This window comes from Bos indicus, chromosome 19, assembly GCF_029378745.1.
Source record: "Bos indicus isolate NIAB-ARS_2022 breed Sahiwal x Tharparkar chromosome 19, NIAB-ARS_B.indTharparkar_mat_pri_1.0, whole genome shotgun sequence".
Classification (NCBI taxonomy): Eukaryota; Metazoa; Chordata; class Mammalia; order Artiodactyla; family Bovidae; genus Bos; species Bos indicus.
Genome location: NC_091778.1, coordinates 11,643,307 through 11,761,162, shown reverse-complemented (window position 1 = coordinate 11,761,162; position 117,856 = coordinate 11,643,307). Strand labels below are relative to the sequence as shown.

Genomic DNA, 117,856 nt, shown 5'->3' with positions numbered 1-117,856 from the left:
CAGCAGCAGCAATAGCAACGATAATCCTGTATTCGAGACAGCAAAAGAGACACAGATGTATAGAACAGTCTTTTGGACTCTGTGGGAGAGGGTGAGGGTGGGATGATGTGGGTGAATGGCATTGAAACATGTAACTTATCATATGTGAAATGAATCGCCAGTCCAGGTTCGATGCATGATACAGGGTGTTCGGGGCTGGTGCACTGGGATGACCCAGACAGATGGTAAGGGGAGGGAAATGGGAGGGAGGTTCAGGATGGGGAACACGTGTACAACTGTGGTGGATTCATGTCAATGTATGGCAAAACCAATACAATATTGTAAAGTAAAAAAAAATTAATTTTTTAAAAAATAAATAAATAACAGCATTTCTTATATGTTCCTCATATCGATGAGTAATTTACAGAGCAAGAAAAATGAGCATTTTTTTCTTCTAATCTAAGTAGTTTAAATATCACTCTTCCAATATCATTTTCTTTAAAGGCTGTTCAAGAGTATTATCTCAGTCTAGGTGATGGTGTGTGTGTGCTAAGTTGCTTCGGCCGTGTCCTACCCTTTGTGACTCTGTGGACTGTGGCCCGCCAGGCTCCTCTGACCATGGGATTTTCCAGGCATGAATCCTGGAGTGGTTTGACACGCCCTCCTCCAGGGGATCTTCCCGACCCAGGGATCAAACTCACATCTCTGATGTCATCTGCATTGGAAGGCAGTTCTTTACTACTAAGGCCACTTGGGAAGCCCCTAGGTGGTGGCGATGAGATCACAAATTATGAAGAGGGGGAGTTTAATTGTCAAGATTGTTACCTGTGTCAGGAGATGACAAACCATTTTCATCTGGAAGGTCAGCCCCACTGTGTCAGCTGTAGTGACCAGGAGTGCATCGAACAGCATTTTAAATCCCCACTCAGGGTCAACAGAAAGGAGAGCCACGATCAAGTAGTGATTTTTCCCAAGCTGGGCAGAAAGAGGTGGTCCCGCTTCTGCCAGAAGCTACTACTCACTGGAGAGCTCGCAGGCCCTACCGTAGAACTCACAGAGGGAAGAATGGTATAAAAGTGAATATATATGTATAAGCTAAGAAAAGAAGCTCTTGGAGAGTAAAATGTAAAAAAGAGGAGCAATGAAGGGGTAGAAAAACCAACAAAAACCAGAGGGAAGAGGAGGATGGGACGAATCGGAAGATTAGGATTGATGTATGCTAGCTCTGCAGGGAAAGAATCCACCTGCAATGCAGGAGACCCCGGTTTGATTCCTGGGTCGGTTTGATTCCTGGGTCGGGAAGATCCGCTGGAGAAGTGATAGGCTACCCACTCGAGTATTCTTGGGCTTCCCTTGTGGCTCAGCTGGTAAAGTATCTGCCTGCAATGCGGGAGACCTGGGTTCGATCCCTGGGTTGGGAATCGAATGGGCTTCCCACTCCAGTATTCTGGCCTGGAGAATTCCATGGACTGTACAGCCCATGGGGTCACAAAGAGTCGGACATGACTGAGCGACTTTCACTTTCATATACGCTACGGAGCTTCCCAAGTGGCACTAGTGGTAAAGAATCCGCCTGCCATTGCAGGAGACATAAGAAACAGCAGATTAGATCCCTGGGTCAGGAAGATCCCCTGGAAGAGGGCATAGCAACCCACTGCAGTATTCCTGCCTGGAGAATCTCATGCAGAGGAGCCTGGGGGGCTACAGTCCACAGAGTTGGACACGACTGAAGTGACTTGGCACGCATACACACAAACTATCTATTTTACACATAGATAGTTAGTGGAAGCCTATGATAAAGCACAGGAAGCTCAACTCTTTGCTTTGTGAAGACCTAGAGGGGTGGGATGGGAGGGAGGTCCGAGAGGAAGGGGCCATATGTGTACATACAGCAGCGTCACTTCATTGTACAGTAAAGACTAATACAACATTGTAAAACAATTATACTCCAATTAAAAAAAGAGAGAGAGAGAAAGGGTATAGTCATGATTTTGATGTGTAAAACAAGGAGAAAATCATAGGGATGTTCAAAGCTTTTTTATCAGTGGTGTAGTGGGCAGAAGAGTATATACACTCTTAGGAACTATTATTTTAAAGGTGTAATTTTATTTTAAATTATAAAAGTATTCCATGTTCACTGTAAGTTTTCAGAAAAAACACAAAATTTTTTTCACCTAAAACTCCAGTCGTGTTGCAGGCATCAGTTTGGAAGAGGGGTGAGACGGTGACAAAGCAGAGTGGCGACAACAGCCTAAATCTCTTAAACATCTCCAGGCAAAGCTTGTCAGTCAAAGGCCACTGGCGGGACTCCCTGGATGGCTCAGTGGTTGAGAATCCGCCTGCCCACTCAAGGTACACAGGTTCAGTCTCGGGTCTTGAAAGATCCCGCATGCCTCGGAGCCACCAAGCCCGTGTTTCACAACCATTGATTGCACCCTCTAGAGCCCACCAGCTGCAACTACTGAACCCCATGTGTCTGCAACAAGAGAAGCCACCGCAATGAGAAGCCGGCGTGCTGCAACTAGAGAAGAGCCTGCACGCAGCAACTAAGACCCAATGCAAAAAAAAAAAAAGCCACTAGAAATACAACTGTTGTCAGATAACAGTTAGGTTTATAATCCTGCAGAAAGGGGGAATGCACACTCCAGGACCCGGGAGGATCAAGGTTAAGAATGAGTTAGGAGGGTCTCATTAGCATCTGGACTTGGGCTGGTTGACTGACGGGGAGGCAAAGGCTTGTTCCAGATTGAGGTCTGTCCTGAGGAAGGGGCAATTCAATGATTGGGGATTTTAATTTTTACCTAGGAAGGCATAGTCACTCATGCAACTAGAAAAGGGAGGTGTTTGGACATTTCTGTGGTGCTTGGATGCCTTTATTTCTAGCTGTGTTTAGATATGATTATGGCATGGTATAGTTAATGCCTTGTTCCACCATCAGAATGACTGTCTGATAATTGTAAACTCTTGTAGAATTGTTCGTTTTCAATGGGGGAACACTACGGCCAGCTATCAGCGTCCAGCTATCAGTTGTTAAAGCTTTTTTTTTTTTTTTTTTTCACTTTCTCCATCAATTGTTAATTTTGGATTCAGACTTGTGCTTGAGTTTCCTCATGGGGCTGTAGAAACCAAAGTGACAAAATGTGACCAGAAACTATATGACAGACACACCCCTGTCTCTGTACAGTAATTGCCATGCAGCACTTTGAGAGTTCAGTTCAGTTCAGTCGCTCAGTGCGTCCGACTCTTTGCGACCCCATGGACTGCAGCACACCAGGCCTCCCTGTCCATCACCAACTCCCGAAGTTTACTCAAACTCATGTCCATCGAGTTGGTGATGCCATCCAACCACCTCATCCTCTGTCATCCCCTTCTCCTCCTGCCTTCAATCTTTCCCAGCATCAGGGTCTTTTCAAATGAGTCAGTTCTTCGCATCAGGTGGCTAAAGTAATGGAGTTTCAGCTTCAGCATCAGTCCTTCCAATGAATATTCAGGACTGATCTCCTTTCGGATGGGCTGGTTGGATCTCCTTGCAGTCCAAGGGACTCTCAAGAGTCTTCTCCAACACCACAGTTCAAAAGCATCAATTCTTTGGTGCTCAGCTTTCTTTAAAGTCCAACTCTCACATCCATACATGACTACTGGAAAAACCATAGCTTTGACTAGATGGACCTTTGTTGGCAAAGTGATGTCTCTGCTTTTTAATATGCTGTCTATGTTGGTCATAGCTTTTCTGCCAAGGAGCAAGCGTCTTTTAATTTCATGGCTGCAGTCACCATCTGCAGTGATTCTGGAGCCCAAAAAATAAAGCCAGCCACTGTTTCTACTGTTTTCCCATCTATTTGCCATGAAGTGGTGGGACCGGATGCCATGATCTTAGAGCTGCTGCTTCAAAAAGGGAATTGGCCTCGAGTCAGTGTCTTCACCAGAGCGAGGGTAAAGAGTGGGAGGGAGCTGCTGCCCTCCGGTGGCTTCCCCAGAAATTACATCAGTGACTATAACACTTCCCCCACCGCCCCCCACCCCACCCCGAGACCACCGCAGTTCATGCAGGGGTTTCCTGAGGACTTTCAGGACCGACCTCAGGCAGGGCAGAACAGGAGGAAGGAAGATCTGCCTGGGAGCAAGAGGCAGTAAAATTTCAGATACTATTATTAATGTGATCACATCAGTACTCTAAGCTTGGTGAAACCTCGAGAAACATGGATTATATGAACTGTAGGTTTTCAATGAGTAAATATTGCTTTTATAATCAAAGAAGGTAGATGTGTACAATAGAATAATAAGAATTTGAACATCTGTATCGGACTGAAAAACAACCATGCCACCTAGAAATGCAGAATAAAAGACAAAGGGATTAGAAAACTTTTTAATATCAAGGGTTATATAAACAAAGATTAAAATTTTACTTAAGTTGGAGAGGATTTGAGAAACTTTAACCCTGGTGCATTGCTGGTGGGAATGTAAAATGGTGCAGTTACTGTGGAAAATAGTAAGGCAGGTCCTCAAAAACTTAAACATAGAATTACCATATGATCCAGAAATTTCACTTGTAGGTACAAACCCAGAAGAATTGAAAGCAGGGACTCGAACAGATACTTGTATACCCACATTCACAGCAGTGTTATTCACAATAGCCAAAAAGTAGAAACAAGCCAAATGACTATCAACAAATAAATGGATAAACAAAGCGTATATACAAGCAATGGAATATTATTCAACCTTAAGAAGGAATGAAATTCTGAGACAAGCTACAACATGGGTGAATTTTGAGGGCATTATGTTAAGTGGAAAACAGACACAAAGGAAAAATATTATCAGTTCAGTTCAGTTCAGTCGCTCAGTCGTGTCCGACTCTCTGCAACCCTGTGAATCGCAGCACGCCAGGCCTCCCTGTCCATCACCAACTCCTGGAGTTCAATCAGACTCAAGTCCATCGAGTCGGTGATGCCATCCAGCCATCTCATCCTCTGTCGTCCCCTTCTCCTCCTGCCCCCAATCCTCCCAGCATCAGAGTCTTTTCCAATGAGTCAACTCTTAGCATGAGGTGGCCAAAGTACTGGAGTTTCAGCTTTAGCATCACTCCTTCCAAAGAACACCCAGGACTGATCTCCTTTAGAATAGACTGGTTGCATCTCCTTGCAGTATGGTTCCATTTATAAGAGATACCTAGAATAGACAAATTCATAGAGACAAAAGATGTTACAAGCTACTGGAGGAGAGGAGAATGGGGAGTTATTGTATAATGGGTATAGAGTTTCTATTTAGGGTGATGAAAAGTTCTGAAAATAGATACTGGTGATGGTTATACAACACTGTGAATGTACTTATTGCGAATGATTTTTTTTTTTTTAGGCCACAGTGTGCAGCATGTGGGATCTTAGTTCCCCAACCAAGGATTAAACCCATGCCCCCTGCACTAAGAATACAGTCTTAACCACTGGACCATCAGGGAAGTCCCTTATCGCCACTGAATTGAACACTTAAAAACAGATGAAATGGTAACCTTTATGTCAAGCATAATTTACCACAATAAAAAACTTACCTAAGTAAAATGAACTCATCATTTTATCTTTAAAGAAATATGAAACATTCCTTTTGTCTGCATTTTAAGTCATCTTTTTTGGACTTTCTTGAATTATTTTCATTACACAAAAATACATTTTAAGGGCATTGCTATTATATACTTTAAGGTTATAATTTCATGGCCTTAGGCATAAATTCTTTGGATTTTTCCTATGGCCAGATGAAATCAAATTGAAGGCTGGAGTTTTCCCACCCATCTTTTAGAGAAATAGCATCTTAAGGCTTTCCTTTTATTTCTTTATTTACCAGGTAGCTCTTGGTTTAGAGGATAAACTTAAAGTTACTGTAAATCAGCTATTCTCAACTAAATTAATAGTTTGGCTTGATTCGTGATTACTATATTCAACTTTGATTATAATTAGAGAAAGTAAAATGATTCTAAAAAGAACTCTAAATAAAAACATATTAAAAATCGGTTCCCAAAATAGCCCCAGAGTCGAAAGTACTATTTTACTGCTATTGAAGTTAGAAGTTTTTCAAACACAAGGAAAGCAGCGTATAGGGCAACCTGTGAAGCTTCAGAGTTCAGATCGGAAGATCTGAGTCCCAAGTTACTCGGAACATGGTGAATGAGCAGTAAGCATGCGCTGAATGAGAGGATGATAAGTGCAGGTCACTTCCTCTCTCTGAACCTCAGTTTTCTCATCTGCATAAGAAAGTGTGTGTGTGCTCAGTTGTGTCTGACTCTTTGCAACCCCATGGACTGCAGCCCACAGAATCCTCTGTCCATGGAATTTTCCAGGCAAAAATACTGGAGTGGGTTGCCATGTCCTACTCCAGGGGATCTTCCTGACCCAGGCATACGAACCCTTGTCTCTTGAGTTTCTCGAGTCTCTTGCATTGGCAGGTAGATTCTTTACCACTGCATCACCCGGGAAGCCTCAAAGAAGAAAGGAGTTGGATGAAATTGAGTGGGTCTCAGCCCTGGTCATTAGAATCACCTGGGGAGTTTTTAAAACTACAGATGCTACCAGCTTGCAAAGGAATGCCTTCTGGTACCTGCTACTATGGGGATGAACCTTGAAGACATGATGCTAAATGAACGAAGCCAGATACAAAAGGACAAATCTTGCAGGATTCCACCTGTGTGAGATACCTATCATAGTCCAATTCATAAAGACTGCAAGTAGGATGGTGATTACCAGGAACTGGGAGGAAGAGGGAACCGGGAGTTATTTTTTAACGGGTACAGAATTTCTGTTTGGGAAGCTGAAAAAGTTCTGGGGGGGTGGATGGTGGTGGTAGTTGCATAACAATGTGAGTATCATAATGATGCTGAACTGTACTCTTAAAAATTTTTTAAATGGTGAATTTCATATTTTGTACAATTTAACACACACACAGACACATAGACGCTCTCATATTGATGCTGTGCCCCACGTCAGACCAGTTGAGTTAGATGGGTGGGACTATGGGTATTTTTTTAAAACTCCTTAGGCAATTTTTTTTTTTCTTTTGGCTTGTGAGCTCTTAGTTCCCAGACCAGGGACTGAATCAGGGTCTCAGGCAATGGAAACGCACTGTCCTAACCACTGGACCCCCAGGGAATTCCTTCTCAGCTAATTCTGAAGCACAGAGTTGAGAACCCTGGACCCAGATAATGTCTAAGATTCTGTTTTGCTTCAGTCATCCATGATTCTAAATAAGATGGTCCAACAAGAGAAAATGAAAACTGTCAATGTTTTGGCCCAATTTCATAACTGCAAATAACAACTTCCTTGGATGAATTCAGTTCAGTTCAGTTGTTCAATCATGTCCGACTCTTTGCAACCGCATGAACCACAGCACACCAGGCCTCCCTGTCCATCACCAACTCCAGGAGTTTACCCAAACTCATGTCCATTGAGCTGGTGATGCCATCCAACCATCTCATCCTCTGTCGTCCCCTTCTCCTTCTGCCTTTAATCTTTCCCAACATGAGGGTCTTTTCAAATGAGTCAGCTCTTCGCATCAAGTGGACAAAATATTGGAGTTTCAGCTTCAACAGCAGTCCTTCCAATGAACACCCAGGACTGATGTCCTTTAGGATGGACTGGTTGGATCTCCTTGCAGTCCAAGGGACTCTCAAGAGTCTTCTCCAACACCACAGTTCAAAAGCATCAGTTCTTTAGCTCTCAGCTTTCTTCACAGTCCAACTCTCACATCCATAAATGACCACAGGAAAAACCATAGCCTTGACTAGATGGACCTTTGTTGGCAAAGTAATGTCTCTGCTTTTGAATATGCTCTCTAGGTTGGTCATAACTTTCCTTCCAAGGAGTCTTTTAATTTCATGGCTGCAATCACGATCTGCAGTGATTTTGGAGCCCAGAAAAATAAAGTCAGTCACTGTTTCCACTGTTTCCTCATCTATTTCCCATGAAGTGATGGGACCAGATGCCATGATCTTAATTTTCTGAATGTTGAGCTTTAAGCCAACTTTTTCACTCTCCACTTTCACTTTCATCAAGAGTCTCTTTAGTTCTTCTTCACTTTCTGCCATAAGGGTGGTATCATCTGCATATCTGAGGTTATTAATATTTCTCCTGGCAATCTTGATTCCAGGTTGTGCTTCCTCCAGCCCAGCATTTCACATGATGTACTCTGCATACAAGTTAAATAAGCAGGGTGACAATATACAGCCTTGATGTACTCCTTTCCCAGTTTGGAACCAGTCTGTTGTTCCATGTCCAGTTCTAACTGTTGCTTCCTTACCTGTATACAGGTTTCTCAAGAGGCAGGTCAGGTGGTCTGATATTCCTATCTCTTGAAGAATTTTCCACAGTTTGTTGTGATCCATACAGTCAAAGGCTTTGGCATAGTCAATAAAGCAGAAATAGATGTTTTTCTGGAACTCTCTTGCTTTTTCCATGATCCAGAAGATGCTGGCAATTTAATCTCTGGTTCCTCTGCCTTTTCTAACACCAGCTTGAGCCTCTGGAAGTTCACGGTTCACATATTGCTGAAGCCTGGCTTGGAGAATTTTGAGCATTACTTTACTAGTGTGTGAGATGAGTGCAATTGTGCGGTAGTTTGATCATTCTTTGGCATTGTCTTTCTTTGGGATTGGAATAAAAACTAATGTTTTCCAGTCCTGTGGCCACTGCTGAGTTTTCCAAATTTGCTGGCATATTGAGTGCAGCACTTTCACAGCATCATCTTTCAGGATTTGAAATAGCTCAACTGGAATTCCATCACCTCTACTAGCTTTCTTCATAGTGATACTTCCTAAGGCCCACTTGACTTCACATTCCAGGATGTCTGGCTCTAGGTAAGTGATCACACCATCATGATTATCTGGGTCGTGAAGATCTTTTTAGTACAGTTCTTCTGTGTATTCTTGCCACCTCTTCTTAATATCTTCTGCTTCTGTTAGGTCCATACCATTTCTGTCCTTTACTGAGCCCATCTTTGCATGAAATGTTCCCTTGGTATCTCTAATTTTCTTGAAGAGATCTCTAGTCTTTCCTATTCTATTGTTTTCCTCTATTTCTTTGCATTGATCACTGAGGAAGCCTTTATCTCTCCTTGCTATTCTTTGGAACTCTGTATTCAATTGGGTATATCTTTCCTTTTCGTTTCTCTTGAATCCAAATCACTAATGGACTTACAGTTTTTTTTCCCCTAAATATTTTTTTTTTCTGTTTAGTAATTTTACTTCTTTTCTTAAAATGAATTAACCTTTTCACAAAACTTCATTGGACAGCTGTGCAAGTCTCCACTCAAGATTTGGTCAGATAACAGTAGATTCTAATATAAATTATTCTTACAAAGAATGCGTATGTCTACATTCAGCACACTATCTCTTCGCCAAAGCCAGTCTTTTCTGAAGCCTGGCATTTTCATGCCACATGCCTTATGTTTCAGTTGTCACAGATATCCAAAGAAGTTTTAAACTCAAAGTCTTTTTAAAAACAGTATTTATTGAATAATTGTGCTTTTTTTTCCTAGAAAAATTTATTTTAAAGTAATAGATTTGTAACCATTAAAAGTAATGGAAAATTTTCCATAATGAATATTTGAAGTGACCCAATGAAAGAAAACAGCATGGGTTCTTTTTCTAGGAATCTAAATGTTTTATAAAAGAAATTTTGTTTTGAAGTATTTCATTGTCTTGATACAGTAACCACAGGATGTTGAGCCAGCCTAAATAATTAGGCCTAAACAAAAATTGAAATGGAAACTATTTGTAAATGTTTCCCATCTAAAATGAGAGAACGGACGCATGTGAAATACAAAATAACACTCTTTTGTTCTGGAGTTTTTATATATGTTACGTAAAAATCATCTAATGAGTTTTGAATGAAAATTGTTCTCAGCAAAACAAGTGTGAGTCAAAATTCTTTTTGGCAATCATTATTTTTTTTTGCTTTTCTTTCATTTAGCACTTCTGACTTGAAATGTCCTCTTTAAAACATACGTGACGTTATAAGTGATCAATGAGCTGTGTAACTTAAATGTGCCATTTACCAACCCTAGATCTGAAATTACTGCACTGATTTCACACTAACAGAGTTGTTGTTATCTGTTCTTTTAAACCACATCAGACACTGCCTTCTAAGTTGTTGAAACAAAGCATTTATTCTTCAGTTCAGTTCAGAGTAGTCAAAAGTCTTGATAATGATACGGTTTCAAGGATTAAACAGCATTCTCTGGGGCTTCCCTGGTGGTCCAGTGGTTAAAAAAAAAAATCCATCTTCCAATGCAGGGGAGGTGGGTTTGATGCCTGGTCAGGAAACCAAGCGCCCACATTCCATGTGGCAACTAAGCCCGAGCACTACACCAAAGACCCGGTACAGCCAAAGCTTTTTAAAGTTATCAGCACCTTGTGAAGTCTAGTACCCGCCCATGAGCACTGATTTTCAAAGCACCAGAACTTCGGTCATCACCACCCCAAAATGTCCAGTAGCAACACTTCATTACCAATACCATTCTGGGCATCTACTAAGGTGACGGCCAAATATTCTGGGCCCAAAGGTACTTCAGGTTATCACCTGCTGACTTTGTTTAACATGGAAAGAAGCACAAAATGGCAGGAGGCTGTGTTGTTGCCCAATCCAGAACAACAAAGGAAAACAAATATTAACCCTCGATAGTTGGCTTCTAGCCCAGGTCGCTTGAGCAATAAGCCAGAATAACTCCACGGCGACTGGTTATCCCACCTCCTCACTCAGCACATTTTTTCCCCTGCTAAAGGCCAATCTTGTTTAAAATATAATCTTTACCTACTTTAAACCTCCAAGATCCTTTAAGAGCTTCCTAGTTGACCTTGTAAGGTGAATGCTTGGATCACAATGAATTTGCAGTTTTTCCAAGTTTTGGCATCTGCTCTAGCCCATTATATGCCTTTTGTAAGATTCAGATCGGGTCAATCTAGGGAAAAGTAGGTCTAGAGGAAGTAGCCTCACCAAAACCTACCCATCTTGGGTCTACAATGTAATAGTACTTGAGCTATAGAATCGACAGTAAGACAAAAAAAAAAAGCCTCAAAGCTATTACATTTTAATGTTAAACGTAATAATAAGACTCATCTCAGGGCTTCCCTAGCCGTTCAGTGGTTAACAATCCACCTTGCGATGCAGATTGCAATGCAGAGGACACCGGTTCGCTCCCTGGCCCAGGAAGATTCCACATGCCGCAGGGCCACTAAGCCTGAGCCCCACAACTACTGAAGCCTGTGCTCTAGAGCCCACGAGCCACAACTGCTGAGCCCACCAGTATGTCCGACTCTTTGCGATCCCATGGACTGTAGCCTGACAGGCTCCTCTGTCCATGGAATTCTCCAGGCAAGAATACTGGAGTGGGTTGCCATTCCCTCCAGGGGATCTTCCTGACCCAGGGATTGAACACGTGTCTCCTGCACTGAAGGCAGAGTCTTTACTGTCTGAGCCACCAGGGAAGCCCAAATATAATGTAAGTGCTAGGTAAATAGTTGAAGATGAGTGGAAAATTTAAAATGTAAGGACATGATAAATTTGAAGGTAAAAGGATAAAAGGAGCTATATTAAAAAAAAAAAAAAAAAAGACTGATCTTAGTGTATTATGACCCTTATTCCATCCTGTGCCTGTGTGCTCAGGTGCTTCAATCATGTCGGACTCTTTGCCACCCTGTGGACCATAGCCTGCCAGGCGCCTCTGTCCGTGGGGTTTCCCAGGCAAGATTATTAGAATGGGTTGCCATGCCCTCCTCCAGGGGATCTTCCCAACCCAAGGATCGAACCCATGCCTCCTGAGTATCCCGTATTGCAGGCAGATTCTTTACTCACTGAGCCACCTGGGAAGCCCTATTCCATCCTGAGACACATGCAAATGCTTTTTGTTGGAAATGCAACCTACCAGCAACATTTCCTGTTTTTGGGTTCCTCAAATAAATGAAACTTCCCATGTCAAATGAGTTATATATCTAAAATAAATTTGCATGTCTGATCCATGTGACCCCTTCAGATTTACAAAGCATTAACAGTACTAACTACGTAGTGGACATGGTTTGGGGTACATTCTCAAACATATTATCATCTGTCTCCTTTTATGAATAAGCAAACAAAAGCTTAGTGAGGTCAAATTCTTTGCCAAATTTTCAACATAATTCAAAATCTAATGCTACACCGTTACTTCCTCTACTGAAATTTAAATGCAAGCTATTTTTGTACAAAGAGGAATAGAGAAATAAAATGCAAGTTTTTCTTGTTTTTCACAAATTTCCATTCAGGAAATACTTATTGAGAAATATTTGTTGAGCACTTACCATATACTGGGCACTATTAGGCAACTAGGAATGTAGTAGTGAACAAAACAAAATGTTGCAGAGGTTACATCTAAATGGGAGGAGATGGAAAATAAACAAAGGTCAGTTGATAATATGTAAGTAGCGGTTAAGTGCTAACAGCTCCGCATTGCTCAATCCAGTCATAAATTTCCTGCCCTCATTTCCAAAACGTGCAAACAGCACGTTTTGTACCTTTAACACAACTGGTCACTTTAACTGATCACAACTGATCCTCCTTAAAGCATTTTCTTCCCTATGCACAAAAGCAGCTGCCACAATAGCTATTCCTCCTCAGTCTTCATTACTGGTTCCTTCTCATGTCCCTGAGCTCTGAACATGGGAGTGTCCCACGACTCAGCCCTCATAAATCTTCTCTGTTTATACTCAGATTTCATTCAGTTTCACAGCTTTAATTACCATCCGTGCATTGATGACTTGTTTATCTCTCTCCTAGGTCTCTATCCTGAACACCTTTGGTGGCAAACCTTAGATAACTCAAGCACCTCAGACTTAATAAAAATGGACTGCAATCTTATTCCAAACTTTCAGTTGCTCAGGTATAAACATTAGAGTCATCCTTGACTTGTCTCTTTTTCCCTCCCCATGTCTAATTCATGAGCAAACCCTGTCTGCTCTACATTCAAAATACACCCCATGTCTGTCCATGTCTCCATTTCCCCTGGACTACCTTTCCCTCAATCACCAGCACCTAATCTGGATTACTGCAGTCTCCTAACAGGATTACCTCCTTCTTCCTTTGCCCTCTCCATTCAACAACCAAATTAATTATTTTTTAATAACAATATCTTAAACTATTTATTTTTATTTATTTATTTGTCTTAGTTGCAGCCTGGCACGTGGGATCTTCGATCTTTGCTGAGCATGGACACTCTTAGCTGTGCGGCACGTGGGATGTAGTTTGCCGACCAGGGATAGGACCCAGGCCCCCTGCCTTGGTAGTGCAGAATTGTAGCCACTGGCCCACCAGGGAAGTCTCCAGATTAATTCTTTGGACCTATGTCGGCCCACGTCATTCCTTTTCTTAAAACCCTCCAACAGATTCCCATCACACATGATGGAGAACCACAAAGCTGCTTTTCTGACCACCTCCTTGCTCACCACACTCCCAGCACTGGCCTCATTGCTCTGCAAGCAAATGCCTCCTCAGGGCCTTTGAACTTGTTGTTTCCTCTTCCTGAGATGAAGAGGTTTTCTTTCTTTCTTTTTTTCTTTCTGGCTGCACTATGCAACTTGCAGGATCTTAGTTCCCTGACCAGGGATTGAACCTCAGTCCTAAACAATGAACTGTCAGGGAATTCCCTAGTTGAAGAGCCTCAAACATGACTGAATGCTCAGCTGAGTCTGTTATGTCACAGCCAGGACCCTGGGATATGACCCCTGGGACATGACCCCTGGGACCCTGACTAGTGGGATGAGAGGATCTGGTGGACCCCCCTGACTATTCTGACCACCTTGACCGACCTCTCTGAACACTCAGAGATGACAGAGGGGCTCCCCTCTCCACTTAGAGCGAGCACTCCTGGGGGCAAAAAGATACCATAGAAGCCTCAGCCTCACAAGAAAACAGGGATCTTGTTCAGCAGCTGCCTCACCTCCTCTCCTGGCTGCAAAGTCCACAACTATGTTGAGTTCAGCATAATTCTGCTGGATCTGAGAAGACAGAAAATGAACTCTCCCTGCAACAGAGCTGCAAGAAAAAGCCAGCATGTTCCAGTAGGAGCCAGAGTATTCCTGGGACAGGGTACACTAAAGAAAAAAATTTCTTGAAATCCTATATGGCTACTCTCCCAGCATATGGGATTTATACCCCTGACAAGGGGGCTTTCCCGGTGGCTCAGACAGTAAAAAATCTGCTTGCAATACAGTAGACCCAGGTTTGATCCCTAGGATGGGAAGACCCCCTGGAGAAGGGAATGAATGGCAACCCACTCCAATATTCTTGCCGGGAGAATTCCATAGACAGAGGAGCCTGGTGAACTACAGTCCATGGGGTTGCAAAGAGTTGGACACGACTGAGCGACTAACACACACACAAGGGCCCTAGGAGTAGGGGAGAACTCTCTGCTGGGGTGGCTCTTCAAGGCATGTCTACTCTCAGTGAAGTCAAAGTGTCTGCGTTGCCCTGCCAGATGGTAGAAGAAGGAATACAGAAGCTGAGGGAGGCAGGCACGTTGGAATAGATATTTTAAGTGAGCCTGAAAGACCCACCAAGGGATTATGTTCTACACATAGGCCCAGAGTACACTGCATTTGCCAAAGCTGTCAGGATTATGCTAGAGAGAGGGACACCAGCATCATTGAGATATTCAGGGGCGTCAAAGGCTGCCAGGAGGCAAGACTGTCACATGCTTGGCTTACTTACAGAAACAAGGTTGGGGGCAGCACTTAACCACCAGGATTGAGGGGGTCAAAAATTACTATAATGACCAGCAAAGTGGAATGGCAGACCAGGGGCCTTAGCCCAAAGAGAGTTGTGGAAATCTTGGTGAATAGGATAGGAAAATGCTCCTCCAGCCCACTCAGGGATGCCCCCTGCTCCCCCCAAAATTATCACATCTCACGGGGCAAAATACATGGATAGCTAAAGTGGATATTACTCAATACATATAATCAAAAGAAAGCAAGACTGGAGAAGCAGGAGGCTAAGATCAGTCACCCTAACAAAACGTCATGAATGGAGAACCAACAAGAGCTTCATATGGGACTTTGCTGGTGGTCCAGTGGTTAAGAACCCACTTGCCAATGCAGAGGAAGGACATGGGTTTGATCCCTGGTCCAGGAAGGTACCACATGCCATGGGGCAACTAAGCCCATGCACCTCCACAAGAGAAGCCACCCCAGTGAGAAGCCCAAGCGCCATAACTAGAGACGAGCCTGCTTGCCCAAACTAAAGAAAGCCCACGAGCAGCAAAGAAGACCCAGCGTAGTCAAAATTTAAAAAAAAAAAAAAAAAAAAGGCTCTGATTAGTAGTAGGAAGAGAAGAGCTGTTTGTTGCTACAAAATAGGGGCAAGGAAGAATATGTATGGAGCTCAGGTGACCCACTTGGGTGCTTTATGGTACTCCTTTGCCCGACTAAGAATGTATATGGACAAGTAGAGCACCCTCAGCCTGAGAAAGGTATGATTACCAGTGAGTCAGACCCCTCAGAAATGAGGGTTATGTTCCACCACCAGAGAAGACACGGAGACAAATGGAGATGATGGCTGGGGGCAAGGAAAATTAGAATGGATGGTGAAGAGGGGAGAGCCTGAGAACCAGCTGTGGCCCCAAGACCAACTGCAGGGCTGAGGACTATAGTTTATCCCACTAACATCCCCTTCTAAGTTTCCCTACAAGAAGAAAGGTGTGCCAGAACCCTGGAGGGGCCGTTGCCCAGATGTGAAAGAAGGGGATCTGCATGGTCCATGGGGGTGGGCTCTGGCAGTCAGGAAGATGAACCACTTGTATCGCTCATCAAGAAAGAACTTCCATCTATCCAGCTTCTGGGTGAATGACTGACTTGACCGCCTCCAGCTGCAGCCTCGGTTTTTGAGCTGTGGCCACACTCTTACTGAACAGCCCCTTGGACAATAATTGAACACGGTTGTTTGACTAGGGCCTGACCTCTTGGTACCCAACCTGAATCCCCTCTAATTGGCAATCTTTGCTCTGGAGCCTCTTGCTGAGTGGGTCAAAACTTTGTCAGACCTGCATTATGTTCTGAGTCACTCCTTGTTCCATCCTGTTTTCTCCTTACTTTTCTTTGACAAGCTTCAGGTTCAAATCATGGTCCAAAGGGCTTTGCTTATCTTATCCTGCTTCCTCCCCATTTTTTAATTTCACAGGCATTTTTCCCGAATCAACTCTTTGCACTGTTAGCTTCTTAGAAGACTGACACAGATGGTTGTGAGAGATGACTTCCTCCCTGTGTGATTTTGGGCAAATAACTTAAACTCTCTAAGCTTCAGTTTTCTCACTATGAAATGGGGCTATTATTATCTCTCTCATTGGATTGTTGTGGGGGGGGGCTTAAATATATAAAATATTTAAGAGTTTTATGAGAATTAAATGAGAGAATGCATACAAAATGTTTAGCAGACAACCTTGCACCTTTGGTAAATGCTTCCTCTTAGGCTAATGAAAAGCTAAGGCAGACTATGAATGGGAACTCTTTAGTTTTCCTCCATCCTGGGGGAATATATTCATTTGCTTCTTGCTTGGAGAATCCCAGGGACGGGGGAGCCTGGTGGGCTGCCGTCTATGGGGTCGCACAGAGTCGGACACGACTGAAGCGACTTAGCAGCAGCAGCAGCAGCAGAGAGGACTGTTACTGTTATTTCCCATACCATTAACATCTTCACCTATGCTAAGCCAAAAAGGTTTTTAAAAAAGCAGAGCCCAGGGCTTCCCTAGTGACCCAGTGGTTAGGAGTCCACCTGCCAGTGCAGCGGACACGAGTTCAATCCCTAGTCTAGGAAGACCCCACATGCCGCAAAGCAACTAAACCCGTGTGCCACAGCTACTGAGCCTGTGCTCTAGACCATAAGCTGCAACTTCTGAAGCCTGCACGCCCTAGAGCTGGGCTCAGCAACAACAGAAACCCCCGCAATGAGAGAGTAGCCCGCTCACAGCAGCTAGAAACCCTGTTCACAGAAAAGAAGACCCAGTGCAGCTAAAAAGAAATAAATAAAACAAAAATAAAGCTCAGTTCAGTTCAGTTCAGTTCGGTCGCTCAGTCGTGTCCGACTCTTTGCGACCCCATGAATCACAGAGAGTAGTACTCTCTCATTGCGCACCAATGAGAGAGTAGCCTGCTCGCAGCAGCTAGAAAGCCTGCTCATAGAAAAGAAGACCCAGTGCAGCTAAAAAGAAATAAATAAAACAAAAATAAAGCTCAGTTCAGTTCAGTTCAGTCGCTCAGTCCTGTCCAACTCTTTAAGACCCCATGAATCACAGCATGCCAGGCCTCCCTGTCCATCACCAACTTCTGGAGTTCACTCAAACACATGTCCATCATAGAGTCGGTGATACCATCCAGCCATCTCATCCTCTGTCGTCCCCTTCTCTTGCCCCCAGTCCCTCCCAGCATCAGTCTTTTCCAATGAGTCAACTCTTTGCATGAGGTGGCCAAGGTATTGGAGTTTCAGCTTCAGCATCATTCCTTCCAATGAACACCCAGGACTGATCTCCTTTAAGATGGACTGGTTGGATCTCCTTGCAGTCCAAGGCACTCTCAAGAGTCTTCTCCAACACCACAGTTGAAAAGCATCAATTCTTCGGCACTCAGCCTTCTTCACAGTCCAACTCTCACATCCATACATGACCACTGGAAAAACCATAGCCTTGACTAGACAGACCTTTGTTGGCAAAGTAATATCTTTGCTTTTTAATATGCTGTCTAGGTTGGTCAGAACTTTCCTTCCAAGGAGTAAGCGCCTTTTAATTTCATGGCTGCAATCACGATCTGCAGTGATTTTGGAGCCCAAAAAAATAAAGTCTGACACTGTTTCCACTGTTTCCCCATCTATTTCCCTTGAAGTGATGGGACCAGATGCCATGATCTTAGTTTTCTGAATGTTGAGCTTTAAGCCAACTTTTTCACTCTGTAATGGAGATATATATATACATATCCCACGAACAAGTAATGGTAATGGTTTCTAGAAATGAGATTTTGTATTGATACGATCATGACCATCAAAAGTGAGACGGAAACTGAATTGTGATTATGTAACCAAATGCAAATCTACCTGTTAGAACATGAGGAACACGATACATTTTCCATATCTAAAAACTCTATTACAGGGGTGGGTAATTTATCCTCCTGCAATGAGTTCAGATGTAGCATTCACAGGTCCATTACTGTGATATATTTCAGTTTTCAATAACATGTGGTTTCCTTTTTAAATCAAAACTTTACATTTGACCTCATTCTCATGTATAAACATGTGTACATCTATTTGGGCTAAAGTTTTCACAAAAGTAGGAAGAAGAATACCATTAGAAAGGTTCAGTTCAGTTCAATTCAGTCACTCAGTCGTGTCCGACTCTTTGCAACCCCATGAATCGCAGCATGCCAGGCCTCCCTGTCCATCACCAACTCCCAGAGTTCACTCAGACTCACGTCCATCGAGTCAGTGATGCCATCCAGCCATCTCATCCTCTGTCATCCCCTTCTCCTCCTGCCCTCAATCCCTCCCAGCATCAGAGTCTTTTCCAGTGAGTCAACTCTTCGCATGAGTTGGCCAAAGTACTGGAGTTTCAGCTTTAGCATCATTCCCTCCAAAGAAATCCCAGGGCTGATCTCCTTCAGAATGGACTGGTTGGATCTCCTTGCAGTTCAAGGCACTCTCAAGAGTCTTCTCCAACACCACAGTTTAAAAGCATCAATTCTTTGGCACTCAGCTTTCTTCATAGTCCAACTCTCACATCCATACATGACCACGGGAAAAACCATAGCCTTGACTAGATGGACCTTTGTTGGCAAAGTAATGTCTCTGCTTTTGAATATGCTATCTAGGTTGGTCATAACTTTCCTTCCAAGGAGTAAGCCTCTTTTAATTTCATGGCTGCAGTCACCATCTGCAGTGATTTTGGAGCCCAGAAAAATAAAGTCTGACACTGTTTCCACTGTTTCCTCATCTATTTCCCATGAAGTGATGGGACCAGATGCCATGATCTTAGTTTTCTGAATGTTGAGCTTTAAGCCAACTTTTTCACTCTCCTCTTTCACTTTCATCAAGAGGCTTTTGAGTTCCTCTTCACTTTCTGCCATAAGGGTGGTGTCATCTGCATATCTGAGGTTATTGATATTTCTCCCGGCAATCTTGATTCCAGCTTGTGCTTCTTCCAGTCCAGCGCTTCTCATGATGTACTCTGCATATAAGTTAAATAAGCAGGGTGACAATATACAGCCTTGATGTACTCCTTTTCCTATTTGGAACCAGTCTGTTGTTCCATGTCCAGTTCTAACTGTTGCTTCCTGACCTGCATATAGGTTTCTCAAGAGGCAGGTCAGGTGGTCTGGTATTCCCATCTCTTCAAGAATTTTCCACAGTTTATTGTGATCCACACAGTCAAAGGCTTTGGCATAGTCAATAAAGCAGAAATAGATGTTTTTCTGGAACTCTCTTGCTTTTTCCATGATCCAGTGGATGTTGGCAATTTGATCTCTGGTTCCTCTGCCTTTTCTAAAACCAGCTTGAACATCTGGAAGTTCACGGTTCACGTATTGCTAAAGCCTGGCTTGGAGAATTTTGAGCATTACTTTGCTAGCGTGCGAGATGAGTACAACTGTGTGGTAGTTTGAGCATTCTTTGGCATTGCCTTTCTTTGGGATTGGAATGAAAACTGATGTTTTCCAGTCCTGTGGCCACTGCTGAGTTTTCCAAATTTGATGGCATATTGAGTGCAGCACTTTCACAGCATCATCTTTTAGGATTTGAAATAGCTCAACTGGAATTCCATCACCTCCACTAGCTTTGTTCATAGTGATGCTTTCTAAGGCCCACTTGACTTCACATTCCAGGATGTCTGGCTCTAGGTTAGTGATCACACCATCGTGATTATCTGGGTCATGAAGATCTTTTTTGTACAGTTCTTCTGTGTATTCTTGCCACCTCTTCTTAATATCTTCTGCTTCTGTTAGGTCCATACCATTTCTGTCCTTTATCGAGCCCATCTTTGCATGAAATGTTCCCTTGGTATCTCTGATTTTCTTGAAGAGATCCCTAGTCTTTCCCATTCTGTTGTTTTCCTCTATTTCTTTGCATTGATCGCTGAGGAAGGCTTTCTTATCTCTTCTTGCTATTCTTTGGAACTCTGCATTCAGATGCTTATATCTTTCCTTTTCTCCTTTGCTTTTCACTTCTCTTCTTTTCATAGCTATTTGTAAGGCCTCCCCAGACAGCCATTTTGCTTTTTTTCATTTCTTTTCCATGGGGATGGTCTTGATCCCTGTCTCCTGTACAATGTCATGAACCTCATTCCATAGTTCATCAGGCACTCTCTCTCTCAGATCTAGGCCCTTAAATCTATTTCTCACTTCTACTGTATAATCATAAGGGATTTGATTTAGGTCATACCTGAATGGTCTAGTGGTTTTCCCTACTTTCTTCAATTTAAGTCTGAATTTGGTAATAAGGTGTTCATGATCTGAGCCACAGTCAGCTCCTGGTCTTGTTTTTGTTGACTGTATAAAGCTTCTCCATCTTTGGCTGCAAAGAAATTAATCCATCTGATTTCGGTGTTGACCATATAGTGATGTCCATGTGTAGAGTCTTCTCTTGTGTTGGTGGAAGAGGGTGTTTGCTATGACCAGTGCATTTTCTTGGCAAAACTCTATTAGTCTTTGCCCTGCTTTATTCTGTATTCCAAGGCCAAATTTGCCTGTTACTTCAGGTGTTTCTTGACTTCCTACTTTTGCATTCCAGTCCCCTATAATGAAAAGGACATATTTTTTGGGTGTCAGTTCTAAAAGGTCTTGTAGGTCTTCATAGAACCGTTCAACTTCAGCTTCTTCAGTGTTACTGGTTGGGGCATAGACTTGGATTACTGTGATATTGGATGGTTTGCCTTGGAAACAAACAGAGATCATTCTGTCGTTTATGAGATTGCATCCAAGTACTGCATTTCGGACTCTTTTGTTGACCATGATGGCCACTCCATTTCTTCTGAGGGATTCCTGCCCACAGTAGTAGATATAATGGTCATCTGAGTTAAATTCACTCCATTCCAGTCCATTTTAGTTCGCTGATTCCTAGAATGTCGACATTCACTCTTGCCATCTCTTGTTTGACCACTTCCAATTTGCCTTGATTCATGGACCTGACATTCCAGGTTCCTATGCAATATTGCTCTTTACAGCATCGGACCTTGCTTCTATCACCAGTCCCATCCACAGCTGGGTATTCTTTTTGCTGTGGCTCCATCCCTTCATTCTTTCTGGAGTTATTTCTCCACTGATCTCCAGTAGCATATTGGGCACCTACTGACCTGGGGAGTTTCTCTTTCAGCATCCTATCATTTCGCCTTTTCATACTGTTCATGGGGTTCTCAAGGCAAGAAGACTGAAGTGGTTTGCCATTCCCTTCTCCAGTGGACTACATTCTGTCAGATCTCTCCACCATGACCCGCCCGTCTTGGGTTAGAAAATTCTAACTCAGAAAAAAAAATTGACCAGCCCAGTGCCTATAACTGTCTATGATTGAGGTCTCTTCTGACTTTGTCACAGCTGAACTAAATTTATGGCACAGGGCATTTATTAAAGTGCTTATTACTTCCTCTGATGAGTCTTTCAGCTAGTGGAATTTTAAAAGACATGTAACCTGAAGGATTTGCTTAATTATATTCTGTGTTTGATTTTAATGGAGAAACCAGTCATTACACTGCAGTAAGCCATGAGATAGAAATAACCATCCTTTAGAGGAAAGCTGGCACCCTTTTATGTTTAACTTGGTAATTTTCTGACAGCCATGCCACTTTCTGCCTCTGTTGCTTTTTCAATTAATTTTGAAGAAATTTCTTTACTATTGGTGGAGAGCGTGAGGATGAAAACTTCTCACCTCAGGGGAACATCTAGATACTTTATTTAGCCTTTCCACCAAGAACTCACCCCCACCCCCCAACTCAGATGAATGAATTCACAAATTGGAATGCACATGTTTTTTTTGAAAAAAATTTTTAAAAAAACCTCTCCAATTTAGTCAGTTGGAATGAAAATGATCGCTCTCCCTGTTTCTTAATACCTGCTCAGACGCTCGGCTGTGTCCAACTCTTTGTGACCCCATGGACTATTTCCCACCAGGCTCCTCTGTCCGTGGGATTTCTTAATATATCACCCTAAACTTCTGTTACAACCAGTGTTCTAACAATCTCCTTGATGATCAGTTGAATATAAAATCAGAAAGACACACCTGATCCAAAAGAACAGTTAAACACATTGCCCTCCACATCTTCTACTTTAAAAAGACATGAAAGCTTAACATTATATACAGAGCTGACAGATTCCATACCTAGTTATCAGTTGCTATTTCGCAAAAGTAAAGCCACTGGCATGGCATATAACATTTCTTCTTGTTCCACTGCAACTGCCTGCAACTGTTGAGAAGCTTTTCCTATCCCTATATTTGCTTCCAGCACTGCACACGTTTTCTTCTCAGGCTTAAAAATAAATGTCAAGTTCCTGATCTTTTGTTAAAGATTCATTGCCAAAGATGGTTTCACAGCAGGAGCCTTCCTAGGGAAAGAGTTGGCTCACATTCCTGCTAAGAATGTAACCTGGAATGATGGAAAAATAATTATAATCAATGTCACAGAGCATATGGGTTTCTACCCAGACGGCTGCCAAATAGGACCTGCACTAATCTTTTCCATCCACTATCAGTCGGTTGACTCTAGCACATACATTCCTCATATTTGGGTAAATGAAAGCCCAAAGCTCACACATATTTCTCCTATATCTGAGAGGTTTCGGAAAGAAACCAGTAAATGCCTTGCATTTCTTAAGCTTAGTTTCCATAAAACTACAGTTATTGTGTTTGGTGTCTCTAAACATAGAACTGCTTTATTTCTACTTCATCCTCCATCTTGGGTGATCCATGAGGTCAGTCCACAGTCAGTGAAAGAACTGGGGAGAAATATATACAGTCACATTTTAAAAGCATTGTACTTGGGAGTGGGATGAATTGGGAGATCGGGATTGACACATACACATTATTGATACTATGTATATGGGCTTCGCTGGGGGGCTCAGATGGTAAAGAATCTGCCTGCAATGCGGGAGACAGGGGTTAGATCCCTGGATTGGGACGATCCCCTGGAGAAGGGAGTGGCTACCCATTCCAGTGGGTCCTGGAAAATTCCATGGACAGAGGAACCTGATAAGGTACATACAGTCCATGGGGTCGCAAAGAGTTGGACACAACTGAGCGACCAACACTTTCACTTTCATCTACAGTAGATAACTAATGAGAACCTACTATTCCCTTGTAGCTCAGTCGGGAAAGAATCTGCCTGCAATGCTGGAGACCAGGATTCGATTCCTGGGTAGGGAAGATCCCCTGGAGAAGGAAATGGCAACCCACTCAGGTATTCGTGCCTGGAGAATCCCATGGACAGAGGAGCCAGGCAGGCTACAGTCCATGGGGTCACAAGAGTTGGACACAACTGAGCGACTAAACCACCACCACCACTACGTAACTCAGGGAACCCTCCTCAGTGGTCTGTGGTGACCTAAATGGGGTGGGGAATCCGAAAAAAGAGGAGATGTAGGTATTGCTGATTCACTTTGCTGTATAGTAGACACTAACACTGTAAAGCAACTATTGTCCAATAAAAATTAATTAAAAAAATAAAGCATTGTACATGATGATGTGTGTTTCAGCTGGATACACCCCAACAGTATGTGTCGTTTCTAAAAGGGAGCTAATGCTGAGCTGATTAAATAGAAGCAGAAGCACCTGGTGCGTATCATTATGGAATAAGGTCCTGGGTGATTTAATTAAGATCTTTACTGTTATTTTTCCACTGAGCTTATATTTCACTCTACCATCCACCCTGCTTTGCTTCTCTCAGGATATGTGCCAGGTGGTATGCAGTTCTTTTAGGAGAGAATTTTTTTTTCGTCTATGGAAACTCAGAACACAAAGAAATCAGAGGCAGATTTTAATTTTCCTTACAAGCTTCTGTGTTTCAAACATTGGAAGTCTTAGAACAATTTGACTCTTTCCTACACAGCGGAGAGAGAAAATCCAGCCTCTTAAACTAGCACTTTTTTATTTTCTAAGCATAAATAAATAAACATAATAAGTATATTGTATGCTTTCTTGTTACACAAGCAGAGTAGACAAAAGGGGGACATTCCAGTTAAATATTGGTAGCTTTTGTTTCCAATATTTAGGACATTTTAAGCAAAGAGAAAAATGAATTGAAAATGAGGTTGCTGCTTGCTATTACGGTGCTCCATTCACAGATCGAGCACTTAATTACAATAAATCCGGCAGCCGCTTCTCTGTCCTAAGGCCCCTCCGCTCCTATTGAGACATTCAATACAACTGTCTCACACTCTAAAATGATTTCTAGAGAGGAGTTTATATTAATATTGTGAGTCCCCCCAGTCACACAACTCAGCTCTAGGTCTGACTGCTACAGTTATAAAGAAATGACTTTTTCCCCCCACGCAGCGCTGTCATCTTTCAGGAAGACTTACATCTCACTTCTTATTTTTCCCTTTTCCCCCAGCATACATTTGTAAAACCTTACCAGAACTCCAAGCTGGCCCATATCCTTGAAATCGGCTGGGTCCAAGTATTAGTCAGCCATAAAAAAGAATGAAATCCTGCCATTTGCAGAAACATGGATGGGTCTAGAGAAGTAAAGGTGAAGTGAGTCAGACAGAGACAAATACCATAGGATATCACTTATACACGGAATCTAAAATATGGTACAAATGAACACGTCTATGAAACGGAAACACACTCCCAGACACAGAGAACACACGGTTGCCAAGGGAGGGACAGGGAGGGAAGGACTGCGAGTCTGGGATTAGCAGATGCAAACTATTGTGTATGGGATGGGAAAACAAGGTCCGGCTATACGGTTCAAGGAACTAAACTTAACACCCCATGATAGACCATAATGAAAAAGAACATATATATATACGTATATACATCTGAGCCACTTTTCTGCAGAGGTTAACATTGTAAATCAATTATGCTTCAATAAAATTTTTTAAAAGTCAGCTGGTTGCAATTCTGTATTTGTAGAGTCAAATGAGTCAGGAATGGACATTCTCACACAACAACTGTTCGGAGCAGGATGGAAACTAGAACTCAGAGACTTAAAGCGTTTTGCCTCAGGAAAAGGTCTAGCTCTATTTTCTCTGTAATTGGTTTGAAAGAACCTAGAAATCAAATTTGCCAACTACTAGTCTCATATATTTTATGATGATACCATGTATAGCATCGAAATGCTTCATAATTTGATTTATGGTTAGCCAGATAAGATTATAAGAGTTTGATTTTACTGAGTAGGCTGTGCTCTGCTTATTAATAATAAAAACATCTCACCCACTCGTCCACTCTAAAGGCAGGCTTCAGCGCCCTAGTGAATTGTGTTCCCAAGTTCATTACTTAGTTGGTTGTTTAGAAATCCAAATGGTTTTTTTTTTTCCTCAGGCCTAATAGTGTAAGTGGTAATTAAATTCCAAGCATAAACTTCAAATCTGATTGACCTCTAAGTCATAGGAGCAAGACCAGCCTGGGTTCCAGCTGCTAGGAGACAAAGTCTGTGCTGATTATTCTCCACACATCACCTGCTCTGTGCTCTAGAAGACTGGGCTACAAATGGATTCATTTCCCTGGTTCCCTGGCTTGACTTTGGCCAAGGAGGGGCGTGACTCAGAGATAAAAGAGTAGGAGAGAGAGGATGGGATATTTCTTCATGGGTTCCTATCCTGCTTTGCTGCCATCAATCTGGCAGTGGCTGTGTCCCTCCAAGACGACATGTCTAGCTGGCAGCCCCCCCAAAGATTTAGTTCTCACTGGGCTCTGGGAACATCATTTATTCATTCCCCTCCCCTGTCTGCCCCCCTACCCCGTCCCCTCCCCTTGTCTTGGGGGTATAAACCTCTCCCTGCTCTTCCTAGTCTTTGGTATCTCGCATCCTAGTTCTCTCTCTTTTTAGAAAAATATTTATCTATTTGGCTGCACCGGGGCTTAGTTGCAGCACGAGGAATCTTTAGTTGCAACATGTGGGATCTAGTTCCCCGATCAGGGATGGAACCTGGGCCCCCTGCATTGGGGGCATGGAGTCTCAGCCACTGGAGTACCACGGAAGTCCCCATCCTGGTTGTCTTAACCCCAAGCGTGCCTCAGGTAAAAATCTCTTCCTTAACATTTCTTCATTTGTACCATCTGAGTGGAATTCCATCCATTTAGACCTCAACTGTACAAAGGAAGACGAGAAAGAAGAGTTTCTTCTTCCTTTCTTGGGTTCAGAATTTCAGGCAGGATCATTCATGTATCTAACAGATATTAATTCATGTTCTTCCTGCATGCATGTGTGCTAAGTTACTTCAGTTATGTCTGACTCCTTGTGACCCTATGGACCCCAGCCCTCCAGGCTCCTTAACTCATGTTCCTCCTACATGCTACCAATTATGAATAAAACAGATATAGTCCCTGGCATCAAGGAATGTACATTCCTAGTTGGGAAAACTTGGTAAATACACAAATGAATAAACAAAAGAGCTATATGTTCTGGGAAATATTAGGTAGGAAGTAAACAGGGTACATTGATACAGGACCATGGCAATTTTGGATAGGGTGGTCAGGGGAGGCCTTGCTGAGAAGATGACTTTTTTTTTTTAGGAAACTAATTTAAAAAAATTTTTTTCTGAAAACATTAGGAACTATGAAAAACAAGCTGAATATCTGGCCATATCAAAAGCAAAATACAAGTAAAAAAGACGTTGAGAAATCATGTTTAATCATAGAGAAAAATGTTTTAAAATATCATATTTAACACTTTCCTCCATAAACCACAACACTGAAGTGGACTTTAAGTAATTTTTTAAAATAAAAATTAAAAGAGAAAAGGCACTCCATTCCCACCCTGGAATCCCATCATATATAAAGTAATACACTCAAACGTCAGTGGACATAAACAACTGGTAAACCTGAAAATAAATCTTTCAATGAATGAACTCAGATTCCAACAGAACACAGTACTGCCTTATGTTTGCGGAAGAGCTTTTATCACACTTGCTGCTGCTGCTAAGTCGCTTCAGTTGTGTCCGACTCTGTGCGACCCCATAGACGGCAGCCCGTCAGGCTTCGCCATCCCTGGGATTCTCCAGGCTAAAACACTGGAGTGGGTTGCCAACTTAGGCCTTACCAAATGCAGATACAAAGGGGGATTAAAAACAAACTACTAAATCAAAATCTTTCTGTAGAGTAGCAGCTTTCACAAAATAAAATGAACTTAGTTCCATAGAATTGTACGCATATAGAAGGCAATGGCACCCCACTCCAGTACTTTTGCCTGGAAAATCCCATGGATGGAGGAGCCTGGTGGGCTGCCGTCTATGGGGTCGCACAGAGTCGGACACGACTGAAGCGACTTAGCAGCAGCAGCAGCAGCCAATTTTATTCCCAGGGTCCCAGAGTCTTGTACTATGAAAATAAAAGTATCTTTGTCTTGGAAAAAGTCTGATGAAGAAACCAAAATCCTATTATTCATGTTCCCCCAATGATACTTAGAATGCTCTTATCATCCTTTCAAGATGTGTGTGTGTGTGTGTCCGACTCTTTGCAACCCCACAGACTGTAGCCCACCAGGCCCTTCTCCAGGCAAGAACATTGGAGTGGGTTGAAATGTCCTTCTCCAAAAGGAACTATAGAAAGAAAGAAAGTGAAGTCACTCAGTCATGTCCAACTCTTTGCAACCCCATGGACTGCAGCCAGGCTCCTCCATCCATGGAATTTTCCAGGCAAGAGTACTGGAGTGGGTTGCCATTTTCTTCTCCTCCTTTCAAGATAACTTCAACTTATTAAGAGTTAACATTCTAAAGATATATAAGGAAGTGCCAGCCTCATCTGCATTAGCAAAGTCCTTTCTCTATTCACAAAGCATGGGTGTGTCTGCTCATTCACCTCTGACCCTTTGCAACCCCATGGACTGTAGCCCACCTGGCTCCCCAATATTCTCCAGGCAAGAATATTGGAGTGGGTACCCATTTCCTTCTCCTGAGAAGGTGACATTTAACTGAGATCTCATAGTTGAGAAGGAAACAGCATTGTGTAAAGAGCTGGCAAAGGCAGGGGGGGATGTGTTTCAGGCAAAAGGCACTGAGGGGGTAAAGGCTGATAGTTGAGAACTTGGTGGAAAAACCAGGATGATGGCAGCTGTTTGACCTTGGAGGAAATTAAAGACATATTTACAAGGCACACGGGGTGCTGAAGGAAGGAAAGTGTGACTAGGGGTGGGGGGGAGCAGGTGGAGAGTGGTACAGAATGAAGTCAGACAGTTGCTCAGGGAATTCAAGGCAGGGCCCTGAAGGCCAGGATGAAGAATGTGGATTTTATTCCAAGTGTATGGGAGGCAGTAAGAGTTGTTTTGGACTATAAGGAAAGCTGAGCACCGAAGAATTGATGCTTTTGAACTGTGATGTTGGAGAAGACTCTTGAGAGTCCCTTGGACTGCAAGGAGATCCAACCAGTCCATCCTAAAGGAAATCAGTTCTGAATATTCATTGGGAGGACTGATGCTGAAGCTGAAACTCCAATACTTTGGCCACCTGATGGGAAGAACTGACTCATTGGAAAAGACCCTGATGCTGGGAAAGATTGAAGGTGGGAGGAGAAGGAGACAACAGAGGATGAGATGGTTGGATGGCATCACGGACTCAATGGACATGAGTTTGAGTAAGCTCTGGGAGTTGGTGATGGACAGGGAAGCCTGGCGTGCTGTAGTCCATGGGGTTGCAGAGTCAGACACGACTGAGCAACTGAACTGAACTGAACTAAGTCTTTTTTTTTAATTAATTAATTTTTGGCTGTGCAAGGTCTTCGTTGCTGTGCACAGGCTTTCTCTAGTTGCGGGAGCGGGGCTTCTCTCTATAGTTTTGGCACGCTGGCTTCTCACTGTGGTGGCTTCTCTTGTTGCGGAGCACCTGCTCAAGGTGTGCAGGCTCAGTAGCTGTGGCTCATGGGATTAGCTGCTCCACAGTATGTGGAATCTTCCTGGACCAGGAGGGACTGAACCCATGTCCCCTGTGTTGGCAGGCCGATTCTTAACCATAGGACCACCAGAGAAGTCCCAGGAAGCATTTTTAAAGAGCAAAGTGATATGGTCTGATTTCTCTTTTCCAATACATTCTCTAGTTGCTCTAGGGAGGAGGGCTCCAGGGGAAAACAGGTAGAATCAAGCACAAGAGTCAGGAGTCAGAATGCTATTCAAATGACCTATGCGGAAGATATAACTGCGTTTTGTTCTAAAGAGATGGGAGTAGAGATGCAGAGAAGCAGACCTGTTTGAGCTTTTGTAGAGGCAGAGCTCACAGAATTTGGGAAGGACTAGGTATGGAGAGAGGCTTCCCAGGAGGCACTAGTGGTAAAGAACCCACCTCCCAAAGCAGGAGATGGAAAAGACGTGTGTTTGAGCCCTGGGTCCAGACGATTCCCTGGAGGAGGGCATGGCAACCCACTCCAGTATTCTTGCCTGGAGAATCCCATGGACTGAGGAGCCTGGCGGGCTACAGTCCACAGGGTCACAAAGAGCCGGACACAACTGAAGCGACTTAGCATGCACACGGGCAGGTATGGAGGAAGGCAAGGGAGAATCCAGGACGGCTCCCAGTTTCCTGGCTGGGGCCACTAGCTGGGTGTTGGAGCTGTTTATGGAGAGAGAGAGAGAGAAGTAGGATGGAAAGACTGATAAGATGAAGATGAGTCAGATGGCAGGCAGATGGCTATCAGAGCCTGGGGCCCAGAAGGCAGATTTGAGCTGGAGGATCTTTCCAGTCTCTTAGTGGTCAAGCAGATTTCTCAAGCCAACCTGGCTTAGGCCTAAAGGAATCTCCACCAGCCCTAGATATACTCACTAAAGCTGGGATTTAGATGTGAAGCCCCAGTTAGTCAAAAAGCATTCCTATACCTTGCCTTGTCATGAGTGCACATCGTTCCTTTGAAGATTTCAAATAAAGATTTGAGAATTCTTAGGTCCTTGACCAAATTCCATCAGAATCTTTGCCTCCAGAGTTCCAATTTCAACATCATTTAATGGTAAATTTAAAGGACAGCCCCTGGAATCCAGTTTGGCTAATGTATAATAACGTCCTTGTGGGGAGGCACGTACCCATAGTAAGAGATAAGATTCCGAGGCTTATTCACTTCAGTTGTCATGGCAACAGCAAGGAGGGCTCTGGAGGCAGGAAGAAGGAACAGGGAGGAGACAGGAGAAACCAGAGGCTGTGGTGGCTGTTAGTCCTTGGGAGATAATTGAAGGCAGGTATTTGTAAGTTGCATGGAGAGCACACCCTGTAAATCCAGGGCAGTTAGAAGTACACAGGTTGTGAGTAGACAGTTTGTTCATTTTAAGGACCAGAGATACATATGAAAGCTGTATAGACTCGGGGGCTAGAAGTACATCATGTACCTGTTTTAACCCTGTGCCCACTGTACTGCTTGGGGTTCCACATATTTGAATGAGCAAATGAGATCCCCAAAGAAAAAAATCTGTATTCTCCGTGTTTTGTATGGGTTCTAAAGTTGCTAGGTGAACAGATTCTTTGGGGAAAGATTCTATTTTTACATCAAAATCATCTTCATAGTATGGTTAGCGATTCTAAGGTGACACATCTGAAAGGAAGATTCACCTCCAGACCAAAAGACCAAGTCGGTAAATCTCCCTCTCTGGGTTGATTTTGGTGATCATTCACTACACACGGATGGGATACCACCTAACTACGTACCTCCCAATGAAGGTCCATAGTAGAACAGGCTTTGATTAGATTTTTGAGGTTACAAACTGAGAATCCTCATTCTGTTGAAAGCTACGGCAATGAGGAAAGGTGGTGGTGTGATAAAGAATACAGACAGATGGACAATCAACCCTAAAAGAGAAGGAAACCTGAGGAATGAAAATTTGTTCAAGGCACGGTAGTCTATCTCGTACAGACATGCTGACACTCAAAAGGAAAAATCTCCAGTGATGTGGACGCTTTGATAACTATGTAAAATATCCCTCAAGACCTTTCATTTAACTTTGCTCTATTTTTTTTTTTTGGCTGCACTATTTCTTTGTTCATTGCAGCACGTGGGCTTTCTCCAGCTGTGGTGGAAGGATTCCTTTTCTTGTGGAACATAAGCTCTAGGACACTCAGGCTCAGTGGTTGGGGTCCATGGGTTTAATTGATCCCATGGTATGTGGGATCTTAATTCCTCGACCAGGGATCGAACCTGAGTCTCCTGCATTACCAGGTGGATTCTTAACCACTGGACCACCAAGGAAGTCCCTGCTAAGTCACCCCAGTCGTGTCCAACTCTGTGTGACCCCATAGACGGCAGCCCACCAGGCTCCCCCGTCCCTGGGACTCTCCAGGCAAGAACACTGGAGTGGGTTGCCATTTCCTTCTCCAAGGAAGTCCCTACTTTTGCTCTAATTCTGTCCTCACCAGCTAATGTTTTATTTACTAATTCTGTTTTCTTTAGATGCTGAAGACAGTACCCTAGATGAGAAACGGGCATATCTGATCACTGGAAAAGTATATCCTCCTCTCTAAATTGCAATGAGAATAGCATTCAAACAAGGTCTCCAGCCTGCATGATTGGGGCCCTGCTGATTTCTCTGACCTCATGCTCCATCTTCACTCTACGTTCCGGTCATGTGGACTTCTTTCCACTTCTGAAACACCTCAAACTTTCTCCTGCCTTCCAGTTTTACCTGTTAGCAGAGCTCTCCTCTGAGATCTCCCCGTGGCTGGTCATTTCTTACCAATCAGGTCTCAGCTCACGAGTGCCCGCTTCTAAAAGGCCTTTCCTGATCTTCGTGTCTGTGGTTGCAACCTTTCTCCTTTGATGTCCATTCCCTCCCCGGATGACCAGTCACTAGCTACACTTAGCCTGTTTGATTTATTACTATGTGTCTTATTTGTTGACTTGTTTATTATCTGATTCTTAAACCAGAATGAAAGTGCAACACAGCTCCAGCCTCAGCAATAAGCAGTCAACACTCAATAAATATCTGTGAAATGAGCTGAATGTGGGGGAAAAATGAAGTATGAATTGCTCTAGACTTGAGCATGCATGCATGCCCAGTCATGTCCGTCTCTTTGCGACCCCATGGACTGTAACCCGCCAGGCTCCTTTTCCATGGGATTTTCCAGGCAAGGATATTGGAGTGGGTTGCCATTTCCTACCCTAGGGGATCTTTCTAACCCAGGGATTGAACCCACATCTTCTGCACTGGCAGGCAGATTCTTTACCACTGTGCTACCTGGGAAGTCCTAGACTAGAGAGATACAAATAGAGCAATCTGAGGTATATGGACTTCCCCTTGGCCCACACTGTTACTTCTATAAAGCACCAATAAGGTATAGTCATATGTCTTATTTTTGTTTGTTTTTGTATATTTCTTTTTCCCCACTCCCCTCTAGACTGTGAACAACTTGGGACAAGGACCATCTGGTTCATTTTGACACTTCCAGTATCCAAATAAATGCTCACAGGACCCCTTATGGCCCTGCTGATGGAAACAGGCAATTCAGACAAAATTCAGAGACTTTCTGTTGAGTGATCTTGGCTTCACTGGCTGGACAAGTGCCTGCCAGAATAAGCAGTGTTTGCAAGATAAGAAAACAGGTATGCAAACAGGTAGTGGCAGCACCAAAACATAGCCTGGGGTGAGCTCTGCAGCCCTGTCTCCTCTGTAGTCTCCATCACACCCTCCAAGTAACCCCCCAAAAGATTCCAGGCAATTCCCCAACCAGATTGCTGTCCTGAGCTCTTCCTGCTTAGAAAACCTAGAGCCATCTGGGTACATGGAAGTCAGACAGAAGCAGCTCCCACTTGGCCCGAGTCCAAAAAGAGACTTATGAGAACAGGCCAGCTGAGAGTCAGGGTGAACCACGGAGGCACCGTGAGGGCCAGCGTCCAACCAAGAATGACTGGAAAGGACTGTTTAGTGTTCTAAACGTTGCCAAGCTGAGTAACATGACACTGAACTTGTTTTCTTAGCTCAGCTCTATATAGTTTGCATCCTGGAATTCACTCATACTATATATAGTAGAGTTTTATTCATGCACTCGAACTGATTATGTGTTCTGGACTGAAATGTTCCAGCAACGCCAAAAATGAAGACAAAATGGAAATCTTCCCTGGACTTACCGGCAGTTCTTTGTGCCCACTGCCGACTTCGCTAATGCACGGGGGCAGCAGAAAGCTAATTGAGATCTGTCATGGAATAACAGGGCAGAGCCTCGCCTGGAAAGAATGCCTCCTTTCAGTCTTTTCCTTGTGGAGTACTTATTGATTTATTTATAAACTGGCTACGGTCACTGTTCAGAATTAATACACATTAAAGAAGGTTTAAAGGCCAAACAATGACCCAACTTTTATAAGAAAAGAATCACACAAAGAAGAGTTCGTTGTCTAACTCAAGACAGACAGTTCTATGAAACTGCCGATTGTAAATTGTTTCAGTCTTTGGGATATAAACAATTTTTATTTAACTTTTGGTCTTCTTTGATTCAGAGAAGGCAATGGCACCCCACTCCAGTACTCTTGCCTGGAAAATCCCATGGACAGAGGAGCCTGGTAGGCTGCAGACCATGGGGTTGCTAACAGTCGGACTCGACTGAGCGACTTCACTTTCACTTTTCACTTTCATGCATTGGGGAAGAAAATGGCAACCCACTCCAGTGTTCTTGCCTGGAGAATCCCAGGGATGGGGGAGCCTGGTGGGCCGCCGTCTATGGGGTCGCACAAAGTCGGACAAAACTGAAGTGACTTAGCAGCTTCCTTGATTAACACAGCAACTTTTCCGACCTGCTTTGAAAAATAAAATGTTCTCTGCCTCACGTATTTCAGGCCGAGAAACTCATTTTAATTCTAGAGTTGCAAATCTCTTTTTTAAAAAGCTACTTTTGGTTATCTCGCCACAACTGGAGGTTTCCCTCCGTAGCTCAGTAGGTAAAGAATCTGCCTGCAATATAGGAGACCCGGGTTCGATTCCTGGGTCCAGAAGATTCCCTTGGAGAAGGAAATGGCAACCCACTCTAGTATTCTTGCCTGAAAAATCCCATGGACGGAGGAGCCTGGTGGGATACAGTCCATGGGGTCGCAAGAGTCGGACACGACTGAACGACTACACACCAGCACCACCACTGGAGCTGTCTGGTGGGAGCGAGCACTGAGGGTCCCTAAGGGATGGCGGGGGTCTTCCTGATGGGGTGCTGTGGGGAACGTTTTGAGCCCAGCATTTGACATCCTTCCTCACAGACTTCCCTGGTGGTCCAGTGACTGGGCACCTGCCTGTCAATGCAGGGGACACGGCTTCAATCTTGAGTCCGGAAAGATTCCACAAGCTGCGGGGCCATCACAATGAGAAAGAAGCCTGCGCACCGCAACTAGAGAGCGGCCCCTGCTCGCCTCAACTAGAGAAAGCCCGAACAGCACTGAAGACCCAGCACAGATCACATCAGTCGCTCAGTCGTGTCCGACTCTTTGCAACCCCATGAATCGCAGCACGCCAGGCCTCCCTGTCCATCACCAACTCCCAGAGTTCACTCAGACTCACGTCCATCGAGTCAGTGATGCCATCCAGCCATCTCACTCTCTGTCATCCCCTTCTCCTCCTGCCCCCAATCCCTCCCAGCATCAGAGTCTTTTCCAATGAGTCAACTCTTCTCATGAGGTGGCCAAAGTACCGGACTTTCAGCTTTAGCATCATTCCCTCCAAAGAAATCCCAGGGCTGATCTCCTTCAGAATGGACTGGTTGGATCTCCTTGCAGTCCAAGGGACTCTCAAGAGTCTTCTCCAACACCACAGTTCAAAAGCATCAATTCTTTGGTGCTCAGCCTTCTTCACAGTCCAACTCTCACATCCATACATGACCACAGGAAAAACCATAGCCTTGACTAGATGAACCTTTGTTGGCAAAGTAATGTCTCTGCTTTTGAAAATGCTAAGTTGGTCATAACTTTCCTTCCAAGGAGTAAGCGTCTTTTAATTTCATGGCTGCAGTCACCATCTGCAGTGATTTTGGAGCCTAGAAAAATAAAGTCTGACACTGTTTCCACTCTTTCCCCATCTATTTCCCATGAAGTGATGGGACCAGATGCCATGATCTTCGTTTTCTGAATGTTGAGTTTTAAGCCAACTTTTTCACTCTCCACTTTCACTTTCATCAAGAGGCTTTTGAGTTCCTCTTCACTTTCTGCCATAAGGGTGCTGTCATCTGCATATCTGAGGTTATTGATATTTCTCCTGGCAATCTTGATTCCAGCTTGTGTTTCTTCCAGCCCAGCGTTTCTCATGATGTACTCTGCATGTAAGTTAAATAAACAGGGTGACAATATACAGCCTTGACGGACTCCTTTTCCTATTTGGAACCAGTCTGTTGTTCCATGTCCAGTTCTAACTGTTGCTTCCTGACCTGCATATAGGTTTCTCAAGAGGCAGGTCATGGTATTCCCATCTCTTGAAGAATTTTCCACAGTTTATTGTGATCCACACAGTCAAAGGCTTTGACATAGTCAATAAAGCAGAAATAGATGTTTTTCTGGAACTCTCTTGCTTTTTCCATGATCCAGCGGATGTTGGCAATTTGATCTCTGGTTCCTCTGCCTTTTCTAAAACCAGCTTGAACATCAGGAAGTTCACGGTTCACATATTGCTGAAGCCTGGCTTGGAGAATTTTGAGCATTACTTTACTAGCATGTGAGATGAGTGCAATTGTGCGGTAGTTTGAGCATTCTTTGGCATTGCCTTTCTTTGGGATTGGAATGAAAACTGACTTCTTCCAGTCCTGTGGCCACTGCACAGCCAAAAGTAAATAAAGAAAAATTAAAACAACAACAACAACAACCCTTCCTGGCAATATACCTTGGTTTAAGCTTGGGGAATTCTCTCTTTATGAACTTCCCTTGAAGCTCACTTGTTCCTGCTTCCACAGTGAGTACGTGACCGAGACGCAGCCAAGACGGCACGCTATCTCCTACCTTACCGTGATTGGTTGGGATATAAGCACATGATTCAAAACAGGCCAGTCAAAACCCACAAGACTCAATTCTGGGACTTTCATTGGAGCTATTAGAGGAAAAGTGTAATTGGTGGTTGTGATGTTGATAGCCTGTAGTGGCCAGGGACCATTTCCTTGGCAACTACAGAACAGAACTAATTCTGTTAAGAAGCTGAGGACTGGATCCCAGTGTTTTCTAGTTTAATGCTTGAGTCAAGCTGTGCCTTAAGATCTATGCCTGGACTTTCTAGCTTACCGCAGTCAATAAACTTCTTTTTTGCTGAGATCAATTTGAGTTGGGTTTTCTGTCACCTACATCATATATAGGTGCCAAGAATTTAGTACCTGAGCAGAAGGCTGAGGATTCATAGGGCTAGTAGAAGCAGTTGGCATGAGGATCTACCCAGATAGCTTAAAGATAACTTTATAGATCCCAATCTACTGATCCCAATCTACCTGTCTTCCAAATAATTTTTAATATAATTTTGCATTTCATGTATTTAGTTTCGAAAGTCAAGCTAAATAGGGACTTCCCTGGTGGTCCAATGGCTAAGACTCCGTGCTGCCAACAGCGGGCTCAGGTTTGATCTTTGGTTGAGAAACTAGCTCCCTCGTGCTGCAACTAAGAGTAGACGTGCTGCATTAAAGATCCCACATGCTGCAATTAAAAAATATCCCAGCATGCCACAACCAACACCCGGAGTTGCCAAATAAATAAAAATACCGTTTTTAAAAAGTCACACTAAATAAAAAGGTATATACAAAATAGTCTATGCCTTCCCTTTTCCCCCTTAAGTTCTTTTACTTCGTGGCTAAAAATTTTTATTATTTTTTTATTCTTCCATTGTTTCTCGTGCAAATATCATCAAATATGGATATATTTTTTATTTCCCCCTTTTTGTTACACGGAAGATAGCATGTTGGCTCTTTTACATGCATTTCATTTCTTCAACATAGGTTCATTCAGAGTGCTTTTCTTTGATATTCTATAGTGCCTTTGATTATTCCTGGGTGCTTTCCACATAATATTTGAAATAGCTCAGAGCCCTCTTTAGCATATTCTACCACTTCTCTGCTCTGTTACCCTGGAGACATCTTAGTTTAACACTGGAGAATCCTTTATCTCACCAGAATTAGAGAATTCAAATCAAGGAGCCAAAATAAGGGTCTGACTCTAAAGTTAAGAAAAAATCTAGAAAGTCCAGTCTGAATACTAAAAAACAGACCATTGCACATGGTAGAGGGAGGATAGCTATGAAAATTAAAATGCTAGAAGTCTAAAGTTCTATACCAAAAAGAGGGATTAGCACTGACAAGGATATAGGCAAATATCCCAGAAAGAAGAGTGTATATTGCCACCAAATGACTTATAATTTTGAATAGAAGTCAAATTTAGTCCTCTTGGTTGGGCAAAAAATCTCTGATCAAAGTAATACACTGAGGACTTCCCTGGTAGTCCCCAGTGGCTAAGCATCCACCTGCCAATGCAGGGGACATGGGTTCAATTCCTGGTCCGGGAAGTTCCTACATGCCAGGGAGCAACTAAGCCCAAGCACCACAACTACTGAGCCCATGTGCTGCAACTATTGAAGCCCTCGTGCTCTAGGCCCCACATTCCACAGCTAGAGAAGCTACCACAATAAGAAGCCCACACACTGCAATGAATACCCAGAGCATCCATAAATAAATAAATGTAGTACACTGACCTACAGGGTCTTACATTCACAGATATCTTAATAACTCAGCAGACAGTGGCTTAAACAGGACTGACAATCTCAGAACTCAGCCCTGAAAATCAGGATAATTTACTTGGAACAACGTGAATGAACATTTTCAGATTAAGTCACTATGGTGGAAGATCTAAAATTAACCTTTTCCCGGCATTCTCTGGCAGTCTAGTGATCTGGACTCAGGGCTCTCACTGCCGGGCGCCCAAGTTCCATACCTGGTTGGGGAACCAAGATCCCATAAGCCATGCAGTGCAGCCGAAAAATAAGTAAACAAAATCAACTTTTTAATAAAAATTATACTTAGCCTTCAACATGAGAGAAAAATGTCTAAAAGAATATGAATTTTAATGAAACATTGGGTTGAAAATGAAAGACTGTCTAAAGATACACTTATAGGGACTTCCCTGGTGGTACAGTGGCTAAGACTGGACGCAGTGCAGGGTGCCTGGGTTTAATGCCTGGTCAGGGAACTAAACCCACATGCTGCAACTAAGAGACTGCTGCTGCTGCTGCTGCTAAGTCGCTTCAGTCCTGTCCGACTCTGTGCGACCCCTGAGATGGCAGCCCACAAGGCTCCCCCGTCCCTGGGATTCTCTGGGCAAGAACACTGGAATGGGTAACTAAGAGACTAGGCACAGCCTAATAAATAAATAAATAATTTAAAGATATATTATAATTTAACAGCAGAGAGACTTGATTGGGCCTTGGCTAGGATAAACACAGGGTCTGGCACACAACTGACTGCTAAATAGCTATGGGTGAAAAAAGAAATCAATTTCTTTGCACGTGTGTTTATTATTGTTTTATCTTAATACCTAGAGGCAAAACAGCATCTGCAGATATTAACTTAGTTGATTTGGGTACTCATGTTTTTAGTAGAGGAAAATTGTTTTAAGAAAAGAGACCAGCCATTGAATCTTTATTTTTCGTATCATTTTTTCTTTTCTTATATTACAAAATTGTGTGTTGACACACCCAGTGAGGGCTGTTTTCTGTGCACTGGTTAGCTTTTAAGTGGGTTACATAAACACATTTCCATTTTTATGGTTTCATGCAGGCCTTAATTAGAAGTAAATGAGCTAGGCAGTCTGTTCTTTTATCCTTAAAAAAAAATTAGCATTTATTGCTTACTTTCCCTTTGATCTTCTAAAATTTCAATTGGGGAGTTAAAAGAGTCATGAGAAAAAAAAAAAAACTTTAGAAAAATTTTTTAGGTAAATGTATTTGCCACTGTGCTTTACCAAACCACAAACCCCAAGGAATAAATGAAAATTCAAAGCAGACATTCCCAAAGAAAATAAAGAAAAAAAAGAACTTACAGCAATATACTATAGTTTCTGTAAAACATAGGCTGGATAATTAAGGGTTAAAGCTTCATCTTTTCAGTCCTCAAAATGAAATATTTGTTTGCTGGTCAGGCGACATTGTGAATGCATTTCCAGATGCTGAGATCTCAGGAAACAATTATTGAACATACTTTATGCTCAAATACGTACTATTATTAATTAAGGTAAATGTTTTATGCTATCGTCAAATGTCACTAATTTTGTTTTGGGTGCAATAAAGCTACCAAAGAAAATATATTTGGGAGCTAATGCTATTATTCTAAGAAAGAACATTTTCTAAGAGCTAATTCAGCATTAAGCTTATTCCAGTCATGAATCCTTAGGCTCAAAATGTGGTTTAGCTCATAGATTTACACTTTAAAATAAACAAGCTTTCAATTAAAAATCAATAGGTTACGCCTAAGTATCAATTAAGTTTTGCCCTGGGGCACCTACCATTTTCTACATAATAGAAAACAGTTTATTTTCCAAGTTTTATTTCTTCACTAACACACCATGTGTGAAAAATACATTCTTGGCACAATATTTGATACAATGGAGTTTGATTACTTACATATGTTTCTGACATTTACAATACCTGCATTGTCCTCAGGAGGTAGTACAGAGCATATGAGGCTATAGCCTACAAGGAACAGAAAAGCAAGTTAGTTCACAATTTGAATAGACAGAAATGTGTAACCAAAGGACAATGGAAACACTCCTTCTTTGTGGCTTTTTTAGAATGTAGTAAACAACTCTCTTTCAAGGACGGATCACCAACCAAAAATTGCTACAAAACAAAATCTTGAGGAAACTTTTGCAGAAGAGAAACTAGTCTATTAGATGAGTAAGTCAAAGAGAAAAATAAGAGAGACAATGAAATCCACAAGAAGATTTGGCCATCAAGTAATCTGAATTTTTATACATTTACCTCGTTCTTTGGGCCTTTGGTTCTATCACGATGCACACCTAAAGATCAATGGAATTAAAAATGAGCAACTACAAAAACTACAACCTTCCTTTGGTTTTCTTCTCTCTTAACAGCTGACAACCCCATTACAGTTTCCACTTCTCTTTCTTTGCTCATCGAGGACTTTTGATTCACTTTTACTCTTTACAAATTTAATCGACAATGACGCTGTTATAAATATCAAATTACTCTTGATGAAATTGTCTGCTTTATAATGACTAAATGTCACCATTAAATTCAAAATCCACTTCGCTTACAAAAATGCATTTAGAAAATGAGTCATTTTTCTTTCAGGGGTTCTCAGAGCTGAGAACATCACAATTTTAAAAATAGTATCAGAGCACAGATCTTTTACATCTCATATCATTTTACTGGGCATTAAAGTCTAATATATCTGTGCTTCTGTTGCATCAGTGTGTCAGGGCTATTGTTTGTGTTACACCTGAGGTTTTACAAAGTAATCAATGAAGGATTAAATTCAATTTAGGTCAGGCTTTTAGCCGCTGGCTATTATGAAACATTTTCTATCACATACAGTTCGAGAACCTCATGATTTTGCTGTTTACTTTGTTAAATTTGCAGCTCCTTCAATTATCTCAGGTTTTTTTTTTTTAATCCTTAAAACAAGAGTAACTTGCTTACATTAAAAAATATATAATATGGGGTAGTGGAAGGAGGCTCAAGAGGGAGGGGATATATGTATACTTACAATGGCACCCCACTCCAGTACTCTTGCCTGGAAAATCCCATGGATGGAGGAGCCTGGAGGCTCCAGTCCATGGGGTTGCTGAGGGTCGGACACGACTGAGCGACTTCACTTTCACTTCTCACTTTCATGCATTGGAGAAGGAAATGGCAACCCACTCCAGTGTTCTTGCCTGGAGAATCCCAGGGACGGGGGAGCCTGGTGGGCTGCCATCTATGGGGTCGCACAGAGTCGGACAGGACTGAAGCGACTTAGCAGCAGCAGCAGCAACAGCTGATTCACATTGTTGTACAGCAGAAACTAACACAACATTGTAAAGCGTCTATACTCCAATTAAAACATATACATGCTTCCCTCACCTTCTGAGATGGCCCACCCTCTGTCTATATGTGTGTTCTCCCTGAATAAACCTTCTTTCAAAAATATACATATTTAATTACCTATATTTAAAAATAAAATATATACATTAAGCCACCATTGAAGAAAGAAGGAAGAATTCCAAACTAAACTCAAGATGTGGAAATTTCTTTGCCTGGGATTAATTTACTTACAACAGAGAACTCTTTGTCCATGTCTGGTGGAAAAAAAGAGAAGTTCTCATGATCAATATTCCATGAGAGTCTACCCAACAAGTCTGAATTGGATTGCTGTTTTTGAATGTTGTTTGCATAGTTTAGGAAGAAAAGGAAATGTCTAGAGAGAAGGGCAGGGGGAGGAAATAAATTCCTGTGATGTTAAGTCCGTATGTATGCACTCTAATGATTTAAACATTACTCAACACACATGCTAGTCAGATCAAGTTGCTAGCTGAATATAGGTCCCAGGAGATTAATAAATGTACCTATCACCTTTGGAGAACTCTAGTTACCGGTCAGCCATTTCCTCTTCCTGTCCTTGCCTCTCAATAAGTAACTTCTGTTTCACATTATCCAGAGTGACCAAGTCCACCTTAAGTAAAACATCATGGTTCTTAATGAGAAGAATTTCAAATGCAATCTTGCCTCCATAGTTAGCTTTCAGTGGACAGCCAGGGCTGAAGATTTAACTAAATTTAACTCTTAAAAGAGTTAAATTTTCTTTATAGCCAGTTCTTGCCCTGAGACTAAAGCATATTTGGTTAAGGATACTAAATTGAGACAGGCTCCTTCGTTTAAAAAAAAAAAAAGATTAAGAACAAGTTCTGCAATGTTTTTGTAATAATTCAAACTGAGAGCAAATAAATGTTCCACTTTTTAGGCACATACCAAAATATGAGTGTATGTTTCATCCTATTTGTTTTTTTAAGTGATTGCCAAGAAAAGACTTTTTATTTTGGCCATGAAGCCTGTGGGGTCTTAGTTCCCTGAGCAGGATTAAACCCAGGCCCCAGCTGTGAAAGCGCTGAATCCTAACCACTGGATTGCCAGGGAATGCCCAAGAAAATACCATTTTTTCCACACAATCCTGTTTGGATTGGGTCTTTGGGGCCCAAATAGATGGATTAAGTATTTGGCTAAAGAGGGACAATGCTACATTCAAAAAGAAAGGACTTCGAGGGATTGATGAAACTGTTACTCAGACTTGAAGGGACTGTCCCTAATTTGAAATACTTTAGGATATGAGGTGTTGTTGCTGTTGTTGCTTTCCTAACAGCCATTTTGGTGGTATTTACCTTTTATACTTTTCTTCTGCAAAACCTTGTACACAACATTCAATTATTATTTTTATTCTCACTCTTGAACAGGTACGTGTTCCCTTCCCCATCCCCTTTGCCTTCCCTCTACTTCCTCTAATACCTGGCTTCCCAGGTCTTCCTCGTCTGTTCATTTCACGCTCTCTTCGCTCTTTCTTCCCCTTCCTCCTGAACTCTGTTTATTTATTAAGCTATGCTGCCTGCCATGTACCAGGCACATTTCTCACAATATCTGAGGCCTTTTCATTTGCTCACCATGGGCAGCCCATGTACTTACAGCCCAGACCTGTTATCCCTGAATCCCTCTTCTTCTGTTCATCCTTTCTCAAAAGATACAGCAAGGAGCTCTAATGCTGAGAACAGATTCAACCAGAATGAAAATGAAAGCCAAAGAAAATGTCCCCACTTCCCCTTCTCATGGCTATGAGGAAATATATAATGTGGGTCTACATCTGCGTTATCTCAGTTTATATAGTTTGTGAGAGAAAGAGATTTGATTCCTGGCTCTGCCACTTACTGTCTGGGTAATCTTGGACAAGTTACTTAACTAGATGCCTGAAATCCTTTCTGAAACAAGGCAATGGTATAAATAAATGATCTTGCTTAGACTTAATTTCCTAATCATAGCTTAGAGATTAAAAGCACAGGGCTGACTTAAATATACTTGGGTGGCAGTCTGGGACTTTCCACTGACTTGATTGAAAGTCTTTGTTTCCTCATTTGTGAAATGGGGTCACTGAAAATATCAACCTCATAAGGCTGTGGTGAACTTTGGATAAGATAATGCGTATGTTGTTATTCTGTTGCTAAGTCCTGCCTGACTCTTTGGGATCCCATGGACCACAGCATGCCAGGTGCTCCTGTCCTCTACTGTCTCCCGGAGTTTGCTCAAATTCATGTCCATTGAGTAGCTGATACTATCGAATCATCTCATCCTCTGCTGCCCTCTTCTCCTTTTGCCTTCAATCTTTCCCAGCATCAGGGTCTTTTCCAATGAGTCGTTCTTCACATCAGGTGGCCAAAGTATCGGAGCCTCAACTTCAGCAACAGTCCTTCCAATGAATATTCAGGGTTGATTTCCTTTAGGATTGACAGGTTTGATCTCCTTGCAGTCTAGGGAACTCTCAGGAGTCTTCTCCAGCACCACAATTCAAAAGCATAAACTCAGTGCTCAGCCTTCTTTATGGACCGACTCTGACATCCATACATGACCCCTAGAAAAACCATAGCTTTGACTACATGGACCTTTGTAGGCAAAATGATGTCTCTGGTCTTTAACACTGTCTAGGTTTGTCATAGCTTTCCTTCCAAAGAACAAGCATCTTTTAACTTCATGGCTGCAGTCACCATTTGCAGTGATTTTGGAGCTCAAGTAAATACAGTCTGTCACTGCTTCCTCTTTTTCCCCTTCTATTTGCCATAAAATGATGGGACTGGATGCCATGATTTTAATTTTTTGAATGTTGAGTTTTAACCCAGCTTTTTCACTCTCTGACGCTCATCAAGAGGCTCTTTAGTTTGTCTTCACTTTCTGCCGTTAGAGTGGTATTATCTGCATTTTTGAAGTTGCCAATATTTCTCCCCACAATCTTGATTCCAGCTTGTGATTCACCAGCCTGGCATTTCGCATGATGTACTCTGCATATAAGTGAAATAAGTAGAATGACAATATACAGCCTTATCATACTCTTTTCCAGTCTGTTGTTCCATGTAAGGTTCTAACTGTTGCTTCTTGACCCCCATACAGGTTTCTCAGGGGACAGATAAGGTGGTCTGGTATTCCCATCTGTTTAAGAATTTTCCACAGTTTGTTGTGATTCATGCAGTAAAAAGGCTTTAGTCAGTGAAGCAGAATTAGATGTTTTTCTGGAATTCCTTTGCTGTCTCCATTAGCCAATGAATGTTGGCAATTTGATCCCTGGTTCCTCTGCCTTTTCTAAACCCAGCTTGGACTTTGGAAGTTCCAAGTTCAGGTACTGCTAGCTTGAAAGATTTTGAACATAATCTTGCTAGCATGTAAAATGAGTGCAATTCTGGTAGTTTGAACATTCTTTGGCATTGCCCTTCTTTGAGATTTGGAATGAAAACTGACCTTTTTCAGCTCTGTGGCCACTGCTGAGTTTTCCAAATTTGCTGGCATATTGGAGCTATTGGTAATTGCCCTCTGCTCTTCCCCAGTATTATATTGGATACCTTCCAATCTGGGGGGCTCATCTTCTGGTGTCATATCTTTTTGCCTTTTCATACTGTTCATGGGGTTCTCCAAAGAAGAATACTAAAGTGGGTTGCCATTTGCTTCTCCAGCAGACCATGTTTTGTCAGAACTCTTCAGGTACTGCTAAAGCCTAGCTTGAAAGATCATGACCCGTCCGTCTTGAGTGACCCTGAATGGCATCGCTCATGGCTTCATTGAGTTATGCAAGCCCCTTCATCATGACGAGGTTGTTTTCTATGAAGGGGAAGATAATGCATAGAAAGATTTTAACATAGTGCCTGGCACTCCATGAATGTTCATTATTATTATCACTGATGCTACTATTTTTAGTAAGGTAGTATCATGACAATTAAAATCTTGGAAGTTAAATGTGAGATATCACTTTTTAAAATTATTTATTTGGCTGCACTGGTTCTTTGTTTCTGAGTGCAGGCTTTCTCCGTTTGTGGCAAGCGGGGGCTACTCTTCATTGAGGTGCACAAGCTTCGTGTTGCAGTGGGCTCTCCTGATGTGGAGCACAGACTCTAGACACTCAGGCTTCAGTGTTTGCAGCACACAGTCTCAGTAGTCGTGGCCCTCGGGGCTCAGTAGTTAGGGCGGATGAGCTTCATGGCTCCGTAACATGTGAAATCTTCCCTGACCAGGGATCAAACTTATGTCTCCTGCAGTGGCAGGCGGATTCTTGTCCACAATAATACCAGGAATGGCCGAGATACCACTTTACGGAAATAATCAACTGTGAAACAATAAGAAGAAACATAAATATATTGATCTCTGCTCCTGATTCCTGAGATAGAGCTCCTAAGATCTTTTTAATTTCCTTAGTGATAGGAGAATCTGACACCAATCTTCCAAATCCTTTAAAGTTTCCTGGTTGATAGGGATGTTTTTGTTCTAATGAGGTGATTCTTGGTGGGCTCCTGGATGGAGGTTGGCTCCCCAGAAAGAACATGCTGTGAATAGAAGCTTGAAAATTCCAGTTCCCTCCTCCTGCCTTTCTACAGAGAAGGGGAGAGGCTGGAAATGGAACTAATGATCAATCGGCCTATGTAAAGAAGCCTTTATAAACATCCCAATCATACTGGGATCTGAGAGCTTCCGGGTTGGTAAGCACATCTACATGCCAAGAGTTTGCTTTACTCAATTCGCCAGGAACAGAAGCTCCTACGCTTGGGACACCTCCAGACTGCATCCCGTGTATCTCTGCAGCTGGTGTTCTTTATAATAAACCAGTATACATAAGAGTTTTCCTGGGTTCTGTGACCATTCTTGCTTTTTGGCTTTTTGCTTCTTGCATTTGGCTGCACTGAGGGTTCCTTGTGGCGCACGGGTTCTTCGTTGCTGTGAGTGGACTTTCTCTAGCTGCAGCGAGTGGGAGCTAGTCTTCAGTTGCAGTGTCTGGGCTTCTCATTGCGGTGGCCTCTCTCGTTGTGGGGCACAGGTTCTAGAGAGGGCTCGGTAGTTGTGGTGCATAGGTTTAGTTGCTGCAAGGCATGTGGGATTTTACTTCCCCAACTAGGGATCGAACCAGTGCCCCCTGTATTGGCAGGCAGATTCTTCACCACTGGACCAGCAGAGAAGTTCTATTCTTGAAAATTATTGAACCCAAGGAGAGGAGCAGAGGAACACTGATTTATAGCCAGTGGGTCAGAAGTACAGGTGATTATCTGACACTTGAGATTAGCATCTGCAGTGGAAACAGTCTCAATCAAACAGTGCGATTGAGCCCTTAACCTGTGGATCAAACGGGTTAAGGAAACTCCAGGTAGATGGTGTCAGAACTGAATTGGATTGAAGCATACTCAACAGGTGTTGGAAGTTGCTTGATATGTAGAAAACCCACACATTTGGTGTCAGATGTATTGTATGGTAATAGTGGGAGAATCAAGGAGAAACACAACAGTGTTTTTCCAACTCACCTGCAAGCACATTTAAGTAATACTGTCTCTACTTTTACTTAGTAACGCCCTGTTTTAAAATAAGTTTATTGTCTTTTCTGATTATCGAAGTGAAAACATATGTGGTTGTGTGTTCTATGTTTTTTTAAACTTTTAAAAAATATATATATATGCTGTATACCTGAAACACTTAATATTATGTTTCAATTATATCTCAATTTAAAACTTTTTAACGTGCATTTATGTATGTATTTATTTAAAAAAATAAGGTCATACTGTACATACTATTCATGACTTGCTCTTTTTCATATAACAGTACATAATGGACATGTGTGTATGTAAACAAATATGGAACATCATAATTTTTTTCTCTTAGAAAAATTCTACCTTGTGAACTGTCTTGATTAAAGAGTATGTCCTTAAGAATATATGAATATATATATATATATATCTATCTATCTATCTATCTATCTATCTATCTATCTTAGGGTACTATCAGCCTCCAGAAAAAGCCAAGGCAACTTACTTGCAACAGTTGCATATGAGAACATCTATACCAACAACGAGTCTTGGTAAATTTTATATCTTTGTAAATCTGATCACCCTGGATCAACCAAAGAGCTGTCAAATGCCTCAAGTTGGGGCCAACCAAAGTCTCTTCAGGACTTTTAATCTTGTCTGGAGTGACCCAGAGATGGAAGAAACCTTAGGGGGAGATAGTTGAGCAGCTCTTTCTACCAAGACATTCTGGAATTGCCAGTCTCCTTCCTGTCTTCTTCAGCCTTCTTGATCTCTTCTGTTACATCCTCACAGCTTTCCATAAAATTTCCTTTTCCCTAGGTAGTTAAAATTAGTTTATGTAGCTTGTAACCAAATTGAAATATCAAGCAGGTTGTTGAATATATAAATCTGGGGCTCAGTCAAGGGGAAGTCTGGGCAGGAGATATAAATTTGGGAGATACCAACAATACTATCAATTCCAGAAGGAGATGAAGTTAAATCTCCAACTCGTAACCTACTCCTAAGTACAGCACTAATTTATTTAGAATGAATCTGACTTTTAACTTACCTTGCAGAAAACAGAGCAAATTAACCATACAGATTCACTTACGTATTATAGATTTGTTTGTAATGAAAAAAAATGTATAGATAGATATATACAAACACATGCATACATCTATATACACACACACATATGCACACGGAATTAACATTATAAAATTAGTGGGTTATTTTGTAATGAAACCACAGTAAGCAAACAAAATTTTTGAACTGGCACCCAGGTGCACCTTGGACATTTCTTTAAAATTCAAATTAATTTCTTATATTTCCATCATTTTGCCTAAGCAAAGAAGATATTAATTTGTCATTTCATTTAGCTCTTCTCATTTCCAGCCTAAGAACAAAGCCCAAACTCTAAATGTTGGTCCAGAAATGTGCCCTGAGATTACTAAACAGTGTTGCATAAAATACTAATGTTATTTATTTCTGTAGCAATTTTGCCATGCAACTACCTGGAATTTAATGCCAACTTCCTCGATATTTATGTACCCACGCCAATTTCCTTGGTATTTTTATACCCAAGTGAACAGAGTTCAGTATTGTATATGGTACCTTCTGAATCAAAAGGCCTTTCTTCAGAAAAGATTAAAAAACCATGAAAAGAGTGTTTCAGTGCCGAGTCTCATAAACCTGCAAAAACATGAAGGAAGTTGGGGGAAAAGGCAACTGGGATGTGAGACAGTGTCTCTACTTATGCCATGCCTAAATTTGTTCTGTGTGTGTGTGTGTTAAAATTTTTTACTGAAGTATAGTTGATTTACAATGTTGTTTTAGTTTCCAGTGTACAGCAAAGTGATGCAGTTATACCTAAATTTGGATCAACAAGTTCCCTTAGGAAGTGGGGTGGGTGGGTAAATTAAGAGTATGGGATTAACAGATATACAATATCATATTAAAAACAGAGGGACTTCCCTAGTGTGGTTAAGACTTCATCTTCCAATGCAGGGTGTGAGAGTTTGATCCCTGGTCAGAAAGCTAAGATCCCACATGCCTCATGGTCAAAAAGCAAAACATAGAACAGAAGTAATATTTTAAAAATTCAACAAAGAATTTAAAAATGCTGCACATCAAAAAAATCTTTCAAAAAATGAGTGCATAAAAAACAAATCTAAAATAGATAAACAACAAGAATTTATTGTACAGCACAAGGAACTATATGGAATGTCTTGTGATATCCTATATTGCAGAAAAATTGGAAAAGAAAGGAATATAGATATATACATATATATGTATAACCAAATCACTTTGCTTTACCCATGAAATTAACATGTCAACTCTACCTCAATTAAAAAAAAGCCATTTTGATATTTGGCAAAACTAATACAATTATGTAAAGTTCAAAAATAAAATAAAATTAAAAAAAAAAAAGCCAATTTCCTTAGATGGTGTAAGAACAGTGTCCAGCACTTAGCAGTAGTGCTTGAGTCAAATATTTGTTGACATTTTTAATAAATGATGCTGTTTAAATGAAAGTTAGTTTGCATATAAGTGAAAAATTGGATGTATAATGTAAAAAATTCCACTTTTTGTTATTGATTAGAAAATATTAGAACTAGAAGGATTATTAGAAGTGACTTAAGTTGCTTCTTATACCTCAATCATAAGCAAAAACTTTCCATAAGTCATTAAAATCAGACACAGTACTTATGTTTTCAAAAAATGAAAGGCAGTTTTATTGTTCTATGTATCCTTAACTTTGGTTCTTCTACCTGATTAGAGTTTCAGTTACAGTTGCTACATAATAAATTACCCCTCAAATTTAGTGACGTAAAACAATTATTTGCTTTTGCTTGTGACTCTGTGAGTCAGGAAGCTGACGAGAGCTCTAGGGGGCACTTTTATCTCAGGCTCTCTCACCTGGATGCAGTTAGCTTTTGGCTGGGGCTGAAGTCATCTGGAGACCCGATTGGATCCAACATGAAAGATGGCTCATTCACATGTCTGGCAGTTGCTGCAGGCAGTCGTCTGGGAGCTCAGTTAGGTCCTGAACCATTTGCACATGATCTCTCCAGCAAGATGGTCTCAGGGTTTTCAGACTCCTTCATTGGTAGCTGACTTCCGGCAGAGCCATGTTCCAAGAGAACCAGAAGGAAGCTGCAGCACCTTTTATGACCCAGCCTCAAAAGTTGCATACCATCACTTCCTCTGATTTTTATGGGGCAAAACAGTCACAAATTCACCTAGATTCAAAAGGCAGAGACATAGACGCTACCACTTAATGGGAAAACTATTAAAGAATTTTGAGGCTATGTCTTTAAAATCACCACAGCCACGTTAGAAAAAGGGTAAGCTATGACCTTACCCTTTATGAGACTTACTAAGGTAAGCTATGACCTTACCCTTTATGAGACTTTTCATTTGATTTGGGGCATAACTATCTCTAGGTTACAGTTTTTACACTTTTTATTATAGAGAATTTTAAACATATAAAAGCACGCAAGGACTTCCCTGGTGGTCCAGTGGTTGAGGTCCATGGTCTGGGAAGCTTCCACCCACCACAGGGCAACTAAGCCTGTGCACTGAGCCTGCGCACCTAGAGCCTGTGCTCCACAACAGGAGAAGCTACTGCAACGAGAAGCCTGTGCATCCCGATTAGAGAGCAGCTCCCACTCACCACAACTAGGCAAAGCCCAAGTGCAGCAACAAAGACCCAGTGCAGCTAATGAACAAACAAACAAAATCAAACCTGAAAGTTAAACTTTCAGTCACCAACTCGTGTCTGACTCTTCACGACCCCGTGCACTGCAGCAGGCCAGGACTCCCTGTCCCTCACCATCTCCCAGAGTTTGCCCAAACTCACGTCCATTGAATCGGTGATGCCATCCAACCATCTCATCCTCTGTCGCCCTCTTCTCCTTCTGCTTTCAGTCTTTCCAAACATCGAGGTCTTTTCCAATGAGTCAGATCTTTGCATCAGGTGGTCAAAGTACTGGAGCTTCAGTATCAGTCCTTCCAAAGAGTATTCAGGATTGATTTCCTCTAAGATTGACTGGTTTGATCTTCTTGCAGTCCAAGGGACTCTCAAGAGTCTTCAACACCACAGCTCAAAAGCATCAATTCTTCAGCACTCAGTCTTCTTTATGGTCCAGCTCTCACATCTGTACATGACTACTGGACAGACCATAGCCTTGACTACATGGACCTTTGTCGGTGAAGTGATGTCTTTGCTTTTTAGCACACTATCAGGGTTTGTCATAACTTTCCAGCCAAGAAGCAATTGTCTTCTAATTTCAGGGTTTTATTTTTTTTTTTACTAAAGACATCTTTTACTTGTTTGTCTACCAGGAAGCAATAAAAATCCATCTGTCTACACTACAGATAGTGGACCCCCCACCCCTAGTGCTGGATCCTGGGGTCTCAGGATACTAAAATCAAAGCACTGGTATTTAAGGCATCAATTCTTTTTCTTTTCTTTTTTTTTTTTACACAATGTATCTTTTATTTTTGTGATTCTGGAATGTACATTAAAGTGTCTCATTGTATTTTTATTTTTTATTTTATTTTTTTGGTACATATTTTATTTTATTTTATTTATTTTGGGGGGGGGTTCTTTTTTAATTTTTTTTTTACTTTACAATATTGTATTGGTTTTGCCATACATCAACATGTATCTGCCACAGGTGTACACATGTTCCCCATCCTGAACCCCCCTCCCACCTCCCTCCCCATACCATCCCTCTGGGTCATCCCAGTGCACCAGCCCCAAGCTTCCTGTATCCTGCATCGAACCTGGACTGGCGATTCGTTTCTTATATGATATTATACATATTTTAATGCCATTCTCCCAAATCATCCCCCACCGACAGAGTCCAAAAGACTGTTCTATACATCTGTGTCTCTTTTGCTGTCTTGCATACAGGGTTGTCGTTACCATCTTTCTAAATTCCATATATTATGCGTTAGTATACTGTATTGGCGTTTTTCTTTCTGGATTACTTCACTCTGTATATAATTTCAGGGTTGCATTAACAATCCAGTGATTTTAACATTTAACAATCCAGAGCCCCAAAAGAGGAAATCTGTCACTCCTTCCACCTTTTCCACTTTTATTTGCCATTAAGAACTATCATATAATCCAGAAATCCCACTACTGGACATACACCCAGAGAAAAACATAACTCAAAAAGATATGTGCCCCCCAATGTTCATTGCAGCACTGTTTACAATAGCCAAGACATGGAAGAAACCTAGATGTCCATCGACAGAGGAATGAATAAAGACGATGTGGTCCATGTATATAATGAAATATTACTCAGCCATAAAAAGAAAGTGAAAGTGGAGAGTGAAAAAGTTGGCTTAAAACTCAACATTCAGAAAACAAAGATCATGGCATCCGGTCCCACCACTTCATGGGAAATAGATGGGGAAACTGTGGAAACAGTGTCAGACTTCATTTTTCTGGGCTCCAAAATCACTACAGATGGTGACTGCAGCCATGAAATTAAAAGACGCTTACTCCTTGGAAGGAAAGTTATGACCAACCTAGATAGCATATTCAAAAGCAGAGACATTACTTTGCCAACAAAGGTTCGTCTAGTCAAGGCTATGGTTTTTCCTGTGGTCATGTATGGATGTGAGAGTTGGACTGTGAAGAAGGCTGAGCACTGAAGAATTGATGCTTTTGAACTGTGGTGTTGGAGAAGAGTCTTGAGAGTCCCTTGGACAGCAAGGAGATCCAACCAGGCCATTCTGAAGGAGATCAGCCCTGGGATTTCTTTGGAAGGAATGATGCTAAAGCTGAAACTCCAGTACTTTGGCCACCTCGTGCGAAGAGTTGACTCATTGGAAAAGACTCTGATGCTGGGAGGGATTGGGGGCAGGAGGAAAAGGGGATGACAGAGGATGAGATGGCTGGACGGCATCACTGACTCGATGGACGTGAGTCTGAGTGAACTCAGGGAGTTGGTGATGGACAGGGAGGCCTGGCGTGCTGCGATTCATGGGGTCGCAAAGAGTTGGACACGACTGAGCGACTGATCTGATCTGACTGATCTGATCTGATAAAAAGAAATGAAATTGGATCATTTGTAAAGACATGGATGAACCTAGAGACTGCCATACAGAGTGAAGTCAGAAAGAGAAAAACAAATATTGTGTATTGATGTACCTATGTGGAATCTAGAAAAATGGTATAGATGATCCTATTTGAAGAGCAGAAATAGAGAATAAATGTATGGACACCAGGGGAAGAAGAGAGTGGGATGAACTGGAAGACTGGGACTGACGTGCATACACTATTGATACTATGTGTAAAATAGACAGGGGTTCCCTGAGGGCTCAGTGGTAAAGAATTCACCTGACAATGCAGATGAGAGTTCAATCCCTGGGTTGGGAAGATCCCCTGGAGATGGAAATGGCTACCCACCCCAGTATTCTTGCCTGGAGAATTCCAGGGACAGAGGAGCCCGGCAATCTACAGTCCATGGGGTCACAGAGAGTTGGACCCGACTGAGCAACCAACACTTCACTTCATAAAATAGATAACTAACGAGAATCCACTGTATAGCTCAGGGAACTCTAATCAGTGCTCTGTGGTGACTTAAATGGGAAGAAAACCCCCAAAAGAAAGGATATATGTATATATAGAGCTGATTCACTTTTTTGTACAGTAGAAACTAATACAACATTGTAAAACAACTATATTCCAATAAAAATTAATTTTAAAAATACAAAACGTGGTATTTTATTTCAAAGATTCTTTCTCCACTTATTATCTGGAAGAGCTCCATAAAGAGGAATTTTTCCTTATCTGCATTTGGTTACCCAAGGACTCATTTAGCACAGGAAAAGCAGAATGGCAGAACAATGCTTGGTTCATTCCCTATGTTTTCCAGGATTTAAAACAGTTAGTCGATTACTTTATAAAATTCAAATAGGAATTTATTATGCAAAAAAAAACCTTTAGAGGGGATAGTGTATATACATCAGTGGCTTTTTGTTTTGTTTTTACATTTTAATGACATATAAAAATAAAATCTAGGAATTCTAAAATTGGCAGTGGTGTATGGCCCCAGGGAACATTCTGTCTAGTCAAGCACACAAAGGAAGATTTTGGGAGAGATCTGGAGAACTATGGAAGTGGTGTGTATGAATATTTGAGAGACATGGTTGATTATATAGAGATGATGTGCGTGCATGCATGTTCAGTCGCTTAAGTCATGTCCACCTCTTTGCGACCTCATGGACTGTAGCCCACCAGGCTCCTCTGTCCATAGGATTCACCAGGGAAGGATACTGGAGTGGGTCGCCATGCCCTCCTCCAGGGGATCTTCCTGACCCAGGGGTCGAACCTATGTCTCTTATGTCACCTGCATTGGCAGGTGGGTTCTTTATCATTAGGGTCACCTGGGAAGCCTCATGAGGACGACAGGGGTATCAAAATGCTTGGGGTAATTTGGATGAGTTTATAGACAAATAGGCAAATGAAAAAAACATGGCAGTTTTTAACAAAGGAAAAATGCAGACTGTGTGAAAAAGGAGGTATGGTTGTCGATACTACTTGGCTTATCTGTCAACAACATTTGCTTGGTCATAATAATGTAAAGACTGACTTTCAGTTCATTTCTCTTTTATTGGCCTTGCCACTCAGCTTTACAGAATCTCAGTTCCCTGACCAAAGATTGAACCCAGGCCATGGCAGTGAAAATACTAAATCCTAATACCACCAGGGAACTTCCTAAACATTGACTTTGATATAACAAAAAGTATGCAGATGACACCACCCTTATGGCAGAAAGTGAAGAAGAACTAAAAAGCCTTTTGATGAAAGTGAAAGAGGAGAGTGAAAAAGTTGGCTTACAGCTCAACATTCAGAAAACTATGATCATGGCATCCGGTCCCATCACTCCATGACAGATGGGGAAACAGTGGCAGACTTTTTTTTTTCAGCTCCAAAATCACTGCAGATGGTGACTGCACCCATGAAATTAAAAGATGCTTATTTCTTGGGAAAAAAGTCATTACCAAGCTAGACAGCATATTAAAAGCAGAACATTACTTTGCCAACAAAGGTCTGTCTAGTCAGTTCAGTTCACTACAGTTGCTTAGTCATGTCCAACTCTTTGCGACCCCATGAATCGCAGCATGCCAGGCCTCCCTGTCCATCACCAATTCCCGGAGTTCACCCAAACTCATGTCCATTGTGTTGGTGATGCCATCCAACCATCTCATCCTCTGTCGTCCCCTTCTCCTCCCTCCTTCAATCTTGCCCAGCAGCAGGGTCTTTTAAAATTAGTCAGCCCTCTGCATCAGGTGGCCAAAGTATTGGAGTTTCAGTTTTAACATCGGTCCCTCCAATGAACACCCAGGGCTGATCTCTCTTAGGATGAACTGGTTGGATCTCCTTGCAGTCCAAGGGACTCTCAAGAGTCTTCTCCAACACCACAGTTCAAAAGCATCAATTCTTTGGCGCTCAGCTTTCTTTATAGTCCAACTCTCACATTCATACATGACTATTGGAAAAACCATAGCCTTGACTAGATGGACTTTTGCTAGCAAAGTAATGTCTCTGCTTTTGAATATGCTGTCTAGGTTGGTCATAACTTTCCTTCCAAGGAGTAAGCGTTTTTTAATTTCATGGCTGCAATCACCATCTGCAGTGATTTTGGAGCCCAGAAAAATAAAATCAGCCACTGTTTCCACTGTTTCCCCATCTATTTGCCATGAAGTGATGGGACTGGATGCCATGATCTTAGTTTTCTGAATGTTTAGCCTTAAGCCAACTTTTTCACTCTCTTCTTTCACTTTCATCAAGAGGCTCTTTAGTTCTTCTTTACTTTCTGCCATAAGGGTGGTGTCATCTGCATATCTGAGGTTATTGATATTTCTTCCGGCAATCTTGATTCCAGCTTGTGCTTCCTCCAGCCCAGCGTTTCTCATGATGTACCTTGCATATAAGTTAAATAAGCAGGGTGACAATATACACCCTTGACGTACTCCTTTCCTGATTTGGAACCAGTCTGTTGTTCCATGTCCAGTTCTAACTGTTGCTTCCTTACCTGTATACAGGTTTCTCAAGAGGCAGGTCAGGTGGTCTGGTATTCCCATCTCTTGAAGAATTTTCCACAGTTTATTGTGATCCACACAGTCAAAGGCTTTGGCATAGTCAATAAAGCAGAAATAGATGTTTTTCTGGAACTCTCTTGCTTTTTCCATGATCCAGTGGATGTTGGCAATTTGATCTCTGGTTCCTCTGCCTTTTCTAAATCCAGCTTGAACATCAGGAAGTTCACAGTTCACATATTGCTGAAGCCTGGCTTGGAGAATTTTGAGCATTACTTTACTAGCATGTGAGATGAGTGCAATTGTGCAGTAGTTTGAGCATTCTTTGGCATTGCCTTTCTTTGGGATTGGAATGAAAACTGACCTCTTCCAGTCCTGTGGCCACTGCTGAGTTTTCCAAATTTGCTGGCATATTGGGTGCAGCACTTTCACAGCATCATCTTTTAGAATTATCTGTCTAGTCAAGGCTATGGTTTTTCCAGTATTCATGTATGGATGTGAGAGTTGGACTATAAAGAAAGCTAAGCGCCGAAGAATTGATGCTTTTAAACTGTGGTGTTGGAGAAGACTCTTGAGAGTCCCTTAGACTGCAAGGAGATCCAACCAGTCCATCCTAAAGGAATTCAGCCCTGAATATTCATTGGAAGGACTGATGCAGAAGCTGAAACTCCAATACTTTGGCCACCTGATGGGAAGAACTGACTCACTGGAAAAGACCCTGATGCTGGGAAAGATTGAAGGCAGGAGAAGGGGATGACAGAAGATGAGATGGTTGGATGGCATCACCGACTCAATGGACATGAGTTTGAGGAAACTCTGGGAGTTGGTGATGGACAGGGAGGCCTGGCGTGCTGCAGTCCATGGGGTTGCAAAGAATTGGACATGACTGAGTGACTGAACTGAACTGATTGATATGCTTGGGTTTCCCACATGTCCCAGTGGTAAAGAATCTGCTTGCCAGGCAGTAGATACAGGTTCAATCCCTGCATGAGGAAGATCCCTTGGAGAAGGCAACCCACTTCAGTATTTTTGCCTGGTGGTTACAGTCCATGGGGTCGAAAAGAGTTGGACACAACTGAGCGCACACTTACACACACATACACACATTGCATGTATAAATATAGTAATTAACCTTAAAAAAGGATATATTGTCCATGTAATATGAAAAATATAGAAAAAAGAGAGCTGCAAAGTAAAGCTTACTCTAAGATCAGAAAAAAACACACACAGAAATGTTTCTGTTTATATTTTACCTGTGGGTTTAACAATGATCTCTTTCATCCACTTATAGGGGCTTTCTTAAAAAATCAATATTTTTCTTTGCTTCCAGTACATTCTCAATCATAATCACTAGCTTCCAAGTCCTTCACAGCTTATTTCAAGTCACTTTATCTTATCATCTCATTCCTAATTCTAAACCTGATTTCAAGCTGAATCCTCTTCTGGAAATGGCCTACCAATCGAACTTATCTCTCTGAACTGCCCCAATCCATCATGGAGTAGTGGTTAAGGGCTTTGAGCTCTGGAATCCAGCAGACCCAGTTTCATGCCTGCTGGGCCACCTGGGGATTGGATGATCTTGGGGAAATTACTCTGTTTGCCTCAATTTCTCCAGTTCATGAGGATAGTATTAGTAATTATTCCACAAGTGCAGAGGTTTAAAGAGGCTTTCCAGGTGGCTCAGTGGTAAACAATTCAACTGCCAATGCAAGAGATGACAGAGACTTCGGTTTGATCCCTGGGTCAGGAAGATCCAATGGAGGAGGGCATGACAAGCCAATACTCTTGCCTGGAGAATCCTGTGGACAGAGGAGCCTGGAGGGCTGTAGTCCATGGCGTCACAAAGAGTCAGACACCACTGACTGACTGAGCACAGCACAAAGAGCACCGACCCAGCTCTCAAGGACTCAACTCCACTGGCTGGGAATGAAGGGAAGAATAGGATAGAGTTAAAGGCAAAGCCTTCAGCAACACACAGACCTGGCATACAGTCACGGCCTCCCTAGAAAGACGACAGTAAGGAAGGATGTACTACAAGCGATTTCCTCCAAAAGGGTGAGCTCGGGTAACCACAGGGCATTGGGCAGTAGCCTGGAATAGCAGTCCCAGACTCAAAGTCCCAAGGAGAGAAAAAGGAAGAAGAGGATTCTGCAGAGACAACACAGCCAGATGAAACCACGTCTCCTTACTTCCCCCTTATCTATGGGGCTATCCTGTACAGCAGTCCCCATCCCTTTTGGCACCAGGGACCAGTTTCATGAAAGACAATTTTTCCATGAATTGGGGGAGGGGGATGTTTTCAGGATGATTCAAGCCCATTACACTTATTTTGCACTTAATTGCTATTATTATTACATCAGCTCCACCTCAGATCATCAGGCATTAGATACCAGCTAAAACAGACTTCATCAGAGCCAGGGGGGCTGTTGATGCAACTGATGCAGGTCGGCCTCTGGAGTGCAGAAGAACAGAAAGTGGGTCTGGAGGGAAAGATGGAGATAGTCAGCACTGGGGTTCAGATCCTTGCTCTGTAACTCCCAGCTGTGTGATCTTCAACAAGTCCCATAAGTTCGGTTCCTTTGATAAAACAGAAAGTGAGGGTGATGGTGTTAGTCGCTCAGTCATGTCCAAATCTTTGCAACCCCATGGACTGTAGCCTGCCAAGCTCCTCTGTCCATGAAATTCTCCAGGCAAGAATACTGGAGTGGGTAGCCATCCCCTTCTCCAGGGGATCTTCCCGACCCAGGGGTCAAACCTGGGTGTCCTGCATTGCAGAAAGACTCTTTACCTTAGGAAACAAGAATCACAAGGAGATGAGGCCCATGAAGTACTTGGTGTGGCACTGCCTTCACAGGAGGAGGGACTCAGAATTTGCCAGACAGCCTTGACAATCCCAGGGACGGGGGAGCCTGGTGGGCTGTTGTCTATGGGGTTGTACAGAGTCGGACACGACTGAAGCGACTCAGCAGCAGCAGCAGCAGTGCCCAGCTCTAATAACCAGGCTTCTGACTTGTTTCTGAGAACAAGTTGCCCCCCTCCCCATATCCCAGGTGGATCACTGGATCCAGGTTATTTTCATTGTGCCAGCGGCCCTTTGTTATTTGCCTAATCCGAAGCCCTCTAGGAACGACATCTTGCTGTGTGCTTGTAGGTAACCATGGAAACCTGCTGCCTTCCTCAGGTGACTAAAAGACAGGTTGGTAACAGCCTGATGACGATGAGGGAGAGAGAGGCTGAGAACAAAGACTTTCAGGATCCAGGTAAACAAAACCGTGACTTGGGGGTTGAATATTTTAATCCCTCTAGAGAGCAAGCACCCAGCTCTTCATTGGGGCACCCCTCCCTCAGGCCACAGTGTACATAAGATAGAGTGTCTCTAAAGTGCAAGGTAGGGCTGGAGGACTCTGTGCCATTCTGGCTGCTGCCTTGCGGTGAGCTCTGCAGACCTTGCAGGCTCTGAGGGAGCCATTTTGTTTGAAACATTCTCTTCAGCGCCACTTCTTCTGAGGCTTTGGTTCAGGAAACCAGGAAGCAGAATGGAACCAGTTTATAATTTTAGAGAAAGGAAGTATATTCATCTCCTCAGGCTTCTGTAATAAAGTAACACAAACCGTGTGGTTTCAGCAACAGCTATTTATTGTCTCACACTTCTGGAAGCTAGAAGTCTGAGACCAAGGTGCTGCAGCATCGGTCCCTTCGGAGAGCTGAGAGGAACATTCTGTTCCCTGCTAGCTTCCGGTGCTTTGCTGGTGATCTTTGGCATTCCTTGGCTTGTAGGAATGTTACCCTGATCTGTCTTCATCTTCACATGATCTTCTTTGTGTGTGTGTGTCTCTGTGTCAAGCTATCCCTTTTTTAAAGGATGGCTGCTGCTGCTGCTGCTGCTAAGTCGCTTCAGTCGTGTCCGACTCTGTGCGACCCCATAGATGGCAGCCCACCAGGCTCCCCCGTCCCTGGGATTCTCCAGGCAAGAACACTGGAGTGGGTTGCCATTTCCTTCTCCAATGCAGGAAAGTGAAAAGTGAAAGTGAAGTCGCTCAGTCGTGTCCGACTCTTAGTGACCCCATGGACTGCAGCCTACCAGGCTCCTCCGCCCATGGGATTTTCCAGGCAAGAGTACTGGAGGTGGGGTGCCATTGCCTTCTCCGTTAAAGGATGGCAGTCACGTTGAATTAGGGCCCACCTTGCAAGTGCGTACATAGCTGTTCAGTTGTGTCTGACTCTGCCATCCTATGGACTGTAGCCCACCAGGCTCCTCTGTTCATGGGATTTTTTCAGGCAAGAACACTGGAGTGGGTTGCTATTTTCCTCCTCCAGGGAGGGATAGAACCAGTGTCTCCTGTATCTCCTAAATTGTAGGTGGATTCTTTACCCACTGAGCCATTAAGGAAGCCCATCTTAATGACCTCAATTAACTAATTCCATCTGCAAGGACCCTATTTCCAAATAAGATCACATGAAATACTGGAGCTTTGGACTTTGAGATATGAATTTTGAGGAGACAACGCAACCCGTAAAAGGGGAGATGGGTGGGGGAAGGCCATCCCATGACCCATGACACCTGTCCTGGTTCTTAAATAATGGACCTTCTTGAATTTCCTCACTAGCAGATTGCCTGTCAACAAGCCCTTGCTATTCTGGGGTGCGCCTTTTGCCCTACAACACATAGCTTTGCCTGTCTACGTGTTCCCTTTCAGTAAATCTAGTTCCATCTCCAGCTCTCACCGCTGAGCAGACATCTCTGTATTCCTATCTGCCAGCGCTTCTTCTGTTTGCTTGGAGATGGAAATGGTAATCCACTCCAGTATTCTTGCCTGGGAAACCCCATGAACAGAAGAGCCTGGTGGGCTACAGTCTATGGGGTCGCAAACAGTGGGACGCGACTGAGAGACTAACACTTTCCGTTTGCCTGAGGAGACTTCCTCAGAGTTGAGCGTACTCCTCTTAGAACAGGCCTCACCTCAGGGCGCGTGCTAATCTGGGTCCCCACGTCTTTAGCAGGGCCCTGACCTCTGCAGTTACCCGGGCCACACCCAGCTGCATTCTGAGGGAAGTGAGCAATGCTTTTTTGTTATTGTTTTTCTTTTGGCAGCACTGCTCAGCATGTGAGACCTTAGTTCCAGACCAGGGATCATAGCTGAGTCCCGTGCTGTGGTAGCATGGAGTCTTAACCACCAGACCACCAGCAATGTTTGACGTTTGTGGAAGTGAGGACATTCGGATCCAGACAGGCAGGATTCAGAGCCAGGTGGAGAAAGCACAGGTAAAGAGAGTTAGCATGCAGCTTGGCAGATCTAAGTGTGTCTACTACTCCCCCTTGTATGGATCCAAAATCACTGCAGATAGTGACTACAGCCATGAATTAAAAGACACTTGCTCCTTGGAAGAAAAGCTATAACAAACCTAGTCAGTTCAGTTCAGTTCAGTCATTCAGTCGTGTTTAACTCTTTGTGACTCCATGGACTGCAGCACGCCAGGCTTCCCTGTCCATCAACTCCCAGAGCTTGCTCATCCAACCATCTCATCCTCTGTCATCCCCTTCTCTCCTGCCTTCAATCTTTCCCAGCATCAGGCCCAAACCTAGACAGTGTGTTAAAAAGCAGAAACATCACTTGACCAACAAAGATGCATATAGACAAAACGATGGTTTTTCCAGTAGTCACGTATGGATGTGAGAGTTGGACCATAAAGAAGGCTGAGCTTTTGAATTGTGGTGTTGGAGAGTCCTTTGGACTGCAAGGAGATTAAACCAGTCAATCCTAAAGGAAATCAACCCTGAATATTCATTGGAAGGACTGATACTGAAGCTGAAACTCCAATACTGTGGCCACCTGATGCAAAGAGCTGACTCATTGGAAAAGACCCTGATGCTGGGAAAAATGGAAAGCAAAAGGAGAAGGGGTTGGCAGAGGGTGAGATGGTTAGATAGCATCACCGACTCAATGGACATGAATTTGAGCAAACTACAGATAATAGAGGGAGGACAGAGAAGCCTAGTGTGCTGCAGTCCGTGGTGTCACAAAGAGTCGGACATGACTTAGTGACTGAACAGTGACAACCTCGTATTGACGGTCTGGTCCCACAAGGCTGGATTATGGCCCATAAAAAATTCTGCAGAGCCTGAAAATGTAAGCATTCAACATGTTAACTATGGGGACCATGATGGCCATTTACAGACATTTTACTGCTTCCACAAAGTTCCGTGTTGATGACTAAGGAGTTTCAGGGTATGACCCATGAGAACTTTTCATTTTTTCTTGACATTAAGTACCCGCATAAAATTACTGAAACTCTTGTGAAAATGCTGGTATTCTCTGGGATATTTCTACATGGTAGTATAACTGAGTTATAACCATTGACCCAGAACAGGGCTATCAATTTGCAATCTACTTAGATATTTTAAGTGGGCTTCCCAGATGATGCCAGTGGTAAGGAATTCACCCGCAAATTCAGTAGATGCAAGAGACTTGGGTTTGATCCCTGAGTTGAGAAGATCCCCTGGAGTATGAAATGGCGACCTGCTCCAGTATTCTTGCCTGGAAAATCCCATGGACAGAGGAGCCTGGCGGGGCTACAGTCCATGGGGCTGCAGAGAGTACAACATGACTAAGCAAGTAAGTAGCAGCAGCAGCAAATATTTTAAGTAGTTTTTCTGTAATGATCAGGGAAAGGGTAACAGAGATCTTTTCCTTTCCCTCCATAGAGAGGAGGAATTCTGTGGGTTCCTGAGATTTCAACACTGGGCTAGAACTAGGCCCTCTGAGTGCTAACAATTATCCTACATGCTTCCTAACTTAGCTCAAAAATACCCACACTCTGTGGAACAGGGTCAGGAGCACCATGATCATTTTGAAAAGATAATTTCCTCGGATGAGAAGTGAACCACTTAAGTAGTCATTATGTGCATCCCCTCCTCCCCCTACCCAAAGCCAAAGTGTGATTTGATGTATTTTAGGAACTAAAGTTCAAACTGTGAATTTCCTGTGTAGAAAAAAATAATCTGTCAGAAAGCACTTAGGGAGAGGCAGAGCAGACAGATTAAACAGGTTCGAAGATCTGCCCTTGGTCTCCTTTTCTGTTTTCCTTGACAATGTCATTCAACCTCCAGCTCGAGATGGAGGTCACGCCCTGCCTGTGTCTGGGGCCTCGCTCAGCCTCTGGTCCCTGTGTTCTCCATCACTGGTGGCCTCTGGAAGGTTTGCCTACAGCATCGTGGAAGCAACAGTTCTCAGGGGGAAGGGATCATCTCTATTGAACCCTGCCTCTTCACTTTTTTTCTTGCAATCTCTTTTTCCTCAATGCTACTGCCATCCTGCTGGATATTTGGGCTCGAAGCTGCTAAGTCAGTGGTTCCTAGCCTTTTTTGAAGTCTCAGACACCTTTGAGATTGGACTGAAGTTATGGACATTCTCCTCCAGAAAAAGAAATCTGTGGCTATTCCCACAATTATGAACTCAAAATTTCAGGGGTATTTTAGGCTCAAATTTTCATGAGTTCTTTAGGCTCCCCTATTCAAGCAATCTTTATTTTTCTCTCTTATTTTCTCTCTTATTATAATAACTGCTCAAAAACCTTTAGTGACTCCCAACTGTCAATAAAATAGAATGTGTCCATATTCCCTAACCTGGCACTTAGAACATACCATGATCCAGTTGTAGCCCATCTTTCTAAAATAATATATTAATGTAGGTAATTTCCTGGCAGTCCAGTGGTTGGGACTTGGGGCTTTCACTGTCGGGACCTGGGATTCAATCCTTGGTTGGGGAACTGAGATCCCACAAGCCATATTTTTTGGTATGGCCAAAAAATTAAAAAATAAAATAATGGGTTAATGCAGGTAAACACAGCACACAGTCAGCACTATGGAAGTGTTGGCTGCTATTAATATCGTTATTATTATTATCCTTTGTTTCTGTCCAACTAATCTCTCACTTCTCCCTTCACCTTTGGTGTCTTAGGTTTCATTCTTTCTTTATCTTTTTATTCTCTCCCTACAAACCATTTACTCCCCTTGTGCCTAAGCCCTCCAGCCTTCTCAGATCACAATTCCCTTAACTCATGCCCCCATCCTATAAGAAATTCAATCTCTTCCTCAATATTTCTGAATCAACCCAGGGCTATTTTACCTTCTTCCATGTGAGGCTTATCACCTCCTGCCCCAAAGCCCTTTCCTGCCTTTTTCTCTCCAGGTTCTGGCTGTTCCACAGCTGTGGCCACTCCCCACACCTCATCACCATCGGTTTGCACATAGCCCCTCTTCTTCACGTCCTCACTAACCCCATGTTAATTGCACAGAACCCAGCAGCCAGAGCAATCTTTCTAAAATATCAGTCAGTTCATGTCATGTGTGTAACCAAGAACTCTTTTAACAGCTTCCCATCATACCTAGAAGGAAATCCAGATCCTTCCCTCAGCCAGCAAAGCCAGGCCTCATTTTATACCCATGGGCAGATCTAGGTTTTGTGCAGCTTGAAACTTCTACAGCCGAAACCAACACAATTCTGTAAAGCAATTATCCTTCAATTAAAGAATAAATTTAAAATTAAAAAAAAGAAACATACAATTTATTTGGGTTTGGGGGAGTAGACTCTTTAAGAAAAAATATAAAATCACAAATAAAATATTAAATTGAAAGCACATGATCAATATGTGCACTGATTCACAGTTACTGACAAATATGTATACTATTATGAACCTTATAAAAATTAGTTTCAGCTCTGCTTCATTATCACAAATTAATAAACACTATTGTATATTCTAATTGTTCTTGCTGGATAATAAATAAACAACTTATATTAGATTTATACCATTTTAATCTGAATGTAAATTTCTTTGCTAATCCATTTCATATAATGTATCCAAAAAGTTGGATCTCTTTTCCAAAAAATTAAACTGAAAATGAACAGTTATTTAGCATCTGAATGGAAGCGATAATAAATTTCAAACTAATCAGTGAAAAGGCTTACAAGTATTATAAATATCACTGAGTTCAGAAAAATAACAGAATATAATATTTTATAATTAATTGATTAACACAACTATAATACTTTTTTTTACATTTTGGGACTGCTAATTCTTTGTCCCTTCAAAAGACAACACATTTTAATATCATTTGATATTTCATTTCCTAAAGAGAGGGTAGAAAGATAATTCATTCCTCCTCCAGCATAATTGCTCAAAATTTGTTTTTTAATAATCATTTAGAAGAGCTTCTTTCAGCTTAATATTCATTATTATGTAAATTTTAGGATTGAAGTCAAATTTAGCAGATGAACTGTAAGATTTCAGGGCATTTTATGTTTTCTTTTTAAAAATTACTCTTAAGCTAAGAGTTGGACGTGACTGAGCGACTTCACTTTCACTTTTCACTTTCATGCACTGGAGAAGGAAATGGCAACCCACTCCAGTGTTCTGCCTGGAGGATCCTAGGGACGGGGGAGCCTGGTGGGCTGCCGTCTATGGGGTCACACAGAGTTGGACACGACTGAAGTGACTTAGCAGCAGCAGCAGCAGCATTCTTTGATTTGGGGCTTCCCAGGTGGTACCAGTGGTAAAGAGCTCACCTGCAAATGCAGGAGACATAAGAGATGTAGGTTCAATCCCTGGGTCAGGAAGATAGGAGGGCATGGCAACATACTTCAGTATTCTTGCCTGGAGAATCCCATGAACAGAAGAGCCTGGCAGGCTACAGTCCATAGGGTCGCACAGAGTCAGACACGACTGAAGCAACCTAGCCTGCACTTACATTCTTCAATTTGACAATAACTGTTTAACCTGTTTGTTGCTGAAATCCTTATTTTAATGGTAAATTCTGAGAATTACGTCACTTGCATTGATATCAGTATTTCACACCAACTCAGCAAGAACTGAAAATCTTTGGTTCTTGTTTTCATCAACTGGATTATCAGACAATTTAGGAGTGTATTTATAACTTCTATTCAGGTTTTGTCTCTTCCTCCTAATACACAGTACTTTCTGTAGAATCTCTCCTTTTTGTTGCTTTCTACTTCACTTCTCAGAGTATTTACTATTGAATTATCTTCATATTCTATAATTTTCACTCTGGATTTTTTTTCAGTCTTTTGATAATTAAATGTAAAAGATTTCAAAAGAAGATGCCCTTCATATCCATATCAGAGGTCTGTAACTTCTCTCTAATTTATTGTAATGTTGCAAAATGTCATTCTGTTGACCTCATGGTAAATCAGCCTGGGATTACAGGGTCTGCTCCGCAGCCTCCACCTCATCATGCTCCAGCCACTTGGCCATTTGCTTCTCTGAACAAGCCAACTCTGTTCCTGCCTCGGGTCCTCAGGGCCTTTGCCCCAGCTGAGCTCTCTCTCTTAGAATGCTCTTTCTGCTGATCGTCACATGGAGCTGAGATTTAAACCCAGTCTGGTCTAGGTTTTGGGGTTCTAGGGTTTGGGGGTTTTTCAACTATGTAACCATTATGTCTATTCATGAATAAAGATTTTAAAAGAAAGCAGTCTTATAAATGAATATTTTATTTGATTATTTTACTTTTTCTTGATCTATTTAGAAAGGTTAAAAATACATAAAGCCATAACATGCACAGTTTTCAATGAATTTTACCAGATAATCAACTATGAAATTTGGCGAATGGCCTATCTCCCGATTCTCTATCCTCCCCTAACCAACCCCCATTTAAGAATGTGTAGCAATGGCTTAAGTGTTGAACAGAAATTCCTATCACTTAGTTATTAGAATGGATTCTCTGCTACACTGCCTACTTGGTGGCTCAGTGGTAAAGAACCTGCCTGCTAATGCAGGTGACATGAGAGATGTAGGTTCGATCTCTGGGTCGGGAAGATCCCCTGGAGGAGGGCATGGCAACCCACTCCAGTATTCGTGCCTGCAGAATCCCATGGACAGAGGAGCCTGGTGGGCTACAGTCCATGGAGTCACAAAGAGTCAGACATGACTGTAGTGACTTAGGATGCACTGCCTACCTAGATTCCTTCTTTAATGACTGAGCACTCAATTTCCTACCTGCTGGGAGAGTTGACTAACAGCTCTCAGAAGAATGTCTCTCCAAGAATTGCCCAACTGTCTTGTCCAGGATCGTGCCCCTGTCCCTGGGGGCAGCCACTTCTAATGACTGGCCAATGATGAGTGGTGAGGGCCAGATGAGGGCGGTAGTAAGGGGTGTCTTTATTTAGGTGTTCAGTGAGCAGATTGTGCTAGGGAGGAATGGGCTCCAGGTTCCAAAAGAGCTAAAGATCCCAGAACAGGTCAAACCCTTCTCCCTCCAGTGGTCCCACCAGCAGCGGCAGGCATTCCAGCGCCGTTGCTCAGCCTCCCTTACAAAAGATACTGCGTGCCTGAGTCTGTGGGGGTGACTACCAAGACTGAAAGAGAGGACGAGGACTCACTGACTCCACGGCGCTGGGTGATGTTGGCCGAAGTTGTTTACCTTCACCTCTAACTGGAAAAATTGAAGTTGCGGGCAGAGGTATTTTATGACTCAGGGCTATGTGCCAGGAACGGTACCATTTAGCCATTATGATGCGAAATAGCTGCATTTTACAAGATGTTTTAGGTTTTGTTTTTATGGTGGCTTACCTACTAAAAGCCAGTCACTGTGCGTGCATTATCTCATCTAATCTTCACAACAGCCCTTTGACACCAGGGTCATATTAAATGATTAAAAAACAAAAGTTTAGAAAGACTAAGGAATTGCCTCTAGGGCTCAAAGCTAGTAAAAGCAAACAAAAAAACATTTAGTAATCGGAAGCTAATTATATCAGGAATTCGCTTGCCTACTGCTCTCCCGTGAAGCTATCAGTCACTTCAGTCATTCAGTCGTGTCCAACTCTTTGCAACCCCATGAATCGCAGCACGCCAGGCCTCCCTGTCCATCACCAACTCCCGGAGTTCACTCAAACTCACGTCCATTGAGTCAGTAATGCCATCCAGCCATCTCAACTTCTGTCGTCCCCTTCTCCTCCTGCCCCCAATCCCTCCCAGCATCAGTCTTTTCCAATGAGTCAACTCTTCACATGAGGTGGCCAAAGTACTGGAGTTTCAGCTTTAGCATCATTCCCTCCAAAGAAATCCCAGGGCTGAACTCCTTCAGAATGGACTGGTTGGATCTCCTTGCAGTCCAAGGGACTCTCAAGAGTCTTCTCCAAGACCACAGTTCAAAAGCATCAATTCTTCAGTGCTCAGCTTTCTTCACAGTCCAACTCTCACATCCATACATGACCACAGGAAAAACCATAGCCTTGATTAGATGGACCTTTGTTGGCAAAGTAATGTCTCTGCTTTTGAATATGCTATCTAGGTTGGTCATAACTTTCCTTCCAAGGAGTAAGCGTCTTTTAATTTCATGGCTGCAGTCACCATCTGTGGTGATTTTGGAGCCCAAAAAATAAAGTCTGACACTGTTTCCACTGTTTCCCCATCTATTTCCCATGAAGTGATGGGAACAGATGCCATGATCTTCGTTTTCTGAATGTTGAGTTTTAAGCCAACTTTTTCACTCTCCTCTTTCAATTTCATCAAGAGGCTTTTGAGTTCCTATTCACTTTCTGCCATAAGGGTGGTGTCATCTGCATATCTGAGGTTATTGATATTTCTCCTGGCAATCTTGATTCCAGCTTGTGTTTCTTCCAGCCCAGCGTTTCTCATGATGTACTCTGCATATAAGTTAAATAAGCAGGGTGACAGTATACAGCCTTGACGAACTCCTTTTCCTATTTGGAACCAGTCTGTTGTTCCATGTCCAATTCTAACTGTTGCTTCCTGACCTGCATACAAATTTCTCAAGAGGCAGGTCAGGTGGTCTGGTATTCCCATCTCTTGAAGAATTTTCCACAGTTTATTGTGATCCACACAGTCAAAGGCTTCGGCACAGTCAATAAAGCAGAAATAGATGTTTTTCTGGAACTCTCTTGCTTTTTCCATGATCCAGCGGATGTTGGCAATTTGATCTCTGGTTCCTCTGCCTTTTCTAAAACCAGCTTTAACATCAGGAAGTTCACGGTTCACATATTGCTGAAGCCTGGCTTGGAGAATTTTGAGCATTACTCTACTAGCGTGTGAGATGAGTGCAATTGTGCGGTAGTTTGAGCATTCTTTGGCATTGCCTTTCTTTGGGATTGGAATGAAAACTGACCTTTTCCAGTCCTGTGGCCACTGCTGAGTTTTCCAAATGTGCTTGCATATTGAGTGCAGCACTTTCACAGCATCATCTTTCAGGATTTGAAATAGCTCAACTGGAATTCCATCACCTCCACTAGCTTTGTTTGTAGTGATGCTTTCTAAGGCCCACTTGACTTCACATTCCAGGATGTCTGGCTCTAGGTGAGTGATCACACCATCATGATTATCTGGGTCGTGAAGATCTTTTTTGTACAGTTCTTCTGTGTATTCTTGCCACTTCTTCTTAATATCTTCTGCTTCTGTTAGGTCCATACCATTTCTGTCCTTTATCAAGCCCATCTCTGCATGAAGCCTACCATAATCTTTGTCCAAGGAGCCTGTATGATGAGCTTAAAAAGATCCAGAAACTATCTTCCTATCAGCAGCGACTCGCCTAGTGTTTTGTACATGGAAATGGAATTGAATTAAAAGGTGCTGAGAGATTTCTGTAACACGAGATGTCAACGTGATAGACCACAAACATACTGAAAAAGGCAACACTGACTCGTTTTTCACACCGTGGAAAAGAACTGAAGTCCCATCCTAATTTATCAAACCTTTCTGTTTCTGGCAACAAAGCAGAATTCACAAAATCAAGATTCCAAGGTGATGTGTTTTCCTCTGGCGAAAAGTACAGATGAGTCAGACGCCGTCACTGCTGTTTGAGACAAATGGTCAGGTGGGCTTCTCAGCCTGCGTGAACATCCTTCTGAGCAGCTCCCATGCTGCGAAGCGGGAGTGGGGAGGTCTCGGCTACCTGCTTTAGCTCCTCACTGTATCCCCAGATGCTGACACAGTTCCTGGCACAGTGGGAGAGCTCAGGGTGAATCTGTACTGAAGGTCAATGCAATGTCTAAGGGACGTCTCAGGGTACTGGGAAGGGGAAGAAGAATTAACCTTTGTTGAACCTCCATGGAGCACCATGCTTAGTGCTGGGCTTACAAAGCCGGATTGAGGACAGCTACAAAATGTGCAGGGCCCAGTGCAAAATGAAAATGAGGGATGCCTGCACCTTGTTCAAAACTTATTAAGAATTTCAGGATGGTGACAGCAGAGCATTCAACCAAGCATAAGGCCCTTCTGAGTAGGAGGTCTCACGTGACTCAGAAGTTGCCCGCTCCAGAAGCCGGCTTCGGGTGAAATAGAAAGTTGCTATTATCCGGGGACTGTGGGTTCAGGGGACAAGACAAAGGCATACTCAGTGATAATTTGATGCTGCATGTTTGGTGAGGATGGCATGGGATGCTATGAGAGCAAAGACTCATTTAGATCTCACACACGTATTTCAATCTCTCTTTTTTCTTTTAGTCTAAAACATTTTTTGAAAGTTGTTTTTTTTTTTTTTTTGGCTGTACTGTATCTCTATTGAAGCGTGTGGTCTTCTCTCTATTTGCGGTGTTCGGGCTTCTCAGTGCAGTGGCTGCTCTTGTGGAGCGCAGGCGCACTCGGGCTGCAGTGGTTGTGGCCTGCGATCTCAGTTGCCCCGAGGCGTGTGGGATCTTCCTGGATCGGGGATCGAACCTGTGTCTCTCGTAATGGCAGGAGGATTCTTAACCACTGGACCACCAAGGAAGCCCTAGCCTGAAATATTTTTAATATATCACCTGCTTGGGAATTCCCTGGCAGTCCAGTGGTTAGAACTCAGTGCTTTCACTGCTGTAGCCCAGGTTGAGTCCCCGGTGGGGGAACTAAGTAAGATCTCACCAACTGCAGAGCATGGCCAAAAAAAATTCACCTGTAAACAGTTCTGTTGTAATATAATTCACGTACCATAAATTCGATTCACCCATTGAAGTACAATTCAGTAGCCTTTGGTATATTGATAGGGATATGCAACCATCACCACAATCAATATTAGAACATTTTCATGACTCCAAAAAGAAACCCCATATCCATTAGCAGTCACTCTCCATTTTCCTCCATCTCTCCCAGCCCTAGGCAACCTAATCTGCTTATTGGTTTTCCTATTCTTAGGAGTAGAATTGCTGGGTTATATGGTAATTCTATTTCTGAATTTTTAAAAAAGCAGCTTTATTGAGATGTAATTAACATGCCATAAAATTTACACTCTTAAAATGTACAATTCAGTGGTTTTTAGTATATTCACAAAGTTGTGCCACCACTAATATCTAATTCTAGAACATTTTTATCACCTCCCCCTCCAAAATCTTATATTCCTTCGCAGTCATTCCCCATCTCCTCCTCCTCCAGACCCTGGCAACCATTCATCTGCTGGCTGACTCTATGGATTTGCCTGTTTGGGAAATTTCACATAAATGGAATCATAGAATATGTGGCTTCTATCTCTAGTTTCTCTCACTTGGAATAGTGTTTTCAAGGTGCATCCATGCTGTGACATGTGGATAATCTGCTTTTTATAGATGAGGAAGCCAAGACTCTGGGAAGCTAAGTCATTTGCTCAAGGCCACATAGGTGACAAATGGCAGAACGGTTGGGGTGGCCAACCATTCCAGTTTGCCCAGGACTGTCCCTATTTTAGCCTTGATTGTCTCATGTCTTGGCAAATCCCTTAGACTTGAGCCACCTAGAACAGCTGGTCACCCTAGAAGGATTCAGCCTAGCTTGCCTGTGATACAACTGAAATGGCTGTAAGGGATAAAGATGTCCAGTATCCTTCAAGTGGAAGGAAACCAGCATCTCCTAAAATAATATAGAAAACTCAGACATTATCTCAATATCACTTAAATCAATCTCTATTCTCCTTTCACTTATTTAAGTCTCTTAAAAAAAGATATTTTCTATTTGGCTGTGGCAGGTCTTAGTTGCATCACAGGGCTCTTCAATCTTTGCTGCAGCATGTTCGGTCTTTCTAGTTTCCTGACCAGGGACAGAAGCTGGGCCCCCTGCATAGGGAGCACAGAGTCTTAACCACTGGACTTCCAGGGAAGTCCTCTCTCTCTCTCTCTTTTTTTTTTTTTTTTTTCGAAAAGTTTTAAGTTTCCAATTAAGTTGAAAGAAAGAATAGTTCAATAAACTTCCTAAATTCTTTACATGCATGCATGCTAAGTCGCTTCAGGAGTATTCAACTCTGTCTAACTCTATGGACTGTAGCCCACCAGGCTCCTCTGTCCATGGGATTCTCTAGGCAAGAATACTGGAGTGGGTTGCCACACCCAGCTCCAGGGGAATCTTCCCGACTCAGGGATCGAACCTGCATCTCTTATGTCTCCAGCATTGGTAGGATGGTTCTTTAACACTAGTGCCACCTGGGGAGTCCAAATCCTTTACATAGATTTACCAGTTATTAACAGCTTGCCACAGTTGCCTCTGCACGCAGAAACACACACACACACCATATTTCGTTAAAAAGTAGGATGGAGCTATCATGACACTTTATCCTTAAATATCTCAATATGTATCTCCTAGAAAAAGAACATTTTACCAAATACGATAGTACCCCTACTATCACACATTAAAAAATTAACATTAATTCAATAATGTACTTTAATATTTTATCTATATTCAGATTTCTCCAAAGGTCTTTGAAATTTCTTTTCTAGTCAAATTTTACCCCTTCAATCCAGAATCTAAGCCAAGTTTGCTGTGTATGCTCAGCTGCTAAGTCATGTCAGATTCTTTGTGACCCCATGGACTATAGCCCACCAGACTCCTCTGCCCATGGGATTTCCCATGTAAGAACACTGGAGTGGGTTGCCATGCTCTCTTCCAGAGGATCTTCCTGACCCAGGGATCGAACCCACATCTCCTACGTCTCCTCCTCTTGCATTACAGGTGGATTCTTTACCACTGAGCCAACAGGGAGGCCCTACATATTGCAATTGGTCATTATCTCCTCAGTTTCTCTTAGTCTAGAAAAGTCTCCACCTTTTGGGTTTTCCATGATGTTGAATGTTTTAAAGAATCCTAGCCAGTTGTCTCGCAGGTTTTTCTGAATTCTGGATTTGCCTAATTGCTACCTTACGGTTAGATTCAGGTTAAACATTCCAAAAAGAATTCTTCATAGAGGGTATTGGGTACCTGTAAGCGCACAAGATAAGAAGGCTGTCTATTATCTTGTCATTGGTAATGTCAAGTATTAGCTCTCGGTTAAGATGGTGTTTGACCAATCTTTCCATGGTCAAGATACATTTTCCTTTTGGAATTATTAATTAATCTAGAGGATGCTACTTTGAAATCATATGATTATCTTGTTCCCCAACATTCCTTCACTCAAAGACTTTAGCATTCATTAATGATCCTACCCTGAGCCAACACTGGCAATTGCAACTCTCATTCTATCGTTTATCTATATATTAGCTGATATGCTTGTGAATCATTGTGGACTCACAATTTTCTTTTTACTTTTCTGTTAATGTGTTACAATCTATACCATCGTTTTTTGTTTTTGTGTGTGTGCTGAAATTGTCCAAAATTTGGCAATTTTCTAGCTTTTTTTTTTTTTTGGTGCTGAAATTGTCCAACATTTGGCAATTTTCTAGCTTTTTTTTTCTTTGGTGCTGAAATTGTCCAAAATTTGGCAATTTTCTAGCTTTTTTTTTCTTTGGTGCTGAAATTGTCCAAAATTTGGCAATTTTCTAGCTTTTTTTAAAAGCTAGTGCTTTTAAAAAACAAAATTTGAAAGATCTTTATAATAACCTAATGTATATGTCACAAAATCTGGTAGCTTTAGGGGCCATGAAACTTTAAAATGTTTAGAATATACTCATATATTTTTAACTACTTTTGGGATAGTTTGTTAACATAAAATATTTGCTACCTAACTAGTTCAAAAAGAATCTATCAACAGTATCTTTGATTTTCTTAGAAGCTGTATTGTAGAACATTTTCTTTGAAGTTGATGTTGATGTATTATAAATAGGACTTCCTAGGAAAACCAATGAATTTTGATCTTTACATATTATTTGGGTTTGTATCAAGATTTAGAATGTCCTTAGCCCAACTCTTTAAAGAGGCATAGGAAGAGTTGGAAAACTGATACAACTACATTAGATGCCAGAAATTTCATTTCCTGAGCAGTAGTGATGAAGTGTGAGACTAGAAGCAACCTCTAAATAGCCCCAGATAGATAGGATTGGGTTGGGTTGCAAGAAATAGAAAACCAGGTAATAATGGCTTTGCCTCTCAGGGAAATTTTTTTTTCTTCTCAGGTAATAAGAAACCCAAAGGTGGTAAGTTATGGGCTAGTGAAACTGGGGCTTCCCTGGTGGTCCAGTGTTTAGGACCCCGAGCTTCCATTGCAGGGAAACTAAGGTCCCAAACACTCCTCAGTGCAGCCAAAACAAGAGCAACAACACGTGGTTAGTGCTAGCTGCTCGGTGATATCATGGAACCTTCCTTTTTCTTTACACTCCACCGTTCTGTCTCTTGCTTTTGTCCTCATGGTTTTGAAATGCTGCAGAACAGCTAAGGTATTATGTCTGTGTTCTGGGTTAGGAAGAAAAGAGAAGGGATATGAGGTCAGACTGAATCAGTGCCTGTTAGGAAATATTCTTTGAAGCCCCCAGCAGGTACTTGGATTTATGTCTTGTTGGTCAGAATTGGGACATATGGCCCCTTTCCCAGCAAGAGAGTCTATAGTAGAAGAAAGGAAAGGAGAAAGAGGCTTTAAAGAGCTTCAGTAACCAATACACGGGCTTCCCAGGTGGCGCTAGTGGTTGCCTGCCAATGCAGGAGACATAAGAGACATGGGTTTGATCCCTGGGTTGGGAAGATCCCCTGGAGAAAGGCATGGCAACCCACTATAATATTCTTGCCTAGAGAATCCCATGAACAAAGAAGTAAGACAGGCTACAGTACATAGGGTCACAAACAGTTGGACACAACTGAAGTGACTTAGTACGCACACACGAAAATACCCAGCATCTACAGCCATACAAATAGCTAGGCATCTTTAGTTGACATTTCATAAACATGAAAGAGTCAGACATGACTAAGTGACTAATCACTTTCAAACATACATCAGAAGAAATTAACATGGACATACTGCCTCCTATTCATAAAGCAAAAAAATTTTGAGCATCTTCTATGTACTATTATCTCATTAAGAATAAAAAGATGAAAGTGATATTGCTTCGTTTGTTCTCTTTAGAACACACTTATGAAAGTTCCAAGTAGTAAAGCCTAGGACTCAGGAAACAAACAGGTGTGTTCAGTTTTATGTTGTCTCTTTACAACAGATTTAAATGCCAACAAACAAGCATTTAATCACTCTATTGAGATAACTGGCTCAGTCGATGGTCTCCTGTATAAATAATTCTCTTTGTGAAAAAATTTTCCTACACTAAATTCATATGCAGACAGCCTTGCCAAACTAACTTCAGTAGCTAGAATTATTTCCAATGTTTATAGGAACTTATTTATGTTTACTGGGCTTCCCTGATAGCTCAGTTGGTAAAGAATTGGCCTGCAGCGCAGGAGACCCCAGTTAGACTCCTGCGTTGGGAAGATCCCCTGGAGAAGGGATAGGCTACCCACTCCAGTATTCTTGGGTTTCCCTTGTGGCTCAGCTGGTAAAGAATCTGCCTGCAATGTGGCAGACCTGGGTTCGATACCTGGGTTGGGAAGATCCCCTGGAGAAGGGAAAGGCTACCCACTCCAGTATTCTGGTCTGGAGAATTCCATGGACTCTATAGTCCATGGGGTCGCAAAGAGTTGGACATGACTGAGTGACTTTGGTGGCTCAGACGGTAAAGCGTCTGCCTGCAATGTGGGAGACTTAGGTTCGATCCCTGGGTCAGGAAGATCCCCTGCAGAAAGAAATGGCAACCCATTCCAGTACTCTTGCCTGGAAAATTCCATGGACCGAGGAACCTGGTAGGCTACAGTCCATGGGATTGCAAAGAGTCAGACATGACTTAGCAACTTCACTTTGTTTATGTTTACAGAATAGTTATGATCATTTGTATTCTACTAAATGATAATAGTGGAGAAGGCAATGGCACCCCACTCCAGTAATCTTGCCTGGAAAATCCCACGGATGGAGGAGCCTGGTGGGCTGCAGTCCATGGGGTCGAGAGTTTGAGTGAACTCCGGGAGTTGGTGATGGACAGGGAGGCCTGGTGTGCTTCAATTCATGGGGTCGCAAAGAGTCGGACACGACTGAGCAACTGAACTGAACTGAACTGAACTGAAGGCTGCTTTGCAACTGTAACTGGAAGAGTTGAACAATTTTGTGGGAGACCATACAGCCCTCAAAGTCTAAAATATTTATTCTCTGGCCCCTAATAGAAAAAGCTTTATCATTACTTAGCACATATTAAGTGCTCAACAAATGCTTCTTGATTTATTGAATGAATACATTCAAGACTTTGCAGCTGGATCTGAAAAACTAACAGATGAACAAAGTCTAAAAGCAAAGCATTTTATACTTCCCCAGTTTATCTGGTATTTGCCTGTTTGATGGTAGTTTGCTATTGTTGACAAAAGACCACAAGCCTTGCCAGGATCATGTTGGTGCTTTGAGATTCCAGAATGCAAATTTCTCTGGGTCCAGCTTTTCAAAGGGTTGGTCTTTGGGCTAAATATGTCTCACCAACATGTTTTATTTGGCCCACACAATGCTGCTGTTTGTTTTCAAAGCGACATTAGCTGCCAACATTTAAAATAAGGGGACTTCACATAATAATTCAAAGTTCCAGCTTCTCTTTAAAATTTGAAAGATCAGGCAATACAGGTACACATTTTGGTTAGGGCCATAACCACTTGTGGCTGAGTAGCTGTTCCCTTCTTGGATGGGGTAAGTGCCCTCCAATTACCACAATCCCCACTGCTCCTTATAGCCTGACCCTGGGCTGCCCTCATCCAGGTAATTTATCTACCTGGCCCTTCTGCAACACTTGTATCTAGGATCCTTACTCCAGAGGCCTATCATTTGCTACAAAGTTCCCTGAATTACAACACTAGCTATACATTTACTTGGTTTTCCTGGCTTGAAAACAGATTGGTACATCTGAAGACAAAACAGGGAAGAACAGCAATGCTCTTAAGACCATTACCTTCATTCCAACTAGAAGGCTGCCTCATTCTCCCACCCCGCCCCCTTTCCTTTTTCAAACCAGCCTGAAGACTCAACCTGCTTTCCGTTCAGCTCTTGGGCTCCATCCACCCCCTCCATCTCCTGCAGTTGTTTACCTCAAACCCGGGAGTGCAGTCTCCCCAGTTCCCTGCTTCCTGTCTGCCCTGGAAAACAAACACCTTGGCCCTTTTTTGTTTTTAGAGTTTAACTGCTAATCACTACAGGGAAACAGACAGGAAATAACATAAGGAGGAAATTACAAAGCTTAAAAAGCGCTTACAGTTCTAACAGTCATAGTCCTTCTGGAAGTACTCTATTTTTACTCTCTCTTGTTGCATTCTCATAGATGAAGGATTGTAAGGGCCTAAAGTGATACTGAAAGTGAAGTCGCTCAGTTGTGTCCAACTCTTTGCGACCCCATGGACTGTAGCCTACCAGGTTCCATCATCCATGGAATTCTCCAGGCAAGAATACTGGAGTGGGTTGCCATTTCCTTCTCTGGGAGATCTTCCCGACCCAGGGATTGAACCCGGGCCCCACATGGTAGGCATTGTAGGCAGAGGCCTAAAGACTACAGTAAACAAATGGTTTACTTTCCTGATGCTTGAAGGCAGGAGGAGAAGGGGACGACAGAAGATGAGATGGCTGGATGGCATCACCGACTCGATGGACTTGAGTTTGAGTAGGCTCATGAAGGACAGGGAGGCCTGGTGTGCTGCAGTCCATGGGGTCGCAAAGAGTCAGACATGCCTGAGCAACTGAACTGAACTGAACTGAAACAAACGGTGCTGAAGTATCACCTTGATAGCAGAGGAACCGTTAGGTGGCAGCACAGGGCATATCTTTTCCAGTCTTCCCACAACAGGCTGGCAGATGTGAGGCACCCAGTTGTCTAGGATGGGACAACTGAGCACCATATCAGGGCAAGCCTTTGGGCTGAGATCAGGCAGAGGTTAAGAGCCAAGAGGCGCCCAGGCATGCTGTGCCCTCAAGGAGCCAGGTGTGGAATTCTTGTCTCCTGTGCCTTCCCCTGATACGTTGATTAGAATCACACACTTTAAGGAATGATAAGATTCTTCCTGGCTTCCCAGGCGGTGCTAGTGGTAAAGAACCTGCCTGCCAATGGAGAAGACGTAAGAGACATGGGTTTGATCCCTGGGTCGGGAAGATCCCCTGGAGGAGGGCACAGCAACCCACTCTAGGATTTGTGCCTGGAGAATCCCATGGACAGAGGAGCCTGGCAGGCTGCAGTCCATGGGGTCACAAAGAGTCGGACACGGAGGCAACTTGGCATCAGCAAGAATCTTCCAGACCAACATCTTGATTTTATGACAAGTAAATCGAGGTCTCAAGAGATTTGACTTGTCCTAGCTGTCTGCAGTTTCAGTGGTGTCAGCTTATCTTTCTGATCTGTCCCTCTGGTTTAAAAGCATTTATTGAGGTCTACTTAGAAATAAAGACTGATTTTACTCATTTCAAAGGTGAAATGAAAAGGGGCATTTTGCCTCTAACAGAGCAAGACTTTATATAGGAAACAGAGACTTACTGGATACAGGTAAACACAAGTGAGCTTTGTTTCTGCTTCTGCTTACCTAAGCCATCGGGGAGAAAAGTGAGGGCCCCTATTCCAGAAGGGGAGTTGCAGCTCTCAGCCCTCTGGGCGGGCTGGTATGTGCTCCCTTCCGTGGGACCAGATAGTGTAACTGTGACTCTTATCAAGAGTGGCCTAGGGAGACTTCCCTGCCAGTCCAGTGGTTAACACTTCACCTTCCAATCCAGGGGCTGTGGGTTAGTTTCCTGATGGGGTAGCTAAGATCCCACATGCCAAAAAACCAAGACATTAAACAGAAACAATGTTGTAACAAATCTAATAAAGACTTTAAAACATGATCCACATTAAAAAAAAAAAAAAAAAGTGGCCTAGGGACTTCCCTGGTGGTCCAGTGGCTAAGATGCCACACTCCCAGGGAAGGGGGCCCAGGTTCAATTCCTGGTCAGGGAACTAGATCCCGCAAGCCACAACTAAGAGTTTGCATTGGGCAACCGAACAGCCGCTGTGCTGCAATAAGACCTAGCACAGCCAAACTAACTAAATACTTTTTTTAAAGGGATTTTGCTTAAATGAAAAAAAGAGTGGCCTAGCATGGCAGGGCTGGGCCATGCACACCCAGTGCTCGCCCATGCTCTCAAATTACTTCAGTAAGACTACCCATATTCCTAGAATTTAAACACAAATCCAAACTGCACTGTAATAAAAGCATGTCCTCAGGCTCTAAATGGTTTAGAGAGCAGCCTAGTGATCAAAGGATAAGGCCTTATTGGGAAGTAACTTTTGCTTGAAAGGGTCAGGCCTCAGTACAGGAATTTTCCCAGAACTACACCTAATAGAAAGTTGAACTTGTTTACTTTGAAACACCGTACTGGGTGTTATAGGGCCTTGCCACTCAAACTGTGGTCTTCCAACCAGAAGCAACACCTGGAAAAATGTTTGAGAATAGAGAATATTGGGTCCAATCCATCCCTGCTGAATTAGCCTCTCCATTTTTAGCGAGATCCCTTATTGATTCTCCTGAATATTCAAGGGTGAAAAATGCAGCTTTAGGGCACTTTTTAGAAGAAAGATCCAAAACCACCAACACCTCCCTCTACTCTAATAGTCCCTACCTCAAGGAGCTTATAGATGGGTTTAAGAGTTCAAACCACACATGTGAAAAATGTCATGAAAATAACCATTTACAAATGTGTTATTAACACCATAGGGACTGCCCTAAGACATACATTTTGAGAGGGTGCAAGACAATGATTATCTTCCCAGCTGGGTCAGTGGTAGATAATCCGCCCGCAATGTACAAAACTCGGGTTTGATCCCTGCGTCAGGAGGATCTCCTGGAGAAGGAAATAGCAACCCACTCCAGTATTCTTGCCTATGAAATCTCATGGACAGAGGAGCTTGGCAGGCTACAGTCCATGGAGTCATAGAGTCAGACACGACTTAACGACTAAACAACAAAAAGAATGATTACAGGTGAGAGCAGTCACCCTGGGCAGTCTTCCCCAGAGTGGTAAAATTTGGATAAGTATATATGAATGGAAAGGGACAGGGAAAGACCTTCTAGAGGACAGGTCAGGGGCAGATTATAAATTCTAGGCAGTGGCCTCCAGACACTTTATTATCTTATGCAGGTCTCCTGACTCACTGGATCCTTCCAGCCTGCCACGTGTTGCTGTGGCTGCACACACAGCTAATCTTATCTCATGTTACAAATTTTGGTTTAATCAACAGTTTTCATGGGAATTCTTCAAGGGTTCTCACCAACAGGCAAACATTTTTTTCCTTCAGATTCAAAAGGCAACAGGTCCTCACCCCTTTCTTGGATAGTTGGCTGTGATTTCTAACTCTTCTTTTATAATCAGGTAAAAGGAAATTCCTTACATGTACACTCTCCCAAATTGCTGGAGCCTTTAATGTGGTGCAAATCTTCCCTGTAAAGCTCTTAATCAGATCTCATAAACGATTAGCACAGTGTGTTTACAATTTCTCGATGAAGTTAATCATCCTCGAAAGCCAGGAATTAACAGGAAAATGGGAAACGTAGTGGTTTCCCTGTCTTAACATCTAGATTTACTTTGCAAAGCAAAAGTGATAGCACCGAAGATGAAATCCAGAGTTTCAGTGTTTATTTTCCGAATGAGCTGGTATGACTGTAACCCTCTTCTTGTCACACATAGTGTATCCAGTAAACCAGAATTGTTCCCAGAATTAAACAACTCTTTGTGACCCCATGGAGTATACAGTCCATGGAATTCTCCAGGCCAGAATACTGGAGTGGGTAGCCTTTCCCTTCTCCAGGGGATCTTCCCAATCCAGGGATCAAAGCCAGCTCTCCTGCCTTGCAGGCGAATTCTTTACCAGCTGAGCCACAAGGGAAGCCCAAGAATTAAACAGTGGGGATGAGGTGGAGGGTATGAGAGTGCCTCCACTAGATGCCTGTAGGAAACCATGTAAGAAGCCCTCTCTCCCACCCTTATCTCCAACTTCCTGAAGAGGCACAAGTAAACTGGTAGACTCCAGAAGAGAAATATGATCAGTAGGAGGAGATAGTGTTGTCATTGTTTAGTCGCTAAGTCGTGTCTGACTCTTGTGCAGCCCCATGGACTGTATGTAGCCCATCAGGCTCCTCTGTCCATGGGATTTCCCAGGCAAGAATAGTGGAGTGGGTTTACCATTTCTTTCTCCCAACCCAGGGATCGAATACGAGTCTCCTGCATTGGCAGGCAGATTCTTTACCACTGAACCACCAGGGAAGCTTATAAGCTTTAAATAATTCTTTAGATAATTAAATAATTCTTTAAACCCTTTAAATAATTCATTGCTACTGCTGCTGCTAAGTCGCTTCAGTCGTGTCCGACTCTGTGCGACCCCATAGACGGCAGCTCACCAGGCTCCCCCATCCCTGGGATTCTCCAGGCAAGAACACTGGAGTGGGTTGCCATTTCCTTCTCCAATGCATGAAAGTGAAAAGTGAAAGTGACGTCGCTCAGTCATGTCCGACTCCTAGTGACCCCACGGACTGCAGCCCACCAGGCCCCTCTGTCCATGGGATTTTCCAGGCAAGAGTACTGGAGTGGGGTGCCATTGCCTTTAGACCCTTTAAATAATTCTTTAGAATAGTTCCACCATAAGCTCAAGGGCCCTTCGCCTTGTCTGAGCCCCGTTAGAGGCCCCTGAAATCAGGATGGAGCTGAGTCTGTCGGGTGGGTGTCTGCCTCTTGGCCTCAGGGCTGAAGACTCAGGGCTGACTGAGCCTATCAGTCATCTCTGTCAGAGCCTATCACCAAGGCGCTTGTCACCAGCTGCCCAGCACACGGGGGAAAAAACACTTCCTATACTCACAGAGATAATTTGGGTTGATAGGAATAGCATCAGGGAAGAGAATGGCGTCACCAAATCAATACTTGAGCTTTGCGAATTAATATCTTTCTTGGCTCTGGCTCTCTGTTTATATCCAGGAGGCCATTGCTCCCAGACAGAGATGCTAAATGGAACAGACGTTTCGCTCCAAACAACAGCAAATTCCCTTTCCTTAACGAGGAGTTGACTTGAGGCTTAACGTATTAAAGAAAATTCACTTAGTACATCCACTAGCTGTGAATGTTATCATTTTCCTTGTGGCACACTACTAGGAAATAGTGTGGATAAGCTGGGAAAATAAGGAGCTGCATGCCTGGCATGAATGCTGGTCATAAGAACGAATCTTTCTACTCCCATGTTTGTAGCAACACTACTCACCATAGCCAAAACATGGGAGAAACCCACATGTTCACCGATGGATAAATGGGAAACAAAATACAATATATACACAGAATGGAATATTACTTAGCCTTCAAAAGGGAGGGAATTCTTTTTTATAATTTTTAAAAATTCATTTATTTGGCTGCATCGGGTCTTAGTTGCAGAGGTCTTAGAGAGCAAGCAGCTCTCTAGTTACAGACTTAAGTTGCCCCACGGCATGTGGGATCTTAGTTCCCTGACCAGGGATCACACCCACAACCACTGTGTTGGAAGGTGGATTCTTGGCCAGGGAAGTTCCCAAAATGAAGGAAATTCTGATACAAGCTACAGCATGGATGAACCTTGATGACATTATGCTAAGCGGCAGGGGGGCGGAGCCAATCACAAAAGCAAAATACTGGATGATTCCACTCATAGGAATCTAATTTCCTGGCCTCAGCACTTACCTAAGCCTTAGTCCATCTCTAGGCTCAATTCTAGACAGGTGTTTCTAACAGCCCATGGGACTTCCCCATCTAAGGTCATGTGCGTATCTTGAAGGCAGTATGTCTTATCTTTCCTCTCAAACCTGTTCTTCTATTACCTACTGTAGTTAGTGGAACCCTCATTTCCCTAGTGGCCCTGGCAATGGGAGTTAATGTTTAGTGGATACAGAGTTTCAGTTTGGAAAGATGAAAATGTTCTAGAGATAGATGGGTGTGATGGTTGTACAACAATGTGAATGGACTTATTGCTACTGAATTGTACACTTCCAAATTGTTAAAATGATAATGTATATTACGTATATTTTGTCCCAATGGCACAAAAACAATGAACCTTTCACCCATCAGCCAGAGAGCGAGCCCTCCATCTCAAGGGATCTCAACCTCACTGGCTCTAAGGAGATTTCTTGGAAATGTTTGAAGTGAAGTGAAGGGAAGTTGCTCAGTCATGTCCCACTCTTTGCGACCCCATGGACTGTAGCCTACCAGGCTCCTCCCTCCACGGGATTCTCCAGGAAATGTTTAGTAAAGTACAAACAGTTTAACCCTTGACTGAGTTTACTTTTGGACATAAATCAGACTCATAGGGGCTGATAAATGGATTACATATCAATTAGCCATGCAAAAAAACTTAAGATTGCAACATGGTAACAGGCTTTACCAGTTAAGCAGTTTTCCTATCTTTAAATCAGGACTTTTCAAACTTGCATGTACATGGGAATCACCAAGGCATCTGGTTAATAATGCAGATTCTGAGTCAGGTTTGAGGTGGAGCTTGAGATTCTATTTGTCTAACCAGCTCCCAGGAGATGCTGATTCTTTTAGGCCAGGAGTCTCATTTAAGCAGCAAGAGTGTAGACCTCTCTTCAGTGAAGATTCCTGTCCACACCTTGGAGGTAACAGTCTCTCTGATAAGAATTATTTCTGGAATCTTGTCAGTCTTTTGCCAACAAAGGCTCAGGCATCTCCAACTCCTTTTCCTCTAGCCTGAGCATGAACAATATATCGTGCCCTTATCCTTTAGGTACAGCCAGATCAGCCGCGATGTCCAAAAGCAGGCTTGTGGGGAGGACTGAAGGAAGGAAGAAGGATGGAAGGGCGGGAGGGAGGGAGCAAGGGAGAGAGGAGGAAAGGAGGAGAGTAGAGAGGAAGGGGGTGAGGACAGAAAGGGAAGAAAAAGCCCCTGCAGGGGCGGCGGCGAATCTCCGCGCGAGCCCAGGGTGTCAGAGGCAGGGGCAGAAGAAACAAAGTTCCCGGGGCTTCTCCGAGGCCGCTGTCCCGGTTGTCAGTTCGGCCTCCCCCTCCTCTCCGAGGCAATGGCTTCCAAACTCCTGCGTGCGGTCATCCTTGAGCTGCCGGGCTCGGGCAAGGGCACCGTGTGCCAGAGGATAGCCCAGAACTTTGGCCTTCAGCATCTCTCCAGCGGCCACTTCTTGCGGGAGAACATCAAGGCCAACACGGAAGTTGGTGATATGGCAAAGCAATACATAGAGAAAGGCCTTTTGGTTCCCGATCATGTGATCACACGCCTCATGCTGTTGGAGTTGGAGAACAGGCGCGGCAAGCACTGGCTACTTGATGGTTTTCCTCGAACATTAGTTCGGACTGAAGCCTTGGACAGACTATGTGACCTGGATCTAGTGATCGCTTTGAACATTCCATTCGAAACGCTCAAGGATCGTCTCAGCCGACGTTGGATTCACCCTCCCAGTGGAAGGGTATATAACCTGGACTTCAACCCACCTCATGTACATGGCATGGATGACGTCACTGGTGAGCCACTGGTCCAGCCGGAGGATGACAAACCGGAAGCAGTTGCTGCCAGGCTAAGGCAGTACAAGGATGTGGCAAGACCCGTCATCGAGCTGTACAAGAGCCGAGGAGTGCTCCACCAGTTTTCAGGAACCGAGACTAACAAAATCTGGCCCTATGTTTACACGCTTTTCTCGAACAAGATCACACCTGTTCAGTCCAAAGAAGCCTACTGAGCCTGCGCAGTGGAAGAACCAGGAAGATATGGTCATTTGTTCAACTGTATGTGTAGTGTTGGTGCCATGCCCCAGTTAGCAGCTAGCTGAGATAGCTTGCAGTGTCTTTTCTAGTTTAAATGGTGAACAGACATGAAAACTAATGAATAGAATGAGTTAATGACGAGGCTCTTCTCTGCCTTTCTAAAAGAGGGGCCACCTACATGTGTTTAAGATGTCCCTGCACATGTCTCAAGTTCTTTATAATAAAGGAAGCAACACATGCTGGAAAAAAAAAAAAAGAAAGGGAAGAAAAATGTCAAAAGCAGAAGACTTGCTTTAAAGTCCTCTATAAGAAAAAAAAAAAAAAGTCCTCTATAAGAATCCTTCGGTGGCTCTGTTGCTTTCAAGCTAAAAGTTCAGATTTCTTATAAAGGCTTCTAGTGGCCTGATGAAATCCTTGTCTACCTCTCCCAGCTCATCCCTTAACATTGCCTCCATCTAGTCTATGTCCAACCATCATGAATTCTGTTCTTCCTTGCCTTTATTTCCCTCAGGTGGTAAAGAATCTGCCTGCAATGCAGGAGACCCCGGTTCAATCCCTGGTTGCGAAGATCCCCTGGATAAGGGAAAGGCTACCCACTCCAGTATTTTGGCCTGGAGAGTTCCATAGACTGTATAGTCCATGGGGGTCACAAAGAGTCCGCCACGACTGAGCGACTCTCACTTTCACTTGCCTTTACAGTTGATCTCCCCGTGATCTGGAACCTTACCCTCTCCTTACATCACCTAGCCCAGGTGTGATCTCTTCTGAAACGATTTCTCTAACCATGTCGCCACTCTCATTTCGCACCCTCTGAGTGAGGTAGTCCTTCTCTGTCTTCATTGCATACAGTGCTATCAGAGCACTTCACAGTCTACTTGAATTGTATTCCCTTCTCTACATCCTCCTACCCCCAGCTCCACTGGACCGTGAGCTCTTTGAGGGATGGGAAGATGTCTTTTGTCCCTAACACGGTGTCTACAGCATACAAAGTACTCAAACAGAGTTTGTTGAAAGAATGAGCAAATGCAGAACTGTGACATTGTGTGACACTTGATGAAGACGTTGCTTAGTTCCTCAAACACCACGAAGCTGCCCTCAGAATGACTTTGCTGAGGGTCAAATACATTGACACCAATTTCTGTGTTCCAGCAACTGCTACCGAACTCCCCTCTTCTGATAAATTATACTTCCCCAGCTTCTTCATTTGGAGAAGGCAATGGCACCCCACTCCAGTACTATTGCCTGGAAAATCCCATGGACGGAGGAGCCTGGAAGGCTGCAGTCCAGGGGGTTGCTGAGGGTCGGACACGACTGAGCGACTTCACTTTCACTTTTCACTTTTATGCATTGGAGAAGGAAGTGGCAACCCACTCCAGTGTTCTTGCCTGGAGAATCCCGGGGACGGGGGAGCCTGGTGGGCTGCCGTCTATGGGGTCGCACAGAGTCGGACACGACTGAGGCGACTTAGCAGCAGCAGCTTCTTCATTTGATAGTATTAACCCTGTATCTTTTCTGCAAGACCAAATGCCAAGATATACTTCACAAGGGGATAATAGAACTTTTAATGGAATTTGGGGGAAGGCTAGAATCTCTTCGAATATTAGTATGGTACTTGTACTCTTTTTTAAATTGAAATACAGTCGATTTGCAATCGCACAATTGCACTCATCTCACACGCTAGTAAAGTAATGCTCAAAATTCTCCAGGCCAGGCTTCACCAATACGGGAACCGTGAACTTCCAGTTGTTCAAGCTGGTTTTAGAAAAGGCAGAGGAACCAGAGATCAAATTGCCAACATCCGATGGATCATTGAAAAAGCAAGAGAGTTCCAGAAAAACATCTATTTCTGGCTTATTGACTATGCCAAAGCCTTTGACTGTGTGGATCACAATAAACTGTGGAAAATTCTGAAAGAGATGGGAATACCAGACCACCTAACCTGCCTCTTGAGAAATCTATATACAGGTTAGGAAGCAACTGTTAGAACTGGACGTGGAACAGACTGGTTCCAAATAGGAAAAGGAGTACGTCAAGGGTGTATATTGTCACCCTGCTTATTTAACTTATATGCAGAGTACATCATGAGAAATGCTGGGCTGGAGGAAGCACAAGCTGGAATCAAGATTGCCAGGAGAAATATCAATAACCTCAGATATGCAGATGACACCACCCTTATGGCAGAAAGTAAAGAAGAACTAAAGAGCCTCTTGATGAAAGTGAAAGAGGAGAGTGAAAAAGTTGGCTTAAAGCTCAACATTCAGAAGACTAAGATCATGGCAAACAGTCCCATCACTTCATGGCAAATGGATAGGGAAACAGTGGCTGACTTTATTTTTCTGGGCTCCAAAATCACTGCAGATGATGACTGCAGCCATGAAATTAAAAAGACACTTGCTCCTTGGAAGAAAAGCTATGACCAACCTAGACAGCATATTAAAAAGCAGAGAGACATTACTTTGCTAACAAAGGTCCGTCTAGTCAAGGCTATGGTTTTTCCAGTATTCATGTATGGATGTGAGAGTTGGACTATAAAGAAAGCTGAGCACTGAAGAATTGCTGCTTTTGAACTGTGGTGTTGGAGAAGACTCTTGAGAGTCCCTTGGACTGCAAGGAGATCCAACCAGTCCATCCTAAAGGAAATCAGTCCTGAATATTCATTGGAAGGACTGATGCTGAAGCTGAAACTCCAATATTTTGGCTACTTGATGAGAAGAGCTGACTCATTTGAAAAGACCCTGATGCTGGGAAAAATTGAGGGCAGGAGGAGAAGGGGACGACAGAGGATGAGATGGTTGGATGGTATCACTGACTCAATGGACATGGGTTTGGGCGGACTCTGGGAGTTGGTGATGGACAGGGAGGCCTGGCGTGCTGCAGTTCATGGGGTCACAAAGAGTCGGACACGACTGAGCAACTGAACTGAACTGATTTACCATATTATATTAGTTTCAGGTGTACAAAACAGTGATTCAACATTTTTATAGATTACACTCCATTTAAAGTTATTACAAAATAAGGGCTCTGTTTCCCTGTGCTGTACAATATATCCTTGTTGCTTATTTATTTTATACATAGTAGTTTGTCAGCTATACTCTTTTATTGCCCATTTGATCCTAAAATAAGTCTTCAAAATTACAGTGACTTCAAACTTGAGGTCTCTGGGCATCTAGCTATTACTAGCAATTTCCAAACTGTCATGTCTTTGTATGTTTCTGTAGATTTTTACATAGATACTGCTTGCTTTATGCAAAGTACTATGTTAAGGGTTTGGGGGACTATCAAGCTACTAATGTCAAAGACTTTGCTGGCCAGTGGTCTGATCTGTGCCGTCTAATTCCATAGCCTCAGCACCTATCTAAATCTTAATCCATCTCTAGGCTCAACTCTGGACAGATATTTCTAACAGCGCATGGGGCTTGCCCATCTGAATGTCACGTGGGCATCTTAAAGGCAGTATGTCATTTTTCTTCCCAACCTGTTCTTCTTCTTTTACCTACTGTACTTAATGGAACCCTCATTTCCTCAGCTGTCCTGGCTACTGACTCTTAACTTCTTAAGTCATCCTTAACTTCTTCCTTTCCCACATCATCTCCCGCCAGTCAGTCATTAGGTCTTATTGGTTGCATCAATCTCTCACGTCTTCCCTGAGCCCATTCTGTTCCCTTTGTTTCAGCTATCAAGGCCTTGTCACTTCTCACCTCCCTGTTGATTTACCGCCTGTTGATTTAGGTGTTGAAATACCTCCCTGTTGATTTCTTTGCCTCCAATCCCTCCCCACAATAACTCTTCCTTCAGACAGCTGACAGAACGTCTTTTTAAAGCCCAAACCTAATATTGTCCTTCTTTTACGTAAAGCCCTTCAACAAATTCCTTTTATCTGTAAAAATAAAGTCCAATGCCCACAGTAAGATCTATGTATGAAGCTCTGGTGACTTATCTCTTACCCTCACCTACCTTTTAAACCTCCTCTCCTGACACTCTCCCTACATACTTCAAGATCTTTCCATACCAAACTATTTACCATTTCCTCACACACCATGCTGGCTCCTCCCTTAACAGATTTTTCAGATAATCTGCAATTTCAGCCTAGAAAACTCCTGTTATCTTCAAGTTCAAATGTCGCCTCCTTTGTAAAGACTTCACCTCCAAGCACTCAGTACATGCTTCTGTTAGGGCACCTTTCCTGTTATAATTATTTTTTCATATGCTCCTAGAAGGTAGGGCCCATGTCTCACTCTGTTTTGTATCCTGGTCTTCGACACTGTACTTGATGCATAACAAGCCTTCCATAAATCTCCAATGAGAGTCTGACCAAATAACTGAGTGAATAAATAAGTGACTGACGGATTCAGAATAAGAACGATAAGAAATGTGCAAATAAACTGTTGCTGTTTAATGTTCAAAGGACTGAGTCACATTCATTTGGGAGACCAAAAAAGACTTTCATTGATTACAATCTTTCAATGTAACCCTATTTATTTGTTTCTATCTTAAACCAAGATTCACTTAAATCTGGCCACAGCCCCCTCTGTCTCTAACATCTGACCCTAAATGAAATTAGTTTTACTGCAATCTGTCTCTGGTATAAAAGGAGGTCTTTAGTTCATTTTATGCAGCACATAGTAATCTGATTTCTTATAATAATTTACCTATGTACAAATGGAGATTCCTTCTTTCTTCCAAAAAAAAGATTGAAGTGGCAGCCTTGATTATGTGTTCTTACTGTAACTTCTTATATAGAAAGTACCCGTTAAATATTTGTTGAATGAAGAGGTGAAGGATTGCTCAGGCCTGCTGGTACTCTTGAGTTACCTGGCAAGTACTGTGACCTCTTGAGAAGTAGCTGGGTACTTAGTAATCTTCCTACCCCGCATGTCTGATGGCATTTCTGTCTGTTTTCAGCTCATTTGGGTGACATATTCTTTTACACAGATCTTTTGAACCTTGCACATTGACAAACCGCTTCCCAGGTGGCAGTAATGGTAAAGAACAAGCCTGCTGATGGAGAAGACATGAGACTCGGGTTCGATCCCTGGGTCAGGAAGATCCCCTGGAGGAGGGCATGGCAACCCACTCTAGTATTCTTGCCTGGAGAATCCCGTGGACCGAGGAGCCTGGCTGGCCACAGTCCATGGGGTCGCAAAGAGTCGGACACGACTGAAGTGACTTAGCACACACGCACACACCTGCTGACAAAGAACACTGAAGGCCTGTGTATCTTCAGGGCTCATGTCTCCTGTGGTCCCAGTCTGCCCCAGTGTGGTTAATGTTTAACCCCTAACTGCTGGCCGAATGTCCATAAATCAGAAAGAGTAGCAAACACAGGCCAACTTAGCTTCGGTTTATTTAGCGACAGGCGCTGTGTGGCTCTCACCTTGGCCCTCTCAAGCACCTTAGCCTCCTTTCCAGAAAGAAAGGAGGGATCACAGAGCAGAAGAATCCAGTAGGTGGGGCAGTTCCTGAGGGGCCAGATCAAGAAGCACAGTCTACTAACCTCCATGACTTGAGGGCCCGCCGTGCAAAGGAGCCCTGCACAGAAATGGCAATCTAGATCTCTGATTCTGAGGCTTGTGCTCAACCGCCCAGGTGAAAATGCGATATCTGTGTTTTCTGTGAGGTGAAGTGTACCCTCGGAGCAGAATTACTTTACTTATTGCCTTTTCCTTCTATCATGGACAGTTATTGGTTGCTGCCTCTTCCTGAGACCTGTCCCCCAATTTTTCTTTCTTTTTCTTCTTCAGTTTTCTTTTTATCTTTATACCCACAGTAGGAAGGGAGGGCACAGCCTAAAGCTCTCCCTAGGGCTGTCCCCTCCCACACTGCCTCCAGGAAGGTCCTGGGCCCATCCCATCTGTAGGTGGGCCCTCCCACACCTCCAGGGGCCCAAGGCAAGGCCTCAGGAGCCCCCAAAGCCACACTCACTATGACTGTGGGGGTGCTCTTCTCCCAGCTGCCTGGACACCCACCATGCCCCACACCCCACAGTTCTTCACCCTGGGTGCCCGGCCGCACTGAGGGTCCCTGAATTTCAGTGAGTTTAAGCCCATCAGTACATAAGTGCATCCGTTACACTGAGCCCCAGTCACTGCTTTAGGAATGGCCTGCTCCCCGGTTGGCACTAGTGGTAAAGAACCCGCCTGCCAATGCAGGAGATGTAAGAGACCAGGGTTTGATCCCTGCGTTGGGAAGATCTCCTGGAGGAGGGCATGGCAACCCACTCCAGTATTCTTGCCTGGAGAATCCCATGGACAGAGGAGCCTGGTGGGCTACGGTCCACAGGGTCGTAAAGAGCTGAAATGACACAACTGAAATGATTTAGCATGCATGCACATGACCTAGAATGGTCTCATCAGAGTGGACCTCCAGAGTGTGTAGGGAATTTTGGGACTTGGACTTTTCTTAGCTCAAATGGTAAATGGTATGTCTTATTTCCACTGCAGCCATTGTGGAAGCTGCCAGAAGAGGGGAAGGGTTGCATCGTGTGGCCACAAATGAATGGATCTCACCCAGGGAAAGCAGACCAAGCAATGGAACCTGTTGTTTGAGTCCTGGACCGAATTGTGCCTGCCTCCCCAATGAGCCAATAAATTTTCTTTATTGCTTAAGCTTTTCTGAGGTTGTTTTATTTCACTTGGAACATTAAATTTTCTGATACACACTAGCTAGATTATAAACTGTGTGATAACAGATGGTCCATCTTGATCACCCCTGGGACATAGTAGGCATTCAATGAACAAGTTCTGAATGGACACATTTCAACTCCAAGGAATACATGTAAACGCTCCTTTATTCATTTGACAGCCAAGGAATTCAGTGATGTGTAGGGAAGTAGTGATGTGGATCTAGATGCCAGGATCTCACCCCAACACAAAGCTTTTTCTAACCACCAGGAGGTCTCCAGTCAATGTTGAGGTCTTTGAGGAGACTCCCAAGTAGTAGTCACCCCCTTTTCGCTGCAGATTTTAAAATCAATCAGAGATAAGACAGCAGTGAGCTAGACAAGGACCAACAATGACCTTTCTCACTAGTACAGCTGATACTCAGGAAAGAGTGTTAGCCGCTCAGTCCTGTCCTACTCTCTGCGACCCCATGGACTGTAGCCCACCAGGCTCCTCTGTCCATGAAATTCTCCAGGCAAGAATATACTGGAGTGGGTTGTCATTCCCTTCTCCAAGGGATCTTCCCGAATCAGGGACTGAACTCACATCCGCTGCATTGCAGGCAGATTCTTTACCATCTGAGCCACCAGAGAAGCCTTATATTGTCAGGCCAGTGAACACTGAAAAAGCAAAAGAGTTCCAGAAAAACATCTACTTCCGCTTTATTGACTATGCCAAAGCCTTTGACTGTGTGGTTCACAACAAACTGTGGAAAATTCTTCAAGAGATGGGAATACCAGACCACATTTCCTGCCTCCTCAGAAATCTGTATGCAGGAAGAAGCAACAGTTAGAACTGGACATGGAACAACAGACTGGTTCCAAATTGGGAAAGGAGTATGTCAAGGCTGTATATTGTCACCCTGCTTATTTAACTTATATGCAGAGTACATCATGACAAGTGCCAGGCTGGATGAAGCACACACTGGAATCAAGATTGCTGGGAGAAATATCAATAACCTCAGATATGCAGATGACACCACCCTTATGGCAGAAAGCAAAGAAGAACTAAAGAGCCTCTTGATGAAAGTGAAAGAGGAGAGTGAAAAAGTTGGTTTAAAACCCAACATTCAGAAAACTAAGATCCTGGCAACTGGTCCCATCACTTCATGACAAATAGATGGGGAAACAGTGATAGACTATCTTTTTGGGCTCCAAAATCACTGCAGATGGTGATTGTAGCCATGAAATCAGAAGACGCATACTCCTTGGAAGAAAAGTTATGACCAACCTAGATAGTATATTAAAAAGCAGAGACATTACTTTGCCAACAGAGGTCCATTTAGTCAAGGCTATGGTTTTTCCAGTAGTCATGTATGGATGTGAGAGTTGGACTGTGAAGAAAGCTGAGCACTGAAGAATTGATTCTTTTGAACTGTGGTGTTGGAGGAGACTCTTGAGAGCCGCTCGGACTGCAAGGAGATCCAATCAGTCCATCCTAAAGGAAATCAGTCCTAAATATTCATTGGAAGGACTGATGCTGAAGCTGAAACTCCAGTAATTTGGCCACCTGATGTGACGAACTGACTCATTTGAAAAGACTCTGATGCTGGGAAAGATTGAAGGTGGGAGGAGAAGGGGACGACAGAGGATGAGATGGTTGGATGGCATCACCAATTCAATGGATATGAGTTTGAGTAAGCTCTGGGAGTTGGTGATGGTCAGGGAGGCCTGGCGTGCTGCAGTCCATGGAGTCGCAAAGAGTCGGACAAGACTGAGTGACTGAAATTAACTGAATTGTACTGAACTGTACTGAACCCAGTACTCAAACTCAGAATCTGACAGATCTGGCCACTTAGCAATGGACAGGTGGGCCAGAACGGGCCTACCCTTCCCACCGTGCAGGAGCAGTGTGAACTCTCAAGAGGAAAGAAAGAGAGGCACAGACTTTCCTGGGAAATGCAACAGTCCTATTAAACCACTCTCCCTTTCCAGGTAAGCAAAAGGGAGTGAGTGTTAATTAGGCTTCTTTCACCAGGAAGCAAACAGCAAGAGTAGAAAGAAGATATCCCCCCACCCCCAACACACATCAAGTGTGATTTGATCAGGTCAGTTGATTCCGCTCTGTTTTCAATCAAAATGGATTCTTTTTCAAAGTGGTGAAATTTGTTTGCTGTTTAAAATATCCTTCTCCATGGAATTAACTCACACACCACCTTAACATAAGGCCCCCAAAGGAGCTGGAGATCTTCATTAAAAATCATGCAAAGTTCAGAGGAAGAACCAAGAATTCATGATAAAAGGACATAGTTGAGGGCACTCGATGGCAATCCTCCTTGCTCCTGCGCACCAGGCCCATCTAAGGCGTCGCAAGAGCCCTGAAATCTCACACGCTTCCCACGCCGACTGTCAGTTTCTTTCTCGCTGAGCTCAGAGCCACACGGTGCCTATTAGTCACCAGAGAGCAGAGCCAAGGTTTAACTCCTTGGTGATGTAGGGGAAACAGCGTTTCAAATTGGATTCCAGGAAATCTAGGGAAGTATTAGACAGGAAGTCTTGTACAGCGTTCCCAATTTGCCCAACGTCAAGGCTGGAGCTGGAAGCATTTTTCGAAACAATTAGTCAGTTTAGCAATGGGACTGCACATGGTTTTCATTTTATTCACCAGGGCACTCTTTCCAGATCCAGGTTTTTTGGGGGGTTTTTTGCGTTTGTTTTTTACAGTAAACATTTACCATTCACACTTCAAGAGGCTTTCCCCAGAAAACCATTGTTTATAATTTTGAAGTTTCATAGGCAAATTATCATATCAATGGGACAATAATAATTCCCCACATTAGCTAATCATACATGTCAAATTCATCAGGTTTCACTAAAAACTGTGGGGTTGGCTCTTTAATGTGACTCTGAGCACAGTGAGGACCAGAATGCCCTGAACCCAGCATGGATGTCCTCTGGTCTGGCTGCTAAGACAAAGCTTTGATCTCATCTTGAGAGGCTCCCGGGCGGACTTCTTGCTGGAGGTCAGGAAATAGGCTTCCCTGGTCAGTCCTGGGAGAGAACCCACGCTGACAGTGGAAACCCAGATTGAAACAATATGTTCCCAACCTCTCTCCTCAAATGCAAAGCTCTTTTCTCATCTATTGTCTGCCCCTATTTTTACCATGAAAAGCTCTCCAACGTCATTTTAGCTATCAATAATTGGCAGTGAGTTTTTGCAATTAACAGCTGCCCAGAATCAATTTCAATGAGCTGCACAGAAAAATCATTGCCAAAAAAGCCCATTTGGGGATTACTCAGCTGCTTACCTGTTCCTCAATCCTTTTCTTATCCTACACGTCATCTCCAGGAAGAACCTGAAACCTGAACCATGTGCCTAAAGGCCCAGTTCTGAGTATGTGGTAGATATTTGAGAAATTCTCTGATCAATGTGTACCTAGAGGAAAGGAATGGGCAGTTCCACAAGGAGCTACTGTGTAATTCATAACAAAGAGCTGACTCATAAGTCCTGTCTAATTTCAGACGAACGACCCCAGGGAAAGATTTGGGTAAATAAGTTGGCCTTAAAGGAAAGCCACTGAGGATTATTTGTTCCTTCAAAGGAAAGCAATAAAGAATCGCCAACTGTGATGGGCACATCTCAAGCTTTGCTGGTTTATCTCCCTCATCAATAATACCAACGATGGTCTTTTGGGAAGCTGAACTTCCCACCCACCACACCCAAGCCAACTGGAGACATAACTCAAAGCCTTGGTGAGTTTCTCAGCTTCGGAGGGAGCCAACCCTCTAAATGACACTTTCCAATGCTGAAGACCGCAGGGCTGCCAATCACTTGAGAACTAGGAGGCATATATTTTTAGAGACATTCCGTCATCCGGGCAGCCTCGAGTGGATTTTGTTTTTTTCTATCTCTTCTCAGTTCCTTATCTGGTGGGCTTGGGGCAAGAAACCCTCCAACGGCAGCAGCCTGGGAGGAAGTGCTTGCTAAGGCAAGAGGTCGAGCAAGAGGGAGCCGGAGGTACACAAGCTCCCGGAACCCTCAGCTGCTCAGTCTAAGACTCTCCTTCCTGATTCCACCTAGATCTTCTTTAAATCAGCCTCAGCCCAGGAATTATCCTGGGGCCTGGTGTTTACAGCCAAGCCCCAGATAACAGAACCATGGAGATGCCACCCCGGTTTCTATACTGACCAGGTGGTCAAGGATCAGCCGCTGGGCCCAAGGACAACCTGTATTGTTTCTTCGCTGCGCCAGAATGCCTTCGCCTCCAAGACGTCGACCCTATTGTGGGAAAAAAAAAACAGCCGCAGTTGCTATTTACACCCTGAACTGCAAGCTGGGTAAAAATAGCTCTAGCAGCTTGGTCCAGCTTTAAACCCCGCTACAGAAAGACATTATTTTTGGAAGAGAAGATTTTCCTCCCCACCCACAGATCTGAAAACGGTCACCTCCCCGGAGGAGAAGAGGAGAGACAAGCCCACATAAAGGTGAAACGTAGCCCCCTTCTCCACCCCTCCTGCTGGGGACAGCAAGAGCCAGATTAGAAATTCTCTTCCTCCCTAGCAGCCAGGTCAGGCCCGGCACAGACCTGCGGGTGACCTAGTTCAAGGTACAGTGGAAATTAATTAACTTTGACTACAGTGAGAGGAGGCGGCTGTCTGAATCTGGGTGCTGACACCATCTTGCTGACTATTATGGCTGGTAGGTTACTTGTTTGCCTTTCCAAAAAAAGGAAGAAAACAGAATTGACCGACAGAGTCTATAAGGCTTCCCCGGTGGCTCTGTGGGAAAGAATCTGCTTGTCAATGCAGGAGACACAGGTTTGATCCCTGATCCAGGAAGATCCCCCATGCCAAGGAGCAACAAAGCGTGCACCACAACTATTGAGCCTGTGCTCTAAAGCCCGGGAGCCACACCTACTGAGCCCATGCGCTGCAGCTTCTGAAGCCCGCGTGCCCTAAAGCCCATGCTCTGCAACAAGAAAAGCCACCGTAAAGAGAAACCTGAGCACTGCAACTAGAGAAAAGCCAGTGCAGCAACAAAGACCCAGCACAGCCAAAAAAAAAAAAAAGAGTACATAAGACCCCAAAAGAACAGCTCAGATGATCTACTGCCTGAGAGCTTGGAAATTATCAGGCTTGGTCTGGTCCCAGGCCCCTGACAGCTGGCGGCTGAAACTCTTCCCTCACTTATTTGCAAGCGCTTAGGGCCTGGTGTTTGGGATCCTGGAATTTCCTTCAGGTTCAGGAAGTAGTCTATATGACAATCAGTGGAAGGAAAGTCACCTCTCTTTTCTGTGAAAAGGTATTTGGTAGATGCACGTAAGTATGTAGATTACGACACCTTTGTAACTCTCAAGAGATAAATATATATGGATAGTTTCTAGGATACATGAAAAACAGCAGAGAAAAACACCAGATCCATGATGTCATTCAATTGTCCTATCATTTGAAAGTACCCAGAGCTGAGCTCAATAGGTGCTTAATAAATATTTTTAGGAAGGAAGGGAAAGAAATCTCCCACATCCGATCTCCATCTGAACCTCCTTCTTCAGAGATCCAGGAACCAAAACAAATTTTCTACTCTGAAACATGCCTAGGCATGTCTAACCAACTACAAGAAGGGTGACAAGATTGTAACACGTCAGTCCCCCACTTCTCAGCACCTCCCAGCAACACACATACAGACTCTACCACCTTGACTTCAGTGTCAGTACTGGGGTAGCTACAGGCGTAGGGGGATGGCGGGGTCAAGGTAGAAGAAGCTGAAAAGATGGGGGTATGCTTTGGGGGTATGCAGGGAGTCTGGCTCTCCCCCTGGCCTCAGACAGACCCGAGTTTTAGTGCTGTCTTTGTCACCCACTGTGTGGCCAAGTCACTTACGTTTCTGAATCTCATTTTTTCCCTCTGAGAAGAGGGGTGATTACACCCCATTGTGGGGGTTGGTGCAGACTAAATGCAGCAGCATACGCAGAATGCGTGCGCATTCAGTGCCTGGTTCAGAGTGAGGGATATGCCGAACGCAGCATCCATGGCATGCCATGGCTAGATTGTTTTTTTGTTTTTTTTTTGGCTGTGCCATGTGGCATGCAGGAGTTTTCGTTTCCTGACCAAGTATGGAAACCGTGTTCCCTGCTATGGAAGCTTTGAATCTGGACCACCGGGGAAGTGCCCATGGCCAGATTTTGGAACGTATCCTGTTTCCAGCATCCAGAGGTTGACAAATTCTACTAAATGTCAAAAATCTTAACTCCCTGAAAAAGGCATTCCATCGACAAATTACTGAAAACTTTCTTCCGCATTATTAGGCCCTTTTGCACCATGCCCTTCATTCTCCCCTTGCACCTTTCTGTAACACCCACTTCCCCAAGCCTTATCAAGCAGCCAGAAATAGAATCTCCCTACTCTGACATCTCTGCCAGTGGGAAGGGCTGGCCAGCCAAGCGGCTGGGTCAGCACCGGCTTGTCAGTTGAGGGAGACCACAGAAATATAGCCCCAGCACCTTTCCAAGTCTCGCTGACTGATGACATAGCTATTTAAGCTATGTGTTCTCAGGGCTCCAAGACTCCCCAAGGACCTGGGAAAGACGGCTGGATATCCTTTTGATCAGGACCGCTTCGGGTTTCTATTTCCAAAGTTGAGAAAGCCAGATAGTGCTGACTGCGGCCCAGGAATGAAAAGAGCTCAGGCCTCTCTTTTTCTCTCTCTCACTGACCTGTGTCCGAGGACTGTGGGCCAAGGTGGCCAGGCTCTTCCCTCCAGTCTAAGTCCGCTCCCTCCTTAGTCAGCTTTCCTCGCCTCCCTATTAATAGCCACTGCTTTGACTGGCTCCTCTCGCAGTCTGATTACAGTTTAATAAGACATCTCGAATAAGGAAGCGGCAGACTTCCTGGACTGCCGAGGGCCGAGAGAGTTCAGGTTCCCTCCCAGAAGGTAGAGGCAAGGTCTTACCTGCAGGACAGAGGCCCAGGTGACCGAGTCACTGGTCCCAGAAACCAGACACTGCTCTGGGGTTTCTGTCTTGCTGAACTGCCTCTGGTTTAGGGCAGGAGACAATCACCCAGGCTACCTTGCATTTTATTGAAGTCTTTATTCCCATGGATATCCCTGGGCAGGACTGAAAAAGTGTGGTTCTTATTCAATGATACAGTAGCAGTAGCTACTCTATCAAAAGTAGCTGGAAAGCTAACTTTGGACTAAGATAGCATTGTGGTTTGGTTAGTTGCTCAGTCGTGTCTGACTCTTGCAACCCCATGGACTGCAGCCCACCAGGCTCCTCTGTCCATGGGATTTCCCAGGCAAGAATACTGGAGTGGGGTGCCATTTCCTTCTCCAGGGGACCTTTCTTACTCAAGGATCAAACCTGAGTCTCCCAAATCCAAAGGTGGATTCTTTACTGACTGAGCCACCAGGGAAGCTAAGTTAGCATTAGTCCCTACCAAGTCATCTTTTCTCTGACACTACAGAAGCAAGGTAGCATACCTAGGTTCGGGTTATCTGTATGGGACAGTGGGCTAAGAACAGATTGAATCCCAGCAAAAAAAATATTTTCATGCCCCACTCCTCCCCCTCCTCTGTCTCTCCCCAGTAAATGCAGACATGCTTAACAATCTTTAGTGTTAGATTCATGCTGATAAGTAATGTATTTGGGTTACCGTGTAATTTATTCCAGCATTCCTGTTCTTCCTGGGCCCTGGAGGGGAAGAACACACAAAATTTAGGAGCAAGGCAACCTGAGTTCATATTCTGCCTCAGTCCCTCAGCTGAGGGGCTATCTTTACTTTATTTTTCTGAGCCTCCATCTTCTCATTTATATAAAAAAATCACAATCTATCCTGAAATGGTTTTATACAAATGAAACTTTGGAAAATTCGCCCAGTACAGTGCCTGGAATATAGTAGGTAGTCAATAAACAGTCTTAATTTTCTTTTCTTCTTCTTCTTTTATATTTTTAATAGTTTCATTTCCATTCTATTTTTCAAAAAAAAATTTTTTTGACCGCACCAAGTCTCAGTTGCTGCAGCAGGATCTTCAGTACGGCATATGTGACCTAGTTCCCCAACTAGGGATTGGACCTGGGCTCCCTGCATTGGGAGCGTGGAATCTTATCCAGTGGTCTTACTTTTCTTTCCAGAAAATAAAAAGGAAGGGAAATGTGAGGGCAAATCAGGGTCATCCAAGTCCCTCAAACCAGCGGGGAAAATGACCAGCATCAAGACCATCTCTGCTATGAAATCTCATAAGAACAAGTAAAACTGTTTTTCCCTTCTCTAGATTCATACCATTCAGAAGTCCCAAAGAGAGGCCCAATCTGGACTGTGATGCATCTTGCTGAGGCCATAGTGAGGAGTCTCCCAGCCCCATTCATCATCCCTCAGGACATTTATCGGAGGTCTCACAGTTGATAAAGGAAGGATGACATCAGGAAGAATGGGTTGACTGTACCCTTAGCTACATTTCAAGGCCCCCTTAGAAGAACCAGGTCAACCTGACCTCATGGGTGAACCCTGCTATCGGCAAGGCCAAAGGACAAACAAAACATCACGCCTTCCCTGGCTTTCAACCTGCTGAGAAATAATCTGACCCTCAAACACCTGCTTATGAGATGGCAAATAATGGTCTCCTTACCCCAGGGCCAGCTGACTTCCCTCGGCAACTACTTCAAGTTCTGGGAGGGTGACAGACTTTGTTCCTGCTGCAGCTTGCTTCCTTCCCGCTTGCCAACAGCCGGCGTATATCTGATGGGAGCCAGCCAGAGCTCCTGGCAGCCCTAAGCGGGGCAAGCCCCAGCATGACCTGCCCCCCAACCAGCACTGAGTGGGGGTTGGTGTGCAAGGAGAGATGGGAGCTAAGCTGACTTTCATTTTCATAAAAGAGCCCAGGATTCCCTGCACCTCAGTAGGCAGAGGGCAGGACTTCCCAGACACCTCTTGGGGAGCGGCCTTTATTTCTCCTTTGGACCTATGCTTGGTATGAACCCTAATACGATTTTATCTCTACATAGATGTTGAGGGAATGAGCACACTGTAATCTATTTACTTGCCACCAATACCATCCTGTTTGAGGATTAACCACCCAGACATCATTCACACCTTCGGTCATGCAACAAATACTTTTGGACATTGCCTTCACACCAGCCCTGTTCTGGGTTCTGAACACATGGTAAATAAAACAATGATGGTTCACCCTAGTGGGTGAACCAGACACAGGATGTGAAAATTAATAAGTACATCATTCAAATCGTAAGACATGCTGGTAGGAGACGTGCTCAGGTGCAGTAATAGAGAAGGACGTGCCATTCTCAGTTGCTTCAGTCATGTCTGACTCTTTGAGACCCCATGGACTGTAGCCCGCTAGGCTCCTCTGTCTGTGGGGATTCTCCAGGCAAGAATACTGGAGTGGGTTGCCATGCCGTCCTCTAGAGGATCTTCCCAGCCCGGGAATCGAACCCATGTCTCTGGCATCTCCTGCACTGTAGGCAGTTTCTTTACCCACTTAATCATCTGGGAAGCCCATTAGCACACTGCTGCTGCTGCTGCTGCTAAGTCGCTTCAGTCCTGTCTGACTCTGTGCGACCCCATAGACGGCAGCCCACCAGGCTCCCCCATCCCTGGGATTCTCCAGGCAAGAACACTGGAGTGGGTTGCCATTTCCTTCTCCAACGCATGAAACTGAAAAGTGAAAGTGAAGTCGCTCAGTCGTGCCCGACTCTTAGCGACCCCATGGACTGCAGCCTACCAGGCTCCTCCATCCATGGGATTTTCCAGGCAAGAGTACTGGAGTGGGGTGCCATTAGCACACTAAGACCCCCTAAACCTTGTTCCTGTTAGCTCATGGTATCAGAATGCGGAGAAGCAAATCTACAGATCTGTCTCCTGACTACTTTCATAAGGCACGTAACTGTCCTGTTATCAACTGGACACAGGCCTCCTGAATGCATGGCTTCTCCAGCCTGGCAGAGCCCCTTAAACTGCTGCTGTAAGGACATATGCAGTAAGCAAGGGCACCAGTATAAAGACAAATGCTAATTGAATAGCGTCAAAGCAACATGTCACATACTCCCATCAAGTACAGGATATGAAGTGAAGGACAAAACCAGGAGAAATCACATCGTAGAGCAGGGCTGGTGGGCACTGCAGGTGGGCTGGAGAACGGTATATGGTGATATAGAGAGCGATAGTGGGGGGAGTTTCCTGGCAGCCCGGTGGTTAGGACTCCGAGCTTTTACTGCCAAGAGCCAGGTCCAGTCTCTGATCAGGGAACTAAGATCTTTGCAGGATCCATTAAAAACAAAAAACAAAACCCCAAGAAACAAAAGAGAGAGAAGAGAGAAGGAGAGCTGGTAGGGGTGAGGGGTGACTGATTTATGACCTTAGAGGAGGTCAGGGGAGGCCACTCGGGAAATTAAGAACTCGATGGGATTTCATTGGAAATTGTCTATGAAGGTCACACACCCCCCACCCCCGCCTCAGTGTTCAGCCAAGTTCCCTTCTCTCCGAGTGAAACACTCTAAGCAGAACAAAAGGGAACCTCAGCCAGGGATTCAGTGAAGACCATCCTGGGAGGAGGAAGGGGGCTCCCACACTCCCCTTCCCAATCTCCTGCCACAGGCATGTCTCCTTCTCTTCCCTCTCCTGAACCCCATCCCGAGCATCTGTCTGTCCTCTGGCCAGGGCCTTGCTGATGCCACTTGTCTCCGTACAAACTCTTCTTGTTCCTGTCACCCAGCAGGGTCTCATCATGGGGGGGGATGCCGAGGAGCCCATCACAGGCTCTCTGTCATTGAAAACTGTTTTCTCCAAGGTCCCCACAGGCCTGTCCCCGAAGCTCCAGAAGCCAAATAGCTCTGACCTGCAATAGATCAAAACTCATCATTCCAGCTAGGCCAGCAGGCTCATTACAGAGTCTTCTTGCTGTAACTCTTTATCTCAGGGTTGTTTTCCTAAATTAGCATCAGCTAGGTTGACATCAATGCCATCTACCACCTGCATTAAGGAGTTGGCCCTCTAGAATGCTGGGGAACCAGCCCAGACATCAGAGCCAGACATGTGTCTGAACCACAGCTCCCCACTTTAACCGGCCCTGAGACCTTCGGCAATTATGCTCTGTGGGCTTCAGGTTCTTTATATGCAAAACGAGGAGGAGGGAAATGCTTACTCTGCAGGGTGGGTGTAAGAATGAGCCAAGAGGGAGGCAAGGTGGATGCAGTGTAGCAGGTACACTGCAAATGGGAGCCTTTGTTATGATTTCAGCTATAAAACATCCTCAGGGAAGTCTGGCAGTGCCTCTTGGAGGAAGGTGACTGATTGCTCTCTTAAGAGAGGCGGCCAGGTCTCCGTTTCACCAACCATTTGGCCACAGCAGCGCTTGAATCTGAGTATTTCTAAAAACCAGGTGAAAAGAGGACACTTCAGGACACGGTAAAAGGCATGGATCCCAGAATCTTGGATTGGAAGGAATTCTGAGAAAAATTCTAATCCAAGTTCTTGCTACCAGGCAGGACTGAATTTCAATTTCAGACAGATGGAAGTCTTTTCCAATACATAGTTGAGCAGGCATTACTCCGCTGCCCTAGCCGTACTGTTCTTGTGATCACACAGACTTTATTATGCACTCAGCCCTTCAATCTTTAATTCAAAAAATATTTTTGGAGCAGATACTATGGGCCGCGTCTTATTCAAGGCACATGGATATGGAGGCAAGAAGGCAAAGCCCTGCCCCTCATGGAGACCAGTTATATGTAGAGATTTTAAAAAGTGGGATAGAAGGACTTCCCTGGTGGCTCAGTGGTTTAGGCTCTGTGCTCCACTGCAGAAGACACAGACGGGTTCAAACCCTGGTGAGGGAACTAAGATCCCACACGTGTGTCAAAAAATTAAATTTAAAAGGAGGGAGAGAGATAGAGAACAAAAGTGATATCAAGAAAATAAAACAAGGTAATGGGTTAGAGTGATGGGGGTGGAGTGGGGTTGGAAGCGGGTAATGGGGTGGGGCCAGTGTAGTTAGGGGGCCAGGGACCTCCTCTCTGAAGAGAAGACATCTGAGCAGAGACGCAGTGGGTGAGGAGGAGGCACGTATGGGAGGATGGGTAAGAGCTTCGTGCATTCAAGGCACAGCAAGATTGTCTGTGTGGCTGTGGTTGGTGAGATTGCAGGTGTGTGAGCAAGTAAGGTTTTGAAGGTTGAACTTTATTGTAACTTCAGGATTTTAAGCAGTGGACGTGCAACACCTGATTCACACTTTGAAAAGATCGTTGTGGCTCTTCTTGGAAATGTGCTGTAAGATGCATGAGTGAAAGTAAGGTGACCAGTTACAGAGCTCATTGCTGGAGTCCAGACAAGGGAAGATGGTGAAAACTGGCCAGATTTGAAATATCTTTTGAGGGCAGAGCTAACAGGACTTACCTGTGGATTAGATATGGGGACTGGGTGCAGGGGGAGGGGGAAAGGGGGCAGTTGTAAGAAAGGAATCAATGATGACCCTTTGATTTTAAACCTGATAAACTGGGAGAATGGTAGCTGTTTAATGAGATGGGATTATTTGGGAGAAATTACTAATTCCATGTCTTTCTCCTCCTCCAGACTATATATTCCATGAAGACAGGGCCCCAAACTCTTGTTCACAGCTGTGTGCTCAGTGACTGGCACAGTGTCTGGTTTGCAGAATAACTGTCACTTCATGGCAAATAGATGGGGAAAAATGGAAACAGTGTCATATTTTATATTCTTGGGCTCCAAAATCAATGCAGATGGGGACTGCAGCTACAACATTAAAAGACGCTCACTCCCTGGAAGAAAAACTATAACAAACCTAGACAGTGTATTAAAAAGCAGAGACATCACTTTGCTCGCAAACGTCCGTCTAGTCAAAGCTATGGTTTTTCCAGTAGTCATGTATAGATGTGAGAGTTGGACCATAAAGAAGGCTGAGCACTGAAGAATGGATACTTCAGACTGTGATGCTGAAGAAGACTCTGAGAGTCCCTTGGATTGCAAAATCAAACTAGTCAATCCTAAAGGAAATCAACCCTGAATATTCATTGGAAGGACTGATGCTCCAATACTTTGGCCACCTGATGTGAAGAGCCGACTCAATGGAAAAGACCCTGATACTGGGAAAGATTGAGGGCAGAAGGAGAAGGGAGTGACAGAGGATGAGACAGTTGGATGGCATCACTGACTCAATGGACACGAGTTTGAGCAAACTCAGGGAAATAGTGAAGGACAGGGAAGCCTGGTGTGCAGCAGTACATAGGGTTGCAAAGAGTTGGACATGACTTAGTGACTGAACAACAGCAGCAAAAAACAACCACATACCAATATTGAGTATGTAATCAATGCCCAGTGCTGTGCTCCATGCTCTATAGTCATTCTAATTTAATCCTTACAAGAGAAATGTGAGGAGATACTTGTTTGAATCCTCATTTTACAAACAAGGAGTTGGGTTCAGAGGCGTTACATGACAGCCTCAAGGTCTCATAGGTACTAAGTGGTAAAGCTTTATAATCGTGGGTCTGGCTGCAAACTCTAGGCTCAGATGGGTAGGTCGGTGGATGAATGGATCCAAGGATGTATGAATGGATGGATGGGTAGAAAGCAATACCATATGCTGAAAATCATTTGTACCGAAGTGTCCCTCTGAAAGTGAGAGATTCAAACTGGAAGGATCTATTCCTAAAAGCAAAAATTTGAGGAACCAAGCATGAATTCCCACTAAAGTTATTCCCAGGGATTCAGAGGTAGAATTCATTTGCAGGGGATGGGAACAGAAAGTTCTAGAATGCTTTGTTAAGCTAAAAAAAAAAAAAAATCCAGGAATTTGAAGAAATAATCTTTTTCAGGGGGTATTTCCTAGTACTTTTTTCAATGATCTGAGGTTACTTTAAGAGCATTAGAATCACATGAAATACTTTTGACACTTGAAAAATATCTTCTAAGAATAAAGGCATAAAATCTTGCTTGCATCAGGCAGCCCAGATCCTGGAGCTACTCAGGAGTGTCACTTATTACTTACATGGCTTGACAAGTATATCAAATATTAGTTGTGGCCCATTAGGATCAGCTTCACAGTGTTTTTTTCGATAAGTGCTCTTTTGCTTTGCTTAGTCACTCAGTCGTGTCCGACTCTTTGCAACCCCATGGGACTGTGTCCCTGGGGATTCTCCAGGCAAGAATACTGCAGTGGGTTGCCATGCCCTCCTCCAGGGGATTTTCCCAACCCAGGGATCAAAGTCTCCCGCTATTGCAGGCAGATTCTTTACCAGCTGAGCCACCAGGGAAGCCCAAGCGCTCTATTAGATTACAACCTTTTCCGGGAAGGTAGCCTGCAGGTAGTCCACGTTGACACAGTGAGCCTGGTCAGGAACCTGGAATCTAGCATAGATATCTCCCCTTGTCACACTAGAATTACGTAAACAGAGAATTTGTTGAGCTCTTACTCTTTTTTTTTTAATTTATTTTTGGCTGAGCTGGTCTTCATTGCTTTGTGAGGGTTTCTCTAGATACAGTGAGCGTGGGCTACTCTTTAGTCGTGGCGCACGGGCTTCTCTTGTGGAGCACGGGCTCTAGGCTTGTAGGTTCTGCAGTTGTGGCCCATGGGCTTAGCTGCTCTGAAGCACATGGAATCTTCACGAACCAGGGACTGAACCCTGTCCCCTGCATTAGCAGGTGAAGTCTTAACCGATGCACTGCCAGGGAAGTCCAGCACTTACTGTTCTTGACGCTTGGATCTCATTTGACTTTTGCGACAATCCTTTGCTGTAAGTACTATTGTGTCCTCATGTTATGGATGAGGAGACCGAGGCAGATGGATGGTTTAAGTACCTTGACTGAGTCACACAGCTATGAAATGAATGGAATCGATGCTATCTGGAGCCACATGCAGTTAACCACTACAATACCTCATGGTGAAGCAATCCTCAGTCCCAGATATCCTGCCTTCTTAATCTCCTTGTTTGTCTCTTCCTCCCTATCCCTTTGGGCACTGCCCCCAAGTTAAGCATTTTATCTTTTCTCATCTTTGAAATTGTCCCATCCTAGATTTTTTTTCTGTTTCCATGTCTTCTTCCATAACTGACCATGCTGGAATCTGATACGTATCTTTTTTTTTTTTCCTTTGGCTGCACCACTCACCTTTCCCACCATGTGAAAGCTGAGTCCTAACCACTATACTGCCAGGTAATTCCCTTGACACCCACCTGACCATGTCACTGCTGCTGCTATTGCTAAGTCGCTTCAGTCGTGTCCGACTCTGTGCAACCCCATAGACGTCTGGCAGCCCACCAGGCTTCCCCGTCCCTGGGATTCTCCAGGCAAGAACACTGGAGTGGGTTGCCATTTCCTTCTCCAGTGCATGAAAGTGAAAAGTGAAAGTGAAGTTGCTCAGTTGTGTCCGACTCTCAGCGACCCCATGGACTGCAGCCCACCAGGCTCCTCCATCCTTCTGCTCAAAATCCTTTAATGGTTTCTTGTTGCCTGTGAGTTGAAGGCCCTTATAAGGCCTTTCAAAGACCTGGTCCCAACATCCTTGTGCAGCCTTATCCTCCTCTCCCACTGTCTCCATCGAAGCCCCTATTCCAAGTATACCAAATATGCACTCTCAAGTATGAATACTATGCTTCTTCCTTTTCTCCTCTGTGCAACATCCCACCCCCGTATACACAAGCCCTGTGCATGTACACAAACATACAGACACACACACCCTATTTATTGCCTGAGTCCTCTTTATTCTTTGAGCCTGCCTGCTAAGTTGCTTCAGTCATGTCCAACTCTTCCTCTCTCCATGGGATTTTCTAGGCAAGAATACTGGAGTGGGTTGCCATTGCCTTCTCCAGGGATTTGCTTGACCCAGGGATCAACCTTGAGTCTCTTGTGCCTCCTGCATGGGCATTGGTAGGCAGGCTCTTCACTACTAGCATCGTCTGTGCTGTGTGTAGTCGCTCAGTTGTGTCCATTTCTTTGTGACCCTATGGACTGTAGCCCACCAGGCTCCTCTGTCCATGGGGATTCTCCAGGCAAGAATACTGAGTGGGTTGCCATGCAGGCGATCTTTCTCCCTTGCCTCCAGGGGATCTTTAAGTCCCTATTCTTTGAGACTCAGCTGCTAAAATGTCTTCTCCAGGAAGCCTTTTCTCATACTCACAATCACGTCTAGGCACCTCTTTCTTCTCCTTGACATTGCACCTTCATAGGTCTGATAAAATACATCAATTTTTACTGTAATTTTCCCTTTACAAACTGTTTCTCTTTTAGATTGTAAGATCCATGAGGGCAGGAACCATAGTTATAACTATTGTATGCTCAACATCTGTACATGCTCCTACATTTTTGTTAAATGAATAAATGAACGACTTATTTAAGTGAATAGATTTTCCAAGTAGATTTCAAAATCTGGGCAATTTTGATCTTCACATTTTCCCATTGTTAGACTTATCTACCTGTGGATTTTTGCTGCAATGGAGCTCTGGCTGAGATAGGATGTAGTAGCAATTTGGGGGGGTTTGTTTTGTTCTTTTAAAAAATAATTATTTATTTATGCTGTACTGGGTCTTAGTTGCGGCACACAGGATCTACTAGTCGTGGTGTAGACTAGTCTGTGGGATCTAGTTCCCTGACCAGGGATTGAACCTAGGCCTCCTGCATTGGGAACATGGAGTCTTCGCCACTGGGCCACCAGGGAAGTCCCCTGAGAATATAGTAGTTGTTAAGAATGAAGACTCACATCATCTATTAATACCTTTAAAACTTAGCTTTACTATCTGCTCTGGAGAAGGACATGGCAACCCACTCCAGTATTCTTGCCTGGAGAATTCCATGGACAGAGGAGCCTGGCAGGTTACAGTCCATGGGGTTGCGAAGAGTCGGACACAACTGAGACACACACACACACACACACACACACACTGCTATCTGGTAGCATTGGGCCCTTAGGTAAAAGTCACTCTCTCACTGAGCTTCAGTTTTCTTTACTGTAAAACTGAGTTAATAATAGGATTCATGTGAAGAAAACTGAGTTAATAATAGGAGCTATCATAGGGTCCATGTGGGATCTAGTAAGGAAACAAACATGTGGCAATTCCCTGGCTGTCCAGTGGTTAGGACTCGGCGCCTCACTGCCAGGGCCCCAGGTTTGATCCCTGGTTGGGGAACTAAAGTCCCATAAGCCATGTAGCATGGCAAAAATAAAAAGAACATGTGGAACATTTGGTGGTTGGCGCAGAGCTAGGGCTCAATACATATGAGCTATTCTTAGGAGCTATTTTCCTGACAGCTTCTCTTGACCCCATTGTGTCACCATCACATTTTGAACCAAACGTCTGGAGTCTGGCTCTCAAATATGAACAGTCAATGTCAGCACGCTCTTCGTTTGCCAAACTATCGGGCCACCCTGGATACAGGGCCGTGGGGAATATGGATGAAGATGACAGCGGAAGACAGGAGCAGCCTTTTGCTTATAAATCACGACTTATTGCCTAGAAACGAAAAGTAAGCCTTGTCAACCAGTCAGCAGATCACCTGAATTCTTCAAAATGCGGACCCCTCTGCCTGCTTGCTCTCCCTTGCATTTGGTAAAAGAGAGGTGACTGGTGCAGGCAAGTACGGCTACAAGCAGCAATTTCTCCTTGCAGGAAAGGAACAGGACACAGACTGTCAGGGCAGGATGTGGGGTGCTTTGTTCGTTTTGTTGGCTGCACGGAGGTGTTTGAAGCAACCCTGAGTAAACAAAGCCCCCGTGTGTGTCCCAAATCCAGCTGGAAGAAATGCCTTCCTTTCCAATCCATGCATAAGGAGGGGGCTGTAGTCTCTATTTCACACCTGAGGTTTCTGGATCTTGATTCAAGCAGCCTCTTTTAGAGGTCATAATAGTCTCAGTGGAGCCTGGAACTAAATGGCCAAGAAATAAATCGCAAGATTATCCTGCAAATGTGTGTGTCGATGAAGTGAATGAGGAGTGACAAGGAAAAGGACAGGATGAGTCTTCAGAAGAATTCGAAGACTCTTTATGTCAAACTACCTTCCTAAGAACTGAAAAATAACATAATTTTGGGTCAAGGGTGAGGTATTCCTTTGAATGTGCAATCTTTTATAATAATTTTACATGTGGCTATTTTAGCGATGCTATTGTCTCACCTGTCTCTGTGAGCGCTGACATTTCTGGTTTAAAGGAGACTAAGTTGGAAAACAGAAGTTAACAAAAAGTGGTTGGTTGTATAACCATTGCTCAGAGCAAAAGTAGACTTTTCCAAATGGATTAGTCAGAAAATCTGGCCAAAGGTATGTGTCCTATCTGAGTCCCTTGGACAGCAAGGAGATCAAACCAGTCAAACCTAAAGGTAATCAACCCTGAATATTAACTGGAAGGACTGATGCTGAAGCTCCAATACTTTGGCCACCTGATGCAAAAAGCAGACTCATTGGAAAAGACCCTGATGCTCTGAAAGATTGAGGGCAGGAGGAGAAGGAGGCAAGAGAGGATAAGGTGGTTGGATGGCGTCACTGGCTCAACGGACATGAGTTGGAGCAAGCTCTGGGAGCTGGTGAAGGACAGGGAAGCCCAGAGAACAGTTCATGGGGTCGCAAAGAGTTGAACCCAACTTTGTCACTAACCAATGACAGCATTGTGTCCTGTCTAAATGGATGAAAAAAAGAACTATACTGGAAAGGTTATGAGATCACATACCTAGGTCCCACTTCCCAACATTGCTCCTCACTTCTTCAGTTTTTCATTCTTACCTTTATGTTTTCTTATGAAGCAAGATATATTTTTGCTTATTATGTAAAGTTACTCTTAAGTTTCCTCTTGGCTTTATTTGTCAGACAGGATTTTCTGCACATTTATCCCAAAGGAGAAATGTGTCAGTAGAAATCAGAAAAAAAAAATACGTGAGCGTCTATCATCTATCAGAAGGTCTAAATTGAAAAATAAACAGACAATTCTGAGTGCTGGCGACGATGTGGAGCAACCAGAACTCTCATGCACTGCTGGTGGGAATGCAAAACGGCACAGGCTTTTTGGAAAAAGTTTGATAGTTTCTTCTAAATTTAAAACATCCACTTGCCATATGATCTAGCAATCTCATATCTAAGAAACCCAAGAGAAATCAAAGTATATACAAAATACATACCAAAACCTGTCCACAAATGTTAACAGCAGTTTTTCCGATAATAGCCAGAAACTGGAAACAACACAAACGTTTATCAACTGGTGAACACACTGTGGTACGTCCATACAATGAAATACTGCTGCTGCTGCTGCTGCTGCTGCTAAGTCGCTTCAGTCCTGTCCGACTCTGTGCGACCCCATAGATGGCAGCCCACCAGGCTCCTCTGTCCCTGGGATTCTCCAGGCAAGAACACTGGAGTGGGTTGCCATTTCCTTCTCCAATGCATGAAAGTGAAAAGTGAAAGTGAAGTTGCTCAGTCATGTCCGACTCTTAGCGACCCCATGGACTGTAGCCTACCAGGCTCCTCCATCCATGGGATTTTCCAGGCAAGAGTACTGGAGTGGGGTGCCATTGCCTTCTCCACAATGAAATACTATTAAGCAGTAAAAACAAATGACTTACTGATCCATTCAATGTTGTGGATGAACCTCTAAAGCATTATGTTAAAGCATTATGAAAGAAACCAGATTCAGAAAGCTATTTATTATATGGCTTTCTGGAAAAGGAAATACTATAGGAACAGAACAGATCAGTTGTTGTCAAGGGGCTAGGGATGGGAGAAGTGGGTTCATTATAGAAAAGAAAGATGAAAAGGGATTTTTGAGATGATAGAAATTAAGTATATCTGATTTTTTTTTTCAGCCATACTATGTGTCATGTGGAATCTTAGTTCCCCAACCAGGAATCGAACCTGTGTCTCCTGCACTGAAGTACAGAGTCTTAGCCACTGCACTGCCAGGGAAGTCCCAAATTATATTTGATTTGAAAAAACATTTGTATTTCTTTGGCTTTTGAGTTTCAAAATCCTAGGTCACCAAGGGTAAGAAAAGAGGACTTTAGGCAAGAACAAATTATGTGGGAGAAAACACTATGAATAAAAGCAAGATTTCCCCACTTCTATCCTTCACTTGAAAGGGGTTCCCTAGATCCTAAGAGATTAGGGAAGCGAGAGGAAGAAGAAAGGATAAATGGGGCCAAGAGATGTCTGTTCCCCCAAGATGTTGCCCAGTTCTCGGTCGAGCTTACTCCCTGTGGAGATAGCCTCCTTCTTGCTTTTACATGAGTGACTGCCAGCCACCCCATTCTCCTACCACTTGTGAAACCATTTACCTCAGATTGGGACTTGAACCAATGTAGTGGGAACTCAAACCCAGCCAAAACCCTTCTTGGGACTTGAACTACGTGACTGGGACTCGAACCTACGTGACTGGGACTCGAGCCCAGCCAAAGCCCACAGCACATGGTACAGACCTAATGAAGCTCAGTTTCTTGATGTCTCATTGCAGAAAGAATACAGTGAGAGACAGAGATAGGTAAGAAGTGGATTTATCCAGATTCAGAGAGAAGCGGATTTAGATTCAGGCAGAGTGTGGGCCATTGCAGAGGGTGAGTGTGGCTGTGAAATGTGGCGTGGTTAGTCTTTATAGGCTGGGTAATTTCATATTTTATAGGCTGGGTAATTTCATGTGGCCATAGCAGTGGCCAAAGGACTGGAAAAGGTCAGTTTTCATTACAATCCCAAAGAAAGGCAACGCCTAAGAATGTTCAAACTACTACACAATTGCACTTATCTCACACGCTAGCAAAGCAATGCTCAAAATTCTCCAAGTGAGGCTTCAACAGTATGTGAACTGTGAAATTCCAGATGTTCAAGCTGGATTTAGAAAAGGCAGAGCAACCAGAGATCAAATTGCCAACATCCATTGGATCATTGAAAAAGAAGAGGGTTCCAGAAAAACATCTACTTCTGCTTAATTGACTACACCAAAGCCTTGGACTACATGGATCACAATGAACTGTGGAAAATTCTGAAAGAGATGGGAATACCAGACCACCTGACCTGCCTCCTGAGAAATCTGTATGCAGGCCAAGAAGCAACAGTTAGAACCGGACAAGGAACAGCAGACTGGTTCCAAATTGGGAAAGGAGTACACCAATGCTATATATTGTCACCCTGCTTATTTAACTTATATGCAGAGTACATCATGAGAAATGCTGGGCTGGATGAAGCACAAGTTGGAATCAAGATTGCAGGAGAAATATCAAAAAATAACCTCAGATACACAGATGTCACTGCCCTTATGGCAGAAAGCAAAGAGGAACTAAAGAGCCTCTTGATGGAAATGAAAGAGGAGATGAAAAAGCTGGCTTAAAACTCAGCATTCAAAAAACTAAGATCATGGCATCCCGTCCCATCACTTCATGGCAAGATGGGGAAACAATGGAAACAGAGACTTTATTTTGGGGGGCTCCAAAATCATTGCAGATGGTGACTGCATCCATGAAATTAAAAGATGCTTTCTCCTTGGAAGAAAAGCTATGACCAACCTAGACAGCATATTAAAAGGCAGAGACACTACTTTGACGACAAAGGTTTGTCTAGTCAAAGCTATGGTTTTTCCAGTATTCATGTATGGATGTGAGAGTTGGACTATAAAGAAAGCTGAGAGCCGAAGCATTGATGTTTTTGAACTGTGGTGTTGGAGAAGACTTTTGAGAGTCCCTTGGACTGCAAGGAGATCCAACCAGTCAATCCTAAAGGAAATCAGTTCTGAATATTCATTGGAAGGACTGATGTTAAAGCTGAAACTCCAATACTTTGGCCACCTGATGCAAAGAGCTGACTCTTTGGAAAAGACCCTGATGCTGGGAAAGATTGAGGGCAGAAGGAGAAGGGGAAAACAGAGGATGAGATGGTTGGATGGCATCATCGACTCTATGGATATGGGTTTGGGTAGACTCCAGGAGTTGGTGATGGGCAGGGAAGCCTGGCGTGCTGCAGTCCATGGGGTTGCAAAGAGTCAGAAAGGACTGAATGACTGAGCTGCTGAAATTCATATGCTAATGTGTGGGAGGATTATTCCAACTATTTTGGGGAAAGTGTAAGTTGTTCAGTCACGTTCGATTCTTTGTAACCCCATGGACTGTATGTAGCTTGCCTGGCTCCTCTGTCCATGGAATTCTCCAAGCCAGAATACTAGAGTGGGTAGCTGTTCCTTCTCCAGGGGCTTTTCCCAAACCAGGAATCAAACCCAGTTCTCCCGCATTGCAGGTGGATTCTTTATTGTCTGAGCCACCAGGGAAACCCATTTTGGGGAAGGGGTGGAGATTTTCAGGAATTGGGCCACTGCGTACTCCTTGGTCTTTTGACAGTGCCTTGGAACTGTTACTGGAGAAGGAAATGGCAACCCATTCCAGGATTCTTGCCTGGAGAATTTCATGGCCAGAGGAGCCTGGCAGGCTGCAGTCCGTGTGGTCGTAAAGGATCAGACATGACTGAGCGACTTTCACTTTACTTGGAATTATCATGGCGCCTCTGGGTGCGTCATTTAGCTTGCTGATTGAGGATCAAGGTCTAATTAAAATCAACTTGTCTGCCATCTTGGACCCCTTTGATTCTAATTGGTTTATGTTGTGTCCTTGGGCTATGTGGTTCTTTGAAAAGTTGTGTCCTGCCCCCTTCCCTCCTGTTACACTTGTACTTGGCTAGACTACAAGAAACCATATGACAGGCTTCACTCCCACCAAGAGATATAAAATATGCCCTCTTTAGTTATCTTACCTGGCAAACTTCTCTTTGGGACTTCCCTGGTGGTCCAGTGGTCAGGATTTGGCAATTCCACTTCCTAGGGCCTGGCTTCAGTCCCTGGTCAGAGCACTAAGATCCCACAAGCCATGTGGCATGGCCAAAAATAAATAAAAAATAAACCAACTTATCTCATTTCCCTTATTGTTTCAAATGGAATGAAGGTGAACACTAAAGCAATCTTTCCTTTATCCACAAGCATTCAATAAGTACCACATTTCCTTTTGGGTTGGGGTTGAAAGGAATAATTCTTTTGTTAACTGACCATACCTTACATCCACACTTTTTTTTTGGTCCACGCAGCTTGCGGTATCTCAGTTCTCCAACCAGGGATTGAACCCAAGCCACAGCAGGGAGAGCCTGGAATCCTACCCACTAGACGACCAGGGGACTCCCCACGATTATTTGTTCCTCAAACGTTCACTAGTCGGCTATAAAGAGTTCGGGACTTCCCTGGTGGTCCAGTTGTTAAGACTCCACACTTCCAGTGTAGGGGGCGTGGGTTCAATCCCTGGTCAGGAAATGAAGATCCCACATGGGGAGCAGACCAAAAAAAAAAAACCAAAAGAGAACCTGGGTCCCTGCCCAGGAGGAAGTCCTACGAAAGGAGTCAGACAATAAACCTGGTAAGGACCAGAGAAGAGGCCTGAGTTAAGTGCTACGAGGACCTAGTGGGAGACAGGCAGCAAGGAGGCCTCTGGGAAGCCTTTCTAGAACTCTACTTTCTAGTCTAAACCAGTAACTGCTGTGGTAACTCTGATTTTTTTTCCACTGGGCAACCCTTTCTCCCCCTTGTAACACAAGCACTCCCTAAAGAGATTGAGAAAACTCCCCCAAGGGCAGGGGAATTATCCCTAAGCCTGGCTCAAAAAGACTTATTGAAAGAATGGGTAAATTACTGTCCTTGGGGATAATTGCCCAAATATACAGAAATGAAGAATTGCCAAATATACAGAAATGAATAAAATATGTTCAGAAAGTGCATGCAAAGAAAAAGGAAAATTATAAACCAGCCTCCCAGTAATCCTTGTCATTTGGCCATTGGAGCACATGCATTTTTCCACTTTGAATAACACACAGCCATGCTCTGCCTTTACTACTATTCAAGCAACAATAACCAACATTACACCAGCTTCCCTGGTGGCTCAGTCAGTAAAGAATCCACCTGCATTGCAGGAGACCTGAGTTCGATCCCTGGCTCAAGAAGATCCCCTGGAGAAGGAAATGGCAACCCACTCCAGTATTCTTGCCTGGAAAATTCCAAGGACAGAGGAGCCTGGTGGGCTACACTCCAAGGGGTAGCAAAAGTCAGATATGACTTAGGGACTAAACCACCCATCCAACCAACATTTCTTTAGCTTTAGGGGTGCCAGGCACTTGAGATACATTATCTCTCTTAGTCCTTACAACAACCTTCTTTTACAGATAAGTCAACTAAGCCTCAAAAGGTAACCAATCCAAGGTCACACAGCTGCTAATCAGAGCCTGGAAGCCTGCTTTTTAATCCCCAAATGCCTGGTAGTCTTATGCCCACAGGCAGAAAAGATCTTTACAGGCTTTCTAATGTTGAGTTCTGCCTGCTTTATCTGCTTTTACAAGTAAGTCTCCCTTAGGCTAAATCTAGCTCTACCCAAGGCAAGATGAAATATCTGATGTATAGGACACAACAGGTCCAAACCAGTTAGCTCAGTGATAACTCTAACCTTTTCTTTGCAAGTCTTGTTCCTGTGCTCAGCCGTGTCCGACTCTGTGCAACCCGATGGACTGTAGCCCGCCAGGCTCCTCTGTCCATGGAATTTTCTAAGCAAGATTACTGGAGTGGGGTGCTATTTCCTACTCCAGGGGATCTTCCCAAGATGACTCCCTAACTCCCCCTGGTTAAATAGAAACTTCCAGAGTTCCCTCCTATAGCCAGGGCTCCAGAAGGTCAGTGATACTTCCTTTTTTCAATTTCTCTCCCTGATGTGGTTAACATTCTCTCTGGTACTATTTCTTTATAATATCATTGAGAAATAAGAACAGAATGAAACCTGAGCCCTGGGCATGTCTCATCACCATGGAAACAACTTCAAGCCTGAGTGCCTCCAGGAGATATGGGTACTGTTCATCCAATGGGTGTGGAAATAAGGCTCTGGGAACTAGATAAAGTTCAAACAAGCCCCTGTTGGCCTAGTGGCAGTTTTGGTAATAAAGACCATATTCAACATAGGATTGTATCAGCAGCCACATTATCAACCTATATCCTCCATTCCTGACACTGTGCTGGTTTGGTACAGAACATACCAACCAAATGAACATCAGCTCAAATTATCCTTCTTTTGTGAAGGGATGTTTGAAACTCTATTAAGGTGGCTCAAAGACTGTGGTAGGAGAAAAAAAAATGTAAACAGCAAAAAAAATTTCAAGAACATTCTGTAGATGATTTTTTGCTTCTGGGAATGGGAAACCAGTTTTCCCAAGAGACTCCATTATTAAAGTCATAAATAAAACATCCCTGATTCAACTGCTTGTTCGGTGGCTGTGCTCTGGAAAAGTGGCTCAGAATCAGAGGAGGCTGGGGAGGCGAGCCCGTTTGAGAACATCTTGCTTCCCCCACAAGCTGACCGCTCATCAGTCTCGGGTGTAAGGATAACAAGCGAATTTTGCTGTATGGAAGATGACCAAAGATGGGTACATTTCAAACAGGATCCTAAAATGCAAGGATGCTTTCCTAGCTGACACCCTTTCTTTTTTAAAGGTACACACTCTCCTCTCGAAGTAAAAGTAAGTAGTGTGGTGCAGGGACTCCTAGTCTGATTGCCTAGGTCTTCTGGGTTCCAGCTCCAGTTCTGGCTACATACCAGGCCCGTGATCAAGTGTAGGTTACTTAACCTCCCTGAGCTCCAGCCTCCTTGGTAGAGATGGGAAGGATGACTGTTGAACCTTAAGTATCCTATGTGCTGGGACTTCCCAGGCAGTCCAATGGTTAAGACTTGGCCCCTGCAATGCAGGGGGCACGGGTTTGAACCCTGGTTGAAGAATGATGATTTTGAATGCTGAGATAATATCAGGGCCAATAATAATAATAATAATCCCATGTGCTAGTGGTACCCATCACAGTGAGTTTCACTTACTCAGCAAATAAAGGGCAAGTGACACCTGCTAAGGCCCACTTGGTCTGGGCAAAGTGCTGAGCACTTTATGGCTGTTATTGATTCCTACAATAACTTATGCTTTCTGGTAGCCCCAACTTACAAACAATGGAAACTAGTCCTGAGAATTTCAGTGACTTCCTCGAAGTGATCAATGCATGTCCAACTCTTGAGACCCTATGGACTGTAGCCTGCCAGGCTCTTCTGTCCATGGAATTTTCCAGGTAAGAATACTGAAGTGTGTTGCCATTTCCTTCTTCAGGGGATCTTCCCGACCCAGGGACCAGACCTGGGCCTCCTACATTGCAGGTAAATTCTTTACCAAGTGAGCCATCGGGGAAGCTATAAGCACGCAGTCAGGCTTCAAACCCCCATCTGTCCAACTCCAAAGTAACCTTCTTTTTATTTGACCTTGCTAATATCTCAGCTTGGGAGAAATCATTAATATGATTTTAATTCGAAATAAATATAACTCGATAGATCGGTCATAGTTTTCAAATGATTTGCTCAGGCCTTGAAAAATTCAGCTTCTCTAGCTATCCTGTCTCTCATTAAAATGATCCCGCATCACTTGGGAATTAGAAGAATCTTCATGCAACATGAACTTTTAATCTTTGGCTTGTTCAAACAGGCCTGGAGCATCGCCCCCTATGGCTCCAAAGAAATATCATGTGTTAGGACACTTTAGTCATATCCAGATGGATAAGTTTTGGGGTTTCTATCTTTCAGTCTGAACTGAAAGTAATACTTTTTTTTCCCCTCAAAAGAAATAAGTCATAGTACTGAAATCAATAGTCATGAAATCCTG

General features: G+C 43.5%; 1 long non-coding RNA gene and 1 pseudogene across 3 annotated transcripts; one reads left to right on the top strand and one right to left on the bottom strand.

The window, feature by feature from the left end:
* Positions 1-4,331: 4,331 nt before the first annotated feature.
* On the bottom strand, positions 4,332-99,790 carry LOC109573132 (uncharacterized). Of its 3 annotated transcripts, none has more exons than XR_011561910.1 (6): positions 98,825-99,790; positions 95,361-95,450; positions 39,676-39,744; positions 24,568-24,670; positions 12,287-12,356; positions 4,332-5,145 (listed from the first exon to the last, which is right to left on the bottom strand). It is a non-coding gene; the product is annotated as an uncharacterized lncRNA (long non-coding RNA). The 3 variants fall into 3 exon arrangements; XR_011561912.1 differs by lacking the exons at positions 95,361-95,450; positions 98,825-99,790 and adding exons at positions 40,033-40,070; positions 40,781-45,033; XR_011561911.1 differs by lacking the exons at positions 95,361-95,450; positions 98,825-99,790 and adding an exon at positions 40,033-40,765.
* On the top strand, positions 83,747-84,785 carry LOC109574479 (adenylate kinase 4, mitochondrial pseudogene; annotated as a pseudogene).
* Positions 99,791-117,856: the final 18,066 nt, after the last annotated feature.